We start from the raw sequence: 144179 nt of genomic DNA, 5'->3' as shown, positions 1-144179 counted from the left end.
AGGTGCCCCCTTGAATCAAATTGCTCTTTGAGAAAGATACATTTGATGCCCACTCATCTTTCTCCAACTCTCTCTTTGTCATCACTAGAATGAGATTTCCTTTACTTAAGACCAAGAACCATGCTTTCTTTGTTGTGTCAACAACGGTCCAGTTTGTGAAGTCCTTTGGGGCATAAATTCTTCCATTGTATTTCAGTGTCATACCATTGACAAATGCTGTAGCCTCAAGGTCCATCCTATATTCAAGCACAACACAAATTTTAGGTACTTTGACAAACTACAATTACTTTGAAAGTCAAAAGTACAATGAGTCCCATTAATACACCTCAAGTTTTTATTCTTCCCAATCATATAAGTGTCAATTTCATGCTTTGGGAATAGCCTAAAAGGCTTTACAAGGCTTAGAGCATAAATGTGAAAAAAAATAAGGATTTACAATGATCTCTGAATACAAATTTGAAGTCTGTCAGATATAAGTGCAAAATGCTCTATCAACTCCCGCAACTGATATAAGTGTAAAATGCTCTATCAACTCCCACAACTGGTACAAATATAATCTGCTATGTCTAGTCCCTTAACTGATTCAACTGTAATCTGTCATGTCCACTGATACAACTTTCAATCATCTTGAAAGTTTAAAAACCTTAATCGTTGCTTAAATGGTAGGGTTGTTGTGATTGTGAAACCGAATGTGAACGAATGGACTGACTTTGATTGGTTTTTTTGGAGTTCTCTCCTCTAAGGACAAACTAATCTATGCTAATCTAGACTACACCAACCGTCGAAGCGAAGAAAAGCAAGAAATAATTTCTTTTCCATTGTTCTTTTTAATATCCTTAGGTTGCGAATTAAAAGCAAAAAATAATCTATTTTCCATTATTCTTTTTAATACATCAAGGTTGTGAGTTTAAAAAAGATAAAATTTATATTTTCAAAAACTAATTTACTTACAACTCATAAGAATTGAACATTCACATTAATAAGAAGTTAAAATCTTAATAAATTTCAATTTAAATAATAAAAACTATAAATTTAACTTCACTCCAAACCCTAAACCCTAAACCCAAATCCAAAAACCCTAAACCCTAAACTCCCAAACCTTAAACCCTAACTCCCAAACCTTAAAACCCTAAAACCTAACCCCAAAACCCTAAACCCTAAACCCAAACCTCAAAACCCTAAACCCTTAACCCAAACCTCAAAACCCTAAACCCTAAACCCAAACCCCCAAACTCTAAACCCTAACCCCCAAACCCTAAACCCTAATCCCTAAACCCTGAATCCCAAAACCTAAACCCTAAACCCTAAACGCTAACCCCCAAATACTAACGCCCTAAACACTAACCCAAACCCAAACCCTAAACCGTAAACCCCTAATCCCTAACCCCAAACCCTAAGCCCTGACTCCGAAACCCCAAACCCTCATCCCCAAACCTTAAACCCAAACCCCCAAACTCTTTTTTAATTCAAATTAATTTAACTTAATTCACAATCATAAGAAGTTTAAACTTTGACAAAGTAAATTCTTATTAGTTTGAAATCACAAAATTTGAAATATAAATAAATTCAATTTAACTTAAAGTTTATGAAAAAATAAAGTAAAATTAAGAAAATAAGACTTAAAATTTTGAAATCACAAAATTTGAAATATAAATAAATTTAATTTAACTTAAAGTTTATGAAAAAATAACGTAAAATAAAGAAAATAAGACTTAAAATTAAAATTTTAATATTTACCTAGAAGAATATATTAATTCTCCCTTAAAAGAAATAAATTAAAGTAATAATAACGAATGTAAGTTAAACTACTTTTAAAATTTCAATTTAAAATGTAATAAAATTAAAATTATACTTTCTATATTCCAAAACAAAATGCATTATAGTTTAAATTAAACTAGTAAATTAAAAATGGAAGTGAAACTCATTTTAAATTCAAAAACAAAGGAAAAGTTAAAATTCAAGTTTCCACAAGTTTTCCTTTTCGCATACATTTGTCTTTTCACACTTTTCAAGTTTCCACGCGTTTGTCTTTTCAAACACAAGGTTGTCTTTTATCAAAATTTTCAAGTTTTCACACATTTATCTTTTCAAACACAAGGATTCATAGTTTAAAAAAAGGCGGGAAATTTGAAATTCTAGTTTCCACACGTTTCTCTTTTCAAACACCAAGGTTTATAGTTTTGTTTGTTTAAGTTTCGATTAAATCACACACCAATCTCCTCTAATATGCCTCATTGATCGTAGCTCCCAAATTCTTCCATCAAAACATCTCTCCTTTATCTCTTCTTGATCGTTGCCCACTCATTTTTCCTCCTCATTGGTAAGATTTTCTATCTCGATCGTACTTTCTCTTGTGCCCTCCCTCTCTAAATTCTCATCAAACACCAAGGTTTATAGTTTTGTTTGTTTAAGTTTCGACTAAATCACACACCAATCTCCTCTAATATGCCTCATTGATCGTAGCTCCCAAATTCTTCCATCAAAACATCTCTCCTTTATCTCTTCTTGAACGTCTCCCACTCATTTCTCCTCTTCATTGGTAAGATTTTCTATCTCGATCGTACTTTCTCTTGTGTCCTCCCTCTCTAAATTTTCATCTCTCGTCCATCTCTCTCATCTGCTCTCTTCTTCTTCTCTCTCTCACGCTAGTACGCTTCTCTCTTTTTCTTGTCTCTCTCTCTCTCTCTCTCACTCTAGCACGCTTCTCTCTTTCTCGTCCCTCCTCTCCCTCTCCTTTTCTCTTCTCTCTCTCTCTTTCCTCTCCGCTCTAGTCTACGTTTCCTCTCATCTTAGTCTACTCTCTCCCCTCCTCTTCATTTTCCCTCTCTCTCTCTCTCTCTCTCTCTCTCTCTCTCTCTCTCTCTCTCTCTCTCTTTCTCTCCCACTCTCTCCTCTCCTTTTCTCTCTCTCTCTCTCTCTCACTTGCGCTCCCCACTCTCTCTCTCCCCCTCTCTCTCTCTCTCCCCACTCTCTCTCTCCCCCCTCTCTCCCTCGCGCTGCCGCGGCAGCGGCCTCCCCCCTCTCTCTCTCTCCCCCCTCTCTCTCGCGCACCGGCCTCCCCCCCCTCTCTCTTTCTCCCCCCCTCTCTCCCTCTTGCTACAGTGGCAGCGGCCTCCCCCCCTCTCTCTCTCTCTCCCCCCTCCCTCTCTCTCGCTGTCGTGACAGCGGCCCCCCTCTCTCTCTCTCTCTCCCCCCTCTCTCTCTCTTCCCCCCTCCCCTCTCTCTTCCCCCCTCTCTCTCGCGCTGCCCCCTCCTCTCTCGCTCTCACTGTCGCCGCAACGGCCCCCTCTCTCTCTCTCGCTGCCGCGGCAGCGGCCCCCCTCGTCCCTGTCTCTCCCCCCCTTCTCTCTCGCTACTGCAGCAGCGGCCCCCCCTCTCTCTCTCTCCCCCCCCTCTCTCTCTCTCCCCCCCTCTCTCTCGCGCTGCCCCTCCCCTTTCTCTCTCGCTGCTGCAGCAGCGGCCCCCCCTTCTCTCTTGCTGCCGCGGTAGCGGCCCCCCTCTCTCTCTCTCCCCCCCTCTCTCTCGCTGCCGTGCCCCCCTTCTCTCTCTCCCCCCTCTCTCTCGCTGCCGCGACAGCAACCCCCCCTCTCTGTCTCTCCCCCCTCTCTCTCGCTGCCGTGCCCCCCCTTCTCTCTCCCTCTCCCTTCTCTCTCGTTGCCGCGGCAGTGGCCCCCCCTCTCTCTCATTGCCGCGCCCCCCCTTCTCTCTTATTGTCGCGGCACCGGCCCCCCCTCTCTCTCCCCCCCTCTCTCTCGCTGCTGCAGCAGCGGCCTCCCGCCTCCTCCCTCTCTCTCTCCCCCCTCTCTCTCCCCCCCTCTCTCTCGCGCTGCCCCCCCGCTCTCTCCCCCCTGTCTCTCGCGCTGCCCCCTCCCCCTCTCTCGCTGCCGTGGCAGTGGCCTCCCCCCCTCTCTCTCTCGCTGCCGTGGCAGCGGCCCCCCCTCTCTCTCTCCCCTCCCCTCCCCTCCCTCTCTCTCCCCCACTCTCTCTGCTACCGCGGCAGCGGCCTCCCCCCTCTCTCCCCTCTCTTCCCCCCCTTCTCTCCCCCCCTCTCTCTCTCTCTCCCCCCCTCACGCTGCCGCCCCCCCTCTCTCTCCCCTCCTCTCTCCACTACCGCGGCAGTGGCCTCCCCCCTCTCTCCCCTCTCTCCCCCCCCTTCTCTCCCCCCCTCTCTCTCTCTCTCCCCCCCTTCTCTCTCGCTGCCGCGGCAGCGGCCCCCCCTTCTCTCTCTCTCCCCCCTTCCTCTCTCCCCCCTTCTCTCTCTCGCCCCCCTCTCTCCCTTCCCCCTCTCTCTCGCGCTGCCGCCGCAGCGGCCTGCCCCCCCCTCTCTCTCTCTCTCTCCCCACTCTCTCTCTCCTCCCTCTCTCTCTCTTTTACCTCTCACCCCACCTCCCCCATTCCCACCCCCTCTCCCATCCTCCCACCCCACCCCTCCCACTTCCACCCCCACCTCCCCCATTCCCACTCCCATCCTCCCACCTCACCCCTCCCACTTCCACCCCCACCTCCCCCATTCCCACTCCCTCTCCCACTCCCATCCTCCCACTCCCACTCCCCACCCCTCCCACTCCCACTCCCATCCTCCCACCCTCACCCCACCCCCACCTCCCCCATTCCCACTCCCTCTTCCACTCCCACTCCCATTCTCCCACCCCCACCCCCACCTGCCCCATTCCCACTCCCTCTCCCACTCCCACTCCCATCCTCCCACCCCCACCCCCACCGCCCCCATTCCCACTCCCTCTCCCACTCTCCCTTTCTCCCACTACCACCCTCCCACACTCCCTTTCTCCACTTTCCCACTCTCCCTTTCTCCCACTACCACCCTCCCAACTATCAATTCCACTATTACTTATGAATTCTAATTAAAACTATTACTTAAATAAATGATATTACTGAAAACACTCATAGGATTTAAGGTTTAGGATTTCGTGGTTTGGGTTTAGGGTTTGGGGTTTGGTGAGTTAGGGTTTAGGGTTTGTGAGTTAGGAATTAGGGTTTGTGAGTTAGGGTTAGGGTTTAGGGTTTGTGAGTTAGGGTTTAGGGTTTGGTGGTTTGGATTTAGGGTTTGGGGGTAGGGTTTAGGGTTTAGGGTTTAAGGTTTGGGAGTTAGGGTTTAGGGTTCAAGGTTTGAGGGTTAGGGTTTAGGGTTCAGGGTTTTGGGGTTAGGGTTTAGAGTTTGGTGGTTTGGGTTTAGGGGGTAGGGTTTAGGGTTTAGGGTTTGGAGGTTAGGGTTTAGGATTTAGGATTTAGGGTTTAGGGTTTGGGGGTTAGGGTTTAGGGTTTAGGGTTTGGGAGTTAGGTGGGAGTTAGGGTTTAAGGTTTACGGTTTAGGGTTTGGGGGTTAGGGTTTAGGGTTTAGGGTTTAGGGTTTAGGGTTTAGGAGTTAGGGTTTAGGGTTTGCCCAAGTTAGGGTTTAGGGTTTGGGTGTTAGGGTTTAGGGTTTAGGGTTTAGGGTTTAGGGTTTAGGGTTAGGGGTTTAGGGTTTAGGGTTTAGGGTTTAGGGTTTGGGAGTTAGGGTTTAGGGTTTGGGGGTTAGGGTTTAGGGTTTAGGGTTTAGGGGTTAGGGTTTAGGGTTTAGGGTTTAGGGTTTGGGAGTTAGGGTTAAGGGTTTAGGGTTGTTATTGGTTAGGGTTCAGGGTTGAGGGTTTAGGGTTTAGGGTTGTTTTGGGTTATGGTGTAGGGTTTAGGGTTTAGGGTTGTTGTTGGTTTACAGTTGTTATTGGTTAGTGTCTTATTAAATTGTCAAACAAGATCTAGATTTTTAAATCATTAATAAAGGAGATTATTGAGAAGAGACTAATGTTTTTTATAATGGTTGTTACGGCTTGTTTGCAAAGGAAACTCACAAAGGAGATGGCTATAAAATTTATTCCGGGGATGGAGGTGATTTTATGTTGCAAAAGAGAAGTAGTTGCATTTGCTACAATCCATGAAAGTGATCCAAATTCTATTTGTCACTTTAGAAGACTTGGCGAAGATAAGGTGGCAGTGATCGTATGAAGGATTCTTAGTGCACATGTTGAGCTAAAGCATAAGTGTGGGGATATGGAAATCCTTGGAGATGTTATGCCCTATAATACTTCCAACAAAGCATTTATTGCATGGGACAGAGATGAGACTTATCCAACACATGTCATCAGGAATACAAAGTGCATATCTTTGGATTTTAGAGTGGGAGATATTTTACAAATGTTATCATTTGCAAATAAGAATGTAGCAGAAGGTCAAGTCTTGGGATTTGAACAAGTGGAACACTGGACATTTGCGCAGATGAGAATTCAAAAAGTTACTGATGATGGTATGGATGATAACTCAATGTCATTGGATGGTCCCTACTATGAGGTAGGTAAGGATTTGAGATGGAGCATGCAATTTTTAAAGATTGGAAAGTCTCGGCATGTGGTTTTTAATGATAAACATAATGTGTACTACAACATCAAAGAATTGAAAGAATATGCCAATGTACCAAGCTCTATTCCTTCAGAGATGGATGATTTCAATGCACTCAACTATAGCACTGACGTCTTATCAGTCTTATCAGAAGTCGATGAGTTCATTGGTACCGAGAAAGAAAAATATTTCACAAGTGATGCCTTATCCGGGGTGGATGAGTTCATGCACATTAAGAACTTGGGCAAAGATGTCAAAAGTGTTATATTTTCAAGCATGGATGGCTTCATGGATACTGATAAAGTTCTTGGAGTCAAACCAAGTAACTATGGAATTATGGAAATCATGAACGATAGTATAATGAGTGATGTTCTCTCTGGAGTAGAGGAGTTTCAAGACTATGGAGTTATGAAATCCATAGAAAGTGCATCAATGAGCGATGTTCTCTTAGGAAATAGATGAGTTTGAAGATCATTCTGGACACTCTATCACCACTGACTATGGAGTTATGAAATCCATAGAAAGTGCATCAATGAGTGATGTTCTCTCAAGAATAGATGAGTTTGAATATCATTCGGGACACTCTAATGCCATTGTGACAAGTGGTTCTACGATTGTATCAAAAGTAGGGATGAGATCAACAAAGGACTATTCGGTGTTTGACTTTGATTGTGAACTTGTAAATGTTACAAATGGTTTGACGAATGTATTAAAAGCAAGGATGACATCAACAAAGGAATATCCAGTATTTGACTGTCAGAGTGATAAGATCAAGGATGCAACATCTCATGAAAACAACGTGACAAATAAATCTTACAAGGAGAACTACACAAATCCAAATAAGAATGTACAGAAGGTCCCAAAACGGACATACAGATGCATGAAAAGGCAACGAGTCCAGGCAGATCTAGAAAAGCAACCAAAGAGAATAAGAGTAATGAATGAAGATGTTATGCTAAAAGCAATGCGATCTACATGCTATAAGCGTACATGTATGCGATCCATTAACTTACATGACATCAAGGGTTGTAGAGAACATGTCTGGCAAAGGAAAGGAAGCAGAAGAAATGAATACCTACTCACGAGATTGTCTTGCTTTCTTGTAAATGATAAGAGAAGGCGAAGTTCAGGACATCAAATAAGGCCTCTTATAAATGGAAAAAGTATATGCAATAATGCATATCGCATTATTACAGGATTATCACATGGCACATATTGGAATTTGGCTAATAAAGCAAAGTATGGAGTTAAATTTAACATTCATGGAAACATAGGAAGGCCCAAAACAAGAGCCTCAACGGTTGCGGCAACAACAATTTTGAAAGATTACATTTATGAAAATGCTTTACTGCAACCCCACCTATCAGAAATGCATCTTCCGATACGTTTGACTAAAAAAGAAGTATTTAACTCTATTGGAGAAACACAAAGGCAAAGAGGGCATGCACCGGCATCTTTTCATACTTTGTATACTCTTTGGAAAAAAAGCTTTGGACATGTTAAAATCCCAAAGAGGCAAAAAATGTCAAAGTGCAACGATTGTGATGATCTAAAGCGAGCACTTGAGAGTGCAACATCTCCAGAACAAAAAGAAGCTTACAAAAAAAAGAGAGAATTTCATCATGGACTTGTTCGACATTCTAGAATAAAATATGCATTTTGGAAGGAGCAAGCTATTTCTCACCTAAATGAGTACATGTGCATTATTGTAGATGGTATGGATCAAAATACAACAACATTACCTCGATTCGTTAACACTCCACCTAAGCTACAAGGCAAATACTTTTTAAAGACACATCTATGTGGAGTGTTAGTGCACGGATTTAAGTTTTTTGGAGACATATGGATTGATTCCTTGCATCTACACGATAGCAATCAAGTTGTAACATCCGTTATGAAGGCAATACACAATGTACATGCAGAAAAAGGTCACTTACCAGCAACTTTGAGAGTACAAGCAGACAATTGCGGACGAGAGAATAAGAATGTACTCTTCTTTGCATTTTGCTCAATGCTAATCACTCATAGAATCTTCAATGAGATTGAAGTTGGGTTTTTGTTAGTTGGGCACACACATGATGATATCGATCAGGTATTTAGCACAGTTTCAAGAGAACTAAAACACAAGGACATGGAGACAATGGATGACTTGATAAGAAAATGTGGGAGGCAAGTTGGTGGCCGTAAGGAAGGAACAATATGCTCAATGGTTGAGAGGATGTATGATTGGAAGAGCTTTATTCTACCTTTCATACAAAAAGGTGGTGATGCCCTGATAGGTCATAGCGCTCCACACTATTTTCGATTTTTTTTAAAGGATGAAAAACCAGTGATACAATGGCAACACTATTCTCTTGATACAAAATGGGAACCTGAAGAACCTTACTCTCTCTTAACTTCAATCCCGAGCAAAGAAATGCATCCAACATGGGCTCCTTTAAAAGAATTCAGCGAGAAATCCAAAGGTGAAATAGAAGGCTTAAAAGCTTTTATTGCATACAAAGAGGAAATGCTCCAGAGATTTCCTGATTGGAAGCCCTCTTGGAAGGAACACACTACTGTTGTAATTAGCAAGACCTACCAATTGATAAAGGACCTTGCAAAAATGCAAGAAGATGATATTAAGGCAGAACGGCCTTTATTTTGGCCAAATGTTGGTAATGACTTGCGTCCAGCATGTGGTCTCTTTGAAAATGAGTTTAAATCGTTGCTCCCACGTCCATATTGTGGACCCAAGAAGAGAGAGTTTATGCCACAAATAGACATAGATGTCCATTGTTTTGTTGCAGTTCGACCATCGGATGATGAACATGAGAACATGAAGTTTTGGGTTGCGAAAGTAGTTGACGTGAGCATGGATGACCGGGGGAGAGCTACAACATTTACAGCGGTATGGTATGAGCCAAGGGGCAAGAAGGAGAACCAAGATAATAGTACATTGTATAGTAGTTGTCTGAAAAAGGAATGGGTCCCAAACCATGAAGCAATTCCAAGACTTTCCACAGAGACAGTCATAGTATCCTGGAAATCAAGGTCAAAGAAAACAAAGAAGCACATGGGGTATGATGTAGAAGACAAAATAAAATTACCGCAACCAATTATTACACACATTACAGAGTTCATAAAGATGCTCGCCCGGGAGGAAGTAGAAGGAGATAGCGCAAATGAAGAATGCCCATGATAACACCATTCAAATATCGAGAAAGAGTGAAGGTGGTGGTGGTTGTCAGATGAGAGTGAATGAAAATGGCACCCAAGCGACAAGTGATGATAGAAAGGACATAGCAAATGTTTGGATCGCTCATTTTTGTGATCATGATAGAAAAGGACATTCAAATAAGCAAATGTTTGGATCGCCCATTTGTACTAAACTCATTGTAAAGGAAAAATTAAATTATTGAAAAGGCCACAGGAGATCCTTTGTACAAAGACTCATCCAGAGCAATATTTGTTGTAAAACTTATGACATGATAATGTAAAATTGCAAGCATAGCTATTGCTATTTTTTGGAGTACAAAAGAGGCTTCCATCATGTCTCATGTCTATATAAACCTTTTAATTTCTTGAATATTCAAGAGTGTTATAGTTTTCTGCATTGAAAGTAAAAAGAGTCTTACAGGTCTCTTATGTATACATTTTTAAAATGTTGTGAATCCTCAATAGCATGGTTTTTCATGGATTTAAACTAATAACTCGAATTTTTTATTTTAAGAATATGATTCTTATAAACAAGAAATACAAATTTAGGATTTAATAGTAGTTTTTGCATTATTTGTACAACATTGTAGAGAGATATTTTGAAATGTCTTATGTGAAAATGATACTGCCAGAAAGTAAACTTTTGATTCTCGAATGACAGTTTCATAAAGTAAACTTTTCGTTTGGGAAGGATTTTAAGGAATAGTCCAAAAGTAGACATATGAGTCCAAAATTAATGAAATAAGTGTTAACTTCATACTACAGGTATAAGGAACAACATAATGCTGGATGCAAAAAGGCTATGCATGGAAACAAAGGAATCATAAAAAAGGGATAGGATCATGTGGATAGGGCAAGAGCTTTATTACGTGACTTTGTGAAGAACAAGGCTGACCCGATGCCTCATAAAGCTCAAACAATGATGGATGGTAAGAGAGAAACACAACTCGTCATTCGAGATATGTACAAACAAGTGGACTTAATGCATGAGATCAATCTAACCATGAAAACTCTAGGGCATAAGGAGGTGACAAAATCAACCTTCAATAGAATTTGTGAGATCACCACGGCATTGGAACGCCCCATACATCGTGTCCAAACCTCTGCCAACAATGCTAACGTCGTAAAAGGCCCTTGCGGACGCGACGGTGAGATTTGTCAAAACCGTGTGCAGGTTCTCGCTCAAGACGCTGCCATCGCTGAAATTAGCAGGAAGGCAGTCGTAAGCTCTTATATTAGTCTGTCCTTCAACACTGCTGGGGTGTAGGACAGCTGAGAATCCACCGCTGCTGCTGTTTGCCTTGGCATACATCGAGAAGAAAATGCAAACAGCAGTAAAACAAGCCAGACATTGCAGCTTGGGGCGAAATTTGGTCGTGCTAGGAGGAAACAATGAGGCGTGAGTCATAATTCTTGAGGAGATAGTTAGAGGCGGGACGAAAGGCATTTCTCAGCGCATGAGACAAAGCTGCGAGAAGGTCTTGTAAGACGTTTTGCTAAGTCATGTGGCAAAGTTGAAGGTAGAGAACTGTCGAATCTTATAGAAAGAAATCAAGTAGTCCTCATACCGAAAATGAGGAGTTCACACGAAGCAGGAAGACCTTCGAGTACGTGACATCGATAGACGACGCTTCAATTGCGTCTACATTTTTGTCGCTTCTCTTTCCGAGGCGATGCGACGTCAATTCTTTGGAAATTTCGACCCCCGGGTCCTGGCGTGCTTCCTTTGAATTCAGTCATCGCTGGGCAGCCTGAGGGTCCTGCCCTGCAGTGAGCGTCAAGGACAGAGGTGGAAGAGCATTCTCCACCGTCCTTTCAATTCATTCATCGTTGGGCAGCCTGAAGGTCCTGCAGTGAACGTCAAGGCGAGGCCCCGCGAGGGTAAACTTACGTGCCTCGCGCTGTACGTCACTTGGCATTTCGTGCCTCTGGTCCCGCGAGTTGTAGATTAGCTCTTAGCCCCGAGTGCTCTGCGAACTCATTTGCCGGAACTGGTATACCAGAACTTCTCTGCTGGAACTGTTCTCTACCGCGTCTCTGCGGCACTTGACCCTCTATAGCCTACTTCTCTGCCTCTGCCGCGTCTAATGGATCTACGCCTCTATTGTTTGGGCCTCTGCCTTTGCCACTTCTGCACCTGCATATAATAGACTTATTAGACACTCACTCACGCTTTTGATGGAGCGATGACATGGTGACTCGCGCAGTCGAAAAGTAGAAGGCGCACAATGATGACATGGCAATGACATGGCAACTTGCGTCTCCAAGTCTACCAGTGCCGCTAGTAAAAGACAGTCAGTACGTCGAAAAGATGAAGTCACCCTTATTAGCCGCTCGCCCCGGAAAGGGAGCCCTTTCCCTCCAACGTTCACTCCATGCCTTGTAATAAAATGCAAGGAAAAAAAATCATGCATATCTCTGCTAAGGTGAACATTCCAACAAGTAGAGACCATCCACGCGCAATTTGCAAAGAGGAGTTTTGACAAGTTTTGACAGACTATTAACTAGATTGCGTTTTTTGCCTCCCTGTTGCCCCCCACTCCTTTCTAGGATGAAACCATTGATTGGAAAAGTGGCTACCATCCAGAAGCAACAGGAGAGCTTATGAGTTGTCCAGGTACTTGAGAAATATTACATGTACTATATGAAAAGGAAGTTGTTGTTTCATTAGCTTTTGGCTCAATGAGCTTTTACTCACAAAACTTGCCACTCTACTATCGTGGAACAAGGCTATTCCAACACCATAGTCATTGGTGTTTGTTTCAATCATGAATACTTAACTAGGATCTACTATTTCTAACATAGGAGATGATTGAACAATTTACTTCAATTGCTTAAACACGCATCGAGCTACTATGTCCACATAATGGGTCGGTACTTATTGTACCAATCGACCCTTCTCCACTTCTTTAGATGAGTCTGATAAGGCTAATCCTAACTTATTGTACCTACCCTTCTCCACCCCTTTAGACAGGTCTGATAGGAGTACTGCTAACTTAGAATAATTCTAGGTGTGAGTCTGGAAATAGTTCACAAATCATAGAAAGAATTTTTGTGTAGGCAAAAGCGCCCAGCACACATCTCTCATCTTTCTTATTTTGCAAAGAAAGTTTTCAATCCATTGGCTCATGCTCCTATAAAGCTTGTTATATGACCAGCCTAGAGCAAGATTGGAAAATCTACAAGGAGAAGCAAAGTGTCATGATACTAATGGTTGAATAAAATTCAATATAAAGCTACAAGCTAATAGAAGAAACCACATGTCATGATTGTAATAGCCGAATATAATCTCAAAGCATGTAAAAAGCTAATTTAGCGAACAACAAACAAAAAGCATATAGAAAGCATTTTCTTTAAATCACATGTCACTCTATAAAATCAAAAGCATTACCTAATCCACAAGCCTACACACTTTCTAAAGCAACGTTCAAGCTTTCTACAATGATGCAAGAGCAAGAACGGTAGTGGATTGTACCAAGAATGATAGAACACCCCTATTTAAGCTTATAAGGATACCACCAAAAGTCTAATATATCGCCCCCTTTCCTTAAATGTAGGATCCATGTAGGATGATAGAACACCCCTATTTAAGCTTATAAGGATACCACCAAAAGTCTAATATATCACCCCCTTTCCTTAGATCTATGTTCTTTCTCAAGAAGTTGGGATTAGACCATAAGCTATTTAGATTACATCCATTGATATAGATTAGCCCATCTCCAAACATTTTCTAATAGGCTAATATATTCCCTATGTCAATCCTAAAACTAACCATAGTTTAGTCTTAGTTCTTGCATATTGTTAGTACCTGATTGATTATAACTCATCAAATGTATGTGTGTGTGTGTTCTTTTTAGATTGAAGGTCAAAATTAGTAGTGTCCTACAACCCCCATCCGATCATCCCCTCTATCCCCCCAAGATGGCATGGTCCCCTTAAGTTTAAGATTGAGAAACAATAAAAAGGCCCCCCACCTCTAATGTGTATTTTTATGCCTCATCTCAAAAGAACCCCCTATTGTATACTCACATGATATCATAAGTTGTCCCTTGTGAATCCCCTAGGATAGTGGCTCACATACTAGGGTACAATACCTAAAAGGACATTTTGCTCTAGTACTTGTCATCACTATTAAAAATCATTGCTATTAATCTTGGTTCTACTTTTCTTAATGATGCATTAAATTTGGGCAAGACAAACCCTTATAGCATTTATTTATGGCTGATCTAGTCATCAAAGGGTGAACTACTAGCAAAATCTATGTATCATGTGCATTCAAGGGTTATTTTAAAAACCTATCAACTAAAATTTTCCCCACGATAAAACCACCCCTCTTTATTTATAAACTAATGGAATTTTTTGTAAAGTGTAATTGAAAAACCTACTATGTTAATTTTTTTCCAAAAGTTGAATTAAAATATCCCTCCTTTTCTATGCACATGGTATACTAAAATTTTGTGAGTTAAAACCCTCGAGTGCACTTCATACTAGCTCCAATTTTGGGCTATATATGCTAATCAAAATTGTACTGCAACATCGTGCTTGTCCTTACACACACACACACACACTAGTTTGGACACCATGGCAAGACATAGAATATTAAGTTTTGAGGTCACTCTTAGATTGATGGTGACAAAAAAAGCATTGGATCAAGCAAGGACCATAGAGAGGGGTTATGGCTATGGCTAAGGCTATGACAATGACAAAGATGAGCATAATTTGAATTTTAGAATAGAGCACATATAATGCTTTCAATACTGACATTCTCTAACGTTATATTATTTATATATTTTTAGCAAATTAGTGCACATACAATTTTGGAAAATTTAACACTATATATCTCATGACCTATAACACAGTAGAGCACATTTATTTTTTGAGACATGTTAACATTATATATATTTAGACATTGGATGAAAACTTTACTTTCAAGATCACTAATTTGATATGCTATTAAGTGCTTATAGCTTTTCAATTGTTCTTCATATTTCTTAGTTTGCTTTCCTATTTTCTTTGCTTCAATTGCAACCTAATCATTGCTCAAATAGGATCTATGCAATTTTTTGAAGATCTTTGATATTCTCTCATACTTTTAACATGGGCTATGTATTGTTATTTTCATTCATCATAGACATAAGGCTTGAGCAAATTCTTGATACACAATATCTTCCTGGTGCCATTATTGAAGCCAAGGATTTTCAAAGGATTTAAATCTTTGGATTTAAAATGGTTATTTTAATTGATTAAATCAATTTTTTAAAATCAAAATCGTTAAAAAAAATCACTTAATCAAGGATTTTTTCCCCTTGGTGATTGGTGGATTGGTCAATTCTTGCAAAAATATGGTTTTCTTACTACCATGTGATATATAAATTGTGTATATGGTATACCATGCAAAAACATTAGAGATTAAGTGGTATATTGTTGGTCAACTAACTACCATATTTTGTAAATAAAAGTAGGTGTTTCTAATGATCTAAATCATTCAAATCGATTTTTATTGATTTAAAACGTATTTTTTGGAATAGAAAACGTTTTTAAAAAAATCCTTGATTGAATTTCGTGAAAAATAACCTCTTTGTACATCATTGATGTATATAAAAATTAAGATTTTATATGATAATCAAAACGTTATGAACAAAAGTGTTATTTCATTAATTTTTTCAAGGTTCCAAAGGTAGTTATTTGTGTATGGGATATTATGGAGTTTTTTAGAAAATAGGAAGGGTGAGTCATATAAAGAGGTGGGCTCATGTCCATGTGTTCCAATAATATAAGAGAGGCCACATGCTAAGAGTGTGGAAGGCATGTGGAGGAGTGTGAAGTCAAGAGGAATCCTTCTAGAACTCCTATGTGGAATAAGGAGGATGTGGACATGTGGAAAAGAGAGGGTCCCTATGGGCTCCATGTGGGGAGACTCTTGACTTTCTTAATATTTTAAGAGTCTTGAGCATCTTGTGATGGGACACATGGCAAACAACTTACACACACACACACACACACACACACACACAAAACTCGAGGGGTGCACTACTAAGAAACCCTACATATCATGTGCATTCAATTAAAATTCTTCTCCCAATAAAAACACCCCTCTTTACTTATGAACTAAGTGAATGTTCTCTAAAGTTGAATTAAAAAACCCCTCCTATTATTGTAATCCTATTAAAATTTTCCAAAAAGTTGAATTAAAATACCCCTCCTTTTGAATGCACGTGGTACACTAAAATTTTCTGAGGTGAATCTCCTGAGACAAAAGCACACACACATATCAACTTAAACTATTGCACACTCTCTTTCATCCATTTGGATATGGTGAATTTTTTTCCATCTGGATATGGTGAATAGAACTCAAATAGATGTTATGTCTTAGTATGTGAACTAGGCGACATGCTTTTTGTGTTGTTTAGCATATAGAGAATAGCATATGCAAGCATAATGAAACGATATTCATCCTTTTTTTATTTTAAAATTAAATAGTGGTCCAAACATTCTAGCATGATTAGTTTGAATTACCACTCCTTTCATCATGTGAATCAGTATGTTATTGCTTTCAAGTCATTGTTTTGTTGGTTCTCTCTCCAGCACATCATGTCTTAGTTGCTCTCATCTTGATTGCTCTTCTGCCCTTTCTGAATCTTTGTAGCTTTTTCTTTCTCAGTTTCCCTTTCATCACTCATGTTTTAGCTTCTCTCACCTCTGCTGCTCTTCCACCTATCATTGGTCCCTCAGCTGCTCACATCTCAGTTGAATCTCTCTAGCTTTCCCTTTCTCATCCACTCTCTCCTCACCCACATCTTTACTACTCTCTCAATTTTCTATTTGTCACTCATGTGTTTCTTGGTTTCTTTCACCCTTTGTAGAAATATGTTGCCATAACAATTCCACCTAGATCCAAGAAATGTCTCTCTCCAAGATTACATAGTGTTTGGAAGATGTCATGCTATTACATTCGAAATCTACTAGGATGCTTTGAAGAACAAGGAGATCATGCAGTTTTTTATGAAGGATTTTGCAATCAGAAAGCATGGATATTTTCCAGTGAAAGTTGATTAGGCACACTTTGCAAAGCAAGCTATGGAGTTTGTAGAGAAACACAATGATTTGGATGGTAAGATTCCTAGGTGGAAGGAAAAGAGATGAGATTGAAAAGCGGGCTATCATGGACGGACTAACTGTACAAAATCAACAACCTCCATGTGGATGCACAAAAACAATGAATTCTTTTCCATGGTTACTATCAAAATGATGGGTTTGTGTATGCTACCATAGGAAAGGATGAACTACATGAGCTCATTTAGATGGTTGATGTTGCATAGAATCAAATGGAAGTAAGAAGAAGCTTGCTCTTTGCAGTGCAAAATTCATTAGAAAAGAGATCATTGGAACTCCATCAAGCTATAGGTCTATCTTCAAAAAACATAAGATATCTCTATGATTCAAGTAGTAGTCCTAGAAATAAAGAAATCAAGCATCGTAGCCTATGATGAGTTATTTAGCAAAGATGACATGCTATACTCGAAAGCCAATCTGGAGGCCCTTAGGAACATTATTGCCAAAGGAAAGGTATGGGCTCTGTAGTCAAATATTTTCTATGCTTTACATGTGCGTTAAAACATTTTTAATGTGATCTGTTGTAGAGCATGCAATGCTATGCACTCTCTATTGTGCTTTTTCATATCACTACAAGGCATAGTAGTACAAGAAATCAGGCATAGTAGCCTATGTCAAAACCACCTAGGTTGAGGTGTAAGAAAAGTATTGTGCCCATCGGATATCCTTTACATGGTCGATCGAGCATTAAATACTATTTTTGATCTAGTGTCATGCACATCTAGAGGGGAAGAGAGGGGAAGAGGGAAAGAGAGGGGAAGAGAGGGGAAGAGAGGGGAAGAGAGGGAAGAGGGGAAGAGAGGGTTCCTACACCCATCACTGCAGCTAGCGCTTAAGGCACTAGCTGCAGGCCAATGCAAATAACAAAAATAACAAAAGGAAAAAAGAGGAAGCACTTTCTTACCTGGAATAGTATGTCCCGCTCGGTGTTTTGTGGACTGGCCCTACAAAAGAGAGGAAACATACCATTTTTCAAATAACTAGTTAGACGAAGGAGGAGTTTAAAGAAGCAACTTCTCAAAGAGATTGGATTGAGGAGACAAGGAGAAAGAGAAGGAAGAGAAATACAAAAAAGACTAGAAGAGGTGAGTCTTCTATCTTTCACAAAATCTCATTTTTTGTCTTCAATCCTTTGAAATCAAGCACAAAAACTAGCACATAGCCTTAGCAATACAAGGAGAAACATGCTTCAACACTCACAAAACGAAATCTCACAAAAAACGAACCTACACTGCTCAAAGAGACTCACCTTCTTGAAAAACTTATTTTCAAGAAAGCAAAGAGGGAGAAGGGTGGAGAGGGAGCACAAGTGTTAGGAGCGGGGTGAGTAGTGGTGAGGAGTGGAGAATAGGGTGGGAGGTCATCGGAAATAGGTGGGAGGAGAGATTGTAGCTTACAATAGAGATTGCTAAAGAAAGCGCCGCGCATCGTGAGGTTCAGGTTTTAACCCACAGCGTCGCTATATAGCGACGATTTGCTCTATTCCATCACTATATAGCGAAGCTTTTAAAAATATAAGCGTCACTATATAGCGATGGAAGAGAGAAAATCATCGCTATATAGCAACAGAACAGGTCAAAACATCGCTATATAGCGACACTTTATGTTTAAAGTTAAAAAAGAAGCTCATAGATGCTATTTTATAACTGTTAATATATTTCCTTGCAACTTATGTTGTGATTTGATAAGTGCAGATGGAAGGGACGAGTCAAAGCTCTTGTTCGATGATGCGCCAATGCCTGACAGCACAAAGTGGCTTACAGAGAGGTTATATTGTCATTGCACTCATTGCAAGTTAGAAGTATGACATCAATGTCGTATTATCATGCACCGCTTGTGGATGTATGGGGAGGGGCCCGAACTAGTACCCACCATTGGTGTTGCACGTGTTGAGGGATTATCGGTAAGTCAAAGCTATTTAAGTTCGAGGTTAATATTGGATACCATTATGGTACGAAACCTTGAGACAAGATCTTATATTTACACAAAATTTTAAAACAGGATGAGGAGGATGATGAGGATACGCATAAACCTTCACACTTTGAGCAAGTCTATAGTCTCCCAGATGATGACGAGGGTATGGTCGACATGATGGATTCTATTTTTAGGGGCACTACATCCCATGTACACGTGATGTCAGAGTCTGAGGTCAAAATGCGAGAGTTGCAATCAACACAATTGTACGAGGGTGCTACAATGTCTAAACTACATGCTTGTCTCTCAATCTTGAATCTGCAAGTAAAGTATGGGTGGTCGAATACAAGTGTCTCGGCCTTAATGAGGTTAGCTCTTGCATTAATTTGACTCATTATTTGGATATTGTTTATTTTGAGAATCATCATGTATGGATTAGTGTACCGAATCATCATTATTCGAAGCCTATGTATGTTTGAATTGTGATAGGTTGGTCCAGAAGATGTTGCCTGCACCAAATACCATGCCTGCTTCAAGAGATGAAGCAAAAAAGATGCTAACAATGGTGGGTATGGATAATGATACCATTCATGCTTGCTGTAATGATTGACTGACATTCAAAGTGGTGCGCCCATCCCATAAGTACTTGATCGCATAACATACCTAGCAGCGTGTTTTTTTACGGATGTGCATGACACTAGATCAAAAATAGTATTTAATGCTCGATCAACCATGCAAAGGATATCTGATGGGCACAATACTTTTCCTACACCTCAACCTAGGTGGTATTGAAATGTTCTCAAAGAGGCACACCCATATGATAAGTACTTGGTCAGATAACATACCTAAGGGCTTGTTTTTTTGTGGATGTGCATATCACTATGGGAAAAACGGTGGATAATGCGTTATTGACCATGCAAAGCATATCCGATGCTCACATTACTTTGTACGCACCCATCCGATAAGTACTTGTTTGAATAACACACCTAGGACCATGTTTTTTTATGGTTGTGCATTACGCTAAGGCAAAAACGGTGTTTTATGCTTGATTGACAATGCAAACCATATTCGATGGGGATAACACTTTTCACACACCTTAAACTAGGTGGAATTGACTTACATGCAAAGTGGCACGCCCATCCCATAAGTACTTGATCGGATAACATACCTAGCAGCATGTTTTTTTACGAATGTGCATGACACTAAGGCAAAAATGGTAATTAATGCTCGATCGACCATGTGATCGACCATGCAAAGCATATCCGATGGTCACAATACTTTGCAAGCACCTCAACCTAGTTGAAATGGACTTGCGTGCAAAGTGGAGCCACCATCCGATAAGTACTTGTTTGAATAACACACCTAGGACGTGTTTTTTTATGGTTGTGCATGACACTAAGGCAAAAACAGTGTTTTATGCTTGATCGACAATGCAAAGCATATCTGATGGGCACAATACTTTGCACACACCTTCAACTATGTGGAATTTACTTACATGCAAAGTGGTGCGCCCATCCCATAAGTACTTGATCAGATAACATACCTAGCAATGTGTTTTTTTACGCATGTGCATGACACTAGAGCAAAAATAGGATTTAATGCTCGATCGACCATGCAAAGAATATCCGATGGGCACAATACTTTTCCTATGCCTCAACCTAGGTGGTATTGAAATGTTCTCAAAGAGGCACACCCATATGATAAGTACTTGGTCAGATAACATACCTAAGGGCATGTTTTTTTGCGGATGTGCATATCACTACGGGAAAAACGGTAGATAATGCGTGATCGACCATGCAAAGCATATCCGATGGTCACAATACTTTGCACGCACCTCAACCTAGTTGAAACGGACTTGCGTGCAAAGTGGAGCCCCCATCTGAGAAGTACTTGTTTGAATAACACACCTAGGTTACTTGAGAAGGGACCGTGTTTTTTTATGGTTGTTTGGCAAAGATCTCAGGGGGGTTACTATGTATAAACCCTCTATATCACATGCGTTCAAGGCCTATATTTAAAATCCCTTATCTGTAAATTTTTTCATTAATAAAATGTACCCCTTTTCTATACAAATCTGTAAATTTTTTCCAAAACTATTTTAAATAGTCCCTTATGTATATTTATTTCTGTAAATTTTAGAAATAAAAAATATCCTTTTGTTGAACTCACGTGATAGGGTTACATATGATGAGTGACCCCCCCGAGGAAAAGATAAGGTGGCAGTTACTGTATCAAAGATTCTTAGCGCACATGTTGAGCTAAAGTATAAATGTGGAGATATGGAAACACTTGGAGATGTTATGCCCTACAATAAATCCAACAAATCATTTATAGCATGGGACAAAGATGAGCTCAACTTATGCAATAGACATTATCAAGAATACAAAGTGCACCACCTTGGATCTTACTATAGGGGACATTTTACAAATGAGATCATTTGCAAATAAGACTGTAGTAGAAGGTGAAGTATTGGGATTTGAACAAGTGGAGCAATGGTCATTTGCACAGATGAGGATTCTAAATGTCAGTGATGATGGTATGGTTGATAACATAACATCCTTATGTGATCCCTACTATGAGGTAGGCAAGAATATGAGATGGTGCATGCAATTTTTAAACATGAGAAAGAGGCACGTGGTTTTCAATGATAAAGACAAGTTATACTACAATATCAAAGGACCTAAAAAGTGTGCCCATGTGCCAGGCTCCATCACTTCAAATGTGGATGATTTCAATGTACTCAATTATAGTAGAACTGCTTCAAAGAATACTAGAACAAATATAAAAGCACATTAGCACTACTTCAAAGCACAAAAGAAAGCACACATAAGCACATGTAAGAAAATGAGGACTGCTTGAAATCATAATAAAAAGCACATACTATAAAAGAAAGCATGTTAGGACCAGTTCAAAGACCAGTTCAGAGTACAAAAGAAAGCACATGAAAGCACACGTGAGCACATGAGTAACTTCAGAGCATAGTAAAAAGTAGATCAAAGCATATAAACACACATGAGATATCGCATAAAAGCTCATAAACACACATATAAGCATGTGAGGACTACTTCAAACCATAATAGAAAGCACATAAAAGCAACATGTTGTACAAGAAAGCACAATTAAAAGCATATATGAGTCTAGAGAAGCACATAAGAGCCTACAAAATCACATAAAGCACATAAAAGCACAAAACAAGGCACATAAAGACATGTATAAGCACATGAGGAATGTTTCAAAGCACAATAAAAAGCACATGAAAACACAAGTTGTACAAGAAAGCACATGATTGAAAAGACTAACAGATACATATATAAGCCTAAAAGAGTACATAAAAGCACCCCAAAAGCACATAAAGTTCTATAAAAGCACAAGAACAAGTATATTAAAGGACATGAGAACTACTTCAAAGCATAGCAAAAGGAATATATAAGCCTATATGAACTGCTTCAACACATAATAGAAAGGACATAAAAGCATGTGATGCATGAGAAAGCACAACAAAAAAGCATATGGAAGCATACACTACTACACACGGATCCTATTGCAATGTTTAGTGCGCGCGGGGCGCTAATCGTTGGTATGGGAAGCACGTCCCGTAAAGCGTCGCTATATAGCGACTTTAAGCAAACATCGCTATATAGCGACGATTTCTAAAGTCGCTATATAACGACGTTTGTTAGAAATGTAAGTGTTGCTATATAGCGACACTGAGATACTATTTTATACATTTTCCAGAGAGCTTTTTTACTCATATAGGCCTTAAAAGTTAGTTTTTTCCAATGACAAATTTTTTTAAATTTTCTTACATGTTTGATCTTTTGAGAGAATAAAAGTATGAGAGCATGTACATCAAGCCTTTGAAGCTCATATATTCATATCCAAGTTTAAGATGAAAAAAAATCAACGAAGAGCATTTACATCGACTGTTTCATCTTGAGCCAAGTCTAATGCGCCAAACATGTCTCTCTCTAGCTCTATACTAAGTTGATCTCCCATATCATCATCATACTCTAGCATCGTACATTCACCTAAAAGTACTTGATCATCTTCTTCAATAAAGTGTGGTGATTCTTGATGATCCTTGTCTTCTTCCTCAATATCGTGATCTCCGTCTTCCTCCCGTGTGATGTCATTATGCGCATCTTTCTCTTGGCTCATATTGTGATCTTCATCTTCTTCGCTAGATTCATCGGGATCAATTGGATCTGGCATTGGTAGTGGCATCTCCATATCCACATCTCTATCTTCAAAAGTTTTCTTACTTCGTGGTGCAACTTGGATCACGTACCACCATCTTGGATCAGAACGATCTGGATGAAAAACCACCTATATTGAAGATGGGTGCCAGATTTCAATTATATATATGAAATTATGCTTAAGTACATGTATCAATGGATCTTTAAAAACGAAGGCTTCGATTAATTAAATCATTAGTATGCACTTGCTCACAGTGCAAGAACAAAAGTATCACTTTCATCGGTCCAATGTTTGGTGGAGTCTATTGCAAAGAAACCTCTACTATCTTTTCTCATTGTTGCATGGGGACCGTTGTAAATAGTTCTAAACCATTTTAGATCAAGAATGAAAATACTAAATTGTCTGAAATCAACTTCATAGATTTTGCGTATGGTTCCACAATAATCCAACTGTGAGGAGAGAAGATTGGTATCTGAAGCACTTGCTCGGCTATCTTGTGTGAAGTTAGCCATGACTCCACAATCATACGTGACTCTCTTTGAATTGATGCGTTCCACATGAAAATGTCGTCCATATGACCATAATGCACTGTACTCTTTGTACTGTAAAAGAGCATCATTAAAAAAATGAAGATGCATCTGTTTTATAGCGTATATTGCCACAAATAATTACTTAATTACGTCAAGAGGTAAGAAACTTACATGCATCATACATCCAGATGATAACTCTCGCTCGCGCTCATTTATTCTCTCTCCATCGCGTTCGGCTTTACGTAGAGCCAGTTGTAGCCAATCAAGTGACATGTTAGTGGGGAGAAGAGCCAGATCCCGTGGATATGGTTGCGATCGCCTGTACATTACTCTGAATCTCGTCTTTGCATTTATTCTTTCTACTTTGGGCACTTCATATCTCTCAATCCACTTCTGCATCTCAGGGCTATTGAGGATACAAAACTTATTGAATTTCTCCATTTGCTCTTCGCTCATCTTTCTTTCAATCCCTTTTGCTTGGGGAACCTCGCCAACGATGCAATCATCATCCTTGTTATGCCAAGCTTGCAGCATATCCAGATCCATGGATGCAAGAAACTCCGTGATATATACTAATGACTCTTGCACAAGCCATCCCTCTGCCATGCTTGCTTCTGGTCTTGCTCTTTGTCTTACAAATCCCTTCAAAGTTTTCATAAACCGCTCGAAAAAAAACATCCATCGACTATGAATGGTACCTGCAATAGCCACCTCATCAACTATGTGCACAAGCAAGTAGACTTGAGTTGTCATAATGCTCGAGGGAAAGTGCTTCTCAAGAAATCATACGGCTTCAATGGATTCCACCCTAGCCTTCTCGATGCTCGATATGGAGATCTCTTTTCGAGATATTCACCTATTTCACATGTCCATGTAAGATATTTTCATAATCAGTCTAGAGATTAATCAGCTTAAATTGAAGAAAATGCAATCAATGCGATTTGATAGTAAGCATACCTCACAATACCACTGATCTTGAATATAGCATTTCTAACATCTTCTTGTAAGCACCCTTTTATTGTAATTGGGAGGATGAACTATCAAGGCAATAAAGAAGTCATGTCAACAATATAGCATAATCATAATTATGCTAACGCATCATGATTATCGATACAGTAATTCTACAGCTTAGAATACCCATAAGACCTTGTGCCAATCATCGGCGGACTTGAGCCCCACTAAGCTTATTGTCCTTTGAAAATGCTCCTTTCAAGCAACGCATGTACCCTGTTGGTGTTTGAAAAGAGGCAATGTCCGCCTTGACCGCTGCCTCCTCCCTCGTAGAGAGGATCCATGTTGCTTTTGGGAGGACAACTTTTCCCGAAGCATGTACTTGGGGCCACAAATGAGACATCCTATTCGTAGCATGCAAGTCTTCTCGCACTCCTCTCGAGTCTTTGGAACCAACTAAGTGTGCCCAAATAGTAGCTCCCACATTCTTGATGATATGCATGGGATCCAAGAGATGATTGATTTGTAACTGACCCCAATAAGGAAGCTCATGAAAGATCGATAGCCTCTTCATACTAGGAGGACGTTCCTCTCCATTCGCCCTCCAAGCTTGAATCCAGTCACTTGCCTTCAAATATGATAGTGGTGAATCAAGCTGACCTCCACGTGTGAGATGGTCTAGCAGAAGGTATCGAGCATGACCTTCATAAACATTTTTCCTCATATGTTTGGAGTATCATGCAAGCGATTTCAAACCCGGTCCACAAACAGGACAAGCATGGTACCCACTTGTAACAAGTCCCGCATGCGTGCATGAATGTGTTAGTATAAGACATGCATGCGAAAGAGCGTCATAAAAGCATAATCCTATATTATACTTGTAGAGACACAACCACGTACCTATGCACTCTCCATATCCTGGGTAGTCATGCATGGTCCACATCAAGATACCCCTGACCAAAATATCATTGGTATGTCTAGGAGCTCTGGAAATATCAAAGACCTGCACTCCTCTCCATAATATATGTAACTCCTCTATCAAAGGTGCCATATACACATCCATATTTTTTGCCTTGTACTTCCCTGGCACAAGTAGTGCAAGCATGAGGTGTCCCTTTTTTAATGTTAGCAATGGTGGGATATTGTAATTCACCACAAATATGGGCCATGTCAATTCAAGTCTATGGATTGTTGCTAAGGCAACAAAGGTTTAATGAAACTTCAAGTAAGCATATGCCAATTTTCATGTAGTTCTATTATTTGAAAAGGCCAAAGAAATTAGTAAAATGTTCCACATTAAGAACATTGTGTTGACTCAACACAACAAATTTTGAGCAATATGTATTGCATGTCGATGCAAAAATAGTGTCACATCAAAAAGTGGGCTATCATAACACCAACCAAGTTTATATTTTGCATTCAAGTCTATGGATTGATCCTAGGTAGGCTAAGGACTGATGAAACATCAATAGTGGAAAGGGTTGGTTGATGAATAAGCATGTGTTGATTTGGATCCAATCCCAATACACGGATGAAGATGTAATAGATATGTTTGCATGCCAGGTAAGATTTTTGACCCAACTCTCTTTTTTGAAAATCTGGGCATGTACATATGGGTTCACTCTTGATGTGCACATCATAAGACATCCGAGCCTTGTCAGACCCTGCTGCTCTCAAATGGAAAATACTATGATGAAGAAGCTCCACTGTCATTTCTCCCATGACAACAGCATGCCTAGATTGAGCACTAGCTATTCTTTTTGCAGCCTCCTTAGATATGCCATGCCTCCATTTTGTGGTTCTTACCAATGTGTGTTGAGCTGGATTCCTTGGTATGGATGCCGACCCTCCATCTGCATCACAAAAATTAGTTGGCATCGGTGCCAATCCTTGAGGTACATTTGGTGTCCTCCAATTCACATGGGCTTGATCCACTATTTGCAGTCTAAAACCAGCCTTGATGAGATTGCCTATCTCTTCACTTGTGATGTTTGTTTCCACATCCACCTTCCACACAGATGGACGTTCAGGAACATGCATGATATTATGATTTGGGTGCCATGTATGAGTTATAGATTCATCATTACAAAACCACATCCATTGTGCTTTTGGTCCTCCTACCCTTGGATGCTGCCGTTCAGAGTAGAAACAGGGTGCCACCACTCCTTGTGAACTGCTTTGTATATATCGATTACACTTAAGCTTTCCATCTATGAATCCAAGACGCTTCACTTTAGAGTTTTTGGAGGTCCTTTGAATTGCCCAAAAGGTATGGTGGATAGGCACCTCAACAATAGAGAGGCCACTAGGAAGGCCTCCTTGTCTCATAGGTGGAGCCGTTGGGGCTTGTCTCTTGTGGGCATGGTCTCATTCTGAGATCCTTCAGCTTCCCCTATAGTGCCATGTTTTCCCCATGATGTTTTTGTAGACTCCCCTTGAACTCCACCTTGCTCCATTGTGGAAGCCCTAACATCCACTAGTTGGGTATTACCTTGCAGTTTTATTGAATGCCAATCTCCACCTTCTGTCTCGAACCTAATTTTTCTCGGCTGCCCTCTTTGCTTACAATCTCTGGTCTCCATCACATACCTTGGCTTATGTGAGGTGTTTTCTAAATGTATACTTGATGACTTGCTTCTCTTTCTTTGGACTGTTACCTTATCCCCATGTAATGGTCTTGGTTCTTCATCCATTGGTGTCCTTGCAACTGTTTCATGCACCATTTGTGCAACTTGTGCTGGTGAAGGTGTACTCCTTGAGGTCACTCTTTGCATTAAGGCTTCCAAGTTAGGACCATCCCCAACATGCCTTCCAATCATATATGCATATTGTTTGGCACTTTGTAATAGGGCATTTGCCATGTCCGAAACGCAACAATCATATAATTGTATCTTTGTCTTAAACCCTTCTCCTGCTAGCCAACTACCATGCATGCTTTTAGCTAGATTTGACCTTGGATTGTGTGCCTCCTCCAAGGAACTCTTTGTTACCTGTGGTAAAGAAGGAGGTAATTAGAATTGGCTTATTACATTTATTTCACTTACTACATTTATCTACAAAATACATGCTGCGCTCATGAGATTCCCCCAATGGGCAATCCGCACATCCCACCAACTAAACCATATGTCCATTGAAGGAATGTCGACCTCACAAAAATGTCCTGCATGCCACCACTTTTGAATGAGCTTTGCTTGGTTGGTAGCTTCTTGCTTTGTCTTACATAATCTCCAATTCTTACACATGGTGATATGCTCATTCCTCATATCCTCTTTGACGGATTTCTTTGTATGCTTATGCAAGCTTTGTTCCCAATGGAAGAGACATGAGCACTCTCTCCCAACAATTATATTGTTTGAACCCCATTGAAAATAGTTCTCATAGCTATCGAATTTGCTCGAGCTTCATCAGACATGAAACCATGAAAATCTGCAAGGGGATACCCACATTGTTTCATTGTGGCATTCAACATCTCCCAAAATAGGATTTGGCTTTTAGCATCTTCATCTTTCATCTCACATGTGACGATGGTCATTAATTCCTGCACACTAGTAATTAAATATTATACCACAACTCTCTTGATGATAGCAACATGGATACATAAGGATGGAGGGAAGTTATACCTAGGATCATAAACATGACATGCCATTGTGCTCCACCCATGCAAAGAGCATCACTAATCGCATGATGCCTTGCATACATAGGTTCATCAAGGAGCTCATCATCACTCACTCGATGGGTGTGATCAAATTGTACCCATGAATTCCTCAAATCACCATTTCCTGCTCTTCTCATGCAATTGACAAGATCCACACCAGATGCTGGACCATTGGTTGACATTTTAAAAACAAAACATTTTTCATCTAGCAAGCCTTGCCCTAGAAAACGACTTCCATGGAAGAATGAATACATCGACCTTTTCTTTAGTAAACACTTATTTCATTAATTTTGGACTTGTCAATGTACAAATTCATTTTTACATATACTTTTGGACTAGTTTTCAGATAAAATTTAAGAAAAACCCAATCTTCAAAGCACATATAAAAACATAAAAACAAGCATTTTTTAATATATTTTTTAAGGACATGAAACTAAAATTATAAAATTTAACGCAGCCTAGATAAGTTACATGAAAAAATAAGATTCGGTTGTTGTAAACTCTCTTAATATTTAATGGTGTTAATAAACACCTTCAAAAGTTAAGCCTGAGATTTTCAAGACTGCAGCCATTCAATTTTTCCTCTAGATGTTTCCTCTAGATGCTCCACCACGTTATCAATAAATGCCTTAATGATAGATGACATAAATGCATATAGATGCAAGTCTGTATATGTGGACAATGAGGTTTCACCGCCTCTCAAATTAAAAATTTGAGCAAGGAGCAAAAAGCAGTTATATCCGACTCTCCACCCACAACTGTGGTCATCATTCTGCTTTGCTGCAGGGCATGTTACATACTCTATTTGATCTTCCAAGTCACCCTCCATTTGCATAAGTGCATCTATAGCACCTACCAACTTTCGAGCAGATCTACACATCAAAATAGAAAACATAAATGAATGTGCGCATTGCATAGGATGCATCTCATTGACATAATTATGACACAAGTAGGTTATACTTACTCTGACACACTGCCATGGATAGATGCTATTGAATTGACAAAGAAGCATTGCTTGGCTAAAGATGTCCACAATTACCAAGCTCCAATGCAAGCTACATTATCAATTAAGAATAATTATTATTTGATATAATCCTCCACAATGTAAGAGATAAGCTAGGTAGGGATTGATACTCACTCCTCGTGATATGCGGTAAAGATAACTCGCGCCGCAATCAAATCAATAGGTTGCAACCACTTAAAAACATCATCTATGGTCTTCTGCTTATTGCTAAGTACACTAGAAACAAGAGGATCGACCATATATGCACATCTTTGTATATATAGCGGAAGCTGTTGTAAAACCATACTGCAATAAAAAGAAAAGAATATTAGTTCATTTGATCCAATGGAAATACAAAAGCATAAAGTCAGTAAAAAGTTTGTGTCAAACCTGAGGATGGCTATTATGACCTTGTCATTGACCTCTTTCTTGAAGTTTATGAGGATTGAAATGTCCTCTTCATCGAATATAAAAGTAAGAGGTTGTTCTCGAACTTGAAACCTAACTTGAAATGACTTCTCCATTTGCTGCAATGTATGATTATTTTCTAGAGTCATCCGACGGATAGCCAAAAGGGGACTTGGAGCCTCATGCTCTTCTAGCAGTAGTTGCAATCTCTTTGCATTCCCTCTTATATTGTTTTGTAAGGAGTGATCATTGTAAGGGCTCTTCATGCACAAGAAAAAGGTTTCTAGACTCTGTATCTTGAGACCGCATTCTCTCTTGTCCCTTTTTCTTGAGTATATCCCATTGTAAATCTTGAGCTCATTGCCATATTGGGTAGCAGACATTTGTTCCTTGTCATCTTTATCAGCAAATATGACTATATTACATTGTCCCACTCTACCAAAGGTGGTATGTAATATTCTGTCAAGGAGTTGACGGATGTCATCCGGTGATATTTCATAGACAAAGAAAAGCTGAGGTCTCTCCCAAGCAGTGTCGTTGGACAAAAAATCATTCAATGAAACTCCCTTGCACTCAACACTCTTTCCAGACTCTGAAATGATTTCATGTATGAAATAAAATCCCTTGTTCAAAGTTTTTTCTTTTCTGAGAGTGTGGTTATTGATGACTTTTTGTGCATATGCATCTCGGGGGGGTCACTCATCATATGTAACCCTATCACGTGAGTTCAACAGAAGGATTTTTTTTATTTCTAAAATTTACAGAAATAAATATACATAAGGGACTATTTAAAATAGTTTTGGAAAACATTTACAGATTTGTATAGAAAAGGGGTACATTTTATTCATGAAATTTTTTTACAGATAAGGGACTTTAAATATAGGCCTTGAACGCACGTGATATAGAGGGTTTATACATAGTGACCCCCCCGAGATATGCATACACCTTTTCTGGAATGTCACTTCTCATAGAGGGAGTAATTTCAGATCCATCATCTTCTACCTTCACCCATTTATGCACCCAAGCCTTCTGTTTAGCTGACAGTAAAGCTGATGCCATCTGCCTCACAATGTTATGCTCAATTTTACATTGGCTAATTGGAATATTTTTTTCTCCCTATAAATATTCAATTGCACTCTTTACTGCATCACGCTTGACCTGTTGGATGATGCAATCTTCCATGCAATGATCTTTATCCTTTTTGCCAAAAAACCATTCTTTGGACATTAATTTCTTAAAGGCCTCCACATCCGAGCTGTCATCTCTTTTTTCTCAATCTTCTTTGCCTTCTCTTTAATCAATTATGGAGCCTCATATGTGACATCTCCTTTCTCACATGCAAGACACACGTCTTTGATCTGATGAAAAACTTCATCACTACGGAAAAGTATGCTTGTGTAGTCTTGATACCTATCCCTTACTGTCTTGAAGCTTGTAATCACCTCTGCTCTTTCCTACTTTCCCCTTGGTACAATGGCACTCAAGCATGTGTAGAAGTCAACAAGATTATCCGCTTCCACTTTAGTTGCAGTTCTTTTGAGAGTGGTCAAAGGAGAATTAAAAGTTTTCCATATGGTCCTAGCTTTGAGCAACATCTCTAAAGTGGAGGTGATTTTTCGTAGTGCATAAATGTCATGATTAAGTCTTTCCGACTCAATCAAATATTTTTTCTCGTTCTTGAAGATACAGATGCATGCAGAATAGTAGTGAAATTGAGGCACACTCGCGAATGTTTGATAAGTAATTTCTCCTTTCTTGTATGCATCTCTAGAGCGCTCATTACAAGCATAGGCATAGTGCTGACCATCTATTGCCTCAAATGTACAATGAGCTAAGAAATTTCTCTTGGCATCCCTTATATGTCGTTCTGGATCATTCACTGAACTCTCTCCTTCTTGAAGTGAGGGAACTTGTTTTCCGAGGAACTTAGTGAATTGCATCTCAAAATCTATAGGCTGAGAGAAATTGATGGATTGACTATAATCTCCCATGACTGGCCAAAATGTTCTTGGACGAAGTACCAAATTAGAAACAACAGGTTTTTTTCCATTAATCAAAGCTTGAAGAATCTTTTCAGCATAGGATGTATATCTAAGGTCCTGCTATTGGTGAAGACACTTGCTTTGACCACTGTTGAAGCATGTATAACTTGAGTCTTCTGGCCCCATATATATCCTGGATCCTCATCTGTCACAGCCTTATTCAAGCGAAGATTTAGGTTCTTCATTGATAACATTTCTGCTTCTAGATCTGACTCCATTTCAAGACCCTCCGCATCCTCTTCATGTTCTTCCTCTTCTCTTGTTTGCCCTTTCTTTGTATATGAACGACCTCTTTTTCCAGTTATAAGACTTGGAACTGTAGCTCGTGAAGTACTTGCCTTTTGCATTTGACGTCGAGGTTTATTTTTTAGGGGCTCAATGTGAACTGCTTTAGATCGCCCTACTTCTTCTTCTATTGCCTCAACTTCAGGTATACTTAAGGGCTTCACTTGTTCTGTTATTCCATCAACTTCATGAGTTACACCATCTAAGTGAGTAATACCATGAACAAGAGATGTGTGTGCATGTCCTGTCTTATCTGATGCATGTCGTGTCTCACTCAATTCAATTTCCGTCTGAGATGCATGTGCATGTCCGGTCTCCACCAATTCAATTCCTATCTCAGATGTAGATCCCTTGTAAGCATCCACATGTACAAGACCCTCATCCATTACTACAATGTGTTCTGTTTCATCCACTCCACTTCCTCTCTCATTTGTATTACCATGAACCAGGTCTACAGGGCGTGTCTCATCACTTCCTTTCTCATGTGTGGATTCTTGCACCTTAGGTCCCTCCAATGAAGTTGAACCTTGTTGGATGACACCCTGAAAGTATTCAAGGATAATCTTTGACTGCATTTTTCTTGCTTCCTCAATGGGAAATTCCTCCCACACATGTTGAAGGATCTCCAATGCAGGAACCAATTGAGGAAATCTAGGTGCTTTTGGCGGCGGCATCACAAAGTGCATTGCATCTTTCTTAGAAAGAAGAAACGATCTGTTGCTCATTCTTGACTTTGTGTAAATCATCATTGTACTGCTGTCTTTTTCAATTTTTATTCCTACTAAGGTGCCCCCTTGAATCAAATTGCTCTTTGAGAAAGATACATTTGATGCCCACTCATCTTTCTCCAACTCTCTCTTTGTCATCACTAGAATGAGATTTCCTTTACTTAAGACCAAGAACCATGCTTTCTTTGTTGTGTCAACAACTGTCCAGTTTGTGAAGTCCTTTGGGGCATAAATTCTTCCATTGTATTTCAGTGTCATACCATCATTGACAAATGCTGTAGCCTCAAGATCCATCCTGTATTCAAGCACAACACAAATTTTAAGTACTTTGACAAACTACAATTACTTTGAAAAATCAAAAGTACAATGAGTCCCATTAATACACCTCAAGTTTTTATTCTTCCCAATCATATAAGTATCAATTTCATGCTTTGGGAATAGCCTAAAAGGCTTTACAAGGCTTAGAGCATAAATGCTTTGGGAATAGCCTAAAAGGCTTTACAAGGCTTAGAGCATAAATGTGAAAAAAATTAAGGATTTACAATGATCTCTGAATACAAATTTGAAGTCTGTCATATATAAGTGCAAAATGCTCTGTCAACTCCCGCAACTGATATAAGTGTAAAATGCTATGTCAACTTCCACAACTGTAATCTGTCATGTCCACTGATACAACTTTCAATCATCTTGAAAGTTTAAAAACCTTAATCGTTGCTTAAATGGTAGGGTTGTTGTGACTGTGAAACCGAATGTGAACGAATGGACTGACTCCGATTAGGAACTAGTCGGGAAATTTTGAGCATGGCTTTGATTGGTTTTTTTGGAGTTCTCTCCTCTAACGACAAACTAATCTATGCTAATCTAGACTACACCAACCGTCGAAGTGAAGAAAAGCAAGAAATAATTTCTTTTCCATTGTTCTTTTTAATATCCTTAGGTTGCGAATTAAAAGCAAAAAATAATCTGTTTTCCATTATTCTTTTTAATACACTAAGGTTGTGAGTTTAAAAAAGATAAAATTTATATTTTATCTTTTTTAAACTCACACCCCTTTCTCTCTCTCTCCCCCCTTCTCTCCCCCCCCCTTCTCTCTCGCTGCTGCCCCCATCCTCCCACCCCACCTCCCCCATTCTCACTCCCACGCCCACGTCCATTCTTTCACCTTCCCCATTCCCACTCCCTCTCCCACTCCCATCCTCCCACCCCTTTCTCTCTCTCTCCCCCCCCTTCTCTCTCGCTGCCGTGGCAGTGGCCCCCCCCCCTTCTCTCTCTCTCCTTTCCGCTTCTCATTTTAAAAAAGATAAAATTTATATTTTCAAAAACTTAATTTACTTACAACTCATAAGAATTGAACATTCACATTAATAAGAAGTTAAAATCTTAATAAATTTGAATTTAAATAATAAAAACTATAAAGTAGTTTAACTTAAAGTTTATGAAAAAATAACGTAAAATAAAGAAAACAAGACTTAAACTTAAAAATAAATATTTACCTAAAAGAATATATTGATTCTCCCTAAAAAGAAATAAATTAAAGTAATAATAACGAATGTAAGTTAAACTACTTTTAAAATTTTAATTTAAAATGTAATAAAATTAAAATTATACTTTTTATATTCCAAAACAAAATGCATCTAGTAAATTGAAAATAAAAGTGAAACTCATTTTAAATTCAAAAACAAAGAAAAATTTAAAATTCAAGTTTCTACAAGTTTTGCTTTTAGCATACATTTGTCTTTTCACATCCACGCGTTTGTCTTTTGAAACACAAGGTTGTCTTAATTTTCACATCCATGCGTTTGTCTTTTGAAACACAAGGTTGTCTTTTATCACAATTTTCAAGTTTTCACACGTTTATCTTTTCAAACACAAGGATTCATAGTTTAAAAAAAGGCGGGAAATTTGAAATTCTAGTTTCCACACGTTTCTCTTTTCAAACACCAAGGTTTATAGTTTTGTTTGTTTAAGTTTCGACTAAATCACACACCAATCTCCTCTAATATGCCTCATTGATCGTAGCTCCCAAATTCTTCCATCAAAACATCTCTCCTTTATCTCTTCTTGATCGTCGCCCACTCATTTTTTCTCCTCATTGGTAAGATTTTCTATCTCGATCGTACTTTCTCTTGTGTCCTTCCTCTCTAAATTTTCATCAAACACCAAGGTTTATAGTTTTGTTTGTTTAAGTTTCGACTAAATCACACACCAATCTCCTCTCATATGCCTCATTGATCGTAGCTCCTTTATCTTTTCTCGATCGTCGCCCACTCATTTCTCCTCTTCATTGGTAAGATTTTCGATCTCGATCGTACTTTCTCTTGTGTCCTCTAAATTTTCATCTCTCGTCCATCTCTCTCTCTTCTCTCTCTCTCTCTCTTTCCTCTCCGCTCTAGTCTACATTTACTCTCATCTTAGTCTACTCTCTCCCCTCCTCTTCGTTTCCCCTCTCTCTCTCTCTCTCCCTCTCTCCTCACCTTTTCCCTCTCTCTCACTTGCGCTCCCCACTCTCTCTCTCACTTGCCGCGGCCTCCCCCCCCTCTCTCTCTCCCCTCCCCTCTCTCTCTCTCCCCCCCTCTCTTCCTCTCGCCGCCACGGCAGCGGCCTCCCCCCCTCTCTCTCTCTCTCCCTCTCTCTCTCTCTCTCTCTCCCCCCTCCCTCTCTTTTGTTGCCGCGGCAATGGCCCCCCCTCTCTCTCACTCTCCCCCCTCTCTCTCGCTACGCCTCCCCCCCTTCTCTCTCTCTCCCCCCCTTCTCTCTCGCTGCCGTGGTAGCGGCCCCCCCCTCTCTCTCTCTCCCTCACCCTCTCTCTCGCTGCCGCGGCAGCGGCCCCCCCCTTCTCTCTCTGTCGCCCCCTCCTCTCCCACCCCCTTCTCTCTCTCTCCCCCCCTTCTCTCTCGGCGTGGCAGCGGCCCCCCTTTCCCTCTCTCTCCCTCCCCCTCTCTCTCGCTGCCGTGCCCCCCCTCTCTCTCCCCCCTCTCCTCTCTCGCTGCCGCGGCAGCGGCCCCCTCTCTCTCTCTCCTCTCCTCTCCCCCCCTCCCTCTCCCCCCCCCTCTCTCCGCTGCCGTGGCAGCGGCCTCCCCCCTGTCTCTCTCTCCCCCCTCCTCTCTTGCTGCCCCCCCTCCTCTCTCGCTGTCGTGACAGCGGCCCCCCTCCTCTCTCTCTCTCCCTCCCCCTCTCTCTCGCTCTCGCATCCCCCCCCTTCTCTCTCTCCCCTCCGCTCCTCTCTCGCTGCCGCGGCAGCGGCCCCCCCTCTCTCTCTCCCCTCCCCTCCCCTCCCTCTCCCCCCTCTCTCTCTCTCCCCCCCCTCTCGCTCGCTGCCCCCCCTTATCTCTCTCCCCCTCCCTCCTCTCTCGCTGCCGCGGTAGCGGCCCCCCTCTCTCTTCCCTCTCCCCCCCCAGCGGCACCCCCTCCCCTCTCTCTCTCCCTCCCCCTCTCTCTCGCTCTCGCATCCCCCCCCTTCTCTCTCTCCCCCCCTCCTCTCTCGCTGCCGCAGCAGCGGCCCCCCCTCTCTCTCTCCCCTCCCCTCCCCTCCCTCTCCCCCCCCTCTCTCTCACTGGCGTGGCAGCGGCTCCCCCCTCTCTCTCTCCCCTCCCCTCCCCTCCCCTCCCTCTCCCCCCTCTCTCTCTCTCCCCCCCCTCCTCTCTCGCTGCCGTGGCAGCGGCCCCCCCTCTCTCTTCCCTCTCCCCCCCCCTTCCCTCTCCCCCCCTCTCTCACTGGTGCGGTAGCGGCTCCCCCCTCTCTCTCTCCCCTCCCCTCCCCTCCCCTCCCCTCCCCCTTCTCTCTCTCTCCCTCCCCTCTCTCTCGCTGCCCCCCCTTCTCTCTCTCCCCCCTCCCTCTCTCGCTACCGCGGCAGCGGCCCCCCCTCTCTCTCTCTCCCTCCCCTCTCTCTCACTATCCCCCCTTCTCTCTCTCCCCCCCCTCTTCTCTTGCTGCCGCGGCATCGGCCCCCCCTCTCTCTCTCTCCCTCCTTTCTCTCTCGCTGCCCCCCCTTCTCTCTCTCCCCCCCTCCCTCTCTCGCTGCCGCGGCAGCGGCCCCCCCTCTCTCTCTCTCCCTCCCCTCTCTCTCGCTGCCCCCCCTTCTCTCTCTCCCCCCCTCCTCTCTCGCTGCCGCGGCAGCGGCCCCCCCTCTCTCTCTCTCCCTCCCCTCTCTCTCGCGCCCCCACCTCTCTCTCTCCCCCCCGTGCCTCTCTCGCTACCGCGGCAGCCCCCCCTCCTCTCTCTTCCCCCTCCCCCTCCTCCCTCTCCCCCCTCTCTCCGCTGCCGCGATAGCGTGTCGCGGCCTCCCCCCCTCTCTCTCTCTCCCCCCCTCTCTCGCGCTGCCGCGTCCCCCTTCTCTCTCTCCCCCCCTCTCCTCTCTCGCTGCCGTGGCAGCGGCCCCCCCTTCTGTCTCTCTCCCCCCCTCCTCTCTCGCTACCGCCGCAGCTGCCCCCCCTCTCTCTCTCTCCCTCCCCCTCTCTCGCTGCCGCGGCCCCTCCCCTTCTCTCTCCCCCTCCTCCTCTCTCGCTGCCGCGGCAGCGGCCCCCCCCTCTCTCTCTCCCCTGCCCTCCCCTCCCTCTCCCCTCCCCTCTCTCTCCCCTCCCCTCCCCTCCCTCCCCCCCTCTCTCTGCTGCCGTGGCAGCGGCCTCCCCCTCCCCTCTCTCTCTCCCCCCCCTCGCGGCTTCCCCCCTCTCTCCCCTCTCTTCCCCCCCCTCCCCCTTCTCTCCCCCCTCCCTTTCTCTCCCCTCTCTTTCCCCCCCCTTCTCTCCTCTCTCTCCCTCTCTCTTTCTCCCTCTCTCTTTTGCTGCCGAGGCAACAAGACTCTCTCTCTAAAAATCTTTCCTTCACTTTTCTCTCTCTAAGTTCTCTCTCTATAATAAAATTTCAAAGAATACAAATTTTAAAAAAAGTACCTGGAAAAAAGTTGAAATCTATGCTTGTGCTTGCTTTTGCTCTTCTTCCTCTTTTTGCTTCTCGTCCTGCTCTTCCTTGTTGAAATGAGAGAAGGAGAGTATATATAAGAAAAACTAGGGTTTTAAGTGCTTCTCTCTCATTGGTCCTTCTATAACATTATCTCCTCTCCCATTGGCCTCTCTATTAGATTATCTTCTCTCTCTCTCCCACCCACTCCCATCCTCCCACCCCATTCCCACTCCCACTCCCACCCCCATCCTCCCACCCCACCTCCCCCATTCTCACTCCCACGCCCACGCCCATTCTTTCACCTTCCCCATTCCCACTCCCTCTCCCACTCCCATCCTCCCACCCCACCCCTCCCACTCCCACCTTCACACCCCCCCCACCTCCCCCATTCCCACTCCCACTCCCACTCCCATTCTCCTACCCACTCCCATCCTCCCACCTCCACCTCTCACTCCCACTCCCATCCTCCCACCCCCACCCCTCCCCCCCCATTCCCACTCCCACTCCCATTCTCCCACCCTTATCCTCCCACCTCACCCCTCCCACTCCCATCCTCCCACTCCCTCTCCCACTCCCACTCCCACTCCCATTTTCCCACCCCCCCACCTCCCCCATTCCCACTCCCACTCCCATTTTCCCACCCCCCCCACCTCCCCCATTCCCACTCCCTCCCCCATCCTCCCACCCCACCCCTCCCACTTCCACCCCCACCTCCCCCATTCCCACTCCCATCCTCCCACCTCACCCCTCCCACTTCCACCCCACCTCCCCCATTCCCACTCCCTCTCCCACTCCCATCCTCCCACTCCCACTCCCCACCCCTCCCACTCCCACTCCCATCCTCCCACCCTCACCCCACCCCCACCTCCCCCATTCCCACTCCCACTCCCATTCTCCCACCCCCACCCCCACCTCCCCCATTCCCACTCCCTCTCCCACTCCCACTCCCATTCTCCCACCCCCACCCCCACCCCCACCTCCCCCATTCCCACTCCCTCTCCCACTCCCACTCCCATCCTCCCACCCCCACCCCCACCCCCACCCCCACCCCCACACCCCCCATTCCCACTCCCTCTCCCACTCTCCCTTTCTCCCACTACCACCCTCCCACACTCCCTTTCTCCACTTTCCCACTCTCCCTTTCTCCCACTACCACCCTCCCAACTATCAATTCCACTATTACTTATGAATTCTAATTAAAACTATTACTTAAATAAATGATATTACTTGAAAACACTCATAGGATTTAAGGTTTAGGATTTCGTGGTTTGGGTTTAGGATTTGGGGTTTGGTGAGTTAGGGTTTAAGGTTTAGGGTTTAGGGTTTAGGGTTCAAGGTTTGAGGGTTAGGGTTTGGGGGTTAGGGTTTAGAGTTTGGTGGTTTAGGGTTTAGGGTTTGGGGGTTAGGATTTAGGATTTAGGGTTTAGGGTTTAGGATTTAGGGTTCGGGGGTTAGGGTTTAGGGTTTGGGGGTTAGGGTTTAGGGTTTGGGAGTTAGAGTTTAAGGTTTAGGGTTTAGGGTTTGGGGTTTAGGGTTTAGGGTTTAGGGTTTAGGAGTTAGGGTTTAGGGTTTAGGGTTTAGGGTTTAGGGTTAGGGAGTTAGGGTTTAGGGTTTAGGGTTTAGGGTTTAGAGTTAGGGTTTAGGGTTTAGGGTTTAGGGTTTAGGGGTTAGGGTTTAGGGTTTGGGAGTTAGAGTTTAAGGTTTAGGGTTTAGGGTTTGGGGTTTAGGGTTTAGGGTTTAGGGTTTAGGGTTAGGGTTTAGGGTTTAGGGTTTAGGGTTTAGGGTTTGGGAGTTAGGGTTTAGGGTTTGGGGGTTAGGGTTTAGAGTTTAGGGTTTTGGGGTTAGGGTTAAGGGTTAAGGGTTTAGGGTTTAGGGTTTAATGTTTAGGTCATGCTTATACGTGAGCATAGGTCTCCTTCTCTTATGCTCATGCATAAGCATAAGCATGAGCATATGTCTCCTTCGCTTATGCTTATGCTTATGCATGAGCATATGTCTCGAGAAGGAGACATATGCTCATGCATAAGCATAAGCATGAGTATATTTCTCTTTCTCTTATGCTCATGCATAAGCATAAGCATGAGCATATGTCTCCTCTTATGCATAAGCATAAGCAGCATAAGCATAAGAGAATGAGACATATGCTCATGCTTATGCTTATGCTTATGCATGAGCATAAGAGCATGAGCATGAAAGAAGGGAAAGAGGGGGGAAAAGAGGGGGGAAAAGAGAAAGAAGAGGGAAAGGAAAAGAGATTGGAAGAGGCGAAAGAGAGAAGGAGAGGGAAAGGAAAGAGGGAAAAAGAGACATATGCTCATGCTTATGCATGAGCATATGTCTCCTTCTCTTATGCTCATGCATAAGCATAAGCACGAGCATATGTCTCCTTCTCTTATGCTTATGCTTATACATGAACATATGTCTCCTCTTATGCATAAGCATAAGCATAAGCATAAGAGAAGGAGACATATGCTCATGCTTATGCTTATGCATGAGCATATGTCTCCTTCTCTTATGCTCATGCATAAGCATAATCATGAGCATATGTCTCATTCTCTTATGCATAAGCATAAGAGAATGAGACATATGCTTCTCTTATGCATAAGCATAAGAGAATGAGACATATGCTCATGATTATGCTTATGCATGAGCATAAGAGAAGGAGACATATGCTCATGCTTATGCTTATGCTTATGCATGAGCATAAGAGCATGAGCATGAAAGAGGGGAAAGAGGGGGGAAAAGAGGGAAAAGAGGGAGGAAAAGAGGAAGAAGAGGGAAAGGAAAAGAGATTGGAAGAGGGGAAAGAGGGGGGGAAAGAGAGAAGAAGAGGGAAAGGAAAAGAGATTGGAAGAGGGGGAAAGAGATTGAAAGATTGAAGAAGAAGGAGAAGGAAAGGAGGGAAAAAGAGATTGAAAGAGGGGAAAAAAAGAAGAGGGGAAAAGAGATTGAAAGATTAAAAAAAGAAGAGAAGGAAAGAGAGGGGAAGATAGGGGAAGAGAGGGAAGAGAGGGGAAGAGAGGGTTCCTACACCCATCACTGCAGCTAGCGCTTAAGGCACTAGCTGCAGGCCAATGCAAATAACAAAAATAACAAAAGGAAAAAAGAGGAAGCACTTTCTTACCTGGAATAGTACGTCCCGCTCGGTGTTTTGTGGACTGGCCCTACAAAAGAGAGGAAACATACCATTTTTCAAATAACTAGTTAGACGAAGGAGGAGTTTAAAGAAGCAACTTCTCAAAGAGATTGGATTGAGGAGACAAGGAGAAAGAGAAGGAAGAGAAATACAAAAAAGACTAGAAGAGGTGAGTCTTCTATCTTTCACAAAATCTCATTTTTTGTCTTCAATCCTTTGAAATCAAGCACAAAAACTAGCACATAGCCTTAGCAATACAAGGAGAAACATGCTTCAACACTCACAAAATGAAATCTCACAAAAAACGAACCTACACTGCTCAAAGAGACTCACCTTCTTGAAAAACTTATTTTCAAGAAAGCAAAGAGGGAGAAGGGTGGAGAGGGAGCACAAGTGTTAGGAGAGGGGTGAGTAGTGGTGAGGAGTGGAGAATAGGGTGGGAGGTCATCGGAAATAGGTGGGAGGAGAGATTGTAGCTTACAATAGAGATTGCTAAAGAAAGCGCCGCGCATCGTGAGGTTCGGATTTTAACCCACAGCGTCGCTATATAGCGACGATTTGCTCTATTCCATCACTATATAGCGAAGCTTTAAAAAATATAAGCGTCACTATATAGCGATGGAAGAGAGCAAATCATCGCTATATAGCGACAGAACAGGTCAAAACATCGCTATATAGCGACACTTTATGTTTAAAGTTAAAAAAGAAGCTCATAGATGCTATTTTATAACTGTTAATATATTTCCTTGCAACTTATGTTGTGATTTGATAAGTGCAGATGGAAGGGACGAGTCAAAGCTCTCGTCCGATGATGCGCCAATGCCCGAGAGCACAAAGTGGCTTACGGAGAGGTTATATTGTCATTGCACTCATTGCAAGCAAGAAGTATGACATCAATGTCGTATTATCATGCACCACTTGCGGATGTATGGGGAGGAGCCCGAACTAGTACCCACCATTGGTGTTGCACGTGTTGAGGGATTACCGGTAAGTCAAAGCTATTTAAGTTCGAGGTTAATATTGGATACCATTATGGTACGAAACCTTGAGACAAGATCTTATATTTACACAAAATCTTAAAACAAGATGAGGAGGCTGACGAGGATACGCATAAACCTTCACACTTTGAGCAAGTCTATAGTCTCTAAGATGATGACGAGGGTATGGTCGACATGATGGATTCTATTTTTAGGGGCACTACATCCCATGTACACGTGATGTCAGAGTCTGAGGTCAAAATGCGAGAGTTGCAATCAACACAATTGTACGAGGGTGCTACAATGTCTAAACTACATGCTTGTCTCTCAATCTTGAATCTGCAAGTAAAGTATGGGTGGTCGAATACAAGTGTCTCGGCCTTAATGAGGTTAGCTCTTGCATTAATTTGACTCATCATTTGGATATTGTTTGTTTTGAGAATCATCATGTATGGATTAGTGTACTGAATCATCATTATTCGAAGCCTATGTATGTTTGAATTGTGATAGGTTGGTGCAGAAGATGTTGCCTGCACCAAATACCATGCCTGCATCAAGAGATGAAGCAAAAAAGATGCTAACAATGGTGGGTATGGATAATGATACCATTCATGCTTGCTGTAATGATTGACTGACATTCAAAGTGGCGCGCCCATCCCATAAGTACTTGATCGCATAACATACCTAGCAGCGTGTTTTTTTACGGATGTGCATGACACTAGATCAAAAATAGTATTTAATGCTCGATCAACCATGCAAAGGATATCCGATGGGCACAATACTTTTCCTACACCTCAACCTAGGTGGTATTGAAATGTTCTCAAAGAGGCACACCCATATGATAAGTACTTGGTCAGATAACATACCTAAGGGCTTGTTTTTTTGTGGATGTGCATATCACTATGGGAAAAATGGTGGATAATGCATTATTGACCATGCAAAGCATATCCGATGGTCACATTACTTTGTACGCACCCATCTGATAAGTACTTGTTTGAATAACACACCTAGGACCATGTTTTTTTATGGTTGTGCATTACACTAAGGCAAAAACGGTGTTTTATGCTTGATTGACAATGCAAACCATATTCGATGGGGATAACACTTTGCACACACCTTAAACTAGGTGGAATTGACTTACATGCAAAGTGGCATGCCCATCCCATAAGTACTTGATCGGATAACATACCTAGCAGCATGTTTTTTTACGAATGTGCATGACACTAAGGCAAAAATGGTAATTAATGCTCGATCGACCATGTGATCGACCATGCAAAGCATATCCGATGGTCACAATACTTTGCAAGCACCTCAACCTAGTTGAAACGGACTTGCGTGCAAAGTGGAGCCCCCATCCGATAAGTACTTGTTTGAATAACACACCTAGGACGTGTTTTTTTATGGTTGTGCATGACACTAAGGCAAAAACAGTGTTTTATGCTTGATCGACAATGCAAAGCATATCTGATGGGCACAATACTTTGCACACACCTTCAACTAGGTGGAATTGACTTACATGCAAAGTGGTGTGCCCATCCCATAAGTACTTGATCAGATAACATACCTAGCAATGTGTTTTTTTACGCATGTGCATGACACTAGAGCAAAAATAGGATTTAATGCTCGATCGACCATGCAAAGGATATCCGATGGGCACAATACTTTTCCTATGCCTCAACCTAGGTGGTATTGAAATGTTCTCAAAGAGGCACACCCATATGATAAGTACTTGGTCAGATAACATACCTAAGGGCATGTTTTTTTGTGGATGTGCATATCACTATGGGAAAAACGGTAGATAATGCGTGATCGACCATGCAAAGCATATCCGATGGTCACAATACTTTGCCGCACCTCAACCTAGTTGAAACGGACTTGCGTGCAAAGTGGAGCCCCATCTGAGAAGTACTTGTTTGAATAACACACCTAGGTTACTTGAGAAGTGGACTGTGTTTTTTTATGGTTGTTTGGCAAGGATAAGGTGGCAGTTACTGTATCAAAGATTCTTAGCGCACATGTTGAGCTAAAGTATAAATGTGGAGATATGGAAACACTTGGAGATGTTATGCCCTACAATAAATCCAACAAATCATTTATAGCATGGGACAAAGATGAGCTCAACTTATGCAATAGACATTATCAAGAATACAAAGTGCACCACCTTGGATTTTACTATAGGGGACATTTTACAAATGAGATCATTTGCAAATAAGACTGTAGTAGAAGGTGAAGTATTGGGATTTGAACAAGTGGAGCAATGGTCATTTGCACAGATGAGGATTCTAAAAGTCACTGATGATGGTATGGTTGATAACATAACATCCTTATGTGATCCCTACTATGAGGTAGGCAAGAATATGAGATCGTGCATGCAATTTTTAAACATGAGAAAGAGGAACGTGGTTTTCAATGATAAAGACAAGTTATACTACAATATCAAAGGACCTAAAAAGTGTGCCCATGTGCCAGGCTCCATCACTTCAAATGTGGATGATTTCAATGTACTCAATTATAGTAGAACTGCTTCAAAGAATACTAGAACAAATATAAAAGCACATTAGCACTACTTCAAAGCACAAAAGAAAGCACACATAAGCACATGTAAGAAAATGAGGACTGCTTGAAATCATAATAAAAAGCACATACTATAAAAGAAAGCATGTTAGGACCAGTTCAGAGTACAAAAGAAAGCACATGAAAGCACACGTGAGCACATGAGTACTACTTCAGAGCATAGTAAAAAGTAGATCAAAGCATATAAACGCACATGAGATATCGCATAAAAGCTCATAAACACACATATAAGCATGTGAGGACTACTTCAAAGCATAATAGAAAGCACATAAAAGCAACATGTTGTACAAGAAAGCACAATTAAAAGCATATATGAGTCTAGAGAAGCACATAAGAGCCTACAAAATCACATAAAGCACATAAAAGCACAAAACAAGGCACATAAAGACATGTATAAGCACATGAGGAATGTTTCAAAGCACAATAAAAAGCACATGAAAACACAAGTTGTACAAGAAAGCACATGATTGAAAAGACTAACAGATACATATATAAGCCTAAAAGAGTACATAAAAGCACCCCAAAAGCACATAAAGTTCTATAAAAGCACAAGAACAAGTATATTAAAGGACATGAGAACTACTTCAAAGCATAGCAAAAGGAATATATAAGCCTATATGAACTGCTTCAACACATAATAGAAAGGACATAAAAGCATGTGATGCATGAGAAAGCACAACAAAAAAGCATATGGAAGCATACACTACTACACACGGATCCTATTGCAATGTTTAGTGCGCGCGGGGCGCTAATCGTCGGTATGGGAAGCACGTCCCGTAAAGTGTCGCTATATAGCGACTTTAAGCAAACATCGCTATATAGCGACGATTTCTAAAGTCGCTATATAGCAACGTTTGTTAGAAATGTAAGTGTTACTATATAGCGACACTGAGATACTATTTTATAGCGACATTTTCCAGAGAGCTTTTTTACTCATATAGGCCTTAAAAGTTAGTTTTTTCCAATGACAAATTTTTTTAAATTTTCATACATGTTTGATCTTTTGAGAGAATAAAAGTATGAGAGCATGTACATCAAGCCTTTGAAGCTCATATATTCATATCCATGTTTGAGATGAAAAAAATCAATGAAGAGCATTTACATCAACTGTTTCATCTTGAGGCAAGTCTAACGCGCCAAACATGTCTCTCTCTAGCTCTATACTGAGTTGATCTCCTATATCATCATCATACTCTAGCATCGTACATTCACCTAAAAGTACTTGATCATCTTCTTCAATAAAGTGTGGTGATTCTTGATGATCGTTGTCTTCTTCCTCAATATCGTGATCTCCATCTTCCTCCCGTGTGATGTCATTAGGCGCATCTTTCTCTTGGCTCATATTGTGATCTTCATCTTCTTCGCTAGATTCATCCGGATCAATTGGATTTGGCATTGGTAGTGGCATCTCCATATCCACATCTCTATCTTCAAAAATTTTCTTACTTCGTGGTGCAACTTGGATCACGTACCACCATCTTGGATCAGAACGATCTGGATGAAAAACCACCTATATTGAAGATGGGTGCCAGATGTCGTCAATTATATATATGAAATTATGCTTAAGTACATGTATCAATGGATCTTTAAAAACGAAAGCTTCGATTAATTAAATCATTAGTATGCACCTGCTCACAGTGCAAGAACAAAAGTATCACTTTCATCGGTCCAATGTTTGGTGGAGTCTATTGCAAAGAAACCGCTACTATCTTTTCTCATTGTTGCATGGGGACCGTTGTAAATAGTTCTAAACCATTTTAGATCAAGAATGAAAATACTAAATTGTCTGAAATCAACTTCATAGATTTTGCGTATGGTTCCACAATAATCCAACTGTGAGGAGAGAAGATTGGTATCTGAAGCACTTGCTCGGCTATCTTGTGTGAAGTTAGCCATGACTCCACAATCATACGTGACTCTCTTTGAATCGATGCGTTCCACATGAAAATGTCGTCCATATGACCATAATGCACTGTACTTTTTGTACTGTAAAAGAGCATCATTAAAAAAATGAAGATGCATCTGTTTTAAAGCGTATATTGCCACAAATAATTACTTAATTACGTCAAGAGGTAAGAAACTTACATGCATCATACATCCAGATGATAACTCTCGCTCGCGCTCATTTATTCTCTCTCCATCGCGTTCGGCTTTACGTAGAGCCAGTTGTAGCCAATCAAGTGACATGTTAGTGGGGAGAAGAGCCAGATCCCGTGGATATGGTTGCGATCGCCTGTACATTACTCTGAATCTCGTCTTTGCATTTATTCTTTCTACTTTGGGCACTTCATATCTCTCAATCCACTTCTGCATCTCAGGGCTATTGAGGATACAAAACTTATTGAATTTCTCCATTTGCTCTTCGCTCATCTTTCTTTCAATCCCTTTTGCTTGGGGAACCTCGCCAACGATGCAATCATCATCCTTGTTATGCCAAGCTTGCAGCATATCCAGATCCATGGATGCAAGAAACTCCGTGATATATACTAATGACTCTTGCACAAGCCATCCCTCTGCCATGCTTGCTTCTGGTCTTGCTCTTTGTCTTACAAATCCCTTCAAAGTTTTCATAAACCGCTCGAAAAAAAACATCCATCGACTATGAATGGTACCTGCAATAGCCACCTCATCAACTATGTGCACAAGCAAGTAGACTTGAGTTGTCATAATGCTCGAGGGAAAGTGCTTCTCAAGAAATCATACGGCTTCAATGGATTCCACCCTAGCCTTCTCGATGCTCGATATGGAGATCTCTTTTCGAGATATTCACCTATTTCACATGTCCATGTAAGATATTTTCATAATCAGTCTAGAGATTAATCAGCTTAAATTGAAGAAAATGCAATCAATGCGATTTGATAGTAAGCATACCTCACAATACCACTGATCTTGAATATAGCATTTCTAACATCTTCTTGTAAGCACCCTTTTATTGTAATTGGGAGGATGAACTATCAAGGCAATAAAGAAGTCATGTCAACAATATAGCATAATCATAATTATGCTAACGCATCATGATTATCGATACAGTAATTCTACAGCTTAGAATACCCATAAGACCTTGTGCCAATCATCGGCGGACTTGAGCCCCACTAAGCTTATTGTCCTTTGAAAATGCTCCTTTCAAGCAACGCATGTACCCTGTTGGTGTTTGAAAAGAGGCAATGTCCGCCTTGACCGCTGCCTCCTCCCTCGTAGAGAGGATCCATGTTGCTTTTGGGAGGACAACTTTTCCCGAAGCATGTACTTGGGGCCACAAATGAGACATCCTATTCGTAGCATGCAAGTCTTCTCGCACTCCTCTCGAGTCTTTGGAACCAACTAAGTGTGCCCAAATAGTAGCTCCCACATTCTTGATGATATGCATGGGATCCAAGAGATGATTGATTTGTAACTGACCCCAATAAGGAAGCTCATGAAAGATCGATAGCCTCTTCATACTAGGAGGACGTTCCTCTCCATTCGCCCTCCAAGCTTGAATCCAGTCACTTGCCTTCAAATATGATAGTGGTGAATCAAGCTGACCTCCACGTGTGAGATGGTCTAGCAGAAGGTATCGAGCATGACCTTCATAAACATTTTTCCTCATATGTTTGGAGTATCATGCAAGCGATTTCAAACCCGGTCCACAAACAGGACAAGCATGGTACCCACTTGTAACAAGTCCCGCATGCGTGCATGAATGTGTTAGTATAAGACATGCATGCGAAAGAGCGTCATAAAAGCATAATCCTATATTATACTTGTAGAGACACAACCACGTACCTATGCACTCTCCATATCCTGGGTAGTCATGCATGGTCCACATCAAGATACCCCTGACCAAAATATCATTGGTATGTCTAGGAGCTCTGGAAATATCAAAGACCTGCACTCCTCTCCATAATATATGTAACTCCTCTATCAAAGGTGCCATATACACATCCATATTTTTTGCCTTGTACTTCCCTGGCACAAGTAGTGCAAGCATGAGGTGTCCCTTTTTTAATGTTAGCAATGGTGGGATATTGTAATTCACCACAAATATGGGCCATGTCGATTCAAGTCTATGGATTGTTGCTAAGGCAACAAAGGTTTAATGAAACTTCAAGTAAGCATATGCCAATTTTCATGTAGTTCTATTATTTGAAAAGGCCAAAGAAATTAGTAAAATGTTCCACATTAAGAACATTGTGTTGACTCAACACAACAAATTTTGAGCAATATGTATTGCATGTCGATGCAAAAATAGTGTCACATCAAAAAGTGACACTATAAAGAAGTCATGTCAACAATATAGCATAATCATAATAAAGAAGTCATGTCAACAATATAGCATAATCATAATTATGCTAACGCATCATGATTATCGATACACTAATTCTACAGCTTAGAATACCTATAAGACCTTGTGCCAATCATCAGACTTGAGCCCACTAAGCTTATTGTCCTTTGAAAATGCTCCTTTCAAGCAACACATGTACCCTGTTGGTGTTTGAAAAGAGGCAATGTCCGCCTTGACCGCTGCCTCCTCCCTCGTAGACGATCCATGTTGCTTTCAGGAGGACAACTTTTCCCGAAGCATGAACTTGGGGCCACAAATGAGACATCCTATTCGTAGCACGCAAGTCTTCTCGCACTTCTCTCGAGTCTTTGGAACCAACCAAGTGTGCCCAAATAGTAGCTCCCACATTCTTGAAGATATGCATGGGATCCAAGAGATGATTGATTTGTAACTGACCCCAATAAGGAAGCTCGTGAAAGATCGATAGCCTCTTCATACTAGGAGGACGTTCCTCTCCATTCGCCCTCCAAGCTTGAATCCAGTCACTTGCCTTCAAATATGATAGTGGTGGATCAAGCTGACCTCCACGTGTGAGATGGTCTAGCAGAAGGTATCGAGCATGACCTTCATAAACATTTTTCCTCATATGTTTGGAGTATCGTGCAAGCGATTTCAAACCCGGTCCACAAATAGGACAAGCATGGTACCCACTTGTAACAAGTCCCGCATGCATGCATGAATGTGTTAGTATAAGACATGCATGCGAAAGAGCGTCATAAAAGCATAATCCTATATTATGCTTGTAGAGACACAACCACGTACCTATGCACTCTCCATATCCTGGGTAGTCATGCATGGTCCACATCAAGATACCCCTGACCAAAATATCATTGGTATGTCTAGGAGCTCTGGAAATATCAAAGACCCGCACTCCTCTCCATAATATATGTAACTCCTCTATCAAAGGTGCCATATACACATCCATATTTTTTGCCTTGTACTTCCCTGGCACAAGTAGTGCAAGCATGAGGTGTCCCTTTTTTAATGTTAGCAATGGTGGGATATTGTAATTCACCACAAATATGGGCCATGTCAATTCAAGTCTATGGATTGTTGCTAAGGCAACAAAGGTTTAATGAAACTTCAAGTAAGCATATGCCAATTTTCATGTAGTTCTATTATTTGAAAAGGCCAAAGAAATTAGTAAAATGTTCCACATTAAGAACATTGTGTTGACTCAACACAACAAATTTTGAGCAATATGTATTGCATGTCGATGCAAAAATAGTGTCACATCAAAAAGTGGGCTATCATAACACCAACCAAGTTTATATTTTGCATTCAAGTCTATGGATTGATCCTAGGTCGGGCTAAGGACTGATGAAACATCAATAGTGGAAAGGGTTGGTTAATGAATAAGCATGTGTTGATTTGGATCCAATCCCAATACACGGATGAAGATGTAATAGATATGTTTGCATGCCAGGTAAGATTTTTGACCCAACTCTCTTTTTTGAAAATTTGGGCATGTACATATGGGTTCAGTCTTGATGTGCACATCATAAGACATCCGAGACCCTGCTGTTCTCAAATGGAAAATACTATGATGAAGAAGCTCCACTGTCATTTCTCCCATGACAACAGCATGCCTAGATTGAGCACTAGCTATTCTTTTTGCAGCCTCCTTAGATATGCCATGCCTCCATTTTGTGGTTCTTACCAATGTGTGTTGAGCTGGATTCCTTGGTATGGATGCCGACCCTCCATCTGCATCACAAAAATTAGTTGGCATCGGTGCCAATCCTTGAGGTACATTTGGTGTCCTCCAATTCACATGGGCTTGATCCACTATTTGCAGTCTAAAACCGGCCTTGATGAGATTGCCAATCTCTTCACTTGTGATGTTTGTTTCCACATCCACCTTCCACACAGATGGACGTTCAGGAACATGCATGATATTATGATTTGGGTGCCATGTATGAGTTATAGATTCATCATTACAAAACCACATCCATTGTGCTTTTGGTCCTCCTACCCTTGGATGCCGCCGTTCAAAGTAGAAATAGGGTGCCACCACTCCTTGTGAACTGCTTTGTATACATCGATTACACTTAAGCTTTCCATCTATGACGCTTCACTTTAGAGTTTTTGGAGGTCCTTTGAATTGCCCAAAAGGTATGGTGGATAGGCACCTCAACAATAGAGAGGCCACTAGGAAGGCCTCCTTGTCTCATAGGTGGAGCCGTTGGGGCTTGTCTCTTGTGGGCATGGTCTCATTCTGAGATCCTTCAGCTTCCCCTACAGTGCCATGTTTTCCCCATGATGTTTTTGTAGACTCCCCTTGAACTCCACCTTGCTCCATTGTGGAAGCCCTAACATCCACTGGTTGGGTATTACCTTGCGGTTTTATTGAATGCCAATCTCCACCTTCTGTCTCGAACCTAATTTTTCTCGGCTGCCCTCTTTGCTTACAATCTCTGGTCTCCATCACATACCCTAGCTTATGTGAGGTGTTTTCTAAATGTATACTTGATGACTTGCTTCTCTTTCTTTGGACTGTTACCTTATCCCCATGTAATGGTCTTGGTTCTTCATCCATTGGTGTCCTTGCAACTGTTTCATGCACCATTTGTGCAACTTGTGCTGGTGAAGGTGTACTCCTTGAGGTCACTCTTTGCATTAAGGCTTCCAAGTTAGGACCATCCCCAACATGCCTTCCAATCATATATGCATATTGTTTGGCACTTTGTAATAGGGCATTTGCCATGTCCGAAACGCAACAATCATATAATTGTATCTTTGTCTTAAACCCTTCTCCTGCTAGCCAACTACCATGCATGCTTTTAGCTAGATTTGACCTTGGATTGTGTGCCTCCTCCAAGGAACTCTTTGTTACCTGTGGTAAAGAAGGAGGTAATTAGAATTGGCTTATTACATTTATTTCACTTACTACATTTATCTACAAAATACATGCTGCGCTCATGAGATTCCCCCAATGGGCAATCCGCACATCCCACCAACTAAACCATATGTCCATTGAAGGAATGTCGACCTCATGAAAATGTCCTGCATGCCACCACTTTTGAATGAGCTTTGCTTGGTTGGTAGCTTCTTGCTTTGTCTTACATAATCTCCAATTCTTACACATGGTGATATGCTCATTCCTCATATCCTCTTTGACGGATTTCTTTGTATGCTTATGCAAGCTTTGTTCCCAATGGAAGAGACATGAGCACTCTCTCCCAACAATTATATTGTTTGAACCCCATTGAAAATAGTTCTCATAGCTATCGAATTTGCTCGAGCTTCATCAGACATGAAACCATGAAAATCTGCAGGGGGATACCCACATTGTTTCATTGTGGCATTCAACATCTCCCAAAATAGGATTTGGCTTTCAGCATCTTCATCTTTCATCTCACATGTGACAATGGTCATTAATTCCTGCACACTAGTAATTAAATATTATACCACAACTCTCTTGATGATAGCAACATGGATACATAAGGATGGAGGGAAGTTATACCTAGGATCATAAACATGACATGCCATTGTGCTCCACCCATGCAAAGAGCATCACTAATCGCATGATGCCTTGCATACATAGGTTCATCAAGGAGCTCATCATCACTCACTCGATGGGTGTTATCAAATTGTACCCATGAATTCCTCAAATCACCATTTCCTGCTCTTCTCATGTGATTGACAAGATCCACACCAGATGCTGGACCATTGGTTGACATTTCAAAAACAAAACATTTTTCATCTGGCAAGCCTTGCCTTGGAAAACGACTTCCATGGAAGAATGAATACATCGACCTTTTCTTTAGTAAACACTTATTTCATTAATTTTGGACTTGTCAATGTACAAATTCATTTTTACATATACTTTTGGACTAGTTTTCAGATAAAATTTAAGAAAAACCCAATCTTCAAAGCACATATAAAAACATAAAAACAAGCATTTTTTAAGGACATGAAACTAAAATTATAAAATTTAACGCAGCCTAGATAAGTTACATGAAAAAATAAGATTCGGTTGTTGTAAACTCTCTTAATATTTAATGGTGTTAATAAACACCTTCAAAAGTTAAGCCTGAGATTTTCAAGACTACAGCCATTCACTTTTTCCTCTAGATGTTTCCTCTAGATGCTCCACCACGTTATCAATAAATGCCTTAATGATAGATGACATAAATGCATATAGATGCAAGTCTGTATATGTGGACAATGAAGTTTCACCGCCTCTCAAATTAAAAATTTGAGCAAGGAGCAAAAAGTAGTTATATCCAACTCTCCACCCACAACTGTGGTCATCATTCTGCTTCGCTGCAGGGCATGTTACATACTCTATTTGATCTTCCAAGTCACCCTCCATTTGCATAAGTGCATCTATAGCACCTACCAACTTTCGAGCAGATCTACACATCAAAATAGAAAACATAAATGAATGTGCACATTGCATAGGATGCATCTCATTGACATAATTATGACACAAGTAGGTTATACTTACTCTGACACATTGCCATGGATAGATGCTATTGAATTGACAAAGAAGCATTGCTTGGCTAAGATGTCCACAATTACCAAGCTCCAATGCAAGCTGCATTATCAATTAAGAATAATTATTATTTGATATAATCCTCCACAATGTAAGAGATAAGCTAGGTAGGGATTGATACTCACTCCTCGTGATATGCGGTAAAGATAACTCACACCGCAGTCAAATCAATAGGTTGCAACCACTTAAAAACATCATCTATGGTCTTCTGCTTATTGCTAAGTACACTAGAAACAAGAGGATCGACCATATATGCACATCTTTGTATAGATAGCGGAAGCTGTTGTAAAACCATACTGCAATAAAAAGAAAATAATATTAGTTCATTTGATCCAATGGAAATACAAAAGCATAAAGTCAGTAAAAAGTTTGTGTCAAACCTGAGGATGGCTATTATGACCTTGTCATTGACCTCTTTCTTGAAGTTTATGAGGATTGAAATGTCCTCTTCATCGAATATAAAAGTAAGAGGTTGTTCTCGAACTTGAAACCTAACTTGAAATGACTTCTCCATTTGCTGCAATGTATGATTATTTTCTAGAGTCATCCGACGGATAGCCAGAGCAGCTTTGCTTTCTTGAGATGAGCTTTCTATATTCTCTGCTCCAGCTATGTCCTCCTCATCCTCCTCCTCTCCCTTCTCCTATAAAAGGATAAAATAATTATGAGATTCAAAATTTTAAATTAATTATAAATTTAAAAAGACCTTTAAATGAATAAAGAAAATTAAACATAAGTTTTCATACCTCTACATATCTTCGTGGTCTTTTTATGTAACCTTCAGAGGCAAGGTTAGTGTCATATCCATCTTCTTCTACTTCCTTGCTATCGCTGGTGTCCTCACTATTATATCCAGAGCTTTGATCATTTTCATCATCTTTCTTGCTCTCATCATACATGATCATCTCTATGTCATCCTCTTCATGTGAGATCGGACCTTTCTTATCAAACTTTATTGTGAGAGAAGCCACGGTATCAAGGTATTCCAAGCAAGCAGGGCTCTCAATAATATTTACATTGTGTCCTTTTCTGATAAGAGCTTCAAACAGATGTCCCATTCGGCACAATGTGACTTCCCATCCGGACGGTAGCAAAAATTCCATCATACTAATTAAAAGATCAGCACTTTTTGCTGGCCTTTCATAGTGATTTGCGTTGCAATGGAGGGGACTTGGAGCTTCATGCTCTTCTAGCAGTAGTTGCAATCTCTTTGCATTCCCTCTTATATTGTTTTGTAAGGAGTGATCATTGTAAGGGCTCTTCATGCACAAGAAAAAGGTTTCTAGACTCTATATCTTGAGACCGCATTCTCTCTTGTCCCTTTTTCTTGAGTATATCCCATTGTAAATCTTGAGCTCATTGCCATATTCGGTAGCAGACAATCTTCTACCTTCACCCATTTATGCGCCCAAGCCTTCTGTTTAGCTGACGGTAAAGCTGATGCCATCTGCCTCACAATGTTATGCTCAATTTTACATTGGCTAATTGGAATATTTTTTTCTCCCAATAAATATTCAATTGCACTCTTTACTGCATCACGCTTGACCTATTGGATGATGCAATCTTCCATGCATTGATCTTTATCCTTTTTGCCAAAAAAACATTCTTTGGACATTAATTTCTCTGCAACAAGACTTGCATATTTGTCTGGTAGGTTTCTTAAAGGCCTCCACATCCGAGCTGTCATCTCTTTTTTCTCAATCTTCTTTGCCTTTTCTTTAATCAATGATGGAGCCTCATATGTGACATCTCCTTTCTCACATGCAAGACACACGTCTTTGATCTGATGAAAAACTTCATCACTACGGAAAAGTATGCTTGTGTAGTCTTGATACCTATCCCTTACTGTCTTGAAGCTTGTAATCACCTCTGCTCTTTCCTGCTTTCCCCTTGGTACAATGGCACTCAAGCATGTGTAGAAGTCAACAAGATTATCCGCTTCCACTTTAGTTGCAGTTCTTTTGAGAGTGGTCAAAGGAGAATTAAAAGTTTTCCTCGGGGGGGTCACTCATCATATGTAACCCTATCACGTGAGTTCAACAGAAGGATATTTTTTATTTCTAAAATTTACAGAAATAAATATACATAAGGGACTATTTAAAATAGTTTTGGAAAAAATTTACAGATTTGTATAGAAAAGGGGTACATTTTATTAATGAAAAAATTTACAGATAAGGGATTTTAAGTATAGGCCTTGAACGCACGTGATATAGAGGGTTTATATATAGTGACCCCCCTGAGAAGTTTCCATATGGTCCTAGCTTTGAGCAACATCTCTGAAGTGGAGGTGCTTTTTCGTAGTGCATAAATGTCATGATTAAGTCTTTCCGACTCAATCAAATATTTTTTCTCGTTCTTGAAGATACAGATGCATGCAGAATAGTAGTGAAATTGAGGCACACTCGCGAAGGTTTGATAAGTAATTTCTCCTTTCTTGTATGCATCTCTAGAGCGCTCATTACAAGCATAGGCATAGTGCTGACCATCTATTGCCTCAAATGTACAATGAGCTAAGAAATTTCTCTTGGCATCCCTTATATGTCGTTCTGGATCATTCACTGAACTCTGTCCTTCTTGAAGTGAGGGAACTTGTTTTCCGAGGAACTTAGTGAGTTGCATCTCAAAATCTATAGGCTGAGAGAAATTGATGGATTGACTATAATCTCCCATGACTGGCCAAAATGTTCTTGGATGGAGTACCAAATTAGAAACAACTGGTTTTTTTCCATCAATCAAAGCTTGAAAAATCTTTTCAGCATAGGCTGTATCTAAGGTCCTGTTGTTGGTGAAGACACTTGCTTTGACCACTGTTGAAGCATGTATAACTTGAGTCTTTTGGCCCCATATATATCCTGGATCCTCATCTATCACAGCCTTATTCAAGCGAAGATTTAGGTTCTTCATTGATAACATTTCTGCTTCTAGATCTGACTCCATTTCAAGACCCTCCGCATCCTCTTCATGTTCTTCCTCTTCTCTTGTTTGCCCTTTCTTTGTATATGAACGACCTCTTTTTCCAGTTATAGGACTTGGAACTGTAGCTCGTGAAGTACTTGCCTTTTGCATTTGACGTCGAGGTTTATTTTTTAGGGGCTCAATGTGAACTGCTTTAGATCACCCTACTTCTTCTTCTATTGCCTCAACTTCAGGTATACTTAAGGGCTTCACTTGTTCTGTTATTCCATCAACTTCATGAGTTACACCATGTAAGTGAGTAATACCATGAACAAGAGATGTGTGTGCATGTCCTGTCTTATCTGATGCATGTCGTGTCTCACTCAATTCAATTTCTGTCTGAGATGCATGTGCATGTCCGGTCTCCACCAATTCAATTCATGTCTCAGATGTAGATCCCTTGTAAGCATCCACATGTACAAGACCCTCATCCATTGCTACAATGTGTTCTGTCTCATCCACTCCACTTCCTCTCTCATTTGTATTACCATGAACCAGGTCTACATGGCGTATCTCATCACTTCCTTTCTCATGTGTGGATTCTTGCACCTTAGGTCCCTCCAATGAAGTTGAACCTTGTTGGATGACACCCTGAAAGTATTCAAGGATAATCTTTGACTGCATTTTTCTTGCTTCCTCAATGGGAAATTCCTCCCACACATGTTGAAGGATCTCCAATGCAGGAACCAATTGAGGAAATCTAGGTGCTTTTGGCGGCGGCATCACAAAGTGCATTGCATCTTTCTTAGAAAGAAGAAACGATCTGTTGCTCATTCTTGACTTAGTGTAAATCATCATTGTACTCCTGTCTTTTTCAATTTTTATTCCTACTAAGGTGCCCCCTTGAATCAAATTGCTCTTTGAGAAAGATGCATTTGATGCCCACTCATCTTTCTCCAACTCTCTCTTTGTCATCACTAGAATGAGATTTCCTTTACTTAAGACCAAGAACCATGCTTTCTTTGTTGTGTCAACAACTGTCCAGTTTGTGAAGTCCTTTGGGGCATAAATTCTTCCATTGTATTTCAGTGTCATACCATTGACAAATGCTGTAGCCTCAAGATCCATCATGTATTCAAGCACAACACAAATTTTAAGTACTTTGACAAACTACAATTACTTTGAAAAATCAAAAGTACAATGAGTCCCATTAATACACCTCAAGTTTTTATTCTTCCCAATCATATAAGTATCAATTTCATGCTTTGGGAATAGCCTAAAAGGCTTTACAAGGCTTAGAGCATAAATGCTTTGGGAATAGCCTAAAAGGCTTTACAAGGCTTAGAGCATAAATGTGAAAAAAATTAAGGATTTACAATGATCTCTGAATACAAATTTGAAGTCTGTCATATATAAGTGCAAAATGCTCTGTCAACTCCCGCAACTGATATAAGTGTAAAATGCTATGTCAACTTCCACAACTGTAATCTGTCATGTCCACTGATACAACTTTCAATCATCTTGAAAGTTTAAAAACCTTAATCGTTGCTTAAATGGTAGGGTTGTTGTGACTGTGAAACCGAATGTGAACGAATGGACTGACTCCGATTAGGAACTAGTCGGGAAATTTTGAGCATGGCTTTGATTGGTTTTTTTGGAGTTCTCTCCTCTAAGGACAAACTAATCTATGCTAATCTAGACTACACCAACCGTCGAAGCGAAGAAAAGCAAGAAATAATTTCTTTTCCATCACTAAGGTTGTGAGTTTAAAAAAGATAAAATTTATATTTTATCTTTTTTAAACTCACACCCCTTTCTCTCTCTCTCCCCCCTTCTCTCCCCCCCCCCTTCTCTCTCGCTGCTGCCCCCATCCTCCCACCCCACCTCCCCCATTCTCACTCCCACGCCCACGTCCATTCTTTCACCTTCCCCATTCCCACTCCCTCTCCCACTCCCATCCTCCCACCCCTTTCTCTCTCTCTCCCCCCCCTTCTCTCTCGCTGCCGCGGCAGTGGCCCCCCCCCCTTCTCTCTCTCTCCTTTCCGCTTCTCATTTTAAAAAAGATAAAATTTATATTTTCAAAAACTTAATTTACTTACAACTCATAAGAATTGAACATTCACATTAATAAGAAGTTAAAATCTTAATAAATTTGAATTTAAATAATAAAAACTATAAAGTAGTTTAACTTAAAGTTTATGAAAAAATAACGTAAAATAAAGAAAACAAGACTTAAACTTAAAAATAAATATTTACCTAAAAGAATATATTGATTCTTCCTAAAAAGAAATAAATTAAAGTAATAATAACGAATGTAAGTTAAACTACTTTTAAAATTTTAATTTAAAATGTAATAAAATTAAAATTATACTTTTTATATTCCAAAACAAAATGCATCTAGTAAATTGAAAATAAAAGTGAAACTCATTTTAAATTCAAAAACAAAGAAAAATTTAAAATTCAAGTTTCTACAAGTTTTGCTTTTAGCATACATTTGTCTTTTCACATCCACGCGTTTGTCTTTTGAAACACAAGGTTGTCTTAATTTTCACATCCATGCGTTTGTCTTTTGAAACACAAGGTTGTCTTTTATCACAATTTTCAAGTTTTCACACGTTTATCTTTTCAAACACAAGGATTCATAGTTTAAAAAAAGGCGGGAAATTTGAAATTCTAGTTTCCACACGTTTCTCTTTTCAAACACCAAGGTTTATAGTTTTGTTTGTTTAAGTTTCGACTAAATCACACACCAATCTCCTCTAATATGCCTCATTGATCGTAGCTCCCAAATTCTTCCATCAAAACATCTCTCCTTTATCTCTTCTTGATCGTCGCCCACTCATTTTTTCTCCTCATTGGTAAGATTTTCTATCTCGATCGTACTTTCTCTTGTGTCCTTCCCCCCCGTGCCTCTCTCGCTACCGCGGTAGCCCCCCCCCTCCTCTCTCTCTCTCCCTCCCCTCTCTCTCGCTCTCGCATCCCCCCCCTTCTCTCTCTCCCCGCCGCTCCTCTCTCGCTGCCGCGGCAACGGCCCCCCCTCTCTCTCTCCCCTCCCCTCCCCTCCCTCTCCCCCCTCTCTCTCTCTCCCCCCCCTCTCGCTCGCTGCCCCCCCTTATCTCTCTCCCCCTCCCTCCTCTCTCGCTGCCGCGGTAGCGGCCCCTCCTCTCTCTTCCCTCTCCCCCCCCAGCGGCACCCCCTCCTCTCTCTCTCTCCCTCCCCCTCTCTCTCGCTCTCGCATCCCCCCCCTTCTCTCTCTCCCCCCTCCTCTCTCGCTGCCGCAGCAGCGGCCCCCCTCTCTCTCTCCCCTCCCCTCCCCTCCCTCTCCCCCCCTCTCTCTCACTGGTGCGGCAGCGGCTCCCCCTCTCTCTCTCCCTCCCCTCCCTCTCCCCCCTCTCTCTCTCTCCCCCCCCTCCTCTCTCGCTGCCGTGGCAGCGGCCCCCCCTCTCTCTTCCCTCTCCCCCCCCCTTCCCTCTCCCCCCCCTCTCTCACTGGCGCGGCAGCGGCTCCCCCTCTCTCTCTCCCCTCCCCTCCCCTCCCCTCCCCTCCCCCTTCTCTCTCTCTCCCTCCCCTCTCTCTCGCTGCCCCCCTTCTCTCTCTCCCCCCTCCCTCTCTCGCTACAACGGCAGCGGCCCCCCCCTCTCTCTCTCTCCCTCCCCTCTCTCTCGCTATCCCCCCTTCTCTCTCTCCCCCCCCTCTTCTCTCGCTGCCGCGGCAGCGGCCCCCCCTCTCTCTCTCTCCCTCCCCTCTCTCTCGCTGCCCCCCCTTCTCTCTCTCCCCCCTCCCTCTCTCGCTGCCGCGGCAGCGGCCCCCCTCTCTCTCTCTCCCTCCCCTCTCTCTCGCTGCCCCCCCTTCTCTCTCTCCCCCCTCCTCTCTCGCTGCCGCGGCAGCGGCCCCCCTCTCTCTCTCTCCCTCCCTCTCTCTCGCGCCCCCACCTCTCTCTCTCCCCCCCGTGCCTCTCTCGCTACCGCGGTAGCCCCCCCCTCCTCTCTCTTCCCCCTCCCCCTCCTCCCTCTCCCCCCTCTCTCCGCTGCCGCGATAGCGTGTCGCGGCCTCCCCCCCTCTCTCTCTCTCCCCCCCTCTCTCGCGCTGCCGCGTCCCCCTTCTCTCTCTCCCCCCCTCTCCTCTCTCGCTGCCGTGGCAGCGGCCCCCCCTTCTGTCTCTCTCCCCCCCCTCCTCTCTCGCTGCCGCCGCAGCTGCCCCCCCTCTCTCTCTCTCCCTCCCCCTCTCTCGCTGCCGCGGCCCCTCCCCTTCTCTCTCCCCCCCCTCCTCTCTCGCTGCCGCGGCAGCGGCCCCCCCTCTCTCTCTCCCCTGCCCTCCCCTCCCTCTCCCCTCCCCTCTCTCTCCCCTCCCCTCCCCTCCCTCCCCCCCTCTCTCTGCTGCCGTGGCAGCAGCCTCCCCCTCCCCTCTCTCTCTCCCCCCCTCGCGGCTTCCCCCCTCTCTCCCCTCTCTTCCCCCCCCTCCCCCTTCTCTCCCCCTCCCTTTCTCTCCCCTCTCTTTCCCCCCTCTTCTCTCCTCTCTCTCCCTCTCTCTTTCTCCCTCTCTCTTTTGCTGCCGAGGCAACAAGACTCTCTCTCTAAAAATCTTTCCTTCACTTTTCTCTCTCTAAGTTCTCTCTCTATAATAAAATTTCAAAGAATACAAATTTTAAAAAAAGTACCTGGAAAAAAGTTGAAATCTATGCTTGTGCTTGCTTTTGCTCTTCTTCCTCTTTTTGCTTCTCGTCTTGCTCTTCCTTGTTGAAATGAGAGAAGGAGAGTATATATAAGAAAAACTAGGGTTTTAAGTGCTTCTCTCTCATTGGTCCTTCTATAACATTATCTCCTCTCCCATTGGCCTCTCTATTAGATTATCTTCTCTCTCTTTCTCTCCCACCCACTCCCACCCTCCACCCCATTCCATACTCCCACCCCATTCCCACTCCCACTCCCACCCCCACCTCCTCCCACCCCACCTCCCCTCCCCCACCCACCCCATTCCCCACTCCCCTCCCTCTCCCTCACCCCTCCCACCCCACCCTCCCCACTCCACCTTCAACCCCCCCCCCTCCCCCTCCCACTCCCCACTCCACTCCATTCTCCTACCCACTCCCATCCTCCCCCCTCCACCTCCCACTCCCACTCCACCTCCCTACCCCCCACCCCTCCCCCCCCATTCCCACTCCACTCCCATTTCTCCACCCTTATCCTCCCACCTCACCCCTCCCACTCCCATCCTCCCACTCCCTCTCCCACTCCCACTCCCACTCCTATTTTCCCACCCCCCCACCTCCCCCATTCCCACTCCCACTCCCATTTTCCCACCCCCCCACCTCCCCCATTCCCACTCCCTCCCCCATCCTCCCACCCCACCCCTCCCACTTCCACCCCCACCTCCCCCATTCCCACTCCCATCCTCCCACCTCACCCCTCCCACTTCCACCCCCACCTCTTCCATTCCCACTCCCTCTCCCACTCCCATCCTCCCACTCCCACACCTCCCCACCCCTCCCACTCCCACTCCCATCCTCCCACCCTCACCCCACCCCCACCTCCCCCATTCCCACTCCCTCTCCCACTCCCACTCCCATTCTCCCACCCCCACCCCCACCTCCCCCATTCCCACTCCCTCTCCCACTCCCACTCCCATTCTCCCACCCCCACCCCCACCCCCACCTCCCCCATTCCCACTCCCTCTCCCACTCCCACTCCCATCCTCCCACCCCCACCCCCACCCCCACCCCCACACCCCCCATTCCCACTCCCTCTCCCACTCTCCCTTTCTCCCACTACCACCCTCCCACACTCCCTTTCTCCACTTTCCCACTCTCCCTTTCTCCCACTACCACCCTCCCAACTATCAATTCCACTATTACTTATGAATTCTAATTAAAACTATTACTTAAATAAATGATATTACTTGAAAACACTCATAGGATTTAAGGTTTAGGATTTCGTGGTTTGGGTTTAGGATTTGGGGTTTGGTGAGTTAGGGTTTAGGGTTTAGGGTTCAAGGTTTGAGGGTTAGGGTTTGGGGGTTAGGGTTTAGAGTTTGGTGGTTTAGGGTTTAGGGTTTGGGGGTTAGGATTTAGGATTTAGGGTTTAGGGTTTAGGATTTAGGGTTTAGGATTTAGGGTTCGGGGGTTAGGGTTTAGGGTTTGGGGGTTAGGGTTTAGGGTTTGGGAGTTAGAGTTTAAGGTTTAGGGTTTAGGGTTTGGGGTTTCGGGTTGAGGGTTTAGGGTTTAGGAGTTAGGGTTTAGGGTTTAGGGTTTAGGGTTAGGGAGTTAGGGTTTAGGGTTTAGGGTTTAGGGTTTAGAGTTAGGGTTTAGGGTTTAGGGTTTAGGGTTTAGGGGTTAGGGTTTAGGGTTTGGGAGTTAGAGTTTAAGGTTTAGGGTTTAGGGTTTGGGGTTTAGGGTTTAGGGTTTAGGGTTTAGGGTCCCCAAACCCTAAACCCTAAACCCTAAACCCTAACTCCTAAACCCTAAACCCTAAACCCTAACTCCCAAACCCTAATTCCTAAACCCTAAACCCTAACTCCCAAATCCCAAACCCTAAACCCTAAACCCTAAACCCCAAACCCTAAACCCTAAACCTTAAACTCTAACTCCCAAACCCTAAACCCTAACCCCCAAACCCTAAACCCTAAACCCTAACCCCCATTCCCTAAATCCTAAACCCTAAATCCTAAATCCTAAATCCTAAACCCTAAACCCTAAATCCTAAACCCTAACCCCCAAACCCTAAACCCTAAACCACCAAACTCTAAACCCTAACCCCCAAACCCTAACCCTCAAACCTTGAACCCTAAACCCTAAACCCTAACTCACCAAACCCCAAATCCTAAACCCAAACCACGAAATCCTAAACCTTAAATCCTATGAGTGTTTTCAAGTAATATCATTTATTTAAGTAATAGTTTTAATTAGAATTCATAAGTAATAGTGGAATTGATAGTTGGGAGGGTGGTAGTGGGAGAAAGGGAGAGTGGGAAAGTGGAGAAAGGGAGTGTGGGAGGGTGGTAGTGGGAGAAAGGGAGAGTGGGAGAGGAAGTGGGAATGGGGGCGGTGGGGGTGGGGGTGGGGGTGGGGGTGGGAGGATGGGAGTGGGAGTGGGAGAGGGAGTGGGAATGGGGGAGGTGGGGGTGGGGGTGGGGGTGGGAGAATGGGAGTGGGAGTGGGAGAGGGAGTTGGAATGGGGGAGGTGGGGGTGGGGGTGGGAGAATGGGAGTGGGCGTGGGAGAGGGAGTGGGAATGGGGGAGGTGGGGGTGGGGTGAGGGTGGGAGGATGGGAGTGGGAGTGGGAGGGGTGGGGAGTGGGAGTGGGAGGATGGGAGTGGGAGAGGGAGTGGGAATGGGGGAGGTGGGGGTGGAAGTGGGAGGGGTGAGGTGGGAGGATGGGAGTGGGAATGGGGGAGGTGGGGATGGAAGTGGGAGGGGTGGGGTGGGAGGATGGGGGAGGGAGTGGGAATGGGGGAGGTGGGGGGGGTGGGAAAATGGGAGTGGGAGTGGGAATGGGGGAGGTGGGGGGGTGGGAAAATGGGAGTGGGAGTGGGAGTGGGAGAGGGAGTGGGAGGATGGGAGTGGGAGGGGTGAGGTGGGAGGATAAGGGTGGGAGAATGGGAGTGGGAGTGGGAATGGGGGGGGAGGGGTGGGGGTGGGAGGATGGGAGTGGGAGTGAGAGGTGGAGGTGGGAGGATGGGAGTGGGTAGGAGAATGGGAGTGGGAGTGGGAGTGGGAATGGGGGAGGTGGGGGGGGGGTGAGGGTGGGAGTGGGAGGGGTGGGGTGGGAGGATGGGAGTGGGAGAGGGAGTGGGAATGGGGAAGGTGAAAGAATGGGCGTGGGCGTGGGAGTGAGAATGGGGGAGGTGGGGTGGGAGGATGGGGGTGGGAGTGGGAGTGGGAATGGGGTGGGAGGATGGGAGTGGGTGGAAGAGAGAGAGAAGATAATCTAATAGAGAGGCCAATGGGAGAGGAGATAATGTTATAGAAGGACCAATGAGAGAGAAGCACTTAAAACCCTAGTTTTTCTTATATATACTCTCCTTCTCTCATTGTTTCTCTCATTTCAACAAGGAAGAGCAAGACGAGAAGCAAAAAGAGGAGGAAGAGCAAAAGCAAGCACAAGCATAGATTTCAACTTTTTTCCAGGTACTTTTCTTAAAATTTGTATTCTTTGAAATTTTATTATAGAGAGAGAACTTAGAGAGAGAAAAGTGAAGGAAAGATTTTTAGAGAGAGAATATAAGAGAGAGAGTCTTGTTGCCTCAGCAGCAAAAGAGAGAGGGAGAAAGAGAGAGGGAGAGAGAGGAGAGAAGGGGGGGGAAAGAGAGGGGAGAGAAAGGGAGGGGGGAGAGAAGGGGGAGGGGGGGAAGAGAGGGGAGAGAGGGGGGAAGCCGCGAGGGGGGGGAGAGAGAGAGGGGAGGGGGAGGCCGCTGCCGCGGCAGCGGAGAGAGGGGGGGAGCGAGGGGAGGGAAGGGGAGAGAGAGGGGAGGGGAGAGGGAGGGGAGGGCAGGGGAGAGAGAGAGGGGGGGCCGCTGCCGCGACAGCGAGAGAGGAGGGGGGGAGTAGCGAGAGAGGAGGGGGGGAGAGAGAAGGGGAGGGGCCGCGGCAGCGAGAGAGAGGGGGAGGGAGAGAGAGAGGGGGGGGCAGCTGCGGCGGCAGCGAGAGAGGAGGGGGGGAGAGAGAGAGAAGGGGGGGCCGCTGCCGCAGTAGCGAGAGAGGAGAGGGGGGGGAGAGAGAGAAGGGGGAGGCGCGGCAGCGCGAGAGAGGGGGGGGGAGAGACAGAGGGGGGGAGGCCGCGACACGCTGTCGTGGCAGCGGAGAGAGGGCGGGAGAGGGAGGAGGGGGAGGGGGGAGAGAGAGGAGGGGGGGGCTGCCGCGGTAGCGAGAGAGGCACGGGGGGGAGAGAGAGAGGGGGGCGCGAGAGAGAGGGGAGGGAGAGAGAGAGAGGGGGGGCCGCTGCCGCGGCAGCGAGAGAGGAGGGGGGGGGGAGAAGGGGGGGCAGCGAGAGAGAGGGGAGGGAGAGAGAGAGAGGGGGGGCCGCTGCCGCGGCAGCGAGAGAGGGGGGGGAGAGGAGAAGGGGGGCCAGCGAGAGAGAGGGAGGGAGAGAGAGAGAGGGGGGGCCGCTGCCGCGGCAGCGAGAGAAGAGGGGGGAGAGAGAGAAGGGGGGCAGCGAGAGAGAGGGGAGGGAGAGAGAGAGAGGGGCGGGCCGTTGCCGCGGTAGCGAGAGAGGGAGGGGGGAGAGAGAGAAGGGGGGGCAGCGAGAGAGAGGGGAGGGAGAGAGAGAGAGGGGGGAGAGGGAGGGGAGGGGAGAGAGAGAGGGGGGAGCCGCTGCCGCGCCAGTGAGAGAGGGGGGGGAGAGGGAAGGGGGGGGAGAGGGAAGAGAGAGGGGGGGCCGCTGCCACGGCAGCGAGAGAGGAGGGGGGGAGAGAGATAAGGGGGGGCAGCGAGAGAGAGGGGGGGGAGAGGGGAGGGGAGGGGAGGGGAGAGAGAGAGGGGGGGGCCACTGCCGCGGCAGCGAGAGAGGAGGGGGGAGAGAGAGAAGGGGGGGGATGCGAGAGCGAGAGAGAGGGGGAGGGAGAGAGAGAGAGGAGGGGGGCCGCTGGGGGGGAGAGGGAAGAGAGAGGGGGGGCCGCTGCCACGGCAGCGAGAGAGGAGGGAGGGGAGAGAGATAAGGGGGGGCAGCGAGAGAGAGGGGGGGAGAGAGAGAGGGGGGAGAGGGAGGGAGAGGGAGAGAGAGAGGGGGAGAGGGAGGGGAGGGGAGGGGGAGAGAGAGAGAGGGGGGGCCGCTGCCGCGGCAGCGAGAGAGGAGCGGCGGGGAGAGAGACAAGGGGGGGGATGCGAGAGCGAGAGAGAGGGGGAGGGAGAGAGAGAGGAGGGGGGCCGCTGTCGCGGCAGCGAGAGAGGAGGGGGACAGCGAGAGAGGAGGGGGGAGAGAGAGACAGGGGGGAGGCCGCTGCCGCGGCAGCGGAGAGAGGGGGGGAGAGGGAGGGGGGGAGAGGAGAGGAGAGAGAGAGGGGGGCCGCTATCGCGGCAGTGAGAGAGGAGGGGGGGAGAGAGAGGGGGGGGTGCGGCAGCGAGAGAGAGGGGGAGGGAGAGAGAGAGAAGGGGGGCCACTGCCACACCGAGAGAGAAGGGGGGGAGAGAGAGAGAAGGGGGTGGGAGAGGAGGGGGGCGGTAGAGAGAGAAGGGGGGGCCGCTGCTGCGGCAGCGAGAGAGAGGGGGAGGGAGAGAGAGAGAGGGGGGGCGCTGCCGCGGTAGCGAGAGAGAAGGAGGGAGAGAGAGAGAAGGGGGGAGGCACAGCGAGAGAGAGGGGGGAGAGAGAGAGAGAGAGGGGGGCCGTTGCCGCGGCAGCAAAAGAGAGGGAGGGGGGAGAGAGAGAGAGAGAGGGAGAGAGAGAGAGAGAGGGGGAGGCCGTTGCCGCAGCGGCGAGAGGAAGAGAGGGGGAGAGAGAGAGAGAGGGGAGGGGAGAGAGAGAGGGGGGGGAGGCCGCGGCAAGTGAGAGAGAGAGTGGGAGCGCAAGTGAGAGAGAGGGAAAAGGTGAGGAGAGAGGGAGAGAGAGAGAGAGAGGGAAATGAAGAGGAGGGGAGAGAGTAGACTAAGATGAGAGTAAACGTAGACTAGAGCGGAGAGGAAAGAGAGAGAGAGAGAAGAGTGAGAGAGATGGACGAGAGATGAAAATTTAGAGAGGGAGGACACAAGAGAAAGTACGATCGAGATAGAAAATCTTACCAATGAAGAGGAAAAATGAGTGGGCGACGATCGAGAAAAGATAAAGGAGCTACGATCAATGAGGCAAATGAGAGGAGATTGGTGTGTGATTTAGTCGAAACTTAAACAAACAAAACTATAAACCTTGGTGTTTGATGAAAATTTAGAGAGGAAGGACACAAGAGAAAGTACGATCGAGATAGAAAATCTTACCAATGAGGAGAAAAAATGAGTGGGCGACGATCAAGAAGAGATAAAGGAGAGATGTTTTGATGGAAGAATTTGGGAGCTACGATAAATGAGGCATATTAGAGGAGATTGGTGTGTGGTTTAGTCGAAACTTAAACAAACAAAACTATAAACCTTGGTGTTTGAAAAGAGAAACGTGTGGAAACTAGAATTTCAAATTTCCCGCCTTTTTTTAAACTATGAATCCTTGTGTTTGAAAAGATAAACGTGTGAAAACTTGAAAATTGTGATAAAAGACAACCTTGTGTTTCAAAAGACAAACGCATGGATGTGAAAATTAAGACAACCTTGTGTTTCAAAAGACAAACGCGTGGATGTGAAAAGACAAATGTATGCTAAAAGCAAAACTTGTAGAAACTTGAATTTTGAATTTTTCTTTGTTTTTGAATTTAAAATGAGTTTCACTTTCATTTTCAATTTACTAGTTTAATTTAGACTATAATGCATTTTGTTTTGGAATATAAAAAGTATAATTTTAATTTTATTACATTTTAAATTAAAATTTTAAAAGTAGTTTAACTTACATTCGTTATTATTACTTTAATTTATTTCTTTTTAGGGAGAATCAATATATTCTTTTAGGTAAATATTAAAATTTTAATTTTAAGTCTTGTTTTCTTTATTTTACGTTATTTTTTCATAAACTTTAAGTTAAACTACTTTATAGTTTGAAACCTCGAACCATAATGGTATCCAATATTAACCTCGAACTTAAATAGCTTTGACTTACCGGTAATCCCTCAACACGTGCAACACCAATGGTGGGTACTAGTTCGGGCTCCTCCCCATACATCCACAAGTGGTGCATGATAATACGACATTGATGTCATACTTCTCGCTTGCAATGAGTACAATGACAATATAACCTCTCCGTAAGCCACTTTGTGCTCTCGAGCATTGGCGCATCATCGGACGAGAGCTTTGACTTGTCCCTTCCATCTGCACTTATCAAATCACAACATAAGTTGCAAGGAAATATATCAACAGTTATAAAATAGCATCTATGAGCTTCTTTTTTAACTTTAAACATAAAGTGTCGCTATATAGCAATGTTTTGACCTGTTTTGTCACTATATAGTGATGATTTGCTCTCTTCCATCGCTATATAGTGACGCTTATATTTTTAAAAGCTTCGCTATATAGTGATGGAATAGAGCAAATCGTCGCTATATAGCGACGCTGTGGGTTAAAATCCGAACCTCACGATGCGCGGCGCTTTCTTTAGCAATCTCTATTGTAAGCTACAATCTCTCCTCCCACCTATTTCCGATGACCTCCCACCCTATTCTCCACTCCTCACCACTACTCACCCCTCTCCTAACACTTGTGCTCCCTCTCCACCCTTCTCCCTCTTTGCTTTCTTGAAAATAAGTTTTTCAAGAAGGTGAGTCTCTTTGAGCAGTGTAGGTTCGTTTTTTGTGAGATTTCGTTTTGTGAGTGTTGAAGCATGTTTCTCCTTGTATTGCTAAGGCTATGTGCTAGTTTTTGTGCTTGATTTCAAAGGATTGAAGACAAAAAATGAGATTTTGTGAAAGATAGAAGACTCACCTCTTCTAGTCTTTTTTGTATTTCTCTTCCTTCTCTTTCTCCTTGTCTCCTCAATCCAATCTCTTTGAGAAGTTGCTTCTTTAAACTCCTCCTTCGTCTAACTAGTTATTTGAAAAATGGTATGTTTCCTCTCTTTTGTAGGGCCAGTCCACAAAACACCGAGCGGGACGTACTATTCTAGGTAAGAAAGTGCTTCCTCTTTTTTCCTTTTGTTATTTTTGTTATTTGCATTGGCCTGCAGCTAGTGCCTTAAGCGCTAGCTGCAGTGATGGGTGTAGGAACCCTCTCTTCCCCTCTCTTCCCTCTCTTCCCCTCTCTTCCCCTCTCTTTCCTTCTCTTCTTTGTTTAATCTTTCAATCTCTTTTCCCCTCTTCTTTTTTTCCCCTCTTTCAATCTCTTTTTCCCTCCTTTCCTTCTCCTTCTTCTTCAATCTTTCAATCTCTTTCCCCCTCTTCCAATCTCTTTTTCTTTCCCTCTCTTCTCTCTTTCCCCCCCTCTTTCCCCTCTTCCAATCTCTTTTCCTTTCCCTCTTCTTCCTCTTTTCCTCCCTCTTTTCCCTCTTTTCCCCCCTCTTTCCCCTCTTTCATGCTCATGCTCTTATGCTCATGCATAAGCATAAGCATAAGCATGAGCATATGTCTCCTTCTCTTATGCTCATGCATAAGCATAATCATGAGCATATGTCTCATTCTCTTATGCTTATGCATAAGAGAAGCATATGTCTCATTCTCTTATGCTTATGCATAAGAGAATGAGACATATGCTCATGATTATGCTTATGCATGAGCATAAGAGAAGGAGACATATGCTCATGCATAAGCATAAGCATGAGCATATGTCTCCTTCTCTTATGCTTATGCTTATGCTTATGCATAAGAGGAGACATATGTTCATGTATAAGCATAAGCATAAGAGAAGGAGACATATGCTCATGCTTATGCTTATGCATGAGCATAAGAGAAGGAGACATATGCTCATGCATAAGCATGAGCATATGTCTCTTTTTCCCTCTTTCCTTTCCCTCTTCTTCTCTCTTTCGCCTCTTCCAATCTCTTTTCCTTTCCCTCTTCTTTCTCTTTTCCCCCCTCTTTTCCCCCCTCTTTCATGCTCATGCTCTTATGCTCATGCATAAGCATAAGCATAAGCATGAGCATATGTCTCATTCTCTTATGCTTATGCTGTTTATGCTTATGCATAAGAGGAGACATATGCTCATGCTTATGCTTATGCATGAGCATAAGAGAAAGAGACATATACTCATGCTTATGCTTATGCATGAGCATATGTCTCCTTCTCGAGACATATGCTCATGCATAAGCATAAGCATAAGCGAAGGAGACATATGCTCATGCTTATGCTTATGCATGAGCATAAGAGAAGGAGACATATGCTCATGTATAAGCATGACCTAAACCCTAAACCCTAAACCCTTAACCCTTAACCCTAACCCCCAAACCCTAAACTCTAAACCCTAACCCCCAAACCCCAAACCCTAAACCCGAACTCCCAAACCCTAAACCCTAAACCCTAAACCCTAACTCCCAAACCTCAAACCCTAAACCCTAAACCCCAAACCCTAAACCCTAAACCTTAAACTCTAACTCTCAAACCCTAAACCCTAACCCCCAAACCCTAAACCCTAAACCCTAAACCCTAACTCCTAAACCCTAAACCCTAAACCCTAAACCCTAAACCCTAAACCCTAACTCCCAAAGCCTAAACCCTAAACCCTAAACCCTAAACCCTAACTCCGAAATCCTAAACCCTAAACCCTAAACCCTGAACCCCAAACCCTGAGAGAAGCATAAGCTTCTCTCATTCTCTATTTCCGCATAACTTACGCATAAGCTTATGCGGAAACTTACGCATAAGCTTATGCGCATGCTCATGCATGAGCATAAGCTCATCAGCTTATGCTCATGCTCATGCGGAAAAAGAGAAGGAGCTTATGCTCATGCGGAAAAAGAGAATGAGAGAAGCATAAGCATGAGCATAAGCTCATGCATGAGCATAAGCTCATGAGCTTATGCTCATGCGGAAAAAGAGAAGGAGCTTATGCAGAAAAAGAGAATGAGAGAAGCATAAGCTTCTCTCATTCTCTATTTCTGCATAACTTACGCATAAGCTTATGCGGAAACTTACGCATAAGCTCATGCTCATGCATGAGCATAAGCTCATGAGCAGCATAAGCTTCTCTCATTCTCTATTTCCGCATAACTTACGCATAAGCTTATGCGGAAACTTATGCATAAGCTCATGCTCATGCATGAGCATAAGCTCATGAGCTTATGCTCATGCGGAAAAAGAGAAGGAGCTTATGTGGAAAAAGAGAATGAGAAGCCTCTCTCATTCTCTATTTCCGCATAAGCTTATGCGGAAACTTACGCATAAGCTCATGCTCATGCATGAGCATAAGCATGAGCTTATGCTTATGCTTATGCATGAGCATAAGCTCCTTCTCTTTTTCCGCATGAGCTTATGCTTATGCTTATGCATAAGCATAATCTCATGCGGAAAAAGAGAAGGAGCTTATGCTCATGTGGAAAAAGAGAAAGAGCTTATGCGGAAAAAGAGAATGAGAGAAGCATAAGCTTCTCTCATTCTCTATTTCCGCATAAGCTTATGCGGAAACTTAAGCATAAGCTCATGCTCATGCATGAGCATAAGCATGACCTTATGCTTATGCTTATGCTTATGCTTAAGCATAAGCATAAGCATAAGCTCATGCTTATGCTCATGCGGAAAAAGAGAAGGGGAAGAGAGGGTTCCTACGCCCATCACTGCAGCTAGCGCTTAAGGCGCTAGCTGCAGGCCAATGCAAATAACAAAAATATTAAATGGAAAGAAGAGGAAGCACTTACCTGTAAAAGTATGTCCCGCTCGGTGTAGTGGACTAGCCCCACAAAAGAGAGAGTATGTCCCGCTCGGTGTAGTGGACTGGCCCTACAAAAGAGAGAAAACAACCCATTTTTTCAAATAAGATGTTAGTGGAAAGAGGAGATCACAAAAGCAACTTCTTGAAAGGAGACAAGGAAAGAGAAGATTGAGGAGACAAGGAAAGGAGGAGATTGAGGAGACAAGGAGAAAGAGAAGGAAGAGAAATACAGGAAGAAGAGGTGAGTTTTCTTTCTTTCTTTCTTGAAATCTCGTTTTTTGTTTCAATCCTTTCAAATCAAGCATGAAAACTAGTTTACAACTTTAGCAATACAAGTAGAAACACTCACAAAACCAAAGCTAACAAACAAACAACCTACATTGTTGAAACAAACTCACCTCTTGAAGAACTTTCTTTCTGGAAACCAAAGAGGGAAAAAGGAGAGAGAGGGAGTACAAGAGGTAGGAGAAGGGTGAGGAGTGGAAAATAGAGTGGGAGGTTGCTTGGAATAGATGGGAGGTCGTCGAAAATAGGTGGGAGGAAATTTTGGGTTGCTTACTTGAGAGATTAGGAATGGATTGAGCAAAACGACGTGCGTTTCGGCGTTTCGGGTTTTAACCCACAGCGTCGCTATATAGCGATGCTTATTCGTCGCTATATAGCGACGTTTTAAATTAAAAACGTCGCTATATAGCGACGAAACAGAGCGTCGCTATATAGCGACGCTTACTGTTCATTTTTTCTATATGGCCTCAAGTGAAGCTCAAACATGCTCCTCTTACTATATAGCCTTACTATATAGGATTTTTTGTTTCAATCCTTACTATATAGTGACGTCATTCTTTTTATATGGCCTCAAGAGAAGCTCAAACATGCTATGCTTATAATTGTCAATATCTCCTCTTCATGCTTATGTTGTGATTTTATAAGTGTAGATGGAAGGGACGAGTGGAAGCTCATCCGATGATGTGCCAATGCCCGGGAGCACGAAGTGGCTTACGGAGAGGTTATACTGTCATTGCACTCATTGCAAGCGAGAAGTACGACATCAACGTCGTATTATCATGCGCCACTTACGGATGTATGGGGAGGAGCCAGAACCAGTACCCCCCGTTGGTGTTGCACATGTTGATGGATTATCGGTAAGTCAAAGCTATTTAAGTTCGCAATCTTATTGTATACCAAGAAATAGAAGATCTTATATTTACACGAATGAGCTTATGACAGGATGAGGAGGGTGACGAGGGTACACATATACCTTCTCACTTTCAACAAGACTGTAGTCTCCCGGATGACGACGAGGGTATGGTCGACATGATGGATTCCATTTTTAGGGGCACTACATCCCACGTACACGTGATGTCAGAGTCAGAGTTCAAAATGCGAGAGTTGCAATCAACACAATTGTACGAGGGTGCTAGGATGTCTAAACTACGTGCTTGTCTCTCAATCTTGAATCTACAAGTACAGTATGGGTGGTCGGATACAAGTGTCTCGGCCTTAATGAGGTTAGCCCTTGCATTAATTTGACTCATTATTTGGATATTGTTTGTTTTGAGAAGCATCATTTGGATAGTGTGTTTGTCATAGGTTGCTCCAGAAGATGTTGCCTGCACCAAATACCATGCCCGCATCAAGAGATGAAGCGAAAAAGATGCTAACAATGGTGGGTATGGATTATGATACCATCCATGCTTGCCGTAATGATTGTATTCTCTTTCGTCGTGAGCATGGAGATTTGGCTAGTTGTCCAAAGTGTGGGGAACAACGATATAGAGATGACTTGCAGGGTGAGCGGATACCGGTAAAGGTCTTGAGACACTTTCCCATCATTGCAAGAATACAACACATGTTTCGATGCAAATCCATAGCGGAGTTGATGACATGGCATGCATCTCATCGGTCCACTGATCACACATTGAGGATTCCCGCAGAGATTGTGCAGCTTGGAAGCACATAGATAATCAGTGGCCGGACTTTGCGAGAGAGCCACGCAACTTACATCTTGGGCTAGCCATGGACGGCGTGAATCCTTTCGGGTTACGCTCGACATCTTGGTCGACATGGCCCATAGTCGTGGTGAATTACAATATCCCACCATGGCTAACAATAAAAAAGGGACACCTCATGCTTGCACTACTTGTGCCAGGAAAGTACAAGGCAAAAAACATGGACGTGTACATGGCACCTTTGATAGAGGAGTTACAGATATTATGGAGAGGAGTGCAGGTCTTTGATATTTCCAGAGCTCCTAGGCATACCAATGATATTTTGGTTAGGGGCATCTTGATGTGGACCATGCATGACTACCCAGGATATGGAGAGTGCGCAGGTACGTGGTTATGTCTTTACATGTACAATGAGGGATTATGCTTTTTTTACTCTCTTTTGCACGCATGTCTTGTACTAACATATTCATGCACGCGTGCAGGACTTGTTACAAGTGGGTACCATGCTTGTCCTGTTTGTGGACCCGCTCTGAAATCGCTTGCACGCTACTCCAAACATATGAGGAAAAATGTTTATGAAGGTCATGCTCGATACCTTCCGCTCGACCATCTCGCACGTGGAGGTCAGCTTGATCCACCACCATCATATTTGAAAGCAAGTGATTGGATTCAAGCTTGGAGGGCGAATGGAGAGGAACCTCCTCCTGGTATGAAGATGCTATCGATCTTTCACGAGCTTCCTTATTGGGATCAGTTACAAATCAATCATCTCTTGGATCCCATGCATATCTTTAAGAATGTGGGGGCTACCATTTGGGCACACTTGGTTGGTTCCAAGGACTCGAGAGGAGTGCGAGAAGACTTGCGTGCTATGCTATGCGGAAATAGAGAATGAGAGAAGCTTATGCTCATTCTCTATTTTCGCATAAGCTCCTTCTCTATTTCCGATGCCTATGCTTTCTGCATAAGCATAAGCATAACCTCATGCTTATGCTCATGCATGAGCATGAGCTTATGCTCAAGTTTCCACATAAGCTCATGCTTATGCGTGAGCTTATGAGGAAATAGAGAATGAGAGAAGCATAAGCTCATCATCTATTTCCGCATAAGCTCATTCTCTATTTCCGATGCCTATGCTTTCCGCATAAGCATAAGCATAAGCTCATGCTTATCCTCATGCATGAGCATGAGCTTATGCTCAAGTTTCCGCATAAGCTCATGCTTATGCATGAGCTTATGCGGAAATAGAGAATGAGAGAAGCTTATGCGGAAACTCATTCTCTATTTCCGCATAATCTCCTTCTCTATTTCCGATGCCTATGCTTAAGCATAAGCATAAGCATAAGCTCATGCTTATGCTCATGCATGAGCATGAGCTTACGCTCAAGTTTCCGCATAAGCTCATGCTTATGCATGAGCTTATGCGGAAATAGAGAATGAGAGAAGCTTATGCGGAAACTCATTCTCTATTTCCGCATAAGTTCCTTCTCTATTTCCGATGCCTATGCTTACGCATAAGCTCATGCTTATGCTCATGCATGAGCATGAGCTTATGCTTAAGTTTCCGCATAAGCTCATGCTTCTGCATGAGCTTATGCGGAAATAGAGAATGAGAGAAGCATAAGCTCATTCTCTATTTCCGCATAAGCTCATTCTCTATTTCCCACTCTATTTTCCCCTTCTCTCATTTCCCCCTTCTCTCCTTCTCTATTTTCCCTCATCTCTTTCCCCTTCTCTATTTCCACCTTCTCTCATTCTTTATTTCCTTATTCTCATTCTTTTCTTTCCTTTCCATCTTCTTTCCCTCTTTCCTTTCCCTCTTTCCTTTCCTTTCCCTCTTCTTTCTTCTTGCCTATGCCTATGCCTATGAGAATGCTTATGTTTGTTTTTTTGTTTTCTGTTTTCGTGTTTGTGTCTATGTTAGACATGGGATCACGCCGCTCATCCGACGAGTACGGACAGCCTCGCAGGAGGAGAGCTCACGATCTATATGCTCCAGAGGACTTTGATTCCTCTCAGGCGACTACCTCGAGGACTACCCCTGGTCTCCTCTCGGTCCTAGCACTGCGACTACCCCTGGTCTGACCCCTCTTCCACGTAGCACTGCGACTACCCCTCGGGGAACTCCTTTGCTAGCCGCGCATGGCTTTGTCGGGACTCCCGATGAGTTTGTAGCGCAGATGAGCGATGAGGAGTCAGCGAGATTCTTCTCTCTGCTCTCTCAGAGGACCTCCACAATTCCTTCCCCTACACCGACAGGTGGACGTACTGCCCAGCCATCCCCTCGCGCCCCTTCGACCGCGGGATCCTCCCGCAAGGGAAGGAAGAGTAGGATGGGCGGCTCATGTTGTGTTGACTCAGGAGATGTAGACGAGTCAGCACACTCACGCTCCTTTAGGTCTCCACTTGGTCCGGAGACACAGTATCAGTCAGGTCCCTTTCCCTCTCCTACTCCCACTGCTACTCCTCGATCCGAAAGTGGTCGCGCAGCTTCTACTCCTTCAGACTCTGCTACCGTCAGTCCCCCTTACTCATCAGGGGATCTCTCCTATCAAATCACATCTGCCGGAGAGATAATAGAAGATAAAAAGGGCAAAGCAGTGATGGCCGCCATGAGGAGGTTGATGAGTCATCACTTCAAGAGCGGCATAAATACCGATTGGCGGTATCAAGATGCCCAAAAGAAGCAGGCGGTGATCGATGAGTTAATCGAGGGTCAGAGGAGGGCTACGAAGAGATGGCTGGACGTCGTAGGTACTTCCCACTTTGGTGCAGGCGGACGGTATGCGTTCGAGGCAACCGTGGTAAGTCTACTTCTTCCCATTTAATGTATTGTTCTATTTGTTTTACTTACATATTACATGCACTTTAGCTAACTCTAACTCTCGTAAATTGGATCCACAGCAAGCTGCGATGGGTCGTCTTCCTACGGATGCAGAGACGCGGCGCGCATTTCGGATAGGAACAAAGTCGTGGTTCATTGAAAAAGAGGCAATGGGAGCGACAGTCGATTGGGCTGAGGTGGCTGCTCGCATGGTATAAGTTTACTCCTACTTGTAATCTCACTTTTTAATTTAAGTTCCAATCTAAATTTCGATTTATATGGTTCACTCTTAGGGTCAAAGCTCAAGCGTCCCATCATCGGAGGCGAGCGATCAACAGGGGCAAGGATCGGACGCAGGTGCCGAGGACGAGGGAGAAGATGCAGGTGTCGAGGACCAAGGAAGAGGCCAACAAGACGAAGATGATTCAGATTCGGATGAGTAGTGGTAGTAGCATTTTGTATATCCACTCGTTTGAGCGATTTTGTATCGCCCTTTCACAGGGTAATTTTGTTACAAACACTGTTGTATATGTATATGCATTTTTCCCTCATCATTTCACAAGAACAATTTTGTATCACCCTGCAAGCAAGGGAAATTTTGTTATAAAAAACTTTCTTTTGTAATTACAAAAAAAAAAAAGGATTAGTGGGGCTAAACAGGGCCAAAAGGAAGCCCTGTTTAGCCCCACTAAACCTTTTTTTTAACTTCTGTTAATCGTCGCTATATAGCGACGTTTACCAGTGTCGCTATATAGCGATGATTACCAGTTTCGCTATATAGCGACGTTTGCATCGTCGCTATATAGCGACGATTAACAGCGTCGCTATATAGCGACGGTTTATAGCGACGCTCCTTTTCCGATGCTTTTAGCGACTTTTATAGCGACCTTTGCGCCCGTGAAAAAAAAAAAATTTAATGTAAAAAGCGTCGGTATTTCCGTCGGAAAATGGCCTATGCCTTGTAGTGAAAGGACAATAAGCTTAGTGGGCTCAAGTCCGATGATTGGCACAAGGTCTTATAGGTATTCTAAGTTGTAGAATAAGTGTATTGATAATCATGATGCGTTAGCATAATTATGATTATGCTATATTGTTGACATGACTTCTTTATTGCCTTGATAGTTCATCCTCCCAATTACAATAAAAGGGTGCTTACAAGAAGATGTTAGAAATGCTATATTCAAGATCAGTGGTATTGTGAGGTATGCTTACTATCAAATCGCATTGATTGCATTTTCTTCAATTTAAGCTGATTAACTGATTATGAAAATATCTTACATGGACATGTGAAATAGGTGAATATCTCAAAAAGAGATCTCCATATCGAGCATCGAGAAGGCTAGGGTGGAATCCATTGAAGCCGTATACTTTCTTGAGAAGCACTTTCCCTCGAGCATTATGACAACTCAAGTCTACTTGCTTGTGCACATAGTTGATGAGGTGGCTATTGCAGGTACCATTCATAGTCGATGGATGTTTTTTTTTGAGCGGTTTATGAAAACTTTGAAGGGATTTGTAAGACAAAGAGCAAGACCAGAAGCAAGCATGGCAGAGGGATGGCTTGTGCAAGAGTCATTAGTATATATCACGGAGTTTCTTGCATCCACGGATCTCGATATGCTGCAAGCTTGGCATAACAAGGATGATGATTGCATCGTTGGCAAGGTTCCCCAAGCAAAAGGGATTGAAAGAAAGATGAGCGAAGAGCAAATGGAGAAATTCAATAAGTTTTGTATCCTCAATAGCCCTGAGATGCAGAAGTGGATTGAGAGATATGAAGTGCCCAAAGTAGAAAGAATAAATGCAAAGACGAGATTCAGAGTAATGTACAGGCGATCGCAACCATATCCACGGGATCTGGCTCTTCTCCCCACTAACATGTCACTTGATTGGCTACAACTGGCTCTACGTAAAGCCGAACGCGATGGAGAGAGAATAAACGAGCGCCAGCGAGAGTTATCATCTGGATGTATGATGCATGTAAGTTTCTTACCTCTTGACGTAATTAAGTAATTATTTGTGGCAATATACGCTATAAAACAGATGCATCTTCATTTTTTTAATGATGCTCTTTTACAGTACAAAAAGTACAGTGCATTATCGTCATATGGATGACATTTTCATGTGGAACGCATCGATTCAAAGAGAGTCACGTATGATTGTGGAGTCATGGCTAACTTCACACAAGATAGCCGAGCAAGTGCTTCAGATACCAATCTTCTCTCCTCACAGTTGGATTATTGTGTGGAACCATACGCAAAATCTATGAAGTTGATTTCAGACAATTTAGTATTTTCATTCTTGATCTAAAATGGTTTAGAACTATTTACAACGGTCCCCATGCAACAATGAGAAAAGATAGTAGCGGTTTCTTTGCAATAGACTCCACCAAACATTGGACCGATGAAAGTGATACTTTTGTTCTTCCCGAGCACTGTGAGCAGTGCATACTAATGATTTAATTAATCGAAGCTCTCGTTTTTAAAGATCCATTGATACATGTACTTAAGCATAATTTCATATATATAATTGACGACATCTGGCACCCATCTTCAATATAGGTGGTTTTTCATCCAGATCGTTCTGATCCAAGATGGTGGTACGTGATCCAAGTTGCACCACGAAGTAAGAAAATTTTTGAAGATAGAGATGTGGATATGGAGATGCCACTACCAATGCCAGATCCAATTGATCCGGATGAATCTAGCGAAGAAGATGAAGATCACAATATGAGCCAAGAGAAAGATGCGCATAATGACATCACACGGGAGGAAGATGGAGATCACGATATTGAGGAAGAAGACAACGATCATCAAGAATCACCACACTTTATTGAAGAAGATGATCAAGTACTTTTAGGTGAATGTACGATGCTAGAGTATGATGATGATATAGGAGATCAACTCAGTATAGAGCTAGAGAGAGACATGTTTGGCGCGTTAGACTTGCCTCAAGATGAAACAGTTGATGTAAATGCTCTTCATTGATTTTTTTCATCTCAAACTTGGATATGAATATATGAGCTTCAGAGGCTTGATGTACATGCTCTCATACTTTTATTCTCTCAAAAGATCAAACATGTATGAAAATTTAAAAAAATTTGTCATTGGAAAAAACTAACTTTTAAGGCCTATATGAGTAAAAAAGCTCTCTGGAAAATGTCGCTATAAAATAGTATCTCAGTGTCGCTATATAGCAACACTTACATTTCTAACAAACGTTGCTATATAGCGACTTTAGAAATCGTCGCTATATAGCGATGTTTGCTTAAAGTCGCTATATAGCGACGCTTTACGGGACGTGCTTCCCATACCGACGATTAGCGCCCCGCGCGCACTAAACATTGCAATAGGATCCGTGTGTAGTAGTGTATGCTTCCATATGCTTTTTTGTTGTGCTTTCTCATGCATCACATGCTTTTATGTCCTTTCTATTATGTGTTGAAGCAGTTCATATAGGCTTATATATTCCTTTTGCTATGCTTTGAAGTAGTTCTCATGTCCTTTAATATACTTGTTCTTGTGCTTTTATAGAACTTTATGTGCTTTTGGGGTGCTTTTATGTACTCTTTTAGGCTTATATATGTATCTGTTAGTCTTTTCAATCATGTGCTTTCTTGTACAACTTGTGTTTTCATGTGCTTTTTATTGTGCTTTGAAACATTCCTCATGTGCTTATACATGTCTTTATGTGCCTTGTTTTGTGCTTTTATGTGCTTTATGTGATTTTGTAGGCTCTTATGTGCTTCTCTAGACTCATATATGCTTTTAATTGTGCTTTCTTGTACAACATGATGCTTTTATGTGCTTTCTATTATGCTTTGAAGTAGTCCTCACATGCTTATATGTGTGTTTATGAGCTTTTATGCGATATCTCATGTGCGTTTATATGCTTTGATCTACTTTTTACTATGCTCTGAAGTAGTACTCATGTGCTCACGTGTGCTTTCATGTGCTTTCTTTTGTACTCTGAACTGGTCCTAACATGCTTTCTTTTATAGTATGTGCTTTTTATTATGATTTCAAGCAGTCCTCATTTTCTTACATGTGCTTATGTGTGCTTTCTTTTGTGCTTTGAAGTAGTGCTAATGTGCTTTTATATTTGTTCTAGTATTCTTTGAAGCAGTTCTACTATAATTGAGTACATTGAAATCATCCACATTTGAAGTGATGGAGCCTGGCACATGGGCACACTTTTTAGGTCCTTTGATATTGTAGTATAACTTGTCTTTATCATTGAAAACCACGTGCCTCTTTCTCATGTTTAAAAATTGCATGCACCATCTCATATTCTTGCCTACCTCATAGTAGGGATCACATAAGGATGTTATGTTATCAACCATACCATCATCAGTGACTTTTAGAATCCTCATTTGTGCAAATGACCATTGCTCCACTTGTTCAAATCCCAATACTTCACCTTCTACTACAGTCTTATTTGCAAATGATCTCATTTGTAAAATGTCCCCTATAGTAAAATCCAAGGTGGTGCACTTTGTATTCTTGATAATGTCTGTTGCATAAGTTGAGCTCATCTTTGTCCCATGCTATAAATGATTTGTTGGATTTATTGTAGGGCATAACATCTCCAAGTGTTTCCATATCTCCACATTTATACTTTAGCTCAACATGTGCGCTAAGAATCTTTGATACAGTAACTGCCACCTTATCTTTGCCAAACAACCATAAAAAAACACAGTCCACTTCTCAAGTAACCTAGGTGTGTTATTCAAACAAGTACTTCTCAGATGGGGGCTCCACTTTGCACACAAGTCCGTTTCAACTAGGTTGAGGTGCGGCAAAGTATTGTGACCATCGGATATGCTTTGCATGGTCGATCACGCATTATTTTCCGTTTTTCCCGTAGTGATATGCACATCCGCAAAAAAACATGCCCTTAGGTATGTTATCTGACCAAGTACTTATCATATGGGTGTGCCTCTTTGAGAACATTTCAATACCACCTAGGTTGAGGCATAGGAAAAGTATTGTGCCCATCGGATATCCTTTGCATGGTCGATCGAGCATTAAATCCTATTTTTGCTCTAGTGTTATGCACATGCGTAAAAAAACACATTGCTAGATATGTTATCTGATCAAGTACTTATGGGATGGGCACACCACTTTGCATGTAAGTCAATTCCACCTAGTTGAAGGTGTGTGCAAAGTATTGTGCCCATCAGATATGCTTTGCATTGTCGATCAAGCATAAAACATTGTTTTTGCCTTAGTGTCATGCACAACCATAAAAAAACACGTCCTAGGTGTGTTATTCAAACAAGTACTTATCGGATGGGGGCTCCACTTTGCACGCAAGTCCGTTTCAACTAGGTTGAGGTGCTTGCAAAGTATTGTGACCATTGGATATGCTTTGCATGGTCGATCACATGGTCGATCGAGCATTAATTACCATTTTTGCCTTAGTACTGTCATGCACATTCGTAAAAAAACATGCTGCTAGGTATGTTATCCGATCAAGTACTTATGGGATGGGCGTGCCACTTTGCATGTAAGTCAATTCCACCTAGTTTAAGGTGTGTGCAAAGTGTTATCCCCATCGAATATGGTTTGCATTGTCAATCAAGCATAAAACACCGTTTTTGCCCTAGTGTAATGCACAACCATAAAAAAACATGGTCCTAGGTGTGTTATTCAAACAAGTACTTATCAGATGGGTGCGTACAAAGTAATGTGACCATCGGATATGCTTTGCATGGTCAATAACGTATTATCCACCGTTTTTCCCATAGTGATATGCACATCCACAAAAAAACAAGCCCTTAGGTATGTTATCTGACCAAGTACTTATCATATGGGTGTGCCTCTTTGAGAACATTTCAATACCACCTAGGTTGAGGTGTAGGAAAAGTATTGTGCCCATCGGATATCCTTTGCATGGTTGATCGAGCATTAAATACTATTTTTGATCTAGTGTCATGCACATCCGTAAAAAAACACGCTGCTAGGTATGTTATGCGATCAAGTACTTATGGGATGGGCGCGCCACTTTGAATGTCAGTCAATCATTACAGCAAGCATGAATGGTATCATTATCCATACCCACCATTGTTAGCATCTTTTTTGCTTCATCTCTTGATGCAGGCAACATCTTCTGGACCAACCTATCACAATTCAAACATACATAGGCTTTGAATAATGATGATTCAGTACACTAATCCATACATGATGATTCTCAAAACAAACAATATCCAAATAATGAGTCAAATTAATGCAAGAGCTAACCTCATTAAGGCCGAGACACTTGTATTCGACCACCCATACTTTACTTGCAGATTCAAGATTGAGAGACAAGCATGTAGTTTAGACATTGTAGCACCCTCGTACAATTGTGTTGATTGCAACTCTCGCATTTTGACCTCAGACTCTGACATCACGTGTACATGGGATGTAGTGCCCCTAAAAATAGAATCCATCATGTCGACCATACCCTCGTCATCATCTGGGAGACTATAGACTTGCTCAAAGTGTGAAGGTTTATGCGTATCCTCGTCAGCCTCCTCATCCTGTTTTAAGATTTTGTGTAAATATAAGATCTTGTCTCAAGGTTTCGTACCATAATGGTATCCAATATTAACCTCGAACTTAAATAGCTTTGACTTACCGGTAATCCCTCAACACGTGCAACACCAATGGTGGGTACTAGTTCGGGCTCCTCCCCATACATCCGCAAGTGGTGCATGATAATACGACATTGATGTCATACTTCTTGCTTGCAATGAGTGCAATGACAATATAACCTCTCCGTAAGCCACTTTGTGCTCTCGGGCATTGGCGCATCATCGGACGAGAGCTTTGACTCGCGTCCCTTCCATCTGCACTTATCAAATCACAACATAAGTTGCAAGGAAATATATTAACAGTTATAAAATAGCATCTATGAGCTTCTTTTTTAACTTTAAACATAAAGTGTCGCTATATAGCGATGTTTTGACCTGTTCTGTCGCTATATAGCGATGATTTGCTCTCTTCCATCACTATATAGTGACGCTTATATTTTTAAAAGCTTCGCTATATAGTGATGGAATAGAGCAAATCGTCGCTATATAGCGACGCTGTGGGTTAAAATCCGAACCTCACGATGCGCGACGCTTTCTTTAGCAATCTTTATTGTAAGCTACAATCTCTCCTCCCACCTATTTCCGATGACCTCCCACCCTATTCTCCACTCCTCACCACTACTCACCCCTCTCCTAACACTTGTGCTCCCTCTCCACCCTTCTCCCTCTTTGCTTTCTTGAAAATAAGTTTTTCAAGAAGGTGAGTCTCTTTGAGCAGTGTAGGTTCGTTTTTTGTGAGATTTCGTTTTGTGAGTGTTGAAGCATGTTTCTCCTTGTATTGCTAAGGCTATGTGCTAGTTTTTGTGCTTGATTTCAAAGGATTGAAGACAAAAAATGAGATTTTGTGAAAGATAGAAGACTCACCTCTTCTAGTCTTTTTTGTATTTCTCTTCCTTCTCTTTCTCCTTGTCTCCTCAATCCAATCTCTTTGAGAAGTTGCTTCTTTAAACTCCTCCTTCGTCTAACTAGTTATTTGAAAAATGGTATGTTTCCTCTCTTTTGTAGGGCCAGTCCACAAAACACCGAGCGGGACGTACTATTCCAGGTAAGAAAGTGCTTCCTCTTTTTTCCTTTTGTTATTTTTGTTATTTGCATTGGCCTGCAGCTAGTGCCTTAAGCGCTAGCTGCAGTGATGGGTGTAGGAACCCTCTCTTCCCCTCTCTTCCCTCTCTTCCCCTCTCTTCCCCTCTCTTTCCTTCTGTTCTTTTTTTAATCTTTCAATCTCTTTTCCCCTCTTCTTTTTTTCCCCTCTTTCAATCTCTTTTTCCCTCCTTTCCTTCTCCTTCTTCTTCAATCTTTCAATCTCTTTCCCCCTCTTCCAATCTCTTTTTCTTTCCCTCTTCTTCTCTCTTTCCCCCCCTCTTTCCCCTCTTCCAATCTCTTTTCCTTTCCCTCTTCTTCCTCTTTTCCTCCCTCTTTTCCCTCTTTTCCCCCCTCTTTCCCCTCTTTCATGCTCATGCTCTTATGCTCATGCATAAGCATAAGCATAAGAGGAGACATATGCTCATGCTTATGCTTATGCATGAGCATAAGAGAAAGAGACATATACTCATGCTTATGCTTATGCATGAGCATATGTCTCCTTCTCGAGACATATGCTCATGCATAAGCATAAGCATAAGCGAAGGAGACATATGCTCATGCTTATTCTTATGCATGAGCATAAGAGAAGGAGACATATGCTCATGTATAAGCATGACCTAAACCCTAAACCCTTAACCCTTAACGCTAACCCCCAAACCCTAAACTCTAAACCCTAACCCCCAAACCCTAAACCCTAACTCCCAAACCCTAAACCCTAAACCCTAAACCCTATCTCCTAAACCCTAAACCCTAAACCCTAAACCCTAAACCCTAAACCCTGAACCCTAAAGCTTAAACTCTAACTCCCAAACCCTAAACCCTAACCCCCAAACCCTAAACCCTAAACCCTATACCCTAACTCCTAAACCCTAAACCCTAAACCCTAAACCTTAACTCCCAAACCCTAAACCCTAAACCCTAAACCCTAACTCCCAAACCCTAAACGCTAATCCCTAAACCCTAAACCCCAAACCCTAAACCCTAAACCTTAAACTCTAACTCCCAAACCCTAAACCCGAACCCCCAAACCCTAAACCCTAAACCCTAACCCCCAAACCCTAAATCCTAAACCCTAAATCCTAAACCCTAAACCCTAAATCCTAAACCCTAACCCCCAAACCCTAAACCCTAAACCACCAAACTCTAAACCCTAACCCCCAAAAACACCATATTAGAGAATTTGGGAAAATCCTGATAATTTGGGAACTTTTGAGGGGTTGTAATTAGGTAACATTCAATGTTTTTCATTGATTTTTCCCATAGATTTGGTAGTCCATCCAAATCTCGCAAATGTGCATGGTTTGCATCAACATAAATAAAATGTCAAATGTTGAGGTTTCGACCAATGCATGGTATTTTTTGAGGGGTCATAATTACAATGCATTGAGTGCACTCCATTGACTTTCTCCCTGGATTTTGCCGTGTATATGAAACTCACAATTTGGAGTGTGCCTGTTTTGCATTAGCTGAGAAAAAAACATCATATGTTTGAGTTTAACGAAGCATTTTTTGCCTCTTCTCGAAAAAAGGTGGTGTTCAAAAACACCATTTTTAGTTTAGTTGGAGAAAAAGTAAGAATGCAACACTAGTCCTTGATATTTTGTCGAGTGTGCAGAACTTGCAACCACAAAGCAATGGTCTGCAAAAAAAAAGATAAAGAAAAAAGATCAATGTCATACCTTCCAAATATTTGTCGATATTCAATTAAATTATTGTTGTGCAAGGAAAAAAAAGCCATGCTTTTCAAGTACCTTCACTCCATTGTGGAGTCAGCATCAGAGTCGGAATCTATTCTATGAGACAAATTGGATAAAGCTCGCTTGCGTGCAATGGTTGGTATCTTCACCTTGATGGGGAGGTTGCTGCTCTTTGAGGAAACCTTCTTTGAGAGGTTACATTTTGGAACCCATGACCATACAATAGCATCAACAGATTCCCAACGTGGAGGATCACCTTTATTGCACATCCAAACCTTGTTCCAACAATCTGCATATACCTCCTCAATTTGTGCATTGTGTCTTTTGCATATAGGTGCCCAATATTGTATGAAAACCTTCTTGAAATTTTTAGATTTATTATCCTTCTGTACATCAGTTTGAGCAATGCCTAGCCAAATTGGGTAAATTTTTTCTGCTGGTCGGACCAAAAGAAAGTGTCCTTTTTGTACATCAACCATTGGATCAAATGATTGTTTTGGCTTTTTCCTTTGAGGTCCACAGTAATGATCATTCAACTCTTCAATTCCTTGAAACTCATCGTTTTCATTATCAACTACTTGCACACAATCAATATGTTGCGTCTTTGGCCAAAATCTCTCATACATGCCCTCTACACTATTGTTTGGTTTATCAAGCTCATCAATCATGCTCTTCCAGTACTTCACTATTGGCTTGTAAAACTTTGTGAAAGATGCTTCTGGACCTTGCAAGTGTGCCCATTTTTCCCAAAAGCGTACATACTCCTTGATACCAACTATCACATCTAAGTGGTCCTTCACATACTTGAACATGGTTACATAAGGTGGCTCTCCACTTGGTAGCATTGGATGACCATCCGGATGTCTCTTCCATAACTCAATGCCACCTTCACTTGGTTGCCAATCTAATGATCGTGGATGCACTTTATATTGCATGATAGGAACTTCATTTCGCATAAAGAACCGAAATTGGAGAGGCTTTGAGTGTCCCACTAAAGAATCTTTCCCATCGCATAGGCATCCATCAACATAGCTCTTGAAATCAGGGACTTCCGTTACCAAAAATGGCATTGGAGAAGACTCCTCACATTGTCTAAAAGTATCCATGAGATGTGCAAATGTCAATGTTTGGCTAGTTCTTAACCTCTCTGAAAACCTGCTAAACATTGCATCAATATCCTCATGTGTATGCCCAACCATCAAGAATCCCAATTGAATTGACTTGAAAATCCCTCGAGCAACAAGTAAAGATAGGTATGCAAACAAGTACCTATTCTTGTTTTCAGAACCACAATTATCCAACTGCAACAATAGGTGTTCGGGTAGTTTCTTATAAGGATTTTCTTGATGGGAACTTCCAAGTCCAAGGTCTTTGAATGTTCCACCCACTGCCCCAAGATGAAGTTGTTGCTTGCCATTAGAAACATAGTGAGAATCCAATGCTTCTCTTGAGGTTAGTGCATTTAGCAGAGCATTGTCAGACCTTGGCATCCCATCATGTACCAAATCTCCAAGTGCATGGTTATCAAATCTTTCAAGATTTCTCAAACACAAAGCCAATGAACCAATTGTGAAGTTAGGATCCGACGGCCACAAGGATAAAGAAAAATGACCATAACGTCCTTGACCATGTCCATGTGTTATCATGCCAGTCAAAGCCACTGGGAGCTGAAAGGATTTGTCTGTGTCCTTTGAACGATTGCGTAATCTAGGGATGGCTGTCTTCTTTTGGTCCATCTTATCATGGATAATGCACAAGTATGTCTGAGGATACATTTCAGAAAATCTGCGCCAAGTGTAGTACACATTTCTACAACTTTTTTGTTGTAACATGTGCTTTCTTCTATCTTCCATCAACTTATTACGTTCATTTTGGCATTTTGTCGCTGCAAGCTGAGCCTTGATTGCACTACATAAACCACACTTAGAGAATTCACTTGTTTTTGACAAAGTTACATGCTTGAATTCAGAGTTCCATATGCGGTTGAATGTGGAAGTTGACATCTCCTTACAACCCAAACTATGCTTTAATTGCATGTTAACTTCATAGAGAATATCAACCTGCTTGTATATATCCGGTATCACCAACTGTGTTTCCCTTGATCCATCCTGAAGTGTTCTACTTTTGTGTGGCATACGCTCACAATTGTTATCCACAAAATCTTGGATTATGGCTCTACCCAGTTCTGTGTGGTCCCAACCTCTCCGCACGATTTCTTTATTACCATGTATGCACCTTCGTATACCAATTTCAAACTGCTCCTTGTATCGATAAAATGTTGTTTTTGGAATACCATGCATTTCATACCATGCTCTACAACAAACTTGAATACCATTCAATGAAAAGACATATTTGAACTGCCCATTGTCATCTTTTCGACAAGCAACCCCAAGAGTGTCATATACATAATTGGTGCGAGCCTCCAAACTTTGGCCCCAATACTCTATGCGTACTTTGGATATCATTTGACGATCGGCAAATTGACAACAATTTTGTTTACAACAATCAATCATAGATACTTTTATGACTGCATCCCTTGTGAGTCTAGATGATGCTAATGGCATGCCATGTTTTTTAGCTTTTCTCTTTATCATGCAGTAACGCCTCTTTTTTGTGGATTTTTCCATTGGGTCCTCATCTTCCATGTGCTTTTTCCCAGAACCACTTGAAGAATTCATGGTGTCATCGATTCTTAATGAAGTTCCATCTAAAAAGGTTATTTGTGCAATGGGCCATTTGATTAAGTGGATGGTATCGATGCCTGATACATCATTGTGATACTTTTCAATTCCCACACCTAGATTACCTTCACCAAGCATCTCAAAATTTATAGGTTCAAATGGGTAGACATATAAAACAACACCCTCTGCAATGCTCTTGGTTTTCTGCTCATCCCATATTAAGACTTTCTTGTCCTTCCATGATTCTCGAATGGAAAACTCATCATATTCACATAGAGGTTCAACGTCAATGGTATCTAATGTTATATCATTCATTGGTACAATAGCTTCATTGACATTGTCCACACAACTCATTGATCGTGCTTTCCAACGAACAACACTACCCAAAGCCTCATAGACTAAGAATGCATCCATTGTAGGAAATGGAAGAAGTGCACTTTCATCCATACAAATATCGATCGCCACCGATACATTGTTTTCTCCCAAGGGCACACCTTGGCACATGTCATCATGTGATGTAGAGAATATTGTCCCAATGGCAACAATCTTTCCACTGACAAGCAATTTGACTTTAACCCCCACTTTCAATGTGGCATCTGCATAGTACATAGCATTTGTTATAGTTCAATATTGATATCTAATGGTGTGACTTAGGATGAAAATACTTTACAAGATTTCATTGCAAGACCAAATCTTCCTAAACCTTGGTGCTTTAAATTTTAGGCAGCAAAATTTGGCTACATGGCCAAATCTTCACAGACCATGGTGCTTTGAAAGGGAGATAGCAAGATTTGTCCACACAACCAAATCTCCCGAGATGCTGGTGCTTTCAAGAAGCCATAAAGATTTATGCACACATCCAAATCTACTTAGACCTTGGTTCTTTGAAAGAAGCCCACAAGATTTGGCCACATGGCCAAATCTCCTAAGACACTAGCGCTTTGAAAGAAGCAATAAGATTTGGCCACATGGCCAAATCTGCTCAAACCTTGGTGCTTTCAAAGAAGCTAGCAAGATTTGGATGCACAGCCAAATCCTTCGAGACCTCCGTGACTTCTTTCAAAGCACTGAGAAGATTTGGTTGTGGCGTTCTTTCAAACTTGGGGAGATTTGGTCGTGTGGCCAAATCTTGCAGGCTTCTTTCAAAGCACTAGGGTATGGAGAGTTTTGGCTGTGCAACCTCCTCTTGCATGCTTCTTTCAAATCACCAGGTTATGGGAGATTTGGCCATGTGGCCAAATCTTTCAAAGCATTAGGGTTTGGGAAGATTTTGCCGTGCTGCCAAATGTTGCTAGCTTCTTTCGAATCACTAGGAAGATTTGGCCACATGGCCAAATCTTATTTGAAATCACTAGGAAGATTTGGCCACATGGACAAATCTTCAAACGTTAAATTTAAAAATTGAAGATCCAGATTTTAAAATTTAAAATTTAAAGTTTAAAATTCAAAATTCAAAATTTAAAATTAAAAATTCAAATTTCAAGTTTCAAGTTTCAAATTTTGAAATTCAAATGTAGAGATCCTACTTTCAAAAAAATCGTACATGCTTTTCATGCTTTTCATGATTCATGCTATTACACTTTAAAATCATACTATTACTTTAAAAGCAAACTAGAAAATCTAAAACTATTAAAAAACCAAAACTTTAAAAGGCAAAGCTAAACAAGCCTTTTAAACCAAGCATAAAAAGTAAACCTATGAGAAGGAATTGAATTCGTCTTCATGGGGAATCAAGTGCTAGGCTCACCTTGTTCTCTCCCTTCCTAGATCTCCAATGTGTACCTAGGGTGGTTTGAGAGCTTTAGGACAACGTCTTAGATGGGGTAGTTCTTGAAAAACACTCCTCCACCCTTGCTTAGCTAATTGCAAGCAAAAAAGTTCAAAACTATGTCAAAATAAGAGGTCCCGGGAGGTTCCCCATCCGAGTTTTGTTCTAGCAATGTGTACTTAACTATGTAGGTTTTAAAATTCCATTACCAATTCAACTCTCCATAGATTCCACACACAATAGTTGGATTAGAAAGAGGTCTTTTTCTTTTTTTTTTTTTTTTTTTTGCTCTTCATGCTTTTGGGGGGATTGCTCCCTTCCCCCAAAGCATGCTTTTTTTTTCCTCCCCCATCCTCATCTCCTTCTTCCTCGTCATCCTTCTTCCTCGTCCTCCTCGTCGTCGTCGCTGCAGCGGCTTCCATCCTCGGCTCCCTCTTCCTCGTCGTCGCTGCAACACCTTCCGTCGTCGGCGCCCTCTTCCTCGTCGTCGTCGTCGCTGCAACGCCTTCCGTCGTCGGCTCCCTCTTCCTCCTCGTCGTCGGCTCCCTCTTCCTCCCCGTCGTGGCTTCTGCTGCTCCACTGGAACGCCTTCCCGTCGCGGTTTCTGCTCCTCCTTCCTTCATCACTACAACGCCTTACCGTGCGGTTTCTGCTCCTCCTTCCTTCATCACCGCAACGCCTTCTTCCTCGTCACCTCCATCTTCCTCCTCATCGCCCTCGACGCCTGCTTTCTTCTGTCCGTCATCTTCCTCCTGGTGCTTGGTTTCTGCTTCTCCTACCATCAGAGCCCTCGTCCTCCTTCCTTCCTCGTTCCGTCCATCTTCTTCCTCATCGCCCACACCGGTAGAATTACTCCAGCAAGAAAGACAACTTCTACAATTGCTACAGCTACTCTCTCTTTAGCTCCTACGATGGCTACTCAATCATTCAAGTAAGAAAACGAAAGAAATCGAAAGTGTACCTAATTCTTGCATGTTCTCCATTTTCTCCATTTCGGAACACCACGATTTGAAAGAAAGAGTCTTGTAAAAGTAGGAATCTTGAAGTGTGATTTGAAAGTAGGGTCTTTAGTATATGATTTCACTTACATATCTTCAAATTTGAAATTTGAATTCTGTATCTAAGATTTTGAATTTTGAATTTTGAATTTTGAATTTTGAATTTTGAATTTTGAATTTTAAATTTTGAATTTTGAATCTAAGATTTTGAAATTTTCAGATTTGAAATTTGAATCTTAATATTTGAATTTTAAATTTTAAATGGGGAGATTTGGCCATGCGGCCAAATCTTCTGGCTTCTTTCAAAACATACAACATTTGGCCGTACAACCAAATCTCCCTAGATCTTGGTGATTTCAAAGAAGCTATAAAGATTTGGCATCACAACTAAATCTTCCTAAACCTTGCTGCTTTGAAAAGATTTGGCCACACAACCAAATCTTCCTCGACACTCGTGATTAGAAAGAAGATAGCAAGATTTGGCCGCATGGCCAAATCTCCCTTGACCCTCGTGATTAGAAGAAGCTAGTAAGATTTGGCCACACAACCAAATCTTCCTCGACACTCGTGATTAGAAAGAAGATAGTAAGATTTGGCCGCATGGCCAAATCTCCCTCGACCCTCGTGATTAGAAGAAGCTAGTAAGATTTGGCCGCATGGCCAAATCTCCTTAGACCTAGGTGATTTAAAAGAAGCTAGAAAGATTTGGCATCACAACCAAATCTCCTCAAATCCTGTTGCTTTCAAAAGATTTGGCCGCATGGCCAAATCTCCCTAGACCCTTGTGATTAGAAAAAAGCTAGCAAGATTTGGCCGCACAGTCAAATTTCCCTAAACCCTCGTGACTTATAAAAAGCTAGAAAGATTTCGCATCGTAGTTAAATCTCCCCAAACCTTAGTGCTTTGAAAAGATTTGGCTGAATAGCCAAATCTCCTTAAACCTGGTGCTTTGAAAAGATTTCGTTGCACAGCCAAATCTCCCCAAACCTGGTGCTTTGAAAAGATTTGGCTGCATGGCCAAATCTCCCCAAACCTGGTGCTTTGAAAAGATTTGGCTACATGGCCAAATCTCCATAGACCCTTACGATTACAAAGAAGCTAGCATGATTTGACCGCACACAAATCTCCCCAAACCCTGGTGCTTTGAAAAGATTTGGCAGTATGGCCAAATCTCCATAGACCCTCATGATTAGAAGGAAGCTAGCATGATTTGACCACACACAAATCTCCCCAAACACTGGTGCTTTGAAAAGATTTGGCAATATGGCCAAATCTCCATAGACCCTCGTGATTAGAAAGAAGCTAGCAAGATTTGGCCACACGGCCAAATCTCCCTAAACCTGGTGCTTTGAAAAGATTTGGCCGCACGGCCAAATCTCCATAGACCCTTGTGATTAGAAAGAAGCTACCAAGATTTGACTGCACACAAATCTCCCCAAACCCTTGTGCTTTGAAAAGATTTAGCCGCACGGCCAAATCTCCATAGACCCTCGTGATTAGAAAGAAGTTAGCAAGATTTGGCCGCACGGCCAAATCTCCCTAAACCCAAGTGATTTAAAAGAAGCTAGAAAGATTTGACTGATTTGAAAGAAGCTAGCAAGATTTGGTTGCACAGCCAAATCTCTCCAGACCCTAGTGCTTTGAAAGAATCCCACAAGATCTGGCCACAAGGCCAAATCTCCCCAAACTTTGGTGCTTTGAAAGAAGCCCATATGATTTGGCTACACATCTAAACCTCCCCTTCCAGTGCTTTAAAAGAAGCCCATAAGATTTGGCCGCACAGCCAATTCTCCCTAGTGTGGCCAAATCTCCCTAGAATCTAGTACTTTTTCAAATCTACTACTAGGTCTAGTGTCAATTCTAGATTCTATATCAGATATGTTTATCGATAATGTGTTTTGTCTAACTTTAAAGATTATAAAGATGATACTTTGTATATTGCTTGGGTCTTTTACAGGAAAGACACAAATGTGAAGAAGGTTGAGAAAGTTGTAAGTGGATTTGCAGAGAAAAGCATACCTTGGTACTTTGACATATATAGTATTGAGGGAGCACAGTTGACACGAGTTCACTTATTTGTTTTGTTACCTAATAAAAGTGCATACACTTGTGTTGGATCGGTACATCAAATCACTGAAGATGTGGTTGGAAAAGAGGGAGATATTGGATTGTTGATCATTATAAATCAAAATAAGAAGTTTCTCTTGGATCCTAGTGATTATGAAGCATCTCGTATGAAGTCTGATGTAGATGACAACATGCACTCAAGAGGCTGGATAAGTGTTGAATCAACTGATGGAAATGAAATTCACACAGTGACAACAATCATTCAATCATATCGCAAAGTTTCAGCAACATTAAAGAAGCGTAAGAGTGGGGAAGATAGTGGGGAAGGAACAAAGAAAGGTAAATCGACTATGGTTCAAGCACCAGGTGGTAGCGGAGAAGGAGCAAAGAAAGGAAAGCTAACTATAGTTGATCTACCACAAGAAGGAACACCTCCAGAGGGTATGCTAGCAGTTGTGGAAAGAAGCAATGGTAGTGAATTGGAGCCAAGTGGAAAGGTCATAGGAAAAAAAGGGCAAAAGAAACCATCAGGCTTGGTGGAATATGAAAAATACTACCCATTCGGGTTGCATGCAACATTTTCAATTCCAGTTGCAAGATGTCAAAAAGCTCCTCCAAGCTATGTATATAGAGGGTTGAACAAAGAGCATGTGGAGAAGCTTGCTGCAGACTTCGGTTATAACTCTAGGCCTCCTGCTACTGTAGCGGATTTAATGCCTTTCAATCCTGAAACAAAGCAGCCCCTAGAAAGGGTAGATAAAAAGGATTTAACCAAGTGCCACTACTGGATACTATTTGGACAACATTCAATATATGCTGCTAAAATATTCACATCTAATGATGATAACAGCACGGCCCAAAGAAAGAACTACTACCGCACCCGCCAGGCGAGGATTGTAGTGAATTGTCCCGCACACTTTTGTGTGGAGATATCAAAGATGGCAAACCTGGAGTCTCAAAATATCTTGAGACAATCTCCATACATTGATATACTTAAGCAGGTGAGGGGACAATGGATTCTCTTTAACAGACCCAAAAAGCACAACAAGGGCTTGCAAAAGGACATCCAGATCGTGAGAATTGGGATGTAAGTACAGATTTGAATTATGAATCATTTTTTACAAGTCATTTTTCTTAATTATTGCATTCTAATGGATTCATATATTTTGCAGGCTTTCATTGACACTGGCAAGGTAACATTGGGCAATAGCTTTGCCACGAAGGATGTACATATGATAATCACAAGCGATGCCATTTATGATGGTTGGATCTCCATCCTTGAGGATTACATTGCAGGCAAATATTCACAAGATGGAAAATGCCATAGGCAACCCACAGTCTCAATGTTTAGATGCTTGCGTGGATTGAGTGATGATCAAATTGGTCAAATTCAAAATGACATTGAGGAAGGTAGAGTAGTCATAGCTAAAACAAAGACTGATGCCATGATTCTTGATATTGAAGGACGAGCTATGCAGATCAAGAGAGATGTTGCACTACAAGAAGAACTTTATATGTTTATATCGGCAGAACGGCCTTCTTTAATGTTAAAAAATTGGGATGAGTGCAGATCACATTTTAAAATTACTCCAGAATTGTATCATCGGATTCGTGGTTGCTCTGACTCGTGGTTAAAAGTGAAGCTTCAATAGGGCAAGGAAACTCCACCATTGCCTGATGCTGCAAAGGGGTATCTGAGGTGGATTATGGGACAAAGTGAAGGTGCAAGTCATGGACCGAATTCCACCCGGCCTTGGAGGTTCTACACAGTCGGTTCAAACATGGAGGGAATGGAATTTATACATAATGTGTACCAAGAGCCAATGGCAATAGGGGTTGCCTTTTTGGATGTAATGTATGGACCAAGCAGAAGTAGAAATTGGAATGAGGATCGCTTTGAGTGTTTGTTGAAAAGCTTGATGACAATCGCTTCTCCCCCAGTGCAATTCCTTCTTGTGGTGTTCTTGACCATGGATCATGTATCATGTTTGAAGAATGCATTAAATAAGGCATGCGGACAATATAAAATACACTTCGGTTGCCTTAATTTTGAAACTACAGATATATTTGTCACTGGATCTATGGATGGCTTAATTGCCTGTGTACTAGTAAGCAAGGAAAAGCATTTCAACGATATTGAGCGCTATACCAATTCACAATGTAAGCCATCAATATATGTTGCAGATGAAAAATATGAAAAATCAAGTGGTGCAGAAGAATCAGGTGATGAGGATGATGATGACGAGGAGGATGATGATGAATTTGACATTGAATTATCCTTGAAAAGAAAACGTTCAAGTATCATGAAAGACATGATCATGGGTTTCTGTCGAGAAGATGAGTATGTATTGGACTTGTTCTCTGAGGGGCTTGCTGCAATAGAGTCTCTTTCTTGTAAGAGGCGTGTTGTTTCAGTTGTTGAGACTTATGAGGAGTTGGCAAAGGTTGAAAGTATATGTTGCACGTATGCTTACAGTAATCATGAAATTCGACAATGGGCTGGCTTGCAAGAACCAATATTGGCAATAGAGGGGGTATCAAAAGAAGATGATACAATTGAAGGTGGAGGGGATAAAGAAATTGATACCATACCAGGACAAAAAGAGCTTCAACCCTTCAATGAAGAGCAGCGTGAGCATTTACAAAAACACGCTTCAAAGTTTTGGGAAACAGAAGAGGAAGCAACAGGTCCTTGAAATTGTCCTTTTATATGGTGTTCGTGTTTTCCATATGTTATCTTGCTATATTCTCCATATGATGTATTAATTTTGTTCCAAAGATCTTTTAATATTACTTGGAAATTCATTCTATCTCATTGCCATAATTCAAACATTCATATGTATTCTTGAATATGTTTAATTTTCTATATTTCATGAAAAGATGTGTTTGCATGTTGTAATACCTTTAGAGTGTGATACACATCCAAATTTATTTATGAGTTCATAAATGTTAAAAAGTGTGTTGAGTCTTGATCGTGATGAATGAATTAGTGTAAATTATTGTTTCTATCCTTATTCACTTCATATGAATGCTCAAATATGTTTTGGCCGCTTGGCCAAATCTTTTCTTAGTGGGAACACTCGGGCAATGCTAGATAATGTTGGACTCCACTCTATCTATTATGCAAAGGTTTTTGGCATTGTAAGGATATGTAGTTTTGGGGATTAAAATAACTTGAAAGGGTATAGATTCAACAACTTTAGGGGGTATACTAAGCATATGAACATGAATGCTTTCTTTTTTTTAGTATTCCAATTTTGTTTTGAAAAAGAAAAACATGAATGCTTTCACACAAACAAATTGCATTGAGAGCACACAACCTAAAGTTTGACAATTTGGTTTTCCATCTCAATATTCAGTTTGTTTCTACTTATGAATTTCATTTCCTTGTTTATTAACAGATATTGGCCATCTCAATTTCACATCGCTAGAAGCATTGCCTGTACATGTGACACCTGATCCAATGATTCATTATGTGCCTAATATGAACATTAGCATGCAAGTTCCAAGCTCAACATGGTTGATTGAAAATGTTGAGGATGCAATGTCTGCAGTTAATGTTCCATTGACAAATGTGAATGCAAGCTTAGAAGGTAAAGGAGAAGATGCAATGTCATTGTATGAAGCCAAGGTGCAGGAAGAAATCTTAGAAGGTAAAGGAGAAGACATAATGTCACCCTCAGAAATAATGTCAAAAGAGGTGATAACAAAAATAAGACTAGCGGTGATAATAGATTTGAAAGGGTTATTGCTCGAGCGTTGTTTTTCGAAGTCAAATAAACATATGAGCTTGCACAATGGGAAGCATTGGCTTGTTCTCCGTCCTGGGTGTTTAGAGTTTCTACAATGGTTGCTCGATCACTACCATGTTGGCATTTGGTCCACTTCAGGAGAAAAGGGCATGGTGCAACACATGCTGGACACTTTGGAGCATCATGTTAACAGAAAGTTACATTTCTTCATGGTTTGGGGTGCGATGGCATGCCACAAGCATACAAAGAGTAGAATCATTCGACCAGATAGGATGAATGTGGAAGCGGAGTTTAAACCATTGATGAGAGTGTGGTGTTGTTTTAAAGAGGAATGCAAACCAGCAAGAACAGTGTTCATTGATGTTTCGCCTTACACGGGTTGTGTTAATCCAGCAGAAAATTGCATTTTCCCTACAAAATTTGATATAGATTGTGGTGATTCTATTTTGCTTCATGAGTTATTACCGTACCTACAGATGCTAGATAATGCAGTAGATGTGCGCAGTGCCATCTCTTCTAACAGATTTGGTCAAGCTCCGATTGTCGAAGGGCATGATATGTTCTATTATTTTCAACCAGTGATCCTTGAATTCAAAGAAAAAAACAAAGAAGTTCTCGAAAGGATGAATGTCGAATCTCATATGTCTACTCGTAGTTCAAAAAAAGACACAGAGAAAGGTATTACTTCACCTATAACCAAAACTAGAGTGAGAGGGACTTGTCCTACTACAAGAAGTATGGTGCATGCTCAACATGTTACATTGAATGAAGAGGAAGAATGCATGCTAGGAAAAATTGCCAAAATGGGGCCATTGAAAGATAGTGAGGCAAAACGCTTTGCTATGGTTCTTGGATGCAAGGAAAGGGGAATCACTGCCGATGTTGCAAGGGCATTCTTAGCCAACTTGATTTAATTTTATTGCATAGACAACCATTAGGGAATGTGAGTGATCTTGTTAATTAGAGTTGTAGACACAAATGCTCAACTAAAACATTTGTACCTACATTCTGATTTATATTTGGACACTATTTGGTTAGATTCAACTAGCAAAACATTATGTTTCAATTTGTTTTGTGAAAGAATTAATAGACATTGAGTTAGTACCTTGTCCAAAAAATGCTATGTGCTTTGTGATGTGAGTTTGTATTCCTCCACTAAAAGAATGATTTTTTGATTTTAAACATATGATAGGTGTTGCAGATTGTCCTGAAAAGTTGAAGAGCTATCTTATTACAAATTTTGACCCTGCATCCAATGGCTTATGGAAACATAAATTGCCCATACCCATTGAGCACGTGTTCGAAATGGATGGCATCCATTATGAAGTAAAGAAATCAACAATACCTGGGGCAGGATATGGTCTTTTTGTACATACGAGCATCAAGAAAAAACAAGATTTGATGGTATATAATGGTCCAAAGTATGATTATGATACTTGGAGATCTCTCCTCAAGTTTTTCCCAAGGATGAAGACTTATGGAATGTTTGAAGATCCATTCATTGAGCCATTGACAGATGTGAAATGTATTGTGGGAGATGTATTGTATGGAAACATTGCTGGATATATAAATAGCTCAATGTATTATAAAGAAAGAACAAATGTTATATTTGTATACATCCCTAAACTACCACCTTGGGCTCAAAAGTCACAAGGAAATTTGAGTGCCCATGGCTACATTACTGTGCAAACCATAAAGGATATCTCCTTCAGAGATGAGCTACTTTGTGAGTATGAATACTAGTATGGAATTGTTAATGATTATGTTAAACGATGTGGTGCAAAATTGGCTATGTCAATGGTTTTGATTATAGCTCTATTGTGATGGAGAGTTTCATGAGCTCTATTGTGATGGAACGGTGTTTTTGAACACCACATTTATATGATGGATGTCAAAGCTCTACCATAATCCTATTGCATATGTCAATACTGCAATTTATCAACATAGAAACATATGCATTTGACATTAATTTGATACATCTTATATACCAAATAAAAATTAACAGTTGTTGCAAGTTTAATTTTGTTTTTGAAGACCACAGTTATATGATGGATGTCAAAGATCTATAACAATCCTATTGCATATATCAATACTGCAATTTAATTTACTCCAATGAATCTTCCTAACGCAACATCTATAAATTGGCTTTTGTTTGTGGTTTTGATGCATACAAAACAACAAACATCTTTCTTTCACTAGCAAATCAACAAATTTTTTGGCCATGGAGCCATGTTCACATCTATTAAGGCCTTTTGCCATAGCAACATACAGAAGATTTTTGCTTGGGTTTCTAGGAATTGGGAAAGTATTGTGCATGGTCCTCAATGGAGCTAATGTTTCAATAAAAAACATCAAATTTTACTTTTGAAGTGACTATATTTTATTTCGTGGGAATTGGGATTTTCCCAAATTCTCTAATATAGTGTTCAAACCCTAACCCTCAAACCTTGAACCCTAAACCCTAAACCCTAAACACTAAACCCTAACTCACCAAACCCCAAATCCTAAACCCAAACCACGAAATCCTAAACCTTAAATCCTATGAGTGTTTTCAAGTAATATCATTTATTTAAGTAATAGTTTTAATTAGAATTCATAAGTAATAGTGGAATTGATAGTTGGGAGGTGGTAGTGGGAGAAAGGGAGAGTGGTAAAGTGGAAAAAGGGAGTGTGGGAGGGTGGTAGTGGGAGAAAGGGAGAGTGGGAGAGGGAGTGGGAATGGGGGCGGTGGGGGTGGGGGTGGGGGTGGGGGTGGGAGGATGGGAGTGGGAGTGGGAGAGGGAGTGGGAATGGGGGAGGTGGGGGTGGGGGTGCGGGTGGGAGAATGGGAGTGGGAGTGGGAGAGGGAGTGGGAATGGGGGAGGTGGGGGTGGGGATGGGAGAATGGGAGTGGGAGTGGGAGAGGGAGTGGGAATGGGGGAGGTGGGGGTGGGGTGAGGGTGGGAGGATGGGAGTGGGAGTGGGAGGGGTGGGGAGTGGGAGTGGAAGGATGGGCGTGGGAGAGGGAGTGGGAATGGGGGAGGTGGGGGTGGAAGTGGGAGGGGTGAGGTGGGAGGATGGGAGTGGGAATGGGGGAGGTGGGGGTGGAAGTGGGAGGGGTGGGGTGGGAGGATGGGGGAGGGAGTGGGAATGGGGGAGGTGGGGGGGGTGGGAAAATGGGAGTGGGAGTGGGAATGGGGGAGGTGGGGGGGTGGGAAAATGGGAGTGGGAGTGGGAGTGGGAGAGGGAGTGGGAGGATGGGAGTGGGAGGGGTGAGGTGGGAGGATAAGGGTGGGAGAATAAGAGTGGGAGTGGGAATGGGGGGGGAGGGGTGGGGGTGGGAGGATGGGAGTGGGAGTGAGAGGTGGAGGTGGGAGGATGGGAGTGGGTAGGAGAATGGAAGTGGGAGTGGGAGTGGGAATGGGGGAGGTGGGGGGGGGGTGAGGGTGGGAGTGGGAGGGGTGGGGTGGGAGGATGGGAGTGGGAGAGGGAGTGGGAATGGGGAAGGTGAAAGAATGGGTGTGGGCGTGGGAGTGAGAATGGGGGAGGTGGGGTGGGAGGATGGGGGTGGGAGTGGGAGTGGGAATGGGGTGGGAGTGGGAATGGGGTGGGAGGATGGGAGTGGGTGGGAGAGAGAGAGAAGATAATCTAATAGAGAGGCCAATGGGAGAGGAGATAATGTTATAGAAGGACCAATGAGAGAGAAGCACTTAAAACCCTAGTTTTTCTTATATATACTCTCCTTCTCTCATTGTTTCTCTCATTTCAACAAGGAAGAGCAAGACGAGAAGCAAAAAGAGGATGAAGAGCAAAAGCAAGCACAAGCATAGATTTCAACTTTTTTCCAGGTACTTTTTTTAAAATTTGTATTCTTTGAAATTTTATTATAGAGAGAGAACTTAGAGAGAGAAAAGTGAAGGAAAGATTTTTAGAGAGAGAATATAAGAGAGAGAGTCTTGTTGCCTCGGCAGCAAAAGAGAGAGGGAGAAAGAGAGAGGGAGAGAGAGGAGAGAAGGGGGGGGAAAGAGAGGGGAGAGAAAGGGAGGGGGGAGAGAAGGGGGAGGGGGGGGAAGAGAGGGGAGAGAGGGGGGAAGCCGCGAGGGGGGGGAGAGAGAGAGCGGAGGGGGAGGCCGCTGCCGCGGCAGCGGAGAGAGGGGGGGGGGGAGGGAGGGGAGGGGAGAGAGAGGGGAGGGGAGAGGGAGGGGAGGGTAGGGGAGAGAGAGAGGGGGGGGCCGCTGCCGCGGCAGCGAGAGAGGAGGGGGGGAGAGAGAAGGGGAGGGGCCGCGGCAGCGAGAGAGAGGGGGAGGGAGAGAGAGAGAGGGGGGGCAGCTGCGGCGGCAGCGAGAGAGGAGGGGGGGAGAGAGAGAGAAGGGGGGGCCGCTGCCGCGACAGCGAGAGAGGAGAGGGGGGGAGAGAGAGAAGGGGGAGGCACGACAGCGCGAGAGAGGGGGGGGAGAGAGAGAGAGGGGGGAGGCCGCGACACGCTGTCGCGGCAGCGGAGAGAGGGGGGGAGAGGGAGAAGGGGGAGGGGGGAGAGAGAGGGGGGGGGCTGCCGCGGTAGCGAGAGAGGCACGGGGGGGGAGAGAGAGAGGGGGGGGCGCGAGAGAGAGGGGAGGGAAAGAGAGAGAGGGGGGGCCGCTGGCGCGGCAGCGAGAGAGGGAGGGGGGGAGAGAGAGAAGGGGGAGCAGCGACAGAGAGAGGGGAGGGAGAGAGAGAGGGGGGGGCCGCTACCGCGGCAGCGAGAGAAGAGGGGGGGGAGAGAGAAGGGGGGCAGCAAGAGAGAGGGGAGGGAGAGAGAGAGAGGGGGGGCCGCTGCCGCGGTAGTGAGAGAGGGAGGGGGGAGAGAGAGAAGGGGGGCAGCGAGAGAGAGGGGAGGGAGAGAGAGAGGGGGGGGAGAGGGAGGGGAGGGGAGGGGAGGGGAGAGAGAGGGGGGGGAGCCGCTGCCGCGCCAGTGAGAGAGGGGGGGGGAGAGGGAAGGGGGGGAGAGGGAAGAGAGAGGGGGGCCGCTGCCACGGCAGCGAGAGAGGAGGGGGGGAGAGAGATAAGGGGGGGCAGCGAGAGAGAGGGGGGGGAGAGGGAGGGGAGGGGAGGGGAGAGAGAGAGGGGGGGGCCACTGCAGCGGCATCGAGAGAGGAGGGGGGGAGAGAGAGAAGGGGGGGATGCGAGAGCGACAGAGAGGGGGAGGGAGAGAGAGAGAGGAGGGGGGCCGCTGGGGGGGAGAGGGAAGAGAGAGGGGGGGCCGCTGCCACGGCAGCGAGAGAGGAGGGAGGGGGAGAGAGATAAGGGGGGGCAGCGAGAGAGAGGGGGGGAGAGAGAGAGAGGGGGGAGAGGGAGGGGAGGGGAGGGGAGAGAGAGAGGGGGGCGGCCGCTACCGCGGCAGCGAGAGAGGAGCGGCGGGGAGAGAGAGAAGGGGGGGATGCGAGAGCGAGAGAGAGGGGGAGGGAGAGAGAGAGAGGAGGGGGGGTCGCTGTAGCAGCAGCGAGAGAGGAGGGGGGGCAGCGAGAGAGGAGGGGGGAGAGAGAGACAGGGGGGACGCCGCTGCCGCAGCAGCGGAGAGAGGGGGGAGAGGGAGGGCGGGAGAGGAGAGGAGAGAGAGAGGGGGGCCGCTGCCGCGGCAGCGAGAGAGGAGGGGGGGGAGAGAGAGGGGGGCGCGGCAGCGAGAGAGAGGGGGAGGGAGAGAGAGAGAAGGGGGTGCCGCTGCCACACCGAGAGAGAAGGGGGGGAGAGAGAGAGAAGGGGGTGGGAGAGGAGGGGGCGGCAGAGAGAGAAGGGGGGGCCGCTGCCACGGCAGCGAGAGAGAGGGGGAGGGAGAGAGAGAGAGGGGGGGGCCGCTGCCGCGGTAGCGAGAGAGAAGGGGGGGAGAGAGAGAGAAGGGGGGGAGGCACAGCGAGAGAGAGGGGGGAGAGAGAGAGAGAGAGGGGGGCCGTTGTCGCGGCAGTGAAAGAGAGGGAGGGGGGAGAGAGAGAGAGAGAGGGAGAGAGAGAGAGAGAGGGGGAGGCCGCTGCCGTGGCGGAGAGAGGAAGAGAGGGGGGGAGAGAGAGAGAGGGGAGGGGAGAGAGAGAGAGGGGGGAGGCCGCGGCAAGTGAGAGAGAGAGTGGGGAGCGCAAGTGAGAGAGAGGGAAAAGGTGAGGAGAGAGGGAGAGAGAGAGAGAGAGGGGAAATGAAGAGGAGGGGAGAGAGTAGACTAAGATGAGAGTAAACGTAGACTAGAGCAGAGAGGAAAGAGAGAGAGAGAGAAGAGTGAGAGAGATGGACGAGAGATGAAAATTTAGAGAGGGAGGACACAAGAGAAAGTACGATCGAGATAGAAAATCTTACCAATGAAGAGGAGAAATGAGTGGGCGACGATCGAGAAAAGATAAAGGAGCTACGATCAATGAGGCATATGAGAGGAGATTGGTGTGTGATTTAGTCGAAACTTAAACAAACAAAACTATAAACCTTGGTGTTTGATGAAAATTTAGAGAGGAAGGACACAAGAGAAAGTACGATCGAGATAGAAAATCTTACCAATGAGGAGAAAAAATGAGTGGGCGACGATCAAGAAGAGATAAAGGAGAGATGTTTTGATGGAAGAATTTGGGAGCTACGATCAATGAGGCATATTAGAGGAGATTGGTGTGTGATTTAGTCGAAACTTAAACAAACAAAACTATAAACCTTGGTGTTTGAAAAGAGAAACGTGTGGAAACTAGAATTTCAAATTTCTCGCCTTTTTTTAAACTATGAATCCTTGTGTTTGAAAAGATAAACGTGTGAAAACTTGAAAATTGTGATAAAAGACAACCTTGTGTTTCAAAAGACAAACGCATGGATGTGAAAATTAAGACAACCTTGTGTTTCAAAAGACAAACGCGTGGATGTGAAAAGACAAATGTATGCTAAAAGCAAAACTTGTAGAAACTTGAATTTTAAATTTTTCTTTGTTTTTGAATTTAAAATGAGTTTCACTTTCATTTTCAATTTACTAGTTTAATTTAGACTATAATGCATTTTGTTTTGGAATATAAAAAGTATAATTTTAATTTTATTACATTTTAAATTAAAATTTTAAAAGTAGTTTAACTTACATTCGTTATTATTACTTTAATTTATTTCTTTTTAGGGAGAATCAATATATTCTTTTAGGTAAATATTAAATTTTTAATTTTAAGCCTTGTTTTCTTTATTTTACGTTATTTTTTCATAAACTTTAAGTTAAACTTTAAGTTAAACTACTTTATAGTTTTTATTATTTAAATTCAAATTTATTAAGATTTTAACTTCTTATTAATGTGAATGTTCAATTCTTATGAGTTGTAAGTAAATTAGTTTTTAAAAATATAAATTTTATCTTTTTTAAAATGAGAAGGGGAAGGGAGAGAGAGAGAAGGGGGGGGGCCGCTACCGCGGCAGCGAGGGAGAAGTGGGGGGAGAGAGAGAGAAAGGGGTGGGAGGATGGGAGTGGGAGAGGGAGTGGGAATGGGGAAGGTGAAAGAATGGACGTGGGCGTGGGGGTGAGAATGGGGGAGGTGGGGTGGGAGGATGGGAGAGAAGGGGGGAGAGAGAGAGAAAGCGGTGTGAGTTTATAGATTTTATCTTTTTTAAACTCACAACCTTAGTGTATTAAAAAGAATAATGGAAAATAGATTATTTTTTGCTTTTAATTCGCAACCTAAGGATATTAAAAAGAACAATGGAAAAGAAATTATTTCTTGCTTTTCTTCGCTTCGACGGTTGGTGTAGTCTAGATTAGCATAGATTAGTTTGTCCTTAGAGGAGAGAACTCCAAAAAAACCAATCAAAGCCATGCTCAAAATTTCCCCACTAGTTCCCAATCGGAGTCAGTCCATTCGTTCACATTTGGTTTCACAGTCACAACAACCCTACCATTTAAGCAACGATTAAGGTTTTTAAACTTTCAAGATGATTGAAAGTTGTATCAGTGGACATGACAGATTACAGTTGTGGAAGTTGACATAGCATTTTACACTTATATCAGTTGCGGGAGTTGACAGAGCATTTTGCACTTATATATGACAAACTTCAAATTTGTATTCAGAGATCATTGTAAATCCTTAATTTTTTTCACATTTATGCTCTAAGCCTTGTAAAGCCTTTTAGGCTATTCCCAAAGCATTTATGCTCTAAGCCTTGTAAAGCCTTTTAGGCTATTCCCAAAGCATGAAATTGATACTTATATGATTGGGAAGAATAAAAACTTGAGGTGTATTAATGGGACTCATTGTACTTTTGATTTTTCAAAGTAATTGTAGTTTGTCAAAGTACTTAAAATTTGTGTTGTGCTTGAATACATGATGGATCTTGAGGCTACAGCACTTGTCAATGGTATGACACTGAAATACAATGGAAGAATTTATGCCCCAAAGGACTTCACAAACTGGACAGTTGTTGACACAACAAAGAAAGCATGGTTCTTGGTCTTAAGTAAAGGAAATCTCATTCTAGTGATGACAAAGAGAGAGTTGGAGAAAGATGAGTGGGCATCAAATGTATCTTTCTCAAAGAGCAATTTGATTCAAGGGGGCACCTTAGTAGGAATCAAAATTGAAAAAGACAGCAGTACAATGATGATTTACACAAAGTCAAGAATGAGCAACAGATCGTTTCTTCTTTCTAAGAAAGATGCAATGCACTTTGTGATGCCGCCGCCAAAAGCACCTAGATTTCCTCAATTGGTTCCTGCATTGGAGATCCTTCAACATGTGTGGGAGAAATTTCCCATTGAGGAAGCAAGAAAAATGCAGTCAAAGATTATCCTTGAATACTTTCAGGGTGTCATCCAACAAGGTTCAACTTCATTGGAGGGACCTAAGGTGCAAGAATCCACACATGAGAAAGGAAGTGATGAGACACGCCATGTAGACCTGGTTCATGGTAATACAAATGAGAGAGGAAGTGGAGTGGATGAGACAGAACACATTGTAGCAATGGATGAGGGTCTTGTACATGTGGATGCGTACAAGGGATCTACATCTGAGACATGAATTGAATTGGTGGAGACCGGACATGCACATGCATCTCAGACAGAAATTGAATTGAGTGAGACACGACATGCATCAGATAAGACGGGACATGCACACACATCTCTTGTTCATGGTATTACTCACTTACATGGTGTAACTCATGAAGTTGATGGAATAACAGAACAAGTGAAGCCCTTAAGTATACCTGAAGTTGAGGCAATAGAAGAAGAAGTAGGGTGATCTAAAGCAGTTCACATTGAGCCCCTAAAAAATAAACCTCGACGTCAAATGCAAAAGGCAAGTACTTCACGAGCTACAGTTCCAAGTCCTATAACTAGAAAAAGAGGTCGTTCATATACAAAGAAAGGGCAAAGAAGAGAAGAGGAAGAACATGAAGAGGATGCGGAGGGTCTTGAAATGGAGTCAGATCTAGAAGCAGAAATGTTATCAATGAAGAACCTAAATCTTCGCTTGAATAAGGCTGTGATAGATGAGGATCCAGGATATATATGGGGCCAGAAGACTCAAGTTATACATGCTTCAACAGTGGTCAAAGCAAGTGTCTTCACCAACAACAGGACCTTAGATACAGCCTATGCTGAAAAGATTTTTCAAGCTTTGATTGATGGAAAAAAACCAGTTGTTTCTAATTTGGTACTCCATCCAAGAACATTTTGGCCAGTCATGGGAGATTATAGTCAATCCATCAATTTCTCTCAGCCTATAGATTTTGAGATGCAATTCACTAAGTTCCTCGGAAAACAAGTTCCCTCACTTCAAGAAGGACAGAGTTCAGTGAATGATCCAGAACGACATATAAGGGATGCCAAGAGAAATTTCTTAGCTCATTGTACATTTGAGGCAATAGATGGTCAGCACTATGCCTATGCTTGTAATGAGCGCTCTAGAGATGCATACAAGAAAGGAGAAATTACTTATCAAACCTTCGCGAGTGTGCCTCAATTTCACTACTATTCTGCATGCATCTGTATCTTCAAGAACGAGAAAAAATATTTGATTGAGTCGGAAAGACTTAATCATGACATTTATGCACTACGAAAAATCACCTCCACTTCAAAGATGTTGCTCAAAGCTAGGACCATATGGAAACTTCTCAGGGGGGTCACTATATATAAACCCTCTATATCACGTGCGTTCAAGGCCTATACTTAAAATCCCTTATCTGTAAATTTTTTCATTAATAAAATGTACCCCTTTTCTATACAAATCTGTAAATTTTTTCCAAAACTATTTTAAATAGTCCCTTATGTATATTTATTTCTGTAAATTTTAGAAATAAAAAATATCCTTCTGTTGAACTCACGTGATAGGGTTACATATGATGAGTGACCCCCCCGAGGAAAACTTTTAATTCTCCTTTGACCACTCTCAAAAGAACTGCAACTAAAGTGGAAGCGGATAATCTTGTTGACTTCTACACATGCTTGAGTGCCATTGTACCAAGGGGAAAGCAGGAAAGAGCAAAGGTGATTACAAAGACTACACAAGCATACTTTTCCGTAGTGATGAAGTTTTTCATCAGATCAAAGACGTGTGTCTTGCATGTGAGAAAGGAGATGTCACATATGAGGCTCCATCATTGATTAAAGAAAAGGCAAAGAAGATTGAGAAAAAAGAGATGACAGCTCGGATGTGGAGGCCTTTAAGAAACCTACCAGACAAATATGCAAGTCTTGTTGCAGAGAAATTAATGTCCAAAGAATGTTTTTTTGGCAAAAAGGATAAAGATCAATGCATGGAAGATTGCATCATCCAATAGGTCAAGCGTGATGCAGTAAAGAGTGCAATTGAATATTTATTGGGAGAAAAAAATATTCCAATTAGCCAATGTAAAATTGAGCATAACATTGTGAGGCAGATGGCATCAGCTTTACCGTCAGCTAAACAGAAGGCTTGGGCGCATAAATGGGTGAAGGTAGAAGATTGTCTGCTACCGAATATGGCAATGAGCTCAAGATTTACAATGGGATATACTCAAGAAAAAGGGACAAGAGAGAATGCGGTCTCAAGATACAGAGTCTAGAAACCTTTTTCTTGTGCATGAAGAGCCCTTACAATGATCACTCCTTACAAAACAATATAAGAGGGAATGCAAAGATATTGCAACTACTGCTAGAAGAGCATGAAGCTCCAAGTCCCCTCCATCGCAACGCAAATCACTATGAAAGGCCAGCAAAAAGTGCTGATCTTTTAATTAGTATGATGGAATTTTTGCTACCGTCCGGATGGGAAGTCACATTGTGCCGAATGGGACATCTGTTTGAAGCTCTTATCAGAAAAGGACACAATGTAAATATTATTGAGAGCCCTGCTTGCTTGGAATACCTTGATACCGTGGCTTCTCTCACAATAAAGTTTGATAAGAAAGGTCCGATCTCACATGAAGAGGATGACATAGAGATGATCATGTATGATGAGAGCAAGAAAGATGATGAAAATGATCAAAGCTCTGGATATAATAGTGAGGACACCAGCGATAGCAAGGAAGTAGAAGAAGATGGATATGACACTAACCTTGCCTCTGAAGGTTACATAAAAAGACCACGAAGATATGTAGAGGTATGAAAACTTATGTTTAATTTTCTTTATTCATTTAAAGGTCTTTTTAAATTTATAATTAATTTAAAATTTTGAATCTCATAATTATTTTATCCTTTTATAGGAGAAGGGAGAGGAGGAGGATGAGGAGGACATAGCTGGAGCAGAGAATATAGAAAGCTCATCTCAAGAAAGCAAAGCTGCTCTGGCTATCCGTCGGATGACTCTAGAAAATAATCATACATTGCAGCAAATGGAGAAGTCATTTCAAGTTAGGTTTCAAGTTCGAGAACAACCTCTTACTTTTATATTCGATGAAGAGGACATTTCAATCCTCATAAACTTCAAGAAAGAGGTCAATGACAAGGTCATAATAGCCATCCTCAGGTTTGACACAAACTTTTTACTGACTTTATGCTTTTGTATTTCCATTGGATCAAATGAACTAATATTATTTTCTTTTTATTGCAGTATGGTTTTACAACAGCTTCCGCTATCTATACAAAGATGTGCATATATGGTCGATCCTCTTGTTTCTAGTGTACTTAGCAATAAGCAGAAGACCATAGATGATGTTTTTAAGTGGTTGCAACCTATTGATTTGACTGCGGTGTGAGTTATCTTTACCGCATATCACGAGGAGTGAGTATCAATCCCTACCTAGCTTATCTCTTACATTGTGGAGGATTATATCAAATAATAATTATTCTTAATTGATAATGCAGCTTGCATTGGAGCTTGGTAATTGTGGACATCTTAGCCAAGCAATGCTTCTTTGTCAATTCAATAGCATCTATCCATGGCAATGTGTCAGAGTAAGTATAACCTACTTGTGTCATAATTATGTCAATGAGATGCATCCTATGCAATGTGCACATTCATTTATGTTTTCTATTTTGATGTGTAGATCTGCTCGAAAGTTGGTAGGTGCTATAGATGCACTTATGCAAATGGAGGGTGACTTGGAAGATCAAATAGAGTATGTAACATGCCCTGCAGCAAAGCAGAATGATGACCACAGTTGTGGGTGGAGAGTTGGATATAACTACTTTTTGCTCCTTGCTCAAATTTTTAATTTGAGAGGCGGTGAAACCTCATTGTCCACATATACAGACTTGCATCTATATGCATTTATGTCATCTATCATTAAGGCATTTATTGATAACGTGGTGGAGCATCTAGAGGAAACATCTAGAGGAAAAATTGAATGGCTGTAGTCTTGAAAATCTCAGGCTTAACTTTTGAAGGTGTTTATTAACACCATTAAATATTAAGAGAGTTTACAACAACCGAATCTTATTTTTTCATGTAACTTATCTAGGCTACGTTAAATTTTATAATTTTAGTTTCATGTCCTTAAAAAATGCTTGTTTTTATGTTTTTATATGTGCTTTGAAGATTGGGTTTTTCTTAAATTTTATCTGAAAACTAGTCCAAAAGTATATGTAAAAATGAATTTGTACATTGACAAGTCCAAAATTAATGAAATAAGTGTTTACTAAAGAAAAGGTCGATGTATTCATTCTTCCATGGAAGTCGTTTTCCAAGGCAAGGCTTGCCAGATGAAAAATGTTTTGTTTTTGAAATGTCAACCAATGGTCCAGCATCTGGTGTGGATCTTGTCAATCGCATGAGAAGAGCAGGAAATGGTGATTTGAGGAATTCATGGGTACAATTTGATAACACCCATCGAGTGAGTGATGATGAGCTCCTTGATGAACCTATGTATGCAAGGCATCATGCGATTAGTGATGCTCTTTGCATGGGTGGAGCACAATGGCATGTCATGTTTATGATCCTAGGTATAACTTCCCTCCATCCTTATGTATCCATGTTGCTATCATCAAGAGAGTTGTGGTATAATATTTAATTACTAGTGTGCAGGAATTAATGACCATTGTCACATGTGAGATGAAAGATGAAGATGCTGAAAGCCAAATCCTATTTTGGGAGATGTTGAATGCCACAATGAAACAATGTGGGTATCCCCCTGCAGATTTTCATGGTTTCATGTCTGATGAAGCTCGAGCAAATTCGATAGCTATGAGAACTATTTTCAATGGGGTTCAAACAATATAATTGTTGGGAGAGAGTGCTCATGTCTCTTCCATTGGGAACAAAGCTTGCATAAGCATACAAAGAAATCCGTCAAAGAGGATATGAGGAATGAGCATATCACCATGTGTAAGAATTGGAGATTATGTAAGACAAAGCAAGAAGCTACCAACCAAGCAAAGCTCATTCAAAAGTGGTGGCATGCAGGACATTTTCATGAGGTCGACATTCCTTCAATGGACATATGGTTTAGTTGGTGGGATGTGCGGATTGCCCATTGGGGGAATCTCATGAGCGCAGCATGTATTTTGTAGATAAATGTAGTAAGTGAAATAAATGTAATAAGCCAATTCTAATTACCTCCTTCTTTACCACAGGTAACAAAGAGTTCCTTGGAGGAGGCACACAATCCAAGGTCAAATCTAGCTAAAAGCATGCATGGTAGTTGGCTAGCAGGAGAAGGGTTTAAGACAAAGATACAATTATATGATTGTTGCGTTTCGGACATGGCAAATGCCCTATTACAAAGTGCCAAACAATATGCATATATGATTGGAAGGCATGTTGGGGATGGTCCTAACTTGGAAGCCTTAATGCAAAGAGTGACCTCAAGGAGTACACCTTCACCAGCACAAGTTGCACAAATGGTGCATGAAACAGTTGCAAGGACACCAATGGATGAAGAACCAAGACCATTACATGGGGATAAGGTAACAGTCCAAAGAAAGAGAAGCAAGTCATCAAGTATACATTTAGAAAACACCTCACATAAGCTAGGGTATGTGATGGAGACCAGAGATTGTAAGTAAAGAGGGCAGCCGAGAAAAATTAGGTTCGAGACAGAAGGTGGAGATTGGCATTCAATAAAACCGCAAGGTAATACCCAACCAGTGGATGTTAGGGCTTCCACAATGGAGCAAGGTGGAGTTCAAGGGGAGTCTACAAAAACATCATGGGGAAAACATGGCACTGTAGGGGAAGCTGAAGGATCTCAGAATGAGACCATGCCCACAAGAGACAAGCCCCAACGGCTCCACCTATGAGACAAGGAGGCCTTCCTAGTGGCCTCTCTATTGTTGAGGTGCCTATCCACCATACCTTTTGGGCAATTCAAAGGACCTCCAAAAACTCTAAAGTGAAGCGTCATAGATGGAAAGCTTAAGTGTAATCGATGTATACAAAGCAGTTCACAAGGAGTGGTGGCACCCTATTTCTACTCTGAACGGCGGCATCCAAGGGTAGGAGGACCAAAAGCACAATGGATGTGGTTTTGTAATGATGAATCTATAACTTATACATGGCACCCAAATCATAATATCATGCATGTTCCTGAACGTCCATCTGTGTGGAAGGTGGATGTGGAAACAAACATCACAAGTGAAGAGATAGGCAATCTCATCAAGGCCGGTTTTAGACTGCAAATAGTGGATCAAGCCCATGTGAATTGGAGGACACCAAATGTACCTCAAGGATTGGCACCGATGCCAACTAATTTTTGTGATGCAGATGGAGGGTCGGCATCCATACCAAGGAATCCAGCTCAACACACATTGGTAAGAACCACAAAATGGAGGCATGGCATATCTAAGGAGGCTGCAAAAAGAATAGCTAGTGCTCAATCTAGGCATGCTGTTGTCATGGGAGAAATGACAGTGGAGCTTCTTCATCATAGTATTTTCCATTTGAGAACAGCAGGGTCTCGGATGTCTTATGATGTGCACATCAAGACTGAACCCATATGTACATGCCCAAATTTTCAAAAAAGAGAGTTGGGTCAAAAATCTTACCTGGCATGCAAACATATCTATTACATCTTCATCCGTGTATTGGGATTGGATCCAAATCAACACATGCTTATTCATTAACCAACCCTTTCCACTAATGATGTTTCATCAGTCCTTAGCCCGACCTAGGATCAATCCATAGACTTGAATGCAAAATATAAACTTGGTTGGTGTTATGATAGCCCACTTTTTGATGTGACACTATTTTTGCATCGACATGCAATACATATTGCTCAAAATTTGTTGTGTTGAGTCAACACAATGTTCTTAATGTGGAACATTTTACTAATTTCTTTGGCCTTTTCAAATAATAGAACTACATGAAAATTGGCATATGCTTACTTGAAGTTTCATTAAACCTTTGTTGCCTTAGCAACAATCCATAGACTTGAATTGACATGGCCCATATTTGTGGTGAATTACAATATCCCACCATTGCTAACATTAAAAAAGGGACACCTCATGCTTGCACTACTTGTGCCAGGGAAGTACAAGGCAAAAAATATGGATGTGTATATGGCACCTTTGATAGAGGAGTTACATATATTATGGAGAGGAGTGCGGGTCTTTGATATTTCCAGAGCTCCTAGACATACCAATGATATTTTGGTCAGGGGTATCTTGATGTGGACCATGCATGACTACCCAGGATATGGAGAGTGCATAGGTACGTGGTTGTGTCTCTACAAGTATAATATAGGATTATGCTTTTATGACGCTCTTTCGCATGCATGTCTTATACTAACACATTCATGCATGCATGCGGGACTTGTTACAAGTGGGTACCATGCTTGTCCTATTTGTGGACCGGGTTTGAAATCGCTTGCACGATACTCCAAACATATGAGGAAAAATGTTTATGAAGGTCATGCTCGATACCTTCTGCTAGACCATCTCACACGTGGAGGTCAGCTTGATCCACCACTATCATATTTGAAGGCAAGTGACTGGATTCAAGCTTGGAGGGCGAATGGAGAGGAACGTCCTCCTAGTATGAAGAGGCTATCGATCTTTCACGAGCTTCCTTATTGGGGTCAGTTACAAATCAATCATCTCTTAGATCCCATGCATATCTTCAAGAATGTGGGAGCTACTATTTGGGCACACTTGGTTGGTTCCAAAGACTCGAGAGGAGTGCGAGAAGACTTGCGTGCTACGAATAGGATGTCTCATTTGTGGCCCCAAGTACATGCTTCGGGAAAAGTTGTCCTCCTGAAAGCAACATGGATCGTCTACGAGGGAGGAGGCAGCGGTCAAGGCGGACATTGCCTCTTTTCAAACACCAACAGGGTACATGTGTTGCTTGAAAGGAGCATTTTCAAAGGACAATAAGCTTAGTGGGCTCAAGTCTGATGATTGGCACAAGGTCTTATAGGTATTCTAAGCTGTAGAATTAGTGTATCGATAATCATGATGCGTTAGCATAATTATGATTATGCTATATTGTTGACATGACTTCTTTATTGCCTTGATAGTTCATCCTCCCAATTACAATAAAAGGGTGCTTACAAGAAGATGTTAGAAATGCTATATTCAAGATCAGTGGTATTGTGAGGTATGCTTACTATCAAATCGCATTGATTGCATTTTCTTCAATTTAAGCTGATTAATCTCTAGACTGATTATGAAAATATCTTACATGGACATGTGAAATAGGTGAATATCTCGAAAAGAGATCTCCATATCGAGCATCGAGAAGGCTAGGGTGGAATCCATTGAAGCCGTATGCTTTCTTGAGAAGCACTTTCCCTCGAGCATTATGACAACTCAAGTCTACTTGCTTGTGCACATAGTTGATGAGGTGGCTATTGCAGGTACCATTCATAGTCGATGGATGTTTTTTTTCGAGCGGTTTATGAAAACTTTGAAGGGATTTGTAAGACAAAGAGCAAGACCAGAAGCAAGCATGGCAGAGGGATGGCTTGTGCAAGAGTCATTAGTATATATCACGGAGTTTCTTGCATCCACGGATCTCGATATGCTGCAAGCTTGGCATAACAAGGATGATGATTGCATCGTTGGCGAGGTTCCCCAAGCAAAAGGGATTGAAAGAAAGATGAGCGAAGAGCAAATGGAGAAATTCAATAAGTTTTGTATCCTCAATAGCCCTGAGATGCAGAAGTGGATTGAGAGATATGAAGTGCCCAAAGTAGAAAGAATAAATGCAAAGACGAGATTCAGAGTAATGTACAGGCGATCGCAACCATATCCACGGGATCTGGCTCTTCTCCCCACTAACATGTCACTTGATTGGCTACAACTGGCTCTACGTAAAGCCGAACGCGATGGAGAGAGAATAAATGAGCGCGAGCGAGAGTTATCATCTGGATGTATGATGCATGTAAGTTTCTTACCTCTTGACGTAATTAAGTAATTATTTGTGGCAATATACGCTTTAAAACAGATGCATCTTCATTTTTTTAATGATGCTCTTTTACAGTACAAAAAGTACAGTGCATTATGGTCATATGGACGACATTTTCATGTGGAACGCATCGATTCAAAGAGAGTCACGTATGATTGTGGAGTCATGGCTAACTTCACACAAGATAGCTGAGCAAGTGCTTCAGATACCAATCTTCTCTCCTCACAGTTGGATTATTGTGGAACCATACGCAAAATCTATGAAGTTGATTTCAGACAATTTAGTATTTTCATTCTTGATCTAAAATGGTTTAGAACTATTTACAACGGTCCCCATGCAACAATGAGAAAAGATAGTAGCGGTTTCTTTGCAATAGACTCCACCAAACATTGGACCGATGAAAGTGATACTTTTGTTCTTGCACTGTGAGCAGGTGCATACTAATGATTTAATTAATCGAAGCTTTCGTTTTTAAAGATCCATTGATACATGTACTTAAGCATAATTTCATATATATAATTGACGACATCTGGCACCCATCTTCAATATAGGTGGTTTTTCATCCAGATCGTTCTGATCCAAGATGGTGGTACGTGATCCAAGTTGCACCACGAAGTAAGAAAATTTTTGAAGATAGAGATGTGGATATGGAGATGCCACTACCAATGCCAAATCCAATTGATCCGGATGAATCTAGCGAAGAAGATGAAGATCACAATATGAGCCAAGAGAAAGATGCGCATAATGACATCACACGGGAGGAAGATGGAGATCACGATATTGAGGAAGAAGACAACGATAATCAAGAATCACCACACTTTATTGAAGAAGATGATCAAGTACTTTTAGGTGAATGTACGATGCTAGAGTATGATGATGATATAGGAGATCAACTCAGTATAGAGCTAGAGAGAGACATGTTTGGCGCGTTAGACTTGCCTCAAGATGAAACAGTTGATGTAAATGCTCTTCATTGATTTTTTTCATCTCAAACATGGATATGAATATATGAGCTTCAAAGGCTTGATGTACATGCTCTCATACTTTTATTCTCTCAAAAGATCAAACATGTATGAAAATTTAAAAAAATTTGTCATTGGAAAAAACTAACTTTTAAGGCCTATATGAGTAAAAAAGCTCTCTGGAAAATGTCGCTATAAAATAGTATCTCAGTGTCGCTATATAGAAACACTTACATTTCTAACAAACGTTGCTATATAGCGACTTTAGAAATCGTCGCTATATAGCGATGTTTGCTTAAAGTCGCTATATAGCGACACTTTACGGGACGTGCTTCCCATACCGACGATTAGCGCCCCACGCGCACTAAACATTGCAATAGGATCCGTGTGTAGTAGTGTATGCTTCCATATGCTTTTTTGTTGTGCTTTCTCATGCATCACATGCTTTTATGTCCTTTCTATTATGTGTTGAAGCAGTTCATATAGGCTTATATATTCCTTTTGCTATGCTTTGAAGTAGTTCTCATGTCCTTTAATATACTTGTTCTTGTGCTTTTATAGAACTTTATGTGCTTTTGGGGTGCTTTTATGTACTCTTTTAGGCTTATATATGTATCTGTTAGTCTTTTCAATCATGTGCTTTCTTGTACAACTTGTGTTTTCATGTGCTTTTTATTGTGCTTTGAAACATTCCTCATGTGCTTATACATGTCTTTATGTGCCTTGTTTTGTGCTTTTATGTGCTTTATGTGATTTTGTAGGCTCTTATGTGCTTCTCTAGACTCATATATGCTTTTAATTGTGCTTTCTTGTACAACATGTTGCTTTTATGTGCTTTCTATTATGCTTTGAAGTAGTCCTCACATGCTTATATGTGTGTTTATGAGCTTTTATGCGATATCTCATGTGCGTTTATATGCTTTGATCTACTTTTTACTATGCTTTGAAGTAGTACTCATGTGCTCACGTGTGCTTTCATGTGCTTTCTTTTGTACTCTGAACTGGTCCTAACATGCTTTCTTTTATAGTATGTGCTTTTTATTATGATTTCAAGCAGTCCTCATTTTCTTACATGTGCTTATGTGTGCTTTCTTTTGTGCTTTGAAGTAGTGCTAATGTGCTTTTATATTTGTTCTAGTATTCTTTGAAGCAGTTCTACTATAATTGAGTACATTGAAATCATCCACATTTGAAGTGATGGAGCCTGGCACATGGGCACACTTTTTAGGTCCTTTGATATTGTAGTATAACTTGTCTTTATCATTGAAAACCACGTTCCTCTTTCTCATGTTTAAAAATTGCATGCACCATCTCATATTCTTGCCTACCTCATAGTAGGGATCACATAAGGATGTTATGTTATCAACCATACCATCATCAGTGACTTTTAGAATCCTCATCTGTGCAAATGACCATTGCTCCACTTGTTCAAATCCCAATACTTCACCTTCTACTACAGTCTTATTTGCAAATGATCTCATTTGTAAAATGTCCCCTATAGTAAAATCCAAGGTGGTGCACTTTGTATTCTTGATAATGTCTATTGCATAAGTTGAGCTCATCTTTGTCCCATGCTATAAATGATTTGTTGGATTTATTGTAGGGCATAACATCTCCAAGTGTTTCCATATCTCCACATTTATACTTTAGCTCAACATGTGCGCTAAGAATCTTTGATACAGTAACTGCCACCTTATCCTTGCCAAACAACCATAAAAAAACACAGTCCACTTCTCAAGTAACCTAGGTGTGTTATTCAAACAAGTACTTCTCAGATGGGGGCTCCACTTTGCACGCAAGTCCGTTTCAACTAGGTTGAGGTGCGGCAAAGTATTGTGACCATCGGATATGCTTTGCATGGTCGATCACGCATTATCTACCGTTTTTCCCGTAGTGATATGCACATCCACAAAAAAACATGCCCTTAGGTATGTTATCTGACCAAGTACTTATCATATGGGTGTGCCTCTTTGAGAACATTTCAATACCACCTAGGTTGAGGCATAGGAAAAGTATTGTGCCCATCGGATATCCTTTGCATGGTCGATCGAGCATTAAATCCTATTTTTGCTCTAGTGTCATGCACATGCGTAAAAAAACACATTGCTAGGTATGTTATCTGATCAAGTACTTATGGGATGGGCACACCACTTTGCATGTAAGTCAATTCCACCTAGTTGAAGGTGTGTGCAAAGTATTGTGCCCATCAGATATGCTTTGCATTGTCGATCAAGCATAAAACACTGTTTTTGCCTTAGTGTCATGCACAACCATAAAAAAACACGTCCTAGGTGTGTTATTCAAACAAGTACTTATCGGATGGGGGCTCCACTTTGCACGCAAGTCCGTTTCAACTAGGTTGAGGTGCTTGCAAAGTATTGTGACCATCGGATATGCTTTGCATGGTCGATCACATGGTCGATCGAGCATTAATTACCATTTTTGCCTTAGTGTCATGCACATTCGTAAAAAAACATGCTGCTAGGTATGTTATCCGATCAAGTACTTATGGGATGGGCATGCCACTTTGCATGTAAGTCAATTCCACCTAGTTTAAGGTGTGTGCAAAGTGTTATCCCCATCGAATATGGTTTGCATTGTCAATCAAGCATAAAACACCGTTTTTGCCTTAGTGTAATGCACAACCATAAAAAAACATGGTCCTAGGTGTGTTATTCAAACAAGTACTTATCAGATGGGTGCGTACAAAGTAATGTGACCATCGGATATGCTTTGCATGGTCAATAATGCATTATCCACCGTTTTTCCCATAGTGATATGCACATCCACAAAAAAACAAGCCCTTAGGTATGTTATCTGACCAAGTACTTATCATATGGGTGTGCCTCTTTGAGAACATTTCAATACCACCTAGGTTGAGGTGTAGGAAAAGTATTGTGCCCATCGGATATCCTTTGCATGGTTGATCGAGCATTAAATACTATTTTTGATCTAGTGTCATGCACATCCGTAAAAAAACACGCTGCTAGGTATGTTATGCGATCAAGTACTTATGGGATGGACGCGCCACTTTGAATGTCAGTCAATCATTACAGCAAGCATGAATGGTATCATTATCCATACCCACCATTGTTAGCATCTTTTTTGCTTCATCTCTTGATGCAGGCATGGTATTTGGTGCAGGCAACATCTTCTGCACCAACCTATCACAATTCAAACATACATAGGCTTCGAATAATGATGATTCAGTACACTAATCCATACATGATGATTCTCAAAACAAACAATATCCAAATGATGAGTCAAATTAATGCAAGAGCTAACCTCATTAAGGCCGAGACACTTGTATTCGACCACCCATACTTTACTTGCAGATTCAAGATTGAGAGACAAGCATGTAGTTTAGACATTGTAGCACCCTCGTACAATTGTGTTGATTGCAACTCTCGCATTTTGACCTCAGACTCTGACATCACGTGTACATGGGATGTAGTGCCCCTAAAACTAGAATCCATCATGTCGACCATACCCTCGTCATCATCTGGGAGACTATAGACTTGCTCAAAGTGTGAAGGTTTATGCGTATCCTCGTCAGCCTCCTCATCTTGTTTTAAGATTTTGTGTAAATATAAGATCTTGTCTCAAGGTTTCGTACCATAATGGTATCCAATATTAACCTCGAACTTAAATAGCTTTGACTTACCGGTAATCCCTCAACACGTGCAACACCAATGGTGGGTACTAGTTCGGGCTCCTCCCCATACATCCGCAAGTGGTGCATGATAATACGACATTGATGTCATACTTCTTGCTTGCAATGAGTGCAATGACAATATAACCTCTCCGTAAGCCACTTTGTGCTCTCGGGCATTGGCGCATCATCGGACGAGAGCTTTGACTCGTCCCTTCCATCTGCACTTATCAAATCACAACATAAGTTGCAAGGAAATATATTAACAGTTATAAAATAGCATCTATGAGCTTCTTTTTTAACTTTAAACATAAAGTGTCGCTATATAGCGATGTTTTGACCTGTTCTGTCGCTATATAGCGATGATTTGCTCTCTTCCATCGCTATATAGTGACGCTTATATTTTTTAAAGCTTCGCTATATAGTGATGGAATAGAGCAAATCGTCGCTATATAGCGACGCTGTGGGTTAAAATCCGAACCTCACGATGCGCGGCGCTTTCTTTAGCAATCTCTATTGTAAGCTACAATCTCTCCTCCCACCTATTTCCGATGACCTCCCACCCTATTCTCCACTCCTCACCACTACTCACCCCTCTCCTAACACTTGTGCTCCCTCTCCACCCTTCTCCCTCTTTGCTTTCTTGAAAATAAGTTTTTCAAGAAGGTGAGTCTCTTTGAGCAGTGTAGGTTCATTTTTTGTGAGATTTCGTTTTGTGAGTGTTGAAGCATGTTTCTCCTTGTATTGCTAAGGCTATGTGCTAGTTTTTGTGCTTGATTTCAAAGGATTGAAGACAAAAAATGAGATTTTGTGAAAGATAGAAGACTCACCTCTTCTAGTCTTTTTTGTATTTCTCTTCCTTCTCTTTCTCCTTGTCTCCTCAATCCAATCTCTTTGAGAAGTTGCTTCTTTAAACTCCTCCTTCGTCTAACTAGTTATTTGAAAAATGGTATGTTTCCTCTCTTTTGTAGGGCCAGTCCACAAAACACCGAGCGGGACGTACTATTCCAGGTAAGAAAGTGCTTCCTCTTTTTTCCTTTTGTTATTTTTGTTATTTGCATTGGCCTGCAGCTAGTGCCTTAAGCGCTAGCTGCAGTGATGGGTGTAGGAACCCTCTCTTCCCCTCTCTTCCCTCTCTTCCCCTATCTTCCCCTCTCTTTCCTTCTCTTCTTTTTTTAATCTTTCAATCTCTTTTCCCCTCTTCTTTTTTTCCCCTCTTTCAATCTCTTTTTCCCTCCTTTCCTTCTCCTTCTTCTTCAATCTTTCAATCTCTTTCCCCCTCTTCCAATCTCTTTTCCTTTCCCTCTTCTTCTCTCTTTCCCCCCCTCTTTCCCCTCTTCCAATCTCTTTTCCTTTCCCTCTTCTTCCTCTTTTCCTCCCTCTTTTCCCTCTTTTCCCCCCTCTTTCCCCTCATGCTCTTATGCTCATGCATAAGCATAAGCATAAGCATGAGCATATGTCTCCTTCTCTTATGCTCATGCATAAGCATAATCATGAGCATATGTCTCATTCTCTTATGCTTATGCATAAGAGAAGCATATGTCTCATTCTCTTATGCTTATGCATAAGAGAATGAGACATATGCTCATGATTATGCTTATGCATGAGCATAAGAGAAGGAGACATATGCTCATGCATAAGCATAAGCATGAGCATATGTCTCCTTCTCTTATGCTTATGCTTATGCTTATGCATAAGAGGAGACATATGTTCATGTATAAGCATAAGCATAAGAGAAGGAGACATATGCTCGTGCTTATGCTTATGCATGAGCATAAGAGAAGGAGACATATGCTCATGCATAAGTATGAGCATATGTCTCTTTTTCCCTCTTTCCTTTCCCTCTCCTTCTCTCTTTCGCCTCTTCCAATCTCTTTTCCTTTCCCTCTTCTTTCTCTTTTCCCCCCTCTTTTCCCCCCTCTTTCCCTTCTTTCATGCTCATGCTCTTATGCTCATGCATAAGCATAAGCATAAGCATGAGCATATGTCTCATTCTCTTATGCTTATGTTGCTTATGCTTATGCATAAGAGGAGACATATGCTCATGCTTATGCTTATGCATGAGCATAAGAGAAAGAGAAATATACTCATGCTTATGCTTATGCATGAGCATATGTCTCCTTCTCGAGACATATGCTCATGCATAAGCATAAGCATAAGCGAAGGAGACATATGCTCATGCTTATGCTTATGTATTCAAGATCAGTGGTATTGTGAGGTATGCTTACTATCAAATTGCATTGATTGCATTTTCTTCAATTTAAGCTGATTCTGATTATGAAAATATCTTACATGGACATGTGAAATAGGTGAATATCTCGAAAAGAGATCTCCATATCGAGCATCGAGAAGGCTAGGGTGGAATCCATTGAAGCCGTATGCTTTCTTGAGAAGCACTTTCCCTCGAGCATTATGACAACTCAAGTCTACTTGCTTGTGCACATAGTTGATGAGGTGGCTATTGCAGGTACCATTCATAGTCGATGGATGTTTTTTTTCGAGCGGTTTATGAAAACTTTGAAGGGATTTGTAAGACAAAGAGCAAGACCAGAAGCAAGCATGGCAGAGGGATGGCTTGTGCAAGAGTCATTAGTATATATCACGGAGTTTCTTGCATCCACGGATCTCGATATGCTGCAAGCTTGGCATAACAAGGATGATGATTGCATCGTTGGCGAGGTTCCCCAAGCAAAAGGGATTGAAAGAAAGATGAGCGAAGAGCAAATGGAGAAATTCAATAAGTTTTGTATCCTCAATAGCCCTGAGATGCAGAAGTGGATTGAGAGATATGAAGTGCCCAAAGTAGAAAGAATAAATGCAAAGACGAGATTCAGAGTAATGTACAGGCGATCGCAACCATATCCACGGGATCTGGCTCTTCTCCCCACTAACATGTCACTTGATTGGCTACAACTGGCTCTACGTAAAGCCGAACGCGATGGAGAGAGAATAAATGAGCACGAGCGAGAGTTATCATCTGGATGTATGATGCATGTAAGTTTCTTACCTCTTGACGTAATTAAGTAATTATTTGTGGCAATATACGCTATAAAACAGATGCATCTTCATTTTTTTAATGATGCTCTTTTACAGTACAAAAAGTACAGTGCATTATGGTCATATGGACGACATTTTCATGTGGAATGCATCGATTCAAAGAGAGTCACGTATGATTGTGGAGTCATGGCTAACTTCACACAAGATAGCCGAGCAAGTGCTTCAAATACCAATCTTCTCTCCTCACAGTTGGATTATTGTGGAACCATACGCAAAATCTATGAAGTTGATTTCAGACAATTTAGTATTTTCATTCTTGATCTAAAATGGTTTAGAACGATTTACAACGGTCCCCATGCAACAATGAGAAAAGATAGTAGCAGTTTCTTTGCAATAGACTCCACCAAACATTGGACCGATGAAAGTGATACTTTTGTTCTTGCACTGTGAGCAGGTGCATACTAATGATTTAATTAATCGAAGCTTTCGTTTTTAAAGATCCATACGCCCTGCAACTTTGTAATTGTTTTACATTAGGGATCCATTTTGTACTAAGGTATGATTACTTGCTTTTGGAAAGCAAAATTGTACCTACTGCTAAGGATGATTAATACTTGGGTGTGGAGTTGTTCTGATTATTGACACGTACTGAATGTAGTAGCACCTAATTTGACTATGTAATCTTGCATGTTAGTGTGGTTCTTGTTCATTAGTCAGTGACATCATACACTTAATGCTTGGAGAATGTTTATGTTATGGTTTGAGATAGAAGGGATGGGGTGTGTGGGCCTAAGCAATCTGTGTGAAGGAACGAACCTAATTGTACTTTGGAGTAGTGGGCGGTGCCACCTTGGTTTATCACCGAGAGCTTGGAACTATTTTTGTAGCCTACTTCTGGAACTAGTAAAAGGACAAAGTTTGATTTTTTGGTTCTTAGATTTGGGGCTTATTATATACATAAAAAAAGCTTACAAACTTATGTATTGCACTATCCCTACAAGTTGGAAGCTTTGGTGTTGACTAGTAACTAATTTGGGTTTTTCAAGAAGTGACTTGACTCATTATTTGGATATTTTTTGTTTTGAGAATCATCATGTATGGATTAGTGTACTGAATCATCATTATTCGAAGCCTATGTATGTTTGAATTGTGATAGGTTGGTCCAAAAGATGTTGCCTGCACCAAATACCATGCCTGCATCAAGAGATGAAGCAAAAAAGATGCTAACAATGGTGGGTATGGATAATGATACCATTCATGCTTGCTATAATGATTGACTGACATTCAAAGTGGCGCGCCCATCCCATAAGTACTTGATCGCATAACATACCTAGCAGCGTGTTTTTTTACGGATGTGCATGACACTAGATCAAAAATAGTATTTAATGCTCGATCAACCATGCAAAGGATATCCGATGGGCACAATACTTTTCCTACACCTCAACCTAGGTGGTATTGAAATGTTCTCAAAGAGGCACACCCATATGATAAGTACTTGGTCAGATAACATACCTAAGGGCTTGTTTTTTTGTGGATGTGCATATCACTATGGGAAAAATGGTGGATAATGCGTTATTGACCATGCAAAGCATATCCGATGGTCACATTACTTTGTACGCACCCATCTGATAAGTACTTGTTTGAATAACACACCTAGGACCATGTTTTTTTATGGTTGTGCATTACACTAAGGCAAAAACGGTGTTTTATGCTTGATTGACAATGCAAACCATATTCGATGGGGATAACACTTTGCACACACCTTAAACTAGGTGGAATTGACTTACATGCAAAGTGGCACGCCCATCCCATAAGTACTTGATCGGATAACATACCTAGCAGCATGTTTTTTTATGAATGTGCATGACACTAAGGCAAAAATGGTAATTAATGCTCGATCAACCATGTGGTCGACCATGCAAAGCATATCCGCTGGTCACAATACTTTGCAAGCACCTCAACCTAGTTGAAACGGACTTGCGTGCAAAGTGGAGACCCCATCCAATAAGTACTTGTTTGAATAACACACCTAGGACGTGTTTTTTTATGGTTGTGCATGACACTAAGGCAAAAACAGTGTTTTATGCTTGATCGACAATGCAAAGCATATCTGATGGGCACAATACTTTGCACACACCTTCAACTAGATGGAATTGACTTACATGCAAAGTGGTGTGCCCATCCCATAAGTACTTGATCAGATAACATACCTAGCAATGTATTTTTTTACGCATGTGCATGACACTAGAGCAAAAATAGGATTTAATGCTCGATCGACCATGCAAAGGATATCCGATGGGCACAATACTTTTCCTATGCCTCAACCTAGGTGGTATTGAAATGTTCTCAAAGAGGCACACCCATATGATAAGTACTTGGTCAGATAACATACCTAAGGGCATGTTTTTTTGCGGATGTGCATATCACTACGGGAAAAATGGTAGATAATGCGTGATCGACCATGCAAAGCATATCCGATGGTCACAATACTTTGCCGCACCTCAACCTAGTTGAAACGGACTTGCGTGCAAAGTGGAGCCCCCATCTGAGAAGTACTTGTTTGAATAACACACCTAGGTTACTTGAGAAGTGGACCGTGTTTTTTTATGGTTGTTTGGCAAAGATAAGGTGGCAGTTACTGTATCAAAGATTCTTAGCGCACATGTTGAGCTAAAGTATAAATGTGGAGATATGGAAACACTTGGAGATGTTATGCCCTACAATAAATCCAACAAATCATTTATAGCATGGGACAAAGATGAGCTCAACTTATGCAATAGACATTATCAAGAATACAAAGTGCACCACCTTGGATTTTACTATAGGGGACATTTTACAAATGAGATCATTTGCAAATAAGATTGTAGTAGAAGGTGAAGTATTGGGATTTGAACAAGTGGAGCAATGGTCATTTGCACAGATGAGGATTCTAAAAGTCACTGATGATGGTATGGTTGATAACATAACATCCTTATGTGATCCCTACTATGAGGTAGGCAAGAATATGAGATGGTGCATGCAATTTTTAAACATGAGAAAGAGGCACGTGGTTTTCAATGATAAAGACAAGTTATACTACAATATCAAAGGACCTAAAAAGTGTGCCCATGTGCCAGGCTCCATCACTTCAAATGTGGATGATTTCAATGTACTCAATTATAGTAGAACTGCTTCAAAGAATACTAGAACAAATATAAAAGCACATTAGCACTACTTCAAAGCACAAAAGAAAGCACACAAAAGCACATGTAAGAAAATGAGGACTGCTTGAAATCATAATAAAAAGCACATACTATAAAAGAAAGCATGTTAGGACCAGTTCAGAGTACAAAAGAAAGCACATGAAAGCACACGTGAGCACATGAGTACTACTTCAGAGCATAGTAAAAAGTAGATCAAAGCATATAAACGCACATGAGATATCGCATAAAAGCTCATAAACACACATATAAGCATGTGAGGACTACTTCAAAGCATAATAGAAAGCACATAAAAGCAACATGTTGTACAAGAAAGCACAATTAAAAGCATATATGAGTCTAGAGAAGCACATAAGAGCCTACAAAATCACATAAAGCACATAAAAGCACAAAACAAGGCACATAAAGACATGTATAAGCACATGAGGAATGTTTCAAAGCACAATAAAAAGCACATGAAAACACAAGTTGTACAAGAAAGCACATGATTGAAAAGACTAACAGATACATATATAAGCCTAAAAGAGTACATAAAAGCACCCCAAAAGCACATAAAGTTCTATAAAAGCACAAGAACAAGTATATTAAAGGACATGAGAACTACTTCAAAGCATAGCAAAAGGAATATATAAGCCTATATGAACTGCTTCAACACATAATAGAAAGGACATAAAAGCATGTGATGCATGAGAAAGCACAACAAAAAAGCATATGGAAGCATACACTACTACACACGGATCCTATTGCAATGTTTAGTGCACGCGGGGCGCTAATCGTCGGTATGGGAAGCACGTCCCGTAAAACGTCGCTATATAGCGACTTTAAGCAAACATCGCTATATAGCGACAATTTCTAAAGTCGCTATATAGCAACGTTTGTTAGAAATGTAAGTGTTGCTATATAGCAACACTGAGATACTATTTTATAGCGACATTTTCCAGAGAGCTTTTTTACTCATATAGGCCTTAAAAGTTAGTTTTTTCCAATGATAAATGTTTTTAAATTTTCATACATGTTTGATCTTTTGAGAGAATAAAAGTATGAGAGCATGTACATCAAGCCTTTGAAGCTCATATATTCATATCCAAGTTTGAGATGAAAAAAATCAATGAAGAGCATTTACATCAATTGTTTCATCTTGAGGCAAGTCTAACGCGCCAAACATGTCTCTCTCTAGCTCTATACTGAGTTGATCTCCTATATCATCATCATACTCTAGCATCGTACATTCACCTAAAAGTACTTGATCATCTTCTTCAATAAAGTGTGGTGATTCTTGATGATCGTTGTCAATCAAACAAAGCCTGAAAAATCTTTTCAGCATAGGTTGTATCTAAGGTCCTGCTCTTGGTGAAGACACTTGCTCTGACCACTGTTGAAGCATGTATAACTTGAGTCTTCTGGCCCCATATATATCCTGGATCCTCATCTGTCACAGCCTTATTCAAGCGAAGATTTAGGTTCTTCATTGATAACATTTCTGCTTCTAGATCTGACTCCATTTCAAGACCCTCCGCATCCTCTTCATGTTCTTCCTCTTCTCTTCTTTGCTCTTTCTTTGTATATGAACGACCTCATAGGACTTGGAACTGTAGCTCGTGAAGTACTTGCCTTTTGCATTTGACGTCGAGGTTTATTTTTTAGGGGCTCAATGTGAACTGCTTTAGATCACCCTACTTCTTCTTCTATTGCCTCAACTTCAGGTATACTTAAGGGCTTCACTTGTTCTGTTATTCCATCAACTTCATGAGTTACACCATCTAAGTGAGTAATACCATGAACAAGAGATGTGTGTGCATGTCCTGTCTTATCTGATGCATGTCGTGTCTCACTCAATTCAATTTCTGTCTGAGATGCATGTGCATGTCCGGTCTCCACCAATTCAATTCCTGTCTCAGATGTAGATCCCTTGTAAGCATCCACATGTACAAGACCCTCATCCATTGCTACAATGTGTTCTGTCTCATCCACTCCACTTCCTCTCTCATTTGTATTACCATGAACTAGGTCTACATGGCGTGTCTCATCACTTCCTTTCTCATGTGTGGATTCTTGCACCTTAGGTCCCTCCAATGAAGTTGAACCTTGTTGGATGACACCCTGAAAGTATTCAAGGATAATCTTTGACTGCATTTTTCTTGCTTCCTCAATGGGAAATTCCTCCCACACATGTTGAAGGATCTCCAATGCAGGAACCAATTCAGGAAATCTAGGTGCTTTTGACGGCGGCATCACAAAGTGCATTGCATCTTTCTTAGAAAGAAGAAATGATCTGTTGCTCATTCTTGACTTTGTGTAAATCATCATTGTACTGCTGTCTTTTTCAATTTTTATTCCTACTAAGGTGCCCCCTTGAATCAAATTGCTCTTTGAGAAAGATACATTTGATGCCCACTCATCTTTCTCCAACTCTCTCTTTGTCATCACTAGAATGAGATTTCCTTTACTTAAGACCAAGAACCGTGCTTTCTTTGTTGTGTCAACAACTGTCCAGTTTGTGAAGTCCTTTGGGGCATAAATTCTTCCATTGTATTTCAGTGACATACCATTGACAAATGCTGTAGCCTCAAGATCCATCCTGTATTCAAGCACAACACAAATTTTAAGTACTTTGACAAACTACAATTACTTTGAAAAATCAAAAGTACAATGAGTCCCATTAATACACCTCAAGTTTTTATTCTTCCCAATCATATAAGTATCAATTTCATGCTTTGGGAATAGCCTAAAAGGCTTTACAAGGCTTAGAGCATAAATGCTTTGGGAATAGCCTAAAAGGCTTTACAAGGCTTAGAGCATAAATGTGAAAAAAATTAAGGATTTACAATGATCTCTGAATACAAATTTGAAGTCTGTCATATATAAGTGCAAAATGCTCTGTCAACTCCCGCAACTGATATAAGTGTAAAATGCTATGTCAACTTCCACAACTGTAATCTGTCATGTCCACTGATACAACTTTCAATCATCTTGAAAGTTTAAAAACCTTAATCGTTGCTTAAATGGTAGGGTTGTTGTGACTGTGAAACCGAATGTGAACGAATGGACTGACTCCGATTAGGAACTAGTCGGGAAATTTTGAGCATGGCTTTGATTGGTTTTTTTGGAGTTCTCTCCTCTAAGGACAAACTAATCTATGCTAATCTAGACTACACCAACCGTCGAAGCGAAGAAAAGCAAGAAATAATTTCTTTTCCATTGTTCTTTTTAATATCCTTAGGTTGCGAATTAAAAGCAAAAAATAATCTATTTTCCATTATTCTTTTTAATACACTAAGGTTGTGAGTTTAAAAAAGATAAAATTTATATTTTATCTTTTTTAAACTCACACCCCTTTCTCTCTCTCTCCCCCCTTCTCTCCCCCCCCCTTCTCTCTCGCTGCCGCCCCCATCCTCCCACCCCACCTCCCCCATTCTCACTCCCACGCCCACGTCCATTCTTTCACCTTCCCCATTCCCACTCCCTCTCCCACTCCCATCCTCCCACCCCTTTCTCTCTCTCTCCCCCCCCCTTCACTCTCGCTGCCACGGCAGCGGCCCCCCCCCCTTCTCTCTCTCTCCCTTCCCCTTCTCATTTTAAAAAAGATAAAATTTATATTTTCAAAAACTAATTTACTTACAACTCATAAGAATTGAACATTCACATTAATAAGAAGTTAAAATCTTAATAAATTTGAATTTAAATGATAAAAACTATAAAGTAGTTTAACTTAAAGTTTATGAAAAAATAACGTAAAATAAAGAAAACAAGACTTAAAATTAAAAATTTAATATTCACCTAAAAGAATATATTGATTCTCCCTAAAAAGAAATAAATTAAAGTAATAATAACGAATGTAAGTTAAACTACTTTTAAAATTTTAATTTAAAATGTAATAAAATTAAAATTATACTTTTTATATTCCAAAACAAAATGCATTATAGTCTAAATTAAACTAGTAAATTGAAAATGAAAGTGAAACTCATTTTAAATTCAAAAACAAAGAAAAATTTAAAATTCAAGTTTCTACAAGTTTTGCTTTTAGCATACATTTGTCTTTTCACATCCACGTGTTTGTCTTTTGAAACACAAGGTTGTCTTAATTTTCACATCCATGCGTTTGTCTTTTGAAACACAAGGTTGTCTTTTATCACAATTTTTAAGTTTTCACACGTTTATCTTTTCAAACACAAGGATTCATAGTTTAAAAAAAGGCGGGAAATTTGAAATTCTAGTTTCCACACGTTTCTCTTTTCAAACACCAAGGTTTATAGTTTTGTTTGTTTAAGTTTCGACTAAATCACACACCAATCTCCTCTAATATGCCTCATTGATCGTAGCTCCCAAATTCTTCCATCAAAACATCTCTCCTTTATCTCTTCTTGATCGTCGCCCACTCATTTTTTCTCCTCATTGGTAAGATTTTCTATCTCGATCGTACTTTCTCTTGTGTCCTTCCTCTCTAAATTTTCATCAAACACCAAGGTTTATAGTTTTGTTTGTTTAAGTTTCGACTAAATCACACACCAATCTCCTCTCATATGCCTCATTGATCGTAGCTCCTTTATCTTTTCTCGATCGTCGCCCACTCATTTCTCCTCTTCATTGGTAAGATTTTCTATCTCGATCGTACTTTCTCTTGTGTCCTCCCTCTCTAAATTTTCATCTCTCGTCCATCTCTCTCACTCTTCTGTCTCTCTCTCTTTCCTCTTCGCTCTAGTCTACGTTTACTCTCATCTTAGTCTACTCTCTCCCCTCCTCTTCATTTCCCCTCTCTCTCTCTCTCTCCCTCTCTCCTCACCTTTTCCCTCTCTCTCACTTGCGCTCCCCACTCTCTCTCTCACTTGCCGCGGCCTCCCCCCTCTCTCTCTCTCCCCTCCCCTCTCTCTCTCTCCCCCCCTCTCTTCCTCTCGCCGCCGCGGCAGCGGCCTCCCCCTCTCTCTCTCTCTCTCCCTCTCTCTCTCTCTCTCCCCCTCCCTCTCTTTCGCTGCCGTGGCAATGGCCCCCCCTCTCTCTCTCTCTCGCCCCCCTCTCTCGCTGCGCCTCCCCCCCTTCTCTCTCGCTGCCGCGGCAGCGGCCCCCCCCTCTCTCTCTCTCCCTCCCCCTCTCTCTCGCTGCCGCGGCAGCGGCCCCCCCCTTCTCTCTCTGCCGCCGCCCTCCTCTCCCACCCCCTTCTCTCTCTCTCCCCCCCTTCTCTCTCAGTGTGGCAGCGGCCCCCCCTTCTCTCTCTCTCCCTCCCCCTCTCTCTCGCTGCCGCGCCCCCCCCTCTCTCTCCCCCCCTCCTCTCTCGCTGCCGCGGCAGTGGCCCCCCCCTCTCTCTCTCCTCTCCTCTCCCCCTTCCCTCTCCCCCGCTCTCTCCCCTGCCGCGGCAGCGGCCTCCCCCCTGTCTCTCTCTCCCCCCTCCTCTCTCGCTGCCCCTCTCTCTCTCCCCTCTCCTCCCCTCCCTCTCCCCCCTCTCTCTCTCTCCCCCCCCTCTCTCTCGCTGCCCCCCCTTATCTCTCTCCCCCTCCCTCCTCTCTCGCTGCCGCGGCAGCGGCCCCCCCTCTCTCTTCCCTCTCCCCCCCAGCGGGCCCCCTTCCTCTCTCTCTCTCCCTCCCCCTCTCTGTCGCTCTCGCATCCCCCCCCTTCTCTCTCTCCCCCCCTCCTCTCTCGCTGCCGCGGCAGCGGCCCCCCCTCTCTCTCTCCCCTCCCTCTCCCTCCCCTCTCTCTCGCTGCCCCCCCTTATCTCTCTCCCCCCCTCCTCTCTCGCTGCCGTGGCAGCGGCCCCCCCTCTCTCTTCCCTCTCCCCCCCCTTCCCTCTCCCCCCCCTCTCTCGCTGGCGCGGCAATGGCTCCCCCCTCTCTCTCTCCCCTCCCCTCCCCTCCCCTCCCTCTCCCCCCTCTCTCTCTCTCCCTCCCCTCTCTCTCGCTGCCCCCCCTTCTCTCTCTCCCCCCCTCCCTCTCTCGCTACCGCGGCAGCGGCCCCCCCTCTCTCTCTCTCCCGTCTAAACTACATGCTTGTCTCTCAATCTTGAATCTGCAAGTAAAGTATGGGTGGTCGAATACAAGTGTCTCGGCCTTAATGAGGTTAGCTCTTGCATTAATTTGACTCATTATTTGGATATTGTTTGTTTTGAGAATCATCATGTATGGATTAGTGTACCGAATCATCATTATTCGAAGCCTATGTATGTTTGAATTGTGATAGGTTGGTGCAGAAGATGTTGCCTGCACCAAATACCATGCCTGCATCAAGAGATGAAGCAAAAAGATGCTAACAATGGTGGGTATGGATAATGATACCATTCATGCTTGCTGTCCCCTCTCTCTCGCTGCCCCGCCTTCTCTCTCTCCCCCCCCCTCTTCTCTCGCTGCCGTGGCAGCGGCCCCCCCTCTCTCTCTCTCCCTCCCCTCTCTCTCGCTGCCCCCCCTTCTCTCTCTCCCCCCCTCCCTCTCTCGCTGCCACGGCAGCGGCCCCCCCTCTCTCTCTCTCCCTCCCCTCTCTCTCGCTGCCCCCCCTTCTCTCTCTCCCCCCCCCTCCTCTCTCACTGCCGCAACAGCGGCCCCCCCTCTCTCTCTCTCCCTCCCCTCTCTCTCGCGTCCCCCCTCTCTCTCTCCCCCCCCGTGCCTCTCTCGCTACCGCGGTAGCCCCCCCCCCTCCTCTCTCTCTCTCCCTCCCCCTCTCTCTCGCTCTCGCATCCCCCCCCTTCTCTCTCTCCCCGCCGCTCCTCTCTCGTAGGAACCCTCTCTTCCCCTCTCTTCCCTCTCTTCCCCTCTCTTCCCCTCTCTTTCCTTCTCTTCTTTTTTTAATCTTTCAATCTCTTTTCCCCTCTTCTTTTTTTCCCCTCTTTCAATCTCTTTTTCCCTCCTTTCCTTCTCCTTCTTCTTCAATCTTTCAATCTCTTTCCCCCTCTTCCAATCTCTTTTTCTTTCCCTCTTCTTCTCTCTTTCCCCCCCTCTTTCCCCTCTTCCAATCTCTTTTCCTTTCCCTCTTCTTCCTCTTTTCCTCCCTCTTTTCCCTCTTTTCCCCCCTCTTTCCCCTCTTTCATGCTCATGCTCTTATGCTCATGCATAAGCATAAGCATAAGCATGAGCATATGTCTCCTTCTCTTATGCTCATGCATAAGCATAATCATGAGCATATGTCTCATTCTCCTCTTTCATGCTCATGCTCTTATGCTCATGCATAAGCATAAGCATAAGCATGAGCATATTTCTCCTTCTCTTATGCTCATGCATAAGCATAATCATGAGCATATGTCTCATTCTCTTATGCTTATGCATAAGAGAATGAGACATATGCTCATGATTATGCTTATGCATGAGCATAAGAGAAGGAGACATATGCTCATGCATAAGCATAAGCATGAGCATATGTCTCCTTCTCTTATGCTTATGCTTATGCTTATGCATAAGAGGAGACATATGTTCATGTATAAGCATAAGCATAAGAGAAGGAGACATATGCTCATGCTTATGCTTATGCATGAGCATAAGAGAAGGAGACATATGCTCATGCATAAGCATGAGCATATGTCTCTTTTTCCCTCTTTCCTTTCCCTCTTCTTCTCTCTTTCGCCTCTTCCAATCTCTTTTCCTTTCCCTCTTCTTTCTCTTTTACCCCCTCTTTTCCCCCCTCTTTCCCTTCTTTCATGCTCATGCTCTTATGCTCATGCATAAGCATAAGCATAAGCATGAGCATATGTCTCATTCTCTTATGCTTATGCTGCTTATGCTTATGCATAAGAGGAGACATATGCTCATGCTTATGCTTATGCATGAGCATAAGAGAAAGAGACATATACTCATGCTTATGCTTATGCATGAGCATATGTCTCCTTCTCGAGACATATGCTCATGCATAAGCATAAGCATAAGCGAAGGAGACATATGCTCATGCTTATGCTTATGCATGAGCATAAGAGAAGGAGACAAATGCTCATGTATAAGCATGACCTAAACCCTAAACCCTAGACCCTAAACCCTTAACCCTTAACCCTCACCCCCAAACCCTAAACTCTAAACCCTAACCCCCAAACCCTAAACCCTAACTCCCAAACCCTAAACCCTAACTCCCAAACCCTAAACCCTAAACCCTAAACCCCAAACCCTAAACCCTAAACCTTAAACTCTAACTCCCAAACCCTAAAGCCTAACCCCCAAACCCTAAACCCTAAACCCTAAACCCTAACTCCTAAACCCTAAACCCTAAACCCTAACTCCCAATCCCTAAACCCTAAACCCTAACTCCAAAACCCTAAACCCTAATCCCTAAACCCTAAACCCCAAACCCTAAACCCTAAACCTTAAACTCTAACTCCCAAACCCTAAACCCTAACCCCCAAACCCTAAACCCTAAAACCTAACCCCCAAACCCTAAATCCTAAACCCTAAACCCTAAATCCTAAACCCTAACCCCCAAACCCTAAACCCTAAACCACCAAACTCTAAACCCTAACCCCCAAACCATAACCCTCAAACCTTGATCCCTAAACCCTAAACCCTAACTCACCAAACCCCAAATCCTAAACCCAAACCACGAAATCCTAAACCTAAAATCCTATGAGTGTTTTCAAGTAATATCATTTATTTAAGTAATAGTTTTAATTAGAATTCATAAGTAATAGTGGAATTGATAATTGGGAGGGTGGTAGTGGGAGAAAGGGAGAGTGGGAAAGTGGAGAAAGGGAGTGTGGGAGGGTGGTAGTGGGAGAAAGGGAGAGTGGGAGAGGGAGTGGGAATGGGGGCGGTGGGGGTGGGGGTGGGGGTGGGAGGATGGGAGTGGGAGTGGAGAGGGAGTGGGAATGGGGGAGGTGGGGGTGGGGGTGGGGGTGGGAGAATGGGAGTGGGAGTGGGAGAGGGAGTGGGAATGGGAGAGGTGGGGGTGCGGGTGGGAGAATGGGAGTGGGAGTGGGAGTGGGAGAGGGAGTGGGAATGGGGGAGGTGGGGGTGGGGTGAGGGTGGGAGGATGGGAGTGGGAGTGGGAGGGGTGGGGAGTGGGAGTGGGAGGATGGGAGTGGGAGAGGGAGTAAGAATGGGGAGGTGGGGGTGGAAGTGGGAGGGGTGAGGTGGGAGGATGGGAGTGGGAATGGGGGAGGTGGGGGTGGAAGTGGGAGGGGTGGGGTGGGAGGATGGGGGAGGGAGTGGGAATGGGGGAGGTGGGGGGGTGGGAAAATGGGAGTGGGAGTGGGAATGGGGGAGGTGGGGGGGTGGGAAAATGGGAGTGGGAGTGGGAGTGGGAGAGGGAGTGGGAGGATGGGAGTGGGAGGGGTGAGGTGGGAGGATAAGGGTGGGAGAATGGGAGTGGGAGTGGGAATGGGGGGGGAGGGGTGGGGGTGGGAGGATGGGAGTGGGAGTGAGAGGTGGAGGTGGGAGGATGGGAGTGGGTAGGAGAATGGGAGTGGGAATGGGGGAGGTGGGGGGGGGTGAGGGTGGGAGTGGGAGGGGTGGGGTGGGAGGATGGGAGTGGGAGAGGGAGTGGGAATGGGGAAGGTGAAAGAATGGGCGTGGGCGTGGGAGTGAGAATGGGGGAGGTGGGGTGGGAGGATGGGGGTGGGAGTGGGAGTGGGAATGGGGTGGGAGTGGGAATGGGGTGGGAGGATGGGAGTGGGTGGAGAGAGAGAGAAGATAATCTAATAGAGAGGCCAATGGGAGAGGAGATAATGTTATAGAAGGACCAATGAGAGAGAAGCACTTAAAACCCTAGTTTTTCTTATATATACTCTCCTTCTCTCATTGTTTCTCTAATTTCAACAAGGAAGAGCAAGACGAGAAGCAAAAAGAGGAGGAAGAGCAAAGCAAGCACAAGCATAGATTTCAACTTTTTTTCCAGGTACTTTTTTTAAAATTTGTATTCTTTGAAATTTTATTATAGAGAGAGAACTTAGAGAGAGAAAAGTGAAGGAAAGATTTTTAGAGAGAGAATATAAGAGAGAGAGTCTTGTTGCCTCGGCAGCAAAAGAGAGAGGGAGAAAGAGAGAGGGAGAGAGAGGAGAGAAGGGGGGGGAAAGAGAGGGGAGAGAAAGGGAGGGGGCAGAGAAGGGGGAGGGGGGGGGAAGAGAGGGGAGAGAGGGGGGAAGCCGCGAGGGGGGGGAGAGAGAGAGGGGAGGGGGAGGCCGCTGTCGCGGCAGCAGAGAGAGGGGGGAGGGAGGGGAGGGGAGGGAGAGAGAGGGGAGGGGAGAGGGAGGGGAGGGCAGGGGAGAGTGAGAGGGGGGCCGCTGCCGCGGCAGCGAGAGAGGAGGGGGGGAGAGAGAAGGGGAGGGGCCGCGACAGCGAGAGAGAGGGGGAGGGAGAGAGAGAGAGGGGGGGCAGCTGCGGCGGCAGCGAGAGAGGAGGGGGGGAGAGAGAGAGAAGGGGGGGCTGCTGCCGCGGCAGCGAGAGAGGAGAGGGGGGGAGAGAGAGAAGGGGGAGGCGCGGCAGCGCGAGAGAGGGGGGGAGAGAGAGAGACGGGGGGAGGCCGCGACACGCTGTCGCGACAGCGGAGAGAGGGGGGGAGAGGGAGGAGGGGGAGGGGGAAGAGAGAGGGGGGGGCTACCGCGGTAGCGAGAGAGGCACGGGGGGGGAGAGAGAGAGGGGGGCGCGAGAGAGAGGGGAGGGAGAGAGAGAGAGGGGGGCCGCTGCCGCGGCAGCGAGAGAGGAGGGGGGAGAGAGAGAAGGGGGGGCTGCAGCGAGAGAGAGGGGAGGGAGGGAGGGGGGCCGCTGCCGCGGCAGCGAGAGAAGAGGGGGGAGAGAGAGAAGGGGGGGCAGCGAGAGAGAGGGGAGGGAGAGAGAGAGAGGGGGGGCCGCTGCCACGGTAGCGAGAGAGGGAGGGGGGGAGAGAGAGAAGGGGGGGCAGCGAGAGAGAGGGGAGGGAGAGAGAGAGAGGGGGGAGAGGGAGGGGAGGGGAGGGGAGGGGAGAGAGAGAGGGGGGAGCCGCTGCCGCGCCAGTGAGAGAGGGGGGGGAGAGGGAAGGGGGGGGAGAGGAAGAGAGAGGGGGGGCCGCTGCCACGGCAGCGAGAGAGGAGGGGGGGAGAGAGATAAGGAGGGGCAGCGAGAGAGAGGGGGGGGAGAGGGAGGGGACGGGACGGGAGGGGAGAGAGGGGGGCGCTGCCGCGGCAGCGAGAGAGGAGGGGGGGAGAGAGAGAAGGGGGGGATGCGAGAGCGAGAGAGAGGGGCAGGGAGAGAGAGAGGAGGGGGGGCCGCTGGGGGGGGAGAGGGAAGAGAGAGGGGGGGCCGCTGCCGCAGTAGCGAGAGAGGAGTGAGGGGGAGAGAGATAAGGGGGGGCAGCGAGAGAGAGGGGGGGGAGAGAGAGAGAGGGGGAGAGGGAGGGGAGGGGAGGGGAGAGAGAGAGGGGGGGCCGCTGCCGCGGCAACGAGAGAGGAGCCGCGGGGAGAGAGAGAAGGGGGGGGATGCGAGAGCGAGAGAGAGGGGGAGGGAGGAGAGAGAGAGAGGGGGGGCCGCTGTCGCGGCGGCGAGAGAGGAGGGGGGGCAGCGAGAGAGGAGGGGGAGAAGAGACAGGGGGAGGCCGCTGCCGCGGCAGCGGAGAGAGGGGGGAGAGGGAGGGGGGAGAGGAGAGGAGAGAGAGAGGGGGGGCCACTGCCGCGGCAGCAAGAGAGGAGGGGGGGAGAGAGAGGGGGGGCGCGGCAGCGAGAGAGAGGGGGAGGGAGAGAGAGAGAGAAGGGTGGGCCGTTGCCACGCCAAGAGAGAAGGGGGGAGAGAGAGAGAAGGGGGTGGGAGAGGAGGGGGGCGGCAGAGAGAGAAGGGGGGGCCGCTGCCGCGGCAGCGAGAGAGAGGGGGAGGGAGAGAGAGAGAGGGGGGCCGCTGCCGTGGCAGCGAGAGAGAAGGGGGGGAGAGAGAGAGAAGGGGGGGAGGCCGCAGCGAGAGAGAGGGGGGAGAGAGAGAGAGAGAGGGGGGGCCATTGCCGCGGCAGCGAAAGAGAGGGAGGGGGGAGAGAGAGAGAGAGAGGGAGAGAGAGAGAGAGAGGGGGAGGCTGCTGCCGCGCGGCGAGAGGAAGAGAGGGGGGAGAGAGAGAGAGGGGAGGGGAGAGAGAGAGAGGGGGGAGGCCGCGGCAAGTGAGAGAGAGAATGGGGAGCACAAGTGAGAGAGAGGGAAAGGTGAGGAGAGAGGGAGAGAGAGAGAGAGAGGGGAAATGAAGAGGAGGGGAGAGAGTAGACTAAGATGACAGTAAACGTAGACTAGAGCGGAGAGGAAAGAGAGAGAGAGAGAAGAGTGAGAGAGATGGACGAGAGATGAAATTTAGAGAGGGAGGACACAAGAGAAAGTACGATCAAGATAGAAAATCTTACCAATGAAGAGGAGAAATGAGTGGGCGACGATCGAGAAAAGATAAAGGAGCTACGATCAATGAGGCATATGAGAGGAGATTGGTGTGTGATTTAGTCGAAACTTAAACAAACAAAACTATAAACCTTGGTGTTTGATGAAAATTTAGAGAGGAAGGACACAAGAGAAAGTATGATCGAGATAGAAAATCTTACCAATGAGGAGAAAAAATGAGTGGGCGACGATCAAGAAGAGATAAAGGAGAGATGTTTTGATGGAAGAATTTGGGAGCTACGATCAATGAGGCATATTAGAGGAGATTGGTGTGTGATTTAGTCGAAACTTAAACAAACAAAAGTATAAACCTTGGTGTTTGAAAAGAGAAACGTATGGAAACTAGAATTTCAAATTTCCCGCCTTTTTTTAAACTATGAATCCTTGTGTTTGAAAAGATAAACGTGTGAAAACTTGAAAATTGTGATAAAAGACAACCTTGTGTTTCAAAAGACAAACGCATGGATGTGAAAATTAAGACAACCTTGTGTTTCAAAAGACAAACGCGTGGATGTGAAAAGACAAATGTATGCTAAAAGCAAAACTTGTAGAAACTTGAATTTTAAATTTTTCTTTGTTTTTGAATTTAAAATGAGTTTCACTTTCATTTTCAATTTACTAGTTTAATTTAGACTATAATGCATTTTGTTTTGGAATATAAAAAGTATAATTTTAATTTTATTACATTTTAAATTAAAATTTTAAAAGTAGTTTAACTTACATTCGTTATTATTACTTTAATTTATTTCTTTTTAGGGAGAATCAATATATTCTTTTAGGTAAATATTAAATTTTTAATTTTAAGTCTTGTTTTCTTTATTTTACGTTATTTTTTCATAAACTTTAAGTTAAACTACTTTATAGTTTTTATCATTTAAATTCAAATTTATTAAGATTTTAACTTCTTATTAATGTGAATGTTCAATTCTTATGAGTTGTAAGTAAATTAGTTTTTGAAAATATAAATTTTATCTTTTTTAAAATGAGAAGGGGAAGGGAGAGAGAGAGAAGGGGGGGGCCGCTGCCGCGGCAGCGGGAGAGAAGGGGGGGGAGAGAGAGAGAAAGGGGTGGGAGGATGGGAGTGGGAGAGGGAGTGGGAATGGGGAAGGTGAAAGAATGGACGTGGGCGTGGGAGTGAGAATGGGGGAGGTGGGGTGGGAGGATGGGGGCGGCAGCGAGAGTTTAAAAAAGATAAAATATAAATTTTATCTTTTTTAAACTCACAACCTTAGTGTATTAAAAAGAATAATGGAAAATAGATTATTTTTGCTTTTAATTCGCAACCTAAGGATATTAAAAAGAACAATGGAAAAGAAATTATTTCTTGCTTTTCTTCGCTTCGACGGTTGGTGTAGTCTAGATTAGCATAGATTAGTTTGTCCTTAGACGAGAGAACTCCAAAAAAACCAATCAAAGCCATGCTCAAAATTTCCCGACTAGTTCCTAATCGGAGTCAGTCCACTCCTTCACATTCGGTTTCACAGTCACAACAACCCTACCATTTAAGCAACGATTAAGGTTTTTAAACTTTCAAGATGATTGAAAGTTGTATCAATGGACATGACAGATTACAGTTGTGGAAGTTGACATAGCACTTTACACTTATATCAGTTGCGGGAGTTGACAGAGCATTTTGCACTTATATATGACAGACTTCAAATTTGTATTCAGAGATCATTGTAAATCCTTAATTTTTTTCAAAATTTTCAAAGTAATTGTAGTTTGTCAAAGTACTTAAAATTTGTGTTGTGCTTGAATACAGGATGGATCTTGAGGCTACAGCATTTGTCAATGGTATGACACTGAAATACAATGAAAGAATTTATGCCCCAAAGGACTTCACAAACTGGACAGTTGTTGACACAACAAAGAAAGCACGGTTCTTGGTCTTAAGTAAAGGAAATCTCATTCTAGTGATGACAAAGAGAGAGTTGGAGAAAGATGAGTGGGCATCAAATGTATCTTTCTCAAAGAGCAATTTGATTCAAGGGGGCACCTTAGTAGGAATAAAAATTGAAAAAGACAGCAGTACAATGATGATTTACACAAAGTCAAGAATGAGCAACAGATCGTTTCTTCTTTCTAAGAAAGATGCAATGCACTTCGTGATGCCGCCGCCAAAAGCACCTAGATTTCCTGAATTGGTTCCTGCATTGGAGATCCTTCAACATGTGTGGGAGGAATTTCCCATTGAGGAAGCAAGAAAAATGCAGTCAAAGATTATCCTTGAATACTTTCAGGGTGTCATCCAACAAGGTTCAACTTCATTGGAGGGACCTAAGGTGCAAGAATCCACACATGAGAAAGGAAGTGATGAGACACGCCATGTAGACCTGGTTCATGGTAATACAAATGAGAGAGGAAGTGGAGTGGATGAGACAGAACACATTGTAGCAATGGATGAGGGTCTTGTACATGTGGATGCTTACAAGGGATCTACATCTGAGACAGGAATTGAATTGGTGGAGACCGGACATGCACATGCATCTCAGACAGAAATTGAATTGAGTGAGACACGACATGCATCAGATAAGACAGGACATGCACACACATCTCTTGTTCATGGTATTACTCACTTAGATGGTGTAACTCATGAAGTTGATGGAATAACAGAACAAGTGAAGCCCTTAAGTATACCTGAAGTTGAGGCAATAGAAGAAGAAGTAGGGTGATCTAAAGCAGTTCACATTGAGCCCCTAAAAAATAAACCTCGACGTCAAATGCAAAAGGCAAGTACTTCACGAGCTACAGTTCCAAGTCCTATGAGGTCGTTCATATACAAAGAAAGAGCAAAGAAGAGAAGAGGAAGAACATGAAGAGGATGCGGAGGGTCTTGAAATGGAGTCAGATCTAGAAGCAGAAATGTTATCAATGAAGAACCTAAATCTTCGCTTGAATAAGGCTGTGACAGATGAGGATCCAGGATATATATGGGGCCAGAAGACTCAAGTTATACATGCTTCAACAGTGGTCAGAGCAAGTGTCTTCACCAACAGCAGGACCTTAGATACAGCCTATGCTGAAAAGATTTTTCAGGCTTTGATTGATGGAAAAAAACCAGTTGTTTCTAATTTGGTACTCCATCCAAGAACATTTTGGCCAGTCATGGGAGATTATAGTCAATCCATCAATTTCTCTCAGCCTATAGATTTTGAGATGCAATTCACTAAGTTCCTCGGAAAACAAGTTCCCTCACTTCAAGAAGGACAGAGTTCAGTGAATGATCCAGAACGACATATAAGGGATGCCAAGAGAAATTTCTTAGCTCATTGTACATTTGAGGCAATAGATGGTCAGCACTATGCCTATGCTTGTAATGAGCGCTCTAGAGATGCATACAAGAAAGGAGAAATTACTTATCAAACCTTCGCGAGTGTGTCTCAATTTCACTACTATTCTGCATGCATCTGTATCTTCAAGAACGAGAAAAAATATTTGATTGAGTCGGAAAGACTTAATCATGACATTTACGCACTACGAAAAATCACCTCCACTTCAGAGATGTTGCTCAAAGCTAGGACCATATGGAAAACTTCTCAGGGGGGTCACTATATATAAACCCTCTATATCACGTGCGTTCAAGGCCTATATTTAAAATCCCTTATCTGTAAATTTTTTCATTAATAAAATGTACCCCTTTTCTATACAAATCTGTAAATTTTTTCCAAAACTATTTTAAATAGTCCCTTATGTATATTTATTTCTGTAAATTTTAGAAATAAAAAATATCCTTCTGTTGAACTCACGTGATAGGACCGTTACATATGATGAGTGACCCCCCCGAGGAAAACTTTTAATTCTCCTTTGACCCACTCTCAAAAGAACTGCAACTAAAGTGGAAGCGGATAATCTTGTTGACTTCTACACATGCTTGAGTGCCATTGTACCAAGGGGAAAGCAGGAAAGAGCAGAGGTGATTACAAGCATACTTTTCCGTAGTGATGAAGACTACACAAGCATACATTTCTGTAGTGATGAAGTTTTTCATCAGATCAAAGACGTGTGTCTTGCATGTGAGAAAGGAGATGTCACATATGAGGCTCCATCATTGTTTAAAGAAAAGGCAAAGAAGATTGAGAAAAAAGAGATGACAGCTCGGATGTTGAGGCCTTTAAGAAACCTACCAGACAAATATGCAAGTCTTGCTACAGAGAAATTAATGTCCAAAGAATGGTTTTTTGGCAAAAAGGATAAAGATCATTGCATGGAAGATTGCATCATCCAATAGGTCAAGCGTGATGCAGTAAAGAGTGCAATTGAATATTTATTGGGAGAAAAAAATATTCCAATTAGCCAATGTAAAATTGAGCATAACATTGTGAGGCATGTGGCATCAGCTTTACCGTCAGCTAAACAGAAGGCTTGGGCACATAAATGGGTGAAGGTAGAAGATGATGGATCTGAAATTACTCCCTCTATGAGAAGTGACATTCCAGAAAATGTGTATGCATATGCACAAAAAGTCATCAATAACCACACTCTCAGAAAAGAAAAAACTTTGAACAAGGGCTTTTATTTCATACATGAAATCATTTCAGAGTCTGGAAAGAGTGTTGAGTGCAAGGGAGTTTCATTGAATGATTTTTTGTCCGACGACACTGCTTGGGAGAGACCTCAGCTTTTCTTTGTCTATGAAATATCACCGAATGACATCCGTCAACTCCTTGACAGAATATTACATACCACCATTGGTAGAGTGGGACAATGTAATATAGTCATATTTGCTGATAAAGATGACAAGGAACAAATGTCTGCTACCCAATATGGCAATGAGCTCAAGATTTACAATGGGATATACTCAAGAAAAAGGGACAAGAGAGAATGCGGTCTCAAGATACAGAGTCTAGAAACCTTTTTCTTGTGCATGAAGAGCCCTTACAATGATCACTCCTTACAAAACAATATAAGAGGGAATGCAAAGAGATTGCAACTACTGCTAGAAGAGCATGAAGCTCCAAGTCCCCTCCATTGCAACGCAAATCACTATGAAAGGCCAGCAAAAAGTGCTGATCTTTTAATTAGTATGATGGAATTTTTGCTACCGTCCGGATGGGAAGTCACATTGTGCCGAATGGAACATCTGTTTGAAGCTCTTATCAGAAAAGGACACAATGTAAATATTATTGAGAGCCCTGCTTGCTTGGAATACCTTGATACCGTGGCTTCTCTCACAATAAAGTTTGATAAGAAAGGTCTGATCTCACATGAAGAGGATGACATAGAGATGATCATGTATGATGAGAGCAAGAAAGATGATGAAAATGATCAAAGCTCTGGATATAATAGTGAGGACACCAGCGATAGCAAGGAAGTAGAAGAAGATGGATATGACACTGACCTTGCCTCTGAAGGTTACATAAAAAGACCACGAAGATATGTAGACGAACTTATGTTTAATTTTCTTTATTCATTTAAAGGTCTTTTTAAATTTATAATTAATTTAAAATTTTGAATCTCATAATTATTTTATCCTTTTATAGGAGACGGGAGAGGAGGAGGATGAGGAGGACATAGCTGGAGCAGAGAATATAGAAAGCTCATCTCAAGAAAGCAAAGCTGCTCTGGCTATCCGTCGGATGACTCTAGAAAATAATCATACATTGCAGCAAATGGAGAAGTCATTTCAAAATAGGTTTCAAGTTCGAGAACAACCTCTTACTTTTATATTCGATGAAGAGGACATTTCAATCCTCATAAACTTCAAGAAAAAGGTCAATGACAAGGTCATAATAGCCATCCTCAGGTTTGACACAAACTTTTTATTGACTTTATGCTTTTGTATTTCCATTGGATCAAATGAACTAATATTCTTTTCTTTTTATTGCAGGTATGGTTTTACAACAGCTTCCGCTATATATACAGAGATGTGCATATATGGTCGATCCTCTTGTTTCTAGTGTACTTAGCAATAAGCAAAAGACCATAGATGATGTTTTTAAGTGGTTGCAACCTATTGATTTGACTGCGGCGCGAGTTATCTTTACTGCATATCACAAGGAGTGAGTATCAATCCCTACCTAGCTTATCTCTTACATTGTGGAGGATTATATCAAATAATAATTATTCTTAATTGATAATGCAGCTTGCATTGGAGCTTGGTAATTGTGGACATCTTAGCCAAGCAATGCTTCTTTGTCAATTCAATAGCATCTATCCATGGCAGTGTGTCAGAGTAAGTATAACCTACTTGTGTCATAATTATGTCAATGAGATGCATCCTATGCAATGCACACATTCATTTATGTTTTCTATTTTGATGTGTAGATCTGCTCGAAAGTTGGTAGGTGCTATAGATGCACTTATGCAAATGGAGGGTGACTTGGAAGATCAAATAGAGTATGTAACATGCCCTGCAGCGAAGCAGAATGATGACCACAGTTGTGGGTGGAGAGTCGGATATAACTGCTTTTTTTGCTCCTTGCTCAAATTTTTAATTTGAGAGGCGGTGAAACCTCATTGTCCACATATACAGACTTGCATCTATATGCATTTATGTCATCTATCATTAAGGCATTTATTGATAACGTGGTGGAGCATCTAGAGGAAACATCTAGAGGAAAAATTGAATGGCTGTAGTCTTGAAAATCTCAGGCTTAACTTTTGAAGGTGTTTATTAACACCATTAAATATTAAGAGAGTTTACAACAACCGAATCTTATTTTTTCATGTAACTTATCTAGGCTGCGTTAAATTTTATAATTTTAGTTTCATGTCCTTAAAAAATATATAAAAAAATGCTTGTTTTTATGTTTTTATATGTGCTTTGAAGATTGGTTTTTTCTTAAATTTTATCTGAAAACTAGTCCAAAAGTATATATAAAAATGAATTTGTACATTGACAAGTCCAAAATTAATGAAATAAGTGTTTACTAAAGAAAAGGTCGATGTATTCATTCTTCCATGGAAGTCGTTTTCC

This window comes from Dipteris shenzhenensis, chromosome 4, assembly GCF_047967505.1.
Source record: "Dipteris shenzhenensis isolate YYH24624 ecotype China chromosome 4, Dip_SZ_1.0, whole genome shotgun sequence".
NCBI lineage: Eukaryota > Viridiplantae > Streptophyta > Polypodiopsida > Gleicheniales > Dipteridaceae > Dipteris > Dipteris shenzhenensis.
This window is presented reverse-complemented; position numbering follows the sequence as displayed.